This window comes from Pituophis catenifer, unplaced genomic scaffold (genome assembly GCF_029215685.1).
Source record: "Pituophis catenifer annectens isolate HBS135680 unplaced genomic scaffold, rPitCat1.0.hap2 SCAF_6, whole genome shotgun sequence".
Taxonomy (NCBI): domain Eukaryota; kingdom Metazoa; phylum Chordata; class Lepidosauria; order Squamata; family Colubridae; genus Pituophis; species Pituophis catenifer.
In genome coordinates this window covers 13,945,046-14,089,224 of record NW_027256886.1, presented here as the reverse complement: position 1 = coordinate 14,089,224, position 144,179 = coordinate 13,945,046, and the positions used below count along the sequence as shown (strand labels likewise).

At 41.4% G+C, this 144,179-nt stretch overlaps 2 protein-coding genes across 4 annotated transcripts; one reads left to right on the top strand and one right to left on the bottom strand.

Annotated features, from left to right (window-relative positions):
- Positions 1 to 36,023: 36,023 nt before the first annotated feature.
- Positions 36,024 to 66,888, bottom strand: NCEH1 (neutral cholesterol ester hydrolase 1). The gene is made up of 5 exons (XM_070945961.1): positions 66,489 to 66,888; positions 49,217 to 49,448; positions 47,013 to 47,082; positions 40,678 to 40,849; positions 36,024 to 37,496 (listed from the first exon to the last, which is right to left on the bottom strand). Exons 1-5 carry the CDS (start codon positions 66,624 to 66,626, stop codon positions 36,879 to 36,881), a joined length of 1,230 nt encoding a protein of 409 aa, XP_070802062.1. The 5' UTR covers positions 66,627 to 66,888; the 3' UTR covers positions 36,024 to 36,878.
- Positions 66,889 to 87,014: 20,126 nt separating this feature from the next.
- Positions 87,015 to 134,846, top strand: ECT2 (epithelial cell transforming 2). Of its 3 annotated transcripts, none has more exons than XM_070945054.1 (23): positions 87,015 to 87,144; positions 89,772 to 89,851; positions 91,200 to 91,382; positions 92,807 to 92,896; positions 94,008 to 94,115; positions 96,198 to 96,271; positions 96,413 to 96,543; positions 97,759 to 97,874; positions 98,050 to 98,112; positions 98,956 to 99,178; positions 100,907 to 101,043; positions 103,368 to 103,487; positions 104,168 to 104,236; positions 105,517 to 105,627; positions 106,937 to 107,033; positions 109,513 to 109,594; positions 112,421 to 112,499; positions 116,207 to 116,326; positions 121,054 to 121,192; positions 123,337 to 123,491; positions 126,978 to 127,085; positions 129,187 to 129,333; positions 134,664 to 134,846. In XM_070945054.1, exons 1-23 carry the CDS (start codon positions 87,015 to 87,017, stop codon positions 134,751 to 134,753), a joined length of 2,652 nt encoding a protein of 883 aa, XP_070801155.1. In that variant the 3' UTR covers positions 134,754 to 134,846. The 3 variants fall into 3 exon arrangements, with proteins under 3 accessions (XP_070801155.1, XP_070801153.1, XP_070801152.1); XM_070945052.1 differs by having other exon boundaries at positions 87,015 to 87,149; positions 89,774 to 89,851; XM_070945051.1 differs by lacking the exon at positions 134,664 to 134,846 and adding an exon at positions 132,059 to 132,280.
- Positions 134,847 to 144,179: the final 9,333 nt, after the last annotated feature.

Here is a 144,179-nt window from a genome sequence, read left to right as displayed (position 1 = left end):
TTGGAAACTAATCAACGTGGAATTAAGAAGACACTTCCTAACAGAGAACAATTAACCAGTGGAACAGCTAGCCTCCAGAAAATGCGGGCGCTCCATCACTGAAGGTTTTTAAGAAGAGACTAGACAGTCACTTGTCTGAAGTAGACCTCCAAGGTCCCTTCCAGCTTCGCTTCACTCCTATCCTATCCTATCCTATCCTATCCTATCCTATCCTATCCTATCCTATCCTATCCTATCCTATCCTATCCTATCCTATTACTCTACTCTACGCTACTCCACTCCACTCCACTCCACTCCACTCTACTCTACTCTACTCATGTGCCTGGGCTTCTTAGGTATTTACAACTTCCATACCAATCCCCATTTCTCGGCCTCCAGCAATTCAGCAGCACTTACTCAGTGGGTATGCATAACTGTCAACCAGAAAACCATAGTTTCAAGGGGTGCATCTCTGGAAGGGAGGAGAGCACTGCAAAGCAGCTATGGGGATGTGATCTATGAGATAGAGCAGTGATGGCTAACCTTTTTGCCATCGCGTGCCAAAAGCGGGGAGCGCTGTGGGGTCACATGCACACGTGCCCACATTCACAATTCTATGCGTCCCCCCTCCCCGTGCTTTCCCCGCTTTTGGCATGCGATGGCACGGTGGGCCTGGTAGGCCCGTTTTTTCGCTCTCCCCAGGCTCCAAAGCCTTTCTAGGAGCCTGGGGAGGGCAAAAACGGCCTTTCCCCCCACCAGAGGCCCTCCGGAGGCCGGAAACAGTGTGTTTCCTGACTTCTGGTGGGCCCAGAAGGTCCGAAAATCAGCTGGCTGGCGCACACATGTGTGCCGGAGCTGAGCTCACGTGCCCACCAATATGGCTCCACGTGCCACCTGTGGCACCCATGCCATAGGTTCGCCATCACGGAGATAGGGAGACTGGCCATTCCACAAGAAGCAGCAATGAACATTTCTTTAACAGCTGTCTAAACAGCTGTATTGGATATTTATGGGCAAATGCATCACACATACCCCCAAAAGTCAGCATAAATTTGTATGCAAACGCACAAACCCTTTGATTCTAACTAGTATCTTCTACACTTTATGTGGCTGTACACTCTGCCCTTTGGGGTTAATGTCCTTAAGTTTTAAACTGGGCTGGGATCGGATAATTCTTCAGATTGAAGTGGAAGCCAAAATCTGTACCTCATGCATCAAAGTAAATTCTAAATTGTTCTCTCCCATATCTGCAGGCCTTAAAATGATCATCCTTCCTAGGCTTCTGATCCTTCGTTAGACACTACTTTTTGTCATCGCATCTCCTGTTTAGTCTTCTGGAGAAACTAAAGTTGTGTGTTTGTGATCTTCTAGTTGTTTTTCATAAAAAGCATTTCTCTATTGTGGCTTTTGAGTTGGGTATTTCTTCAAGGGAGGGATAGGGGCCGAGATTATATCCTATAGCAGATTATGCTAAAATGAGGTTTGTCATTTATGGTTGTTGGATTGTATCATCGCCTCAGAATATTGTTCGAATTAGGACTCCGCTTACTGTAAAGTCATATAGGCAGTCCTTGACTTACCACAGGTTGCTTAGTGACTATTCGAAGTTCCAACAGACCTACCCAAGGGATACTCAAGATCTGGATTTGAAGTTCCCTCCCTGCAGTTAACTTGACCGCATTCTGGCTGCTTGACAACCAGGCCTCATTTAAGCCATCTGCAGCGTTCCGTGGTCAAGTGACTGCATTTTACGACACTTTTGCCAAAACATGGCATTCCCCTCTGGTTTTCAGTCAAAACAGCACCCATAGCAAATCATTGGTTTGCTTTATGACTGCAATGTTTGTTTAACAACTGCAGATTTGCTTAATGACCATAGTGATTGGTTTAATGACCATAGTGATTGGTTTAATGGGTTTAAAACTACCCATTTTATGAGTTCTGACCCTGACGGACACGTTCCATTACGGTCAGGACGTGAGGACTGCCCATACTGTTGATTTGTTTTAACATTATAATTGGGGATATGTATAACTGGGGAGCCAATTTGGTCTAGTGGTTAAGGCACCAGGCTAGAACGCAAGAGGCCGTGAGTTCAAGTCCTACCTTAGCCATGAAAGTCAGCTGGGTGACTTCACCTCACGGGGTTGTTGTTGTGGAGAAAATAGGAGGAGAAAGGTGTTTGCCACCCTGCGTTATTCATGCAAACAACAAAGGTGATACATAAATGTGAATAGTTAATCATGTTGAAGTTGAACAAATTAACTACCGTATTTTTTGGAGTATAAGACCCGCCTACCTTTTTTGGTGAGGAAAAGAAGAAAAAGAAATCTCCCTCTGCCTCTGAGCAATTTTGCCTCATTGCAGCAAACAGCCTGCTTTACTTTCATTTTCGTTTTCAGCATAGCTTGATTAGCACAAGGGGGGAAAAAATCTGCTCCAGCAATTTACCTCTTTGCAGCAAGCAGCAGAGTGCTGCACAAAACAGCTGGGAGCAAAACAGCTGAGAGTCGGGTGGCCTATCAAATCAACTTGTGCTAATTAGGCTGTGCTGAAGCTGAAAGGAGCTGTTTTTTCTTGCTCTTTGCTTGCAAGGAAGTAACTGCTGCGAGGCAGAGGCCAAAGGGTGGGGGTCAGTGGATGGGCGGGGCTACATTCGGTGTATAAGACGCACCTAAATTTTTACCCCCTTTTAGTGGGGGAAAGGTGCATTTTATACTCTGAAAAATACAGTATTTTTTCCTTATTTACAGTCTGCCTGGAAAACGGTTGAAAGTTCTCTGTCTGTGTGCAGCTCTGGACATGTTTTTTTCCTGCATGTTACAATGATGAAAAAGATGACTAACTACATTTGTATGTTTTGGTAGAATAACTTTCTGTTGTTTTTTTCTTAAGCTTGCAATGCTTTCACTGCTGCTTAAAACTGTCTGCTAAATAGAGCAGAGTGCATACCACAGATTTAAATGACCTACTTTTTGAAACCACTTTTTTGGGATTTCTTATTGATGTTGTTTGTTTGTTTTTTCATTTCCTTGTTTCTTAACCTGATCTACACAAGAATGCATTTTTATTATTTGTATTATATTTTATTTATTTTTCTAAAAAGTTTTTTAAAACTCAATTCTATTACTTTATCCTGGACTGAGAACACAAACTGAATGATCCTCCCTGTGTAAATATCTCTGGAATGTGAAATAAATAAACGCTTGCAATAAGGCCTCCCTTTGCCAGTGTTAGGGAGGATTGGATAAAAGTTTGGGGAAGACAAATGATACCCCTAATGCCTCTTGCCAACTTTCATTGTCATGTAGGACGTTAAAACCCACCCCTCTCCTAGAAGAATGAAATATTTTGGGAAATATTAAAACGGCAGAATATTATATTTCCCTAAATGAGAAATGGAGAAACACGAGCAAATAATAGATACAAACTCAAGGTAAACCGCTCCAAACTCGATGGCAGAAAATATGACTTCAGTAACAGAGTGGTCAATGCCTGGAATGCACTACTTGACTCTGTAGTTTCTTCCCCAAACCCCCAAAACTTTAACCTTAAACTGTCTACTGTTGACCTCACCCCATTCCTAAGAGGTCTGTAAGGGGTGTGCATAAGTGCACCAGCGTGCCTACCGTCCCTGTCTTAATGTTCCTTTTTACTTACTCCTTTCATGTATTCAAATTATGTTTATACTTTTATCTGTTATCTTATATATGCTTGACAAATAAACTTATGATTGTGACTTATGTTTTAAAGACAAAGCAGCTCCCTGTCCCCCCACCTTTGTCAATGGACCATTAAGGTCTGAGACAGGCTCAAGCAAGCCTGGGAGACAACCTACAAAGTTAGCTAAGACCCCCCACCCCGTGGGAGTCTGACAACCAATCAGGATACATTTCTTATACAGGAATAGGAAACACTAAGGTGGGGCCCAAAAGACCCTGGGACACTGCAACCATCATAAATATGAACCAGTCACCAAGCATCTGAATTTTGATCATGTGACCATGGGGATGCTGCAATGGTCGTAAGTGTGAAAAATGGCCTTAAGTCACTCAGTGCCATTGTAACTTTGAATGGTCACTAAGTGAACTGTGGTAAGTTCCAACTGCTCTCTCTTATTAACATGGGTTAGATTTAAATTAAAACGATTAAAACACAGTTTTTTTCAAATTTGGCAGCTTTAAGATGCATGGTCTTCCAGCTCCTGGAATTCCCTAGCTAACACACTGGAGAACTCTGGAAGTTGATGTCCACACATCTTAAAGCTCCCAAATTTGAAAAATACTGGTTTAAACAGACTTTCAAAGTTACAATGCATTCAAATACTTATGGTGATCCCAGTGGTGGGTTTCAAAATGTTTACTACCAGTTCTGTGGGCGTGGCTTGGTGGGTATGGCATGGCATGGTGGGTGTGGCTTGGTGGGCGTGACAGGGGAAGGATACTGTAAAATCTCCATTCCCTCCCCACTCCAGGGGAAGGTTACTGCAAATCCCCATTTCCTCCCGATCAGCTGGGACTTGGGAGGCAGATAATAAGAATTTTTACTACTGGTTCTCCGAACTACTCAGAATTTCCACTACCGGCTCTCCAGAACTGGTCAGAACCTGCTGAAACCCACCTCTGGTCCAATCACACCTATTCTGTTCTATTCTATTCTATTCTATTCTATTCTATTCTATTCTATTCTATTCTATTCTATTCTTCTAACTCTTGCATAAATCTGCTTCTGTTTCTATTCTCTTCCTTTTCCTCATTTTTATTCACAAAGAGTAAAAACACTTACATGTAGAAATGGAATAAAGATCTTCATTTAAGCACAATTGGATATTAAATTCAACAAGATAGAATGACCAATAGCAATAATGATAGATAGATAGATAGATAGATAGATAGATAGATAGATAGATAGATAGATAGATAGATAGATAGATGATAGATAGATAGATAACTCCTGGAGAGTTATCAGCTAAACAGCGAATATTTCTTGCTTCTAAATGATGATGTCTGTTGGTTAGAAGGGATGATATTAGATCTGGCCAACAGGCCAAGTAAAACTAAAAATGTTTGGTTCCCCTATCCACCTGGAGCAAGGCAGTCCTTGCATATAAGAGCTACGTATGTGATACCAATAGAAGAGAGTATTTGAAGCTCCGAGTTGAACTATGGGGGTCATTGTGCTCTCTGAGCTTGGTTGTTTTCTTACACATGTTTCAGAAAATCAAGAACCATACAATACTCCAGTGTGTTTCTCAACCTTGGCAACTTTAAGAAGGGTGGACTTCAACTTCCAGAATTCCCCAGTCAACCTGAGGAATTCTGGGAGTTGAAGTCCACCCATTGTAAAGCTGCCAGGGTTGAGAGACACTGCTTACCCCAATCAAGGGACTACCAACTCAGAGAAACAAGATAACGGTAAAACAACAACAACAGCTTGATCAAGGGACTACCAGGATCATTCCCACCAACACTGACAGGGCAAGCAGATAGTATATAAAAAGAGAGCAAACCCCACTGCCTTCTAGCATTGATGGTGTTCCCTCATTGGGTAATGACATATCTTGAAGAAAACAACCAAGCTCAGAGTATTTGTGAATTATTTGAACTGGAACAGTTCATTCTCAAAAGTTTTAAATACCTCTAGAATGCTGTGACTTTTCCCCCCATACAACATTGACAGGCTGTATATACGTATATGTCATAGACAATTCTTTAAAGGAGGAAAAACAATATTGGGTTTCTGCCCTAAATAGCACATAGTGTGACTCAGTTCAGGTAATCACTTCAGGAATGAATCTCAGCAAATCACAATTCCCTCCTCTCTTTCAATCCTTCTCTTCCTGGTTTGTTAACTGACAAAATCCACCAAGGTCATCTGATATGGAGAGTTAAAGTCAAACTTTGTCTAATTTAGTTATTTACAAAGATTCTTAAAAGCAGTATGTGGCAAAAGGGGAAGGGGAAAAAGAAAGAGCTCAGTGCCAATGTTCACATTTCAGAAAGTCCAGCTATTAATTGATTTACCTGATTGTGGATTTAACAAATGGGTGGGACTGGAAGGAAGGGAGAGCTGAGTGCGGGATTGGATTTTGAAGGATTGCTGGAAGTCAGTCTGCCCTAGTCTTGTGCCAATGATTTAATGGCACAGCTGTAGTTTTGCAGGTTGCAGTCCCCACAAAGTTCTTTTGTAGTAAACAAAACAAAAAGGAAGCCAACTATTCTTCATGCTAATGGGCACTTGGTGTTTATAGAAATGGCCAAACTGTTTCTACTCTTCATTGTAAAGATCTGACCATCTAGATGATTAACATCTCTGAAGGCAGAAATACCTTAATCCAGAAACTTTGGAGACAGCCCGGCTGGATCAAATATCAGAGGATCACAGGCACTGAGGCAAAGGCCTTTGTGGGTTGCAGAATGCCCCACAGTGTAACATCAAAACAATATCTTTATCTGAAAGAAGATTTCTTATTTTCTGCTGACCAATGAAATAGCCTGTACATCTTGTGGGATTATCAAAGAGGGTAGATTAAATTCCTTGCAGTGAATTATGGCCATACTGGATGCCTGGAAACTCCTTGTAGGGGCAGGCTACTATGTAGTTTACAGCCAGATGCTAGCTGTTGGGAAGATCTGGGTATCTTGATGATATACTTGGGGCTGGAGGAGGAGGAGGAGGAGGAGGAGAAAGTAAACCATTATCAAGGCTTTAGGCTAAAATGGACATTTGGAGATTCAAGCCTGAAATTCTTGATTCTCAAATTTGGCGGGGTATCTGTACTGACACTACAGATTATTTGATTTAGCCCTCTAAGGGCAAAATTGCTATTCAGCAAATGCCTAGGTGCTAAAATCTTTTGTGTAATTTTCTTTGGAAGCAGTATAATGAATTGATGTATGGCTCTGTTGTCAGGATATGAGGAGAACTCTGCTCTCCTTGTTTATTTCTTTTTTTTTAAAGTTGCATAACAATGAAATTTAGGCAGAAAATCCTTTAACCTGGTGGTCACTTATCCTCTGAGGCACATCCTGAAACCAGAGGCACACATTGTTTTTTCTTCAGTTCTAATTATCCTCTGAAGTCTGTGTCTGTGTCTGTCTTGTTGGGAAGAGCATGATCCAAGAAGATAACAGTCCACCTTCCAGGGGTGAAATCCAGCAGGTTCTGACAGGTTCTGGAGAACTGGTAGCGGAATTTTTTTCTTTTTTTAGTAGTTCAGAGAACTGGCAAATACCATCTCTGGCTGGCCCCAGAGTGGTGTGGGAATGGAGATTTTGCAATATTCTTTCCTCAGGAGTGGGGAGGGAATGGGGATTTTGCAGTATCCTTCCCCTACCACACCCACCAAGCCACACCCACAGAACCGGTAGTAAAAAAAAATGGATTTCACCACTGCCACCTTCCCTACTCTGACACTTTTCAACAGAATATTTAATTTGTATTCTTGCATTAGGAAGACTTGATAGCCGAAAAAGCCCTTTTCAATGATTCCATGCTTCCTGGATAGGACTGCAGTTCTTGTGATCTTCGCCAGCTGACTAAACAAAGTCAGAATCTCTTATGTATAGTCAGCAGTTTTTTCTCTGTTAGAATTGCACACATAAAAGGAAGTCATATGAAACTGGCTTAGTTTTCTACCAAAATCCTGTGGGGAAAGGCAACTTTAACTCCTCGTGGAATTCCCAATCCTAATTGTCAGTTTCTAGAACTCCAAAAACCATTCTACTAACATTAGTTTCAAATCGCTAATAATTGGCCATTCAACTCTGCTTCTGTTTGCCAGGCTCACTCACCCTAATTTAATGGCCCTAAAATATTTACCTTTCCTTCTCTGGTGTCACCACTGTGATCTCTTATATAGCCTGTGGAAATCTCTCTTCTTTTTAGAAGATTGACTTCCCAGCTGTATGCATATCTTTATAACGATGTACATTCTGATGTGTATCCCTTTAAAATTGGCAGGGGTTACTGTTCTGTTAGCACTCATCATAACTTCAGGTGATACATCTGATCTTGCAGAAATAGAATTTATCTGCAAAAGGAAATTGTCCTTCACCTAAGGAAAGTTAGAAAGTCAACTGAAAAGTCCTTCCAAGTCCTACCATTCAACAATAGGTGAGCGAAAGTATATTTGGATTTCAATGGCCTTGTTTGCATCCGATTTCTGATTGCAAAAATATCCAGGAGTCCCTATTTTTAATGTATAAACTACCAAAGATACGTTAATAGTTGACAAGTATAACATTAGCACATGTTATCAAAATGACCCTTGCATTTGTCTGTAAACATGACTTTTTCTGCCAGTTCAGTATGTATAGAGGGAGGTTCTTGAGATATACTACATAGTAAATGTTTTTGCTTTGCCTCACGATAATTCTGTTTGCAGCTTTTGGCAGGAGGGAGTTATATTTTCATGTCCTATCTGATCCAAAAAACACCTCCTCCTTGAATAAGGAAATCTATTTCAAACAAGCTGAAGATTAATGTGCTGTAACTGTGGGACACTTAAATCTGTATTATATTTACTTTTTACTTGTCCTGGGTAGTAATAAAAGTTAAATACTGTAACATGCTAACCGCTGCTAGAATCGCTTTTGCACAAAACTGGAAACAAATAAATACCCCCTCAGATGAAATGGTAATTAGGAAGATACTTGAATGTGCTGAAATGGACAGGATGACCATGGAGTTAAAAGAAAGAGAAGAGTCGGACTATTATAAAACTTGGAGTAGACTGTACAAGTGGCTAGAGAATAGAAGCCAAAACAAGAAATAAAAGTTCAAAAACCATTGACTATAATATAAAGATAAATGTCTATATGTATAATCAGAACGTATTATATTATTATAATATAATTATTATACTATTACTAGAATTGTTAAAATCTATGAGAAGGCAAATATTGAATAGTGAATTACAAAAGCAGAATATACATGCTGATACGGAAAGCTGTAAAATTATATTACACTGTTGTGTTGTTTGTGTTTTTTATTTGGTTGTATTTGTATTTTTTTTCTTTTTTACTTGTGTTTTTTAAAGTTGTAAAATGTTCAATAAAAACTATTTTTTTTTAAAAAAAGTTAAATACTGTAAAGGGAGAACAAGAAAGCAAAATCAGGTTCGCCTGATTCACCAGTTGCGTCCCTTTCTGGACCGGGACGCCTTGCGCACGGTCACTCACGCCCTCGTCATGTCCCGTCTGGACTACTATAATGTTCTCTACATGGGGCTCCCCTTCAAGAGCACTCGGAGGCTCCAACTGGTCCAGAATGTGGCCGTGCAGGTGATTATGGGGGTGACATGGCGCACCCATGTAACACCTCTCCTGCGCGAGCTGCACTGGCTCCCAGTGGTCTTCCGGGTGCGATTCAAGGTGCTGGTCACTACCTTTAAATCGCTCCATGGCTTAGGACCTGGGTATATACGAGATCGCCTTCTGCCACCGATAGCCTCCCACCAGCCAATACGCTCCCACAGAGAGGGACTTCTCAGGGTGTCGTCGGCCAAACAATGTCGACTGGCGACACCCAGGGGGAGAGCCTTCTCTGTGGGGGCACCTGCCCTCTGGAATGAACTGCCCCTGGAGATTCGCATGATCCCCGACCTACGTACCTTTGGCTGTGCCCTTAAGACTCTTTTGTTCCAACAGGCTGGGCTGGCTTAGAAAAGGAAATTTAAATTGGGTGTTTGTTAGCTTTCAACATAAGGGCCAAATATATATATTTATCTTAAATTGCTTTTTAAAGTTTGTGAGTATATGTTTGTTTTAATATGGCTGTACACCGCCCTGAGTCCTTCGGGAGAAGGGCGGTATAGAAGTTTAATAAATAAATAAATAAATAAATAAATAAATAAATAAATAAATAAATAAATAAATGAATGAATGAATGAATGAATGAATGAATGAATGAATGAATGAATGAATGAATGAAATGGGGGGTTATGATAGTTCAGGTACAGCAGAGAAACAAAGTTTACCAATATGCCACCAAGGTGGAGGTTGTTGAACTGTTTTTGATTACTAATTAATTGTCTATTCTGGATCTATGTTATAGGTTTGAGCCTACATTAGTAAGTCAGCCTATACAGCCTTCCTTTAATGACTCAAGGCAGCGGTCCCCAACCTTTTCAGCTTGGCAACCCGGCCAGGGTGTGTGTGTGGCACATGTGAGTAGCAGGTGCACACGCACACAGCTTTATTTGTGCAACTAGCAAGCACACACCCCCTCCATTCGTGCGAATGGAGCTTCGCACACAAGCAGAGAGTGCTTAGGCTTGCCAGCAAACCTCCACTCACGCGAGCAGCAGGGATTTGTTCTCGTGTGCAAAGCTCCATTCACATGAGTGGAGCTTCGTATGTGAGTGCAAGTGTCCTCTGCTCACGCAAGTGGAACTTCGTGCATACATGCTTGCCCATTTCTCTCGTGGCCCTGTTTCAAATAGGCCGTGGCCTGTCAGGGACTGGGGACCCCGACTCAAAGTGATTTGTCTATGAATCTCAAGGGGCTGTATATAAATTGCCTGTGTAAGGGGAAGAAGGAATAATCTTGAAGAAGGGAGGAAAAACTGCAACCAAAACAAAGGTCGTATAACAGTAATTTGAGTCACGCCAGAATAATAATTTAAGTAAGTATCTTGACTTGACTCTCCCTAGTTCTAGTAGGTAGAACTACTACTAGTAGGTAGATGAATAGATGGATGGGTAGATGATGGATGGATCGATGGATCGATCGATCGATGGGTAGGTAGATGGATAGATGGATGGGTAGATGATAGCTAGATAGCTAGATAGCTAGCTAGCTAGCTAGATAGATAGATAGATAGATAGATAGATAGATAGATAGATAGATAGATAGATAGATAGGTGGATGGGTGGGTGGGTAGGTAGGTGGATGGATGGATGGATGGGTAGATGATAGATAGATAGATAGATAGATAGATAGATAGATAGATAGTCTCCAGAGACCCTAAGTTCTAGTCATGACTTAGGCTCTCAGCCATAGGAAGAAGGAGGCAATGGCAAACCACTTTTGAAAAAAACTTGCCAAGAAAACAGCAGGGACTAGTTCAGGAAGTCTCCAAGAATCAAGATTGACTTGAAGGCACCTCTCCCCCGAAATACAGCCAGACTACATCACATATAAAATAAGCCATAAGTTCAAATACAATTGAATTCCAGGATGTTTTATTTCCTGCTCTCCCAATTGCCATTAATACTCCAAACAGGATATGGCTTGGCTTGACCTGCCAAAGTTAAATTCGTCTGACTGTTATGAAATGGATGCTTTTACCTTATGTGCACTGAAAGGCAAGAAATAAATGGCTCCAGACATCACCTGGGGCTTCAAAATAGCATGTATATCTTCACTTATTGATAGTCATGGGTCTTTTATTATCACTGTTCTTTCAAACAAAACACTATTGAAGGGGAAGGATTAAAGTGGGAACTATAAAGACATGAAACAAAATGTTCACAGCATCCATGCCCAATCGGATGCCTTCCAGGCATATCAGTTTACAAATCTCATTACCACGGACTGTGCTGTCTGCTATGTTGGGAAGACCAAGATCATTGGTACTGATAGAAGAGAATATTTGTAGCTCAGGATTGAACTCATTGATGCGCTCTGAGCTTGGTGGTTTTCTTGCAGACCTTTCATTACCCAAACTAGGTTACATCACCAGTGCACTGGTGGTGAAACATCTGCAAGAAAACAAGCTCAGAGGGCATCAAGGACCCCAGGAGATCATTTGAGGTGCCTGCTAGAGGAAGGTTCTGTCATACATGGTCAAGTTACAGATCCTTTCTAACAAAATGAAATTCAATGTTGAGAAAAGTAAAGTCTTACATTTAGGTAAGAAAAACCAAAAGCACACATGTAAACTGGGGGAAACCAGGCTTAATAGCAGTAACTGTGTGAGAGATCTTGGAGTCTTAGTGGACAACCAGCTAAATATGAGCCAGCAGTGTGCAGCGGCAGCTAAAAAAGCCAATGCAATCCTAAATTGCATTAACAGAGGGATACAATCAAGATCAAGTGAGTACTAATACCACTCTATAAAGCCTTAGTAAGACCACATGTAGAGTACTGCATCCAGTTTTGGTCACCACACTATAAAAAAGATGTTGAGACCCTAGAAAAAGTGCAGAGGAGAGCAATGATTAAGGTAAAAAATTCTTAAATTTTTTACTACCGGTTCTGTGAGCGTGGCTTATTTTGTAGGCATGGTTTGATGGTCATGTGACAATTCTTTAGGATTTAGCAGAGGTACTGGTCTACCAGGCTTTTAACTGCTTGCAGGGCTGTTCTGGTCTACCCATTTGTTTATGGAGCGCATTGGTCTACCACCACACTGCCTTTTACCGCTGATCAGCCGCGGCAAGAGTTTAAACAGTTTTTTTCCTTCTAGCCGATCAGCTGGGACTCAGGAGGCAGCGAATAGATTGGGGCGGGGCCAGGCAGAGGTGGTATTTACCGGTTTTCCGAACTACTCAAAATTTCCACTACCGGTTCACAAGAACCGGGGAGAACCGGTAGCAACTCACCACTGATTAGGGGACTGGAGACTAAAACATATGAAGAACGGTTGCATGAACTGGGCATGGCTAGTTTAGAGAAGAGAAGGACCAGGGGAGACATGATAGCAGTGTTCCATATTTGAGGGGCTGCCCCAGAGAGCAGGCAGTCATGCTGTTTTCCAAAGCACCTGAAGGCCAGACAAGGAATAATGGATGGAAACTGACCAAGGAGAGATTCAACCTAGAAATGTGGAGGAACTTTCTGACAGTGAGAATGGAACCGAAGTTGCCTTCAGAAGTTGTGGGAGCTTCATCACTTGAGACTTTCAAGAAAAGATTGGACTGCCGTTTGTCAGAAATGGTACAGGGTCTCCTGTTTGAGCGGGGGGTTGGACTAGATGACCTATAAGGTCCCTTCCAACTCTGTTAATCTGTTAGATCCAACAACCAAAGAAAGACAGAAGGATTGCTCATCAAATCAGCAGTGGGGCAGGTAACACCATAGAAACAGAGGCAGTTGACTGGAGGAGGGCGCAAAAAAATCAAGGTGGCACCAGGCTTTTGAAATCACACTCTTAAAGAGTATGAGGGAATGAAGCTTGATGTCTGCTCTTCCCAAAAGTAGCTGCAGTCATCTAGACAAGCTCCTTCATCCTTCCCTCAGGCATTCAACCATTCCCTCAGAACTGAACTCACAGGCCTTTAAGCTGATGTTTCAGCTGCCTGGCTAACTGAGCCACACCCTAGGGATTTTCAAGGATGTGCTGATATCTGAGGTGATGTCTACAACCCAAGTTCTTAGCTTAGAATAGCAAGTGCTAAGGCAGAGTGAAGTGAGGTGTGTCTGGCAGGAAAGGTGAATGCAAACAGTCTATAGACAAGGAAGTGCTAGCGATGTCTGGAGATTGGCAGCTGTTACAAACAGGCTGGTAGACTTTAATTCAACTGCCAGGAACTCAGGCTATGGTGAGTAGCATTTCCTGGTGGGAATCGAATAACAGAGTTGGAAGGGACTTTGGTGGTTTTCTAGTCCAACCTCCTGCTCAGGCAGGAAACCCTATACCATTTTAGACAAATGGTTCATTCGATTTCTTCTTAAAAACTTCCAGTGTTTCATGCATAGCTAAATGTCTATGGAGATTCTCAGTCATCCAGGTCATGTTTGTCCCAAAGGTGGTTGTTTCAAGAAGCAGTTCTTCAGAGTTCTTCAGAGCTGACGAAGCTTCTTGGATGGGAAGCAGGGGTGGGTTCTAATTTTTTTTACTACCGGTTCTGTGGGCGTGGCTTATTTTGTGGGTGTGGCTTGGAGGTCATGTGACTAGGTGGGCGTGGCTAGCAGGTCAGAGTCATTTCTGGAAGGTCCTTGCACTTACGACCAGTCCTCGCACTTACGACCTGACTAATTTGTTTGCTTTTAACACTGATCAGCTGTAGGACGGCCCTTTGAAGCCCCGCGGCAAGAGTTTAAACAGTTTTTTTCCCTCTAGTCATCAGCTGAGACTCAGGAGGCAGCAATAGATTGGGGGTGGGACCAAATAAAAGGTAAGAATAACGTGGGTGGGGGGGGAGGGCGGGGAGGGAGAACCGGTTCGGTGACATCATATCGTCACCGCTACCGGCTCGGCCGAATCGGACCGAACCGGGAGGAACCCACCACTGATGGGAAGTGAAACATTTTCAAAGAAAAACCAGAAAGTCCAATTGCCTCCTGAAAAAGCACCCTTGGGATATGAGAATTGTAGCATCCCAGATCACATGATTTCCATTTTGTGAACTTTCCATCTGGCTTCTGACAAGTAATGTCAATGGGAGAAGATGGATTCGCTTAACCATGGCTAAGAAGGGGATAAAAGTGAGTGTGACTCAGTGGTGAAATCTGAACCGGTTTACTACCGGTTCGCTGGTCGCGCATGGCGCGCATGCACGACCAGCGAACCGGTAGTAAACCGGTTCGCTGTATGCGCACTGTGCACCAAATGTGAGCTGCGCATGCACATGCGCAGTAAGCGCCAAAAGGAGGCTTGGGAAGGTAAGTAGAACAGTGCGGGGGGGTGATCAGCTGTGGTGCGCATGGGAACCTTTTTAAAAACTTTTTAGAAGCATTTTTTACTACCGGCTTGGGTGAATATTAGTAAAAAATGTTTTTAAAAAGTAAAAAAAAAGGCTCCGGTGATCACGTGGTACAGCTGTGATTGTTGGAGTCTTTTTTTTACTTTTTTAAAGCATTTTTTACTACCTATTCGCCCGAACCAGTAGTAAAAAAAATGCCTAAATTTTTTTTAAAAAAACGTTCCAATGATCAGCTGAGCGACATACGATGTCCGAACTTTTTTTTTTTTTTTACTTTTTAAAGCATTTTTTACTACCGGTTCTGAAGAACCGGTAGTAAAAAAAATGCTTAAAAAGTTTTTTTTAAAGTTCTGACGATCATATGTCGCTCAGCTGATCATCAGAACTTTTTTTTTTTTTTTACTACCGGTTCGGCGAACCAGTAGCATTTTTTACTGCTGGTTCAGGCAAACTGGCCCGAACCAGTAGCATTTCACCCCTGGCGTGACTCACTTACCAACCACCTTGCTTAGCAATGGAAATTCTGGTGCCAAATGTTTTCATAAGTTGAGGGTTACCTAAAACATGGCTGCGATTTTGCAGATTCCGATGTACCCTGTGCAGACACATGTTCAAGCTCCATCACACAATGGCTGAGTGAGCTCTGTCACATCTGCCCCAAAGTCATCTAGTAAGTAGCAATGAATGAATGTAGGTTTGACCCTGAGTCTCCCTGGCCCTAATCATGTGCTCTAACCATTTTACCACACTGTTTCTCCATTACTCTTTTGTATTTCTCTGTAAACAACTCTCAGGTTACTAATTCACGCATTCCCCAAGCTTTGCCCCAAAGCAAGAAATAATGTTACACTGAACTTTCTGCCTAAAGTTCTGAGTGATGACTTTATTATACCGAGAAATAGTTATGATGAAAAAAAACAGTTGAGTAGCATACATTTTGTAGGCATAATTCTGCTTATAAAAAGAAGTCTATGGAACAAGTTGTTAAATGGCTAGTTCTGCCTGGTTCTGTAATTTTATTCCCTACCTTTGGCTTAGAGTAAAGGTATGTTTACTTTCTTTTTCCTGCCATAATGGTTGCCACTTCACATACATGCACAGAGACAGACAGACAGACAGACAGACAAATTCTTTCTGATGTTTCTATAATAAATTTAATTCTGTTGGTTGAAACTTCTGCCTTTGCCTGTTCTGATGATGATGATGATGAGATGGAGACCTTCCTTCCCATCTATTTAAACAATGGATTTATTTATTGATTTATTTAAACTTCCCATCTATATAAATAATGGCTGGAAACTAATCAAGGAGAGAAGCAACCTGGAATTAAGGAGAAACTTTCTAACAGTGAGGACAATTGACCAGCGGAACAGCTTGCCTTCAGAAGTTGTAGGTGCTTCATCGCTGGAGGTTTTTAAGAAAAGACTAGACAACCATTTGTCTGAAATGGTCTAGGTCCTAGACTCTAGGATCTCCTGCTTGAGCAAGGGGTCTAATATCTCCAAGGTCCAACTCTACTCTGACTTATTTGCCTTAACATTGGCTTACTTCTAAGTGGTAGGAAACGGGGAAAACCTGAACCTCGTATTCTAAAAGGTTCAGGAAAGAAAATAGGAAAGATTGGGTAGATTTGTATTTTACCACTTGAAGTCCTCTGGATGTGCTAGGATTACTTCTACCAGACTTTCCAGTTTTCAAACATGCTGTTCAGCATTACAGACCCATTTGGTACTAACCATGGCACATCCTATCTTGGCAATGGTTATGTTCATCCCACTATCTGCATCTTGTCTCCTGCCCATGCGTAAGACAATCTTTTTATTAGTTGCACTGGTAGTGCACTTCCCTACATTATTCCAACTCACCATCCAAGAGTAGTGTAGACTGTGTAGAACTTGTGGATTTTTTTGCCTTTATCTTAGAAGAAAATCAAATGACTAAGAACCAGAAACAGAGAACAAATTCATGCCAAGTATGGATGGAAAGCACTTTAACTTGAAAGGACCTTAGTTTTAACATGTCCAAAGAAAATGGTATCCATAGCAAACCATCATAACTCTAAAGCAATGTTTCTCAAACTTGGCTTTGAGACAGGGGGGAGTCAACTCCCAGAATTCTCCAGCCAGCATGGCTTCTGGGAAATTCTGGGAGATTGAAGTCCACCCATTTTAAAGTTGCCATGGATGAGAAAGACTGCTCTGACAGATGAGAAGGACATCGTGAGATACTTGTGTCCCGATATCAGACACAAATATTTGCAACATTTGAGTGAGTGATGACATCATGTCCATGTCATCATTTGCTCACCTTCCCCAGTATAGATGCCCAGGTAGATGGAAGGATGCCTGCTGGACTAAGAACTTCCCATAGATGTAACCAAACCATTTTTAGCTTCTCTTGATCTTTTGCTGTGTCAGGAAGGGGAATGCTTCCTCTGGTTATCACTTATTGATCTGAAATTACCAGTCAAAATATAGATTAGAACTGGTGACTGGTTCTATTTCATGCTAAGCAGCTATGGTTTTCCCAGGGAAGGCAGGTTTTTAATAGCGTGAACTTCCTCCTAGTGGGAGCAAAGTCATTCCTGAGTCAGGTGTATAGTGCTTATATGATTCTGCAATCTCTTTTAATTCCATATTCCTGACAAATGCTGACATTAGGACAGTGAAAGGGAACTGAGTGCATTGGTGAAACATTTGATTACATTATCCCTATTGTTATGCAGGCTTGGCTCTATGTGGTGTTGTCTGCAATTAATTTTGGCAAGACAGTTTAATGAATGAAATGGATTTCATTTCTGATGGTTTCCTGTGTTGGCTTTTATTTTAAAGCATCCCCTTCCTTTGATTTATATTGGGGGAAAGGGGCATCAAGAAGACAGAGCTATAATCAGCTGCCTTTGGCTCCCAAAATGAAAGCTAAGAAGCACCATTAAGAGGATGACTGCAGGAAAACACACAAGCTGAAATATTATTATCTGTTCACAAACTTTTTTCCCCCTCCCCTTCTGCTTGCCCTTTTAGTGCTGCTAAGACTTTTTCAGTGCAGTTAGTTTTGACAGATATTCTTAAGGTTTGTCCTCAAGATACCGTTTTGAAAGGCAATATAGCCATTTAGACAGTACAATAGGCAGAATTAAAATTAAATTGCGGAATAGGGTCCAGACAACCTGTTTGACCTCCTTCTGAACTTGGTTTACTACCTCTTTGGGCCTGGTTGATTGTCTCTTTTGCATAGTCTATAAATATTGTAAATGTGTCTATTGATGGCTGATTTGTCAGAGTGCCAGGCTTCTAGAAATTCATTGACATCTTTGGACTTGGCCTTGTCTAGGATTGTCACATTTTTCCCAATTGAAACTATGGTTAAATCTGTCTATATGTTGTGAAGTTAAAGAATTTTCGTCAGGCCTTCTGACTGCCAGTTGGTGTTCATGGATGCATTCTGCCAGTCTTCTGCCTGTTTGTCCTACATAGTGGTTGTTGCAGTTCTTACATTGTATGTTGTAGAAACTGACAAAAATGTTTCGTTTCTCATCCAAGAAGCATCTTCAGCTCAGGGCTGGAGAAGCTTCTTGGATGTGTTGGAAGAAATATCCTTCTGGGTTCAGCTCCAAGTGGGGAAAAAGACACTGGAAACATGGAGACTGCTTGGAAAGATGGTTTAATGGTGGACAGGATCACATGACTTGAGTTCCTGAACAGAAAAAGGAGCGAAACGTAATGAGTCCCTGGGTTTTATGCCCTCTCTGGCTTTGAACTTCCTGGGGCCCAGGAAGAGTATCCTGATTGGTTGTCAGACTCCCAGGGGGTGGGGGGTCTTAGCTAGCCTTGCTGGGTGATGTAATCTTCCCAGGTGCCATGTGGTGAGTTTCTGTTGCTAGATGGGTCCTATTGTGTTGCAGATGATGGTCCATTGACAAAGCGGGGAGGGAATTGGATTTCTGCTTCTCTGAGTTTCTACTTCTCTTTTAGGGAAAATATTCTGCCTTTTTAGTATATCCTAAAATATTTCATTTTTCTAGGGGAGGGGTGAGCGCTAACTTCCTACAGATGAGAAGCGAAACGTCTTCAAAGAAAAACCAGAAAGTCTAATTGCTGCTTGAAAAAAGCACCTTTGGGACAACCATGACCTGGATGACTGAAAATCTTCATAGACAAAGAGCCATTAGCACCAAGGAACCCTTTAGTAATAGTTTAGTATTTAGTAATATTAAAAATATTTAGTAATATTCATTAATACAATATACATTAATACAATATTTAGTAATATTATTATTATTATTAGTGCAAGTTAATGGCCCAGGAAGAGGAATCAAATTAGCAATCCCCAAGGATGTCCACCTATAGAAATCCCCCTCTGCTGTTGAGAGGAGCCACCAATCATCTCCTTTTAAAAAAAATTCAGAGAAATGGAGGGGGAAATGGAAGCAGAAATTCTGCTGCACACAGAATGAAAGGATAGATGTGTTCTTTCTCAAATGGCTTCATGACCACAATTTGTGTACTCTGCATTTATTTGGGGAGGGGGGGAGGGTTAGGGAAGGAGGGGAGAGAAACTTTGTTTTTTTGCAACCATTCCAGAATGTGTCCAATAGACTGATGGCAAGTACACAAGGAATCAGCAAACCACAGCCCTGGATAATCTCAGACAAAATTTGAGATATAGTTCCCAAAATAATTATTTAAAAATATCTGGCTCCAGGTTGGAGTAAATAAAGCAACCACAACAGGGTAAGTGAAGTACAGTACAGTTTACCATAGTATGAAAACACAACTAACGCAGTCACAACACTAGTGGCCTCCCACTCTCTGGTGGTTTTCAAACGAAGACTAGATGTTGGAGAAAAATAAGACAATTCTCACACAATGCAGAATGAGTTATATGTTCTTTCAATCATAGATATTCTATGTGGCTAGACTTTTATGGCCCTTTACAAAGCAATTGTTGCTAATAAAGCATCCAAGGTTCTGGAGAACCAACGAACATATCATGTATGTCTCCATCTCCTGGAGCAAACCTCAAATGGTTTTGAAGGATCATTGCTCAAGAATGAACTCTTCAAGGTCAATGATCTTGAGATCTTCTCTTATTTGTCAACACTGTTGTTTCTGCTGTCAGATGTGCACCAATTTTATTCTTTTTGAGACAGAACAGGATCTCTATTTATATTTTGCATAGAATACAGAAAGATATTGCTGGCACACAACACATTTCAGATTGAATCATATGGTCAGACATATTCAATCCCGATGACTGGGGTTCCTACCCCCCTCCATTTATTCATGTCTGATTCTTGGGAGACTGCCTGGACATGTCCCTGACATTTTCTTGACAAGGTTTTTCAGAAGTAGCTTACCTTTGCCTCCTTCCTATGGCTGAGAAACAAGGACTAGTCCAAGGTCACCCAGCTAGCTGTGTGTCTAAGGTGAGACTAGAACTCACAGTCTCCCAGTTTCTAGCCTAATGTCTTAACCACTGTAGGTTTAAAAATGGGTTAATTAGTAGACCTAGGAGAGCCAGTGGGATATATCAATTATAGTGTTGAATAAGGACTAGTGACAAAGGTGTTGGACATCTTTTATCATGAGAACTCATTGGCTATTTTTGTCTTTTTCACTTTAAACCCAACCAAACTCACATGATTGCTTTTTTAGGAATAAAATAAAGATGTCTATGGAAGCTACTTTCAGCTCATTGAGAAAGTAATAGTAAATAAATGCATCAAGATAGTTGGAGGAGATAAAGGACAAGCTGACATCTGTCAAGACTCTTGCTCTATATAGTCTGCTGTTGCTACCAGTAATAAGCCACAGAGCAACTGAGGGAAACATCTTTCAAAATCCTGATGGAAATCCCTACATTCCAAAAAGTTAATGGAACTTTAAAAAAAAAATCTTCTCAGGTTTTGTCAATTCATGTTGAAACTCACACAGATGGGTCTTTTGCTGTTTCTTTTTAGCTAAAGGTCTGAAAAAATGGAATTACCCCAATTTTGGAAAAGGGCGTTTGCTACAATCTTAGGTAGTAGAAACAATTAAAGGTTCCAATAATCAACGTTTTTGTTTTAACAAGGTTAAATACAAGGTTATCAGTCACAGGATAGTTAAGGTGGGAACTTTTGTTGATAAAGAAAGCAGAACCTGAAAAAAACTAAGCTACTTAGTTTTAAGTAGAATTTTGTTTACTGATTGATTGATTTGATTTGATTTGTAATCCCCCCCATCTCGTCTAGTCCCAACTTTAGGTGGCTTACAAAGATTAAAAAGTAGTACACATTAAAATGATAAAGCAATAAATAACAATTATATTGATAATTTACAAATGAAAGATGGGGAGAAGGGAGCAGGAAGTACATGGGGAGAAGTGGGGTCTTCTCTTAATCAGTGCTGCACCCTCATTGGTGTTCGAGGTCAACTGGCAGAGTCAGGTCTTCTGGTTCCTTATAGAAGGTCAGGATGGTGGGTGGTCTGTCACCTGGGAGGCGGGGGGGGGGGTGGTGGTATGATGTTCTGCAGGAGCCATGGCAGAAAAAGCAGAGCATATCAATCTCAGTTCAGAACTACAGCTTGGTTTGAATTATCTTATCCTCCCTTAATCATGGTCCAGTATTGTATCAATGAATCACAGATTAATTATTAATTTATGGTTAATAAATAATTACAGTATTCCTCCACAAGTTGTTCAAAACAAAGTTTTCCCCCGCAATTCCCACCTCCACTGAGGCTTGGCAAGCTTTAAGGACTACAACTCATTCAACAGATTATAATTAGCAAGAATCCAGTTTAGCACAATAATTTATCACAACAACATGTTGCTTCAGTTTCAGGCTTCAATGCTTTTTTTAAAAAAATAAACTTCTGTCTTTTTAAATCAGCCCAGTGGGACATCCTGACTGAGACCCCTTCTCTATTGAACTGGCATTATCTTCCTCCAACCTCAGGTAGGTATCTCACTCAAACTTACTGAAGAACATTTGTAGCTCAGGGTTGAAATCAGGGTTCCCTGATGCTCTCTGAGCTTGGTTGTTTTCTTGCAGATGTTTCATTACCCAAGCTAGTATTAGCTAGCACTGATGTTGTTACCTAGTTTGAGTAACAAAATGTTTGTAAGAAAACAAGCTCAGAGAGCACTAAGATCCTCTCAGTCAAATTTGTCTAGCTCAGGGGTGGGCAAATATGGCCCCTTTATGACCTGTGGACTTCAACTCCCAGAATTCCTGAGCCAGCTTGGCTGTCTCAGGAATTCTGGGAGTCGAAGTCCACAGGTTGTAAAAGGGCCACAGTTGAGCTCATTCTTTTAGGGCTGATCATCTCTTGAGTTGGCCTTCGATAAAACATCAACCAGGGATGGTTACTATTAACTGGAAGGCTACAAGGGATTACTGTAAACTAAAGATCAAGCCCACACAGTGAATTTTAAGGAAAGACAGCCACTGTGAATGGGAGTCTTGAGGAAACGAAACCCCACAAAAATCTATTTTTGTGATTTATTCAACAATCCATGGTTGACAGAAATAGAAGCTTTTCCTGCTTTTCTTTTCTCCTTGCCAACCTCACTGGCTTGATTACGAAAGGAATGCACTAAGCACGTATGTGAATTTTTAGACAATATCACATCCACTGGATCGTAGTAATAGGAGTCCTGTCCTGGCACTATTACAGGTAGTCCTTGACTTACAACAGTTCATTTAGTGGCCATTCAAAGTTACAACGGCACTGAAAAAAGGAACTTATGACCATTTTTCCACACTTACGACCTTTGCAGTGTCTCCATAGTCACATGATTTATGTTCAGATGCTTGACAACTGACTCACATGTATGACGGTTGCTGTGTCCGGGGCAGTGGTGAAATGCAAAATTTGTTACTAGCGGTTCTGTGGGCATGGCTTGGTGGGGGGGTAAAGTGACTGGGTGGGCGTGGCCAACTTTTTTATTTTTTTTACTTTTAAAACCATTTTTTCGGTTGTAAAATATGCTTTTAAACCTCTTTGGCCGAAGCGGTTGTAGAAAAAATTCTTTTAAAAGCCTCTGACATCCCAGCTGAGCTGCGTGATCATCAGTGGCTTTTTTTTTTTTAGTTTAAAAAGCATTTTGAAGAGGTTGTAGAAAAGATGCTTTTAAAAATAATAAAAAAAGCCTCTGACATCCCAGCTGAGCATCATCTTTAAAAAAAAAAAGCCTCTGATGATTGCATGGCTCAGCTGGGCATTGGGGGGGTGGGGGGGCAGAGATGTTTGCTACCAGTTCTCCGAATCACCCACCGCCATTGCTACCGGATCGGGCAATCCGGTCCAAACTGGGAGCATTTCACCCCTGGTCCAGGGGTCATGTGATCCCCTTTTGTCACCTTCTCACAAGCAAGGTTAATGGGGAAGCTGGTTTCACTTAACAACCGTATTACTAATTTAACAACTGCAGTGATTCACTTAGCAAACACGGCAAGAAAAGTCGTTGAAGGGGGCCAAAACTCACTTAACAAAATTTCTCACTTAGCAACAGAAATTCTAGGCTCAATTGTGATCGTAAGTCGAGGACTACCTGTAGTGCTGAGCCCTTTTGTTTCACGCTAAGCACATCTGGGACTGGGATTTGAACCAATAGTGGCTCTGAGTGCCTAAAACATAGTCTCTATCTATATGTTATTGGGATGAGATCTGATCAAACAATTTGACCGGGTGATTGAAACAATCTCTATTGGGAAGGGTAAGCATCAGAAGACATACATTGCTTCTCATTGCATAGGCAAGTGCATAGCAATAGCAATAGCACTTAGACTTATATACCGCTTTACAGTGTTTTACAACCCTCTCTAAACGGTTTAGATTCAGCATATTTGCCCCCAACAATCTGGGTCCTCATTTTACACACCTTGGAAGGATGGAAGGCTGAGTCAAACTTGAGCCTGGTGAGATTGGAACTGCCAAATTGCAGGCAGCCGGAAGTCGGCAGTACTGCATTCTAACTACTGCGCCACCGTGGCTGTAATGCCATCATTACAGGTAGTCCTCAACTTACAACAGTTTGCTTAGTGACCATTTGAAGTTACAACAGCACTGAAAAAAATGACTTAATGACCATTTTTCATCCTTATGACCAATGCACCATATCCATGGTCAAGTGATCAAAATTCTGATACTTGGCAACTGACTCATATTTATGCTGGTTTTTAGTGTCCCGGGGTCCTGTGATCCCCTTTTGTGACCTTCTGACAGGCAAAAGACAATGGGGAAGGCAGATTCACTTAACAACCATGTTACTAATTTAAGAACTGCAGTGATTCACTTAACAACTGAGACGAGGAAGGTAATAAAATGGCACAAAGTTCACTGAACAAATATCTCTTGCTTAGCAACAAAAACGTTGGGCTCAATTATGGTTGTAAATTGAGGACTACCTTTATAGTCATCCAGCTGTTTTGAAATATGCAAAATTTGCAGCTGGGCATGGAATTTCCTACCTGTTTTGAATGTAGAGAGGGTTTTTTTTTTTTTTTTTTGAGGGGACAGGATTTTGTGAAAGTGCTTGGGGAGACTAAGCAGATAAATTATGTAATCAACTTTGGGATTAGGGTGTGTCCTAGCATAGTGCTTTGGATATGCAATTCCCTTCAGCAGAAGAAAAAGTGAAAGCAGTTGAAATCAGGAAAACAAAACCTAAATCTTTTTGTCCCAGCATCAAACAATGCAGCCAAATCCGTCAGAAAGAACGGACAACACCCTTATTGTTTACCGCGAACAATAAACTAACTTTTAAAACAAATGTGCCTATTTATTATGGAATAAACCAAAGTTCTTCGGGCGTTATTTCCTTTGTTTGCCTCATTCAAATATAACTGCAGAACATTTATAGTACTGAGAACATTGGACTGGCACGCTCACAAAATGGTTTTTAATCGTGCTACATGGCCAATCACAAAATATTTATTTTCCTGGAGGCCAACCTTGATCTGCAGTTGTCTGCTGCTTTATTCTGTAAGAAGGTAACAATCCACCTCACAAAGTTGTTGTGGGGAAAAAGCGGAGGAAGAAGTAGTATTATGTCTGTTTGCCACCTAGAGTTCAATGGTGGTATTCAGCCGGTTCGGGTAGGTAGTGGCGACCTGCGGGTCCCCGCCTACCCACACTGGCACTATGCTGTCTTATTTAGCCACGTATTCTAAGCCACGCACATGCATGCAAGCCGGGCATGTGAGCAAAGTGTATGCACGGAAGGTCGTGCGGGCTCACATTTTTGATGCGCGGCGAACCGGTGGTAAAATTATGTGAAACCCACCTCTGCTTGCATTACTTGAGCCTGACTAGGTGGCTCAGTGGCTAAGACACTGAGCTTGTCGATCAGAAAGGTCGGCAGTTCGGCAGTTTGAATCCCTAGTATAGGTCTCCTGCATGAGCAGGGGGTTGGACTAGATGACCTCCACAGTCCCTTCCAATTCTGTTACTGTTACTTATAAGCAGGGGTGAAATCTACTTACCTTCCTTACCAGTTTGGAAGTGTATGTGCCGCCATCACATGCACGCGCAGACCCGCAAAACCTTCTGCGCATGCACAGAGGGTAAAAAATACATTACTTCCTGGTTAAAACCAGGAAGAAATGATACCCGGGTGAGTGGGCGGAGCCTCACGCCGCCATCCCTACTGATTCTCCGAACCACCTGCCACAATCGCTACCGGATTGCCTAATCCGGTCCAAACCGGGAGCATTTCACCCCTGCTTATAAGGTAATAAAAAGATAGATAGATAGATAAATGAGAGAGAGGGAAAGAGGAGGAGGGGGGAGGGAAAAAGAAAGAGAGAGAGAGAGAGAGAGAGAGAGAGAGAGAGAGAGAGAGAGAGAGAGAGAGAGAGAAGTCAGCCTATGGGATTTATTCATGGCCCAAATGAGCTGTTGGAAGCAGGTTAAGCTTGAAGCTATTAGCTTCTAGAGATGTGCAAATCATTTCATGGCTGAAATGCCTTGATTCTGTAATGTCTTTTCCCGCTAGGTAGAATAAAACCCAATACTAGTACAACTTATTCCATCATTTCCGAAATGGCCAGTCCTCAAAACTGATTCTAGGATCAAAACAGAACAATCTGTAGTTGGGAATATTCAATCATCAAACATTTTGCACTCTACAATGACCTGCATGTTGAGTTTAATATAGCTACGTATTTCTATGTGGTGTAGGGGGATGCAGTGGCTCAGCGATTAAGATGCTGGGCTTGTCGACTGGAAAGTTGGCAGCCCAGGTTCGAGACCCGAGCGCCATGTGATCGGATGAGCTGCCATTCCTCGCTCCAGCTGCTGCCTACCTAGCAGTTCGAAAGCATGTAAATGTGAGTAGGTAAATAGGTTCCACTTTGGTGGGAAGGTAACAGCATTCCGTGATGTCATGCTGGCCACATGACCGCGGAAATGTCTTTGGACAGCTCTGGCTCAATGGCCTTGAAACAGAGATGAGCATTGCCTCCCATAATTGGTAAGAACTAGTGGAGTTAAATCCTCAGGGATTCCTTTACCTTTATGTACTTCTGTAAACACCAAGGAAGGTTGGTATATTATACTAGTCTTGTTTTTCCCCAACTCAAGGCAGATTGAAGGTCACAAATGTTGGGTGTTATATGTTTTTTTGTTTTGCTTTCAAGTAGGTACGGTAGTATTTGCTTAAGGCAATTAAAGCATTTTTTAATTCCTCCTTCCTCCTCTACCTATAAAGGGGTAGGATTGCAGCACTGGGTTTTTTTTCTTTAATTACTGCTTGTAGACCAGGTATGGGCAGACACGGCTCCTGCACCTGTATTGGCCTTACCTCCACCCTGAGATCATGATGCTAATAGTCAGTGACAAAATGATCAGGTTTGGCTCAGTTTGGCCATATTTGTCTCTATGGTTCTTTGATTGGGAGAGTTTTTTTTTAAAGGGGTAGTGCATATGTGGATATAGGCCAGTGGTGAAATCCAATTTTTTTACTACCGGTTCTTTGGGCATGGTTTGGTGGGCGTGGCAGGAGAAGGATACTGCAAAATCTCCATTCCCACCCCACTCCAGGGGAAAGATACTGTAAAATCCTCATTCCCTCCCCACTCCTGGGGGAAGGATGTTGCAAAATCCCCATTCCCATCCCACTCTGGGGCCAGCCAGAGGTGGTATTTGCCGGTTCTCTGAATTGCTCAAAATTTCTACTTCTGGTTCTCCAGAACCTGTCAGAACCTGCTGGATTTCACCCCTGATATAGGCATACTTTTGTATGTATGTATGTATATATTTTGTCATGTTTATGTCATGTATATTGGAGGTGGAGACCCTTTGAAGAGCTGCATGCAACAAAATTTCATTTTAATGTATGCCAATTAGCGTACATTCAAAGTGACAATAAAGTTATTCTAAGTTTAGGTAGAGGAATGCTGGGCAAATGAGTGAAAAGCTACTTCAGCTATTTTTCTATATAAAAAAGTAACTTTGTCTTCCTTCTCATAATAATCTCATAGCCCCTTCCCATTAATGCAACAAGGAAATGCCAACAAGGAAATGCTCTTGTATTGATTTGACACATTCTCTCAAAAAGAAAGAAAACATTGACTTATTCAAGGATTTCTTGTAAACTGACCTTTATTTGAACCACTCTGTACACCCAGAGCTGTTTCTCGGCTATTTAATCCATGCAAATACTTTGTGCGTGTTTTAAAAGAATGATGGAAAAGGCAAGTCGGGGCCCCTAAAGCAAAAGGAGCACCAATGAATACATGCCGTAATCATAATCGATGAGCCATTTTAACAGCCCACAATTTCAAAGTTTTTCATGAGAAAACAAGTCTGTTATTTTGATTAATGGAATTCCCCAGGACTCAGAGCAAATGGCCAATGGCCAGAAAAACTAGGTGCAGCCGTCCTTAATGTTTGATAAACAAATGCTTGAGCCAACTTTCTTTATCCACCAGCAAAACACGCAGAGACTAAAACCTATGAAAACCTGGAGGATCTTTGAGCTGGCTAATTCTTCAGATTTGAAGGATTTTGCAGAGTGAAAAGTTAATGCAAACACAAATGTACGTGCTTCCCAATTCCTTTGTTTACAATACCTTTATTTTACAATGCTCAGTTTCCTTCTCTACCGCTTCTAAACCAGTAGGTTCCTTCTTTGTTAATTGTAAACCTTTGTAAACATGAAGCGAAAAAAGACTTTAGACTCTTCAATATAATTGCGCCGAGATCCTGATCTGATCAACCCTGTGTGTATTTAGTTGCCAAAGTTTCAATTAACTCTTATCCTGGAAGGGCTGGTTAAATGCAATCAGTGAGGATTATACTTAACACCGTTCTCTAAAAAGTTTTGTTGATTTCCCCATCCATACTGTAGGGAAATATCTGGGCTCTGGGATAAGTCAACCACTGTCACTGGAAGAGTGGCTGACTGAATGATTGAAACATTTTAAAGTTTAGACCAGAGGTGGATTTCAGCAGGTTCTGACCAGTTCTGGAGAACCGGTAGTGGAAATTTTGAGTAGTTCGGAGAACCGGTAGTAAAAATTCTGACTGGCCCCGCCCACATCTATTCTCTGCCTCCCAAATCTCAGCTGATTGGGAGGAAATGGGGATTTTGCAGTAACCTTCCCCTGGAGTGGGGTGGGAATGGAGATTTTACAGTATCCTTCCCCTGCCACGCCCACCAAGCCACGCCCACTAAGCCATGCCACGCCCACCAAGTCACGCCCACAGAACCGGTAGTAAAAACATTTGAAACCCATCACTGGTTTAGACACATGTACCTGGCCAGGATGAGTTTGTTAGCTGTCTAGGTAGCTTTTCCCTACTAAAATTCCATCCATCCTTGAAGACAACACTGGCATAAAATGTGCTACTCTCACACTAATTGTCCCAAAGGTTCTTTTTCCAAAAGGCAACTGGACTTTCTTGGTTTTCTTCTTTGAAAATGTTTTGATTCTCATCCAAGAAGCTTCTTCAAAAGCAAAATGTTTTCAAAGAAAAAAACCAAGAAAGACCTTTTGGAAAAAGCACTCTAGGGACAACTGTGACCTAGATGACTGAGAATCTCCATAGACACCCATCCCCAATTGTTACTCCATTTCTATTTGGTCTATTCTGAGTCACTGCTGATTGGCCTCAAGTGTGACACAGATATAGCCAAGGTGATGGGTTTTCTCCTATGGCTTGGGAGCCACCCCCCACCCTGCCTTCCAGTATGTCATCAGCCAGTGGGAAAAATGTCCTCAGTTAGGGTACTGTAGTAGAAATGAGGAGAACATTAGTTGGAAATATGTCTTAAAGCAGCACTCTAATTATGTGTTAAAACTGTACACTGTTCTATCATTCTATCTAGATCATCTTACAACATAGGTTAGACAAAAATACCCACCATAAAGAATAACCCAAATAACATTTTAACATGATAAATTCAATAACGCAGCAAAATAGAATCAAGAACAATACCCAACAAATACCCATGGTGAACAATAATTTCCCAAAGCCCTCCAGAAATGTTCAGTAGTCACTCATTTCTGGAAATCCATCACTGGGGAGCCAATCACAAGAGGATACTGTTCGTTTATAGCATTTACATGTGTTTCATAAGTTTAATGTGATCTTAGCGAACGGTGCTAGTCAATTTAGGATGCTACGTTTTGGACCAACATACTCGGGGCTAGAACAGAAGTACAGTCAGAAGACAAATCTTAGATTCATCCTTAGCCTTTTCATCTCAACCAGATTCTATCTGTCTCCTAGGCATCGGGATAAAACTTCAATAGCATTTCTTAGCATGGCCTGACATGGCAGATATAAAGCTGAGTATCATCAGCATGTTGATAGAATTGCATCCAAATCTTGGAATAAGGGGGGTGGGGGTGGGGGACAAAACTGATCCCTGTGGCACCTCAAAAGAGAGACTGCTGGGTTTCCCTTTCTCCCTACCACCCATGGATTCCCTAGTGGGAGGGGGAACCTCCTCAATTTCCATAGATAGTCCAAAAGAAGATCATGGTTGATGGTATCAGAAGCCAGCAAGAGGTCTAAAAGGACCAAGAGGGATGCAATCAGCACTTAACAATGGTTGACATTTTCCTGCTTAGTGGCGCAGGTCAAAGTGCCACAATAAGACATGAGAGCAGGACAATCTTCTTGTGCTGAATAACTGGCACCTAGCAAGATATCAAATTCTATATACTGTTATATATAAAGGCTTCGTTCTCCCTCTCTGAGAAAGATGGGTAGTTCAAGATATGAAATATAAATAAAATGAATCAATAAATTATCATTACTTTTCCGAAGGTTACATCAGAACAGAACAGAATAACAGAGTTGGAAGGGACCTTGGAGGTCTTCTAGTCCAACCCCCTGCTCAGGCAGGAAACCCTATATCAGTAATGGCTAACCTTTTTGTCATCATGTGCCAAAAGTGGGGGGAGTGTGGGGGGGTCGCTTGCGCACGTGCCCACACCCATAATTCTATGCGCCCCGCCCCCCACGCATGTGTGTGCAACCCCCCCACGTTCCTCCCACTTTTGGCATGCAATGGCAAGGTAGGCCCGTTTTTCGCTCTCCCCAGGCTCCAGAGCCTTTCTAGGAGGCTGGAAAGGGCAAAAATGGCCTTCCCCACTCCCCTGGAGGCCCTCTGGAGGCCAGAAACAGCCTTTTTCCTGACTTCCGGTGGGCCCAAAAGGCCCAAAAATCAGCTGGCCAACACGTGTATGCATGCTGGAGCTGAGCTCGCATGCCAAGTGATATGGCTCTACGTGCCACCTGTGGCACGCGTGCCATAGGTTCACCATCACAGCCCTATACCACTTCAGACAAGTGGTTGTCCAATTTCTTCTTTAAAACTTCCAGTGTTGGAGAATTCACAACTTCTGGAGGAAAGTTGTTCCACTGATTAATTGTTCTAACTGTCAGGAAATTTCTCCTTGGTTCTAGATCGGTTATCTCCTTGATTAGTTTCCACTCATTGCTTCTTGTCCTGCCTTCAGGTGCTTTGGAGAACAGCTTGACTCCCTCTTTTTTGTGGCAGCCCCTCAAATTGCTGTCATGTCATTGCTAGTCCTTCTTTTCATCAAACTAGACATACCCAATTCCAGCAACTGTTCTTTATATGTTTTAGCCCCCAGTCCCCTAATCATCTTTGTTGCTCTTCTCTGCACTCTTTCTAGAGTCCCAACATCAGAAGAGATACAATGGCAATAAAGCCATTGCAATTCTGAATAATTGCCATTTCAAATTTCTCGGCATTATGTTGCAATCCAGGTTTGTGCTGACTCAATGCATATTATCAGCGTGAAAGCCTAAATCAAAACAAATGCATCATTTGCAAACAGATGTTTCCTAACTCTTTTCTTTCTTTTTAAACTTGCTGGAGAAGACTCATGCTTGGAATGGAATAGCAGTGCTGAAAAGAGGGCGGTTAATTTTTTTCCCCAAATTATATTGTTTTCCTGACTTAAACTTTATTTGCTCCCTGTTGCGAATGCCAGAGAATAATCACAAACATGCTGTACAGATGTGCCCTCCAATTTTCTCCATATCTTCTGAAAGATATGGAGGGGAAAAAAAGGATCTTCATTCTTAAACTTCATAAGATTTTTCAGGGGAAGATTTTTGGGAAGGGGAGAGGATCGTTTCTTGTTTCCAAACTTAGTACGTAATTGCAACGTGGCAGAAGTTGTGGTGATGTGGCCTCCAACACTCTTCCCTTTTCTTTCCCCCTGACCTCAGTCCGTGATCCATCAGAAGAGTTTCTCATGACATTGGCTTGAAATGTGAGAACTTTGGACAACTGCAGATACTAGCAGAAAGAGCTGATAAAGAGAGGAGCTTTACAATACCTCCTGGGTTTACTTCACAAAGAGGTAAAGGCAAATGTTGCATGTCACACCCAAGAGAAGTTTGATGAAATATTTTTTTCCCCTTGAAAAATAATCGAAAGACGTTCCTTTTGCTTCAAACGAAGGAGCAACAGTTGAAAAATTACAGGAAGAAACTGGTACTACACAAGTTAAAGCGCACACATGCATTTAATACAATTTCGTGAACAACTTTTGCTAACAGTTGTTTGGGTCGATGCAGGGAAATAACTGAGACCAAGAAAACGGTGCAAAGCGACAAAGTTCCATTGTTTTTCTAATATCACTGATATTATGTGTCAAAACTGGAGAGGAATACATTTTATGGCTGAGAAAGGAAAGCATTGTACACAAAATTTCCAATCTGAAATGTTTATTTCCACCAGTTATCAGTTTGCCTTGAACTGTTTTAAAGATTACTTCTTGTGAAAAACAAGCAGATTGAAGTTGCGGTCAGCTCTGAATTTCCTAAACAAACACATTTTAATTTTAGAACTGAAGACTTTGCATTAAAGAGCTTCCTAGTTTACAAAAAAACCAGCTTCATGGAGTCAGCTGTTGTTTCCAACTATGCCACCTACTGGCAAAAGAAATGAAGAACTTTGTAACAGCTAAATGCAGTATTCAAGGAAACACCGAAGCTCAATACACCATGAACCCATGAACGAAGGAGCCCAGCATTTCTTATTCCCATCACAGAATGCCGATAGACTTTACAAAAGATGAGACATTGGTAAGCATACACAGGCAGACTGCAAACTATCCATTTAATTTTTTTTGTCCCATTTCAAGTAGTCCTTCACTTACAGCTACAATTAGGACTAGAACTTCCATCACTAAGTAATGTGGTCGTTTGGTGAATCGCACTCAGTTTTACAATTTATTCCCCCCGCCCCCCGTGGTTGATAAATGAATCACATGGTTTTTAAGTGAATCTGGCTTCTGTTGCTTACTTTGCTTGTCAGGAAGGTCACATATGGTGATCACATAATCTCGGCTGTAATAATTGTAATTACATGCCAATTGCCGAGACTTGAATTGTGATCAAAATAGGTCGGGTTTTTTAGCACCATTGTAATTTCAAGCAGTCGCTAAATGCATGGTCTTAAGTTAAGGACTACTTGTACTGGAAACCAAAGGGTTACTGACTTAGGCCAGAGCAGAAATATCATGAGGCAATGGGGAGGAGGCTTAGCAAGGATGAACCTATAATATAGGCTTCGTCCAGTGGTGGGTTTCCAATATTTTTACCACCAGTTCACCACGCGTGTGCATGCTCACTTGGCGTGTGCACCTTCCACACATGCGCCCAGCCTTCTGAGCATGCACTTTGCTCGCTTGCGCCCCTTCTGTGCATACGCCTGCCCTCAAAAATGTGCCTAAATAGGACAGCATAGAACCGGGGCATGTGGGCGGGCCAACCTGCGATTTCTACTACTGGTTTGCTTGAACCGGTACGAACCTGCTGAATACCACCTCTGGCCTCGTCCCAAGCAAGGGATTGCATATTCATGCATATAACTTCATGATTTCTATTTCAATTTGGAAATTAAGTTATGGACCACTCTCTGGTTTCATCAGACAATGCTTTGCTCCTCACCTCTCCTCTTTTTTGGGGAAAGGGTTAATGTAATTTATATTTTGCCACAAGACTAGTTGCTTAGAGAATATCTAGTTAGCCAATGGCTAGCCCTTATGTTGCTATGATTCCTGCTTTCTTCTGACTAAGCATGCCTAGATTGTTCAACCGAAGAACCAATCACTGGTTGCCTAAAAAAAAGTGATGGACCAAGATATTTCTTGGTTGGGTGCCGTCAGGAGTTTATTAACGGCTTTTGTGTTGAGCGGTGGACACGGCGGATGTGGCTCGACAATATTTGCTTCTACAACTTACTATGGATATTATTGCTCTAAAGTACAGGTGTCAAACCCATGGTGCCACTTTGCCATCATGTAACTTTTGCTACTTTTTTCCCTTGGTGGAGCTGGAGTGGGAGTGGCCTGCACATGATGTATCCGGCCTGCGGACTGCCAGTTTGACACCCCTGCTCTAAAGTCCTTTATTACATGGGACTGAGTAGAGCGCCCACTTAGTTTGCAACATATTTGTACAGCAACACAAAAAACTTGCACAAAGATCAAAGACGACTCTTGGATCAATATATAATCCAATATATAATCCTTGATATTGATATTGATATCCTTAATATTGGATCAATATATAATCCAATATATAATCCTTCTATATAATCCTATAGAAGGAAGGCAAACATAACAACTATAGCTTCTAGAAGGGCTGCCAAATCCTATAAGGAACAAACTGCTTGCATTAGTCTTGACATAAAAAAATGATTTGCAGACGACCAAAACACAGCCCCTTTCACTCAGTGCATTGATCCCTGGGGTGCTCAACATGTTCCTTGCAAAGATCTTTCTTGGTAGTGTCCAGTTCTCTGCCATCACTGATAATTTTTTAAAAATCAGATTAGTGTTTCTCAATCTTGGCAACTTTAAGATGCGTGAACTTCAACTCCCAGAATTCCCCAGTCAGTCATACTCTCAGAGCACTGGAGAAACATGTACCGAGGCCTCACTCCTGTCCCATCAGAGTTGAACAGCTACTGGTCATCAGTCTGCAAGACCCTTAGTTCCATCGATGATGAAAAACCAGCACAATCATCTACAGTGTTGTGGTCCATTCTGGATATCATCACCCCATCAGAGGTCACCATGGCTCTGTAGGACATGAACTCTAGCACTCCTGGCCTAGACCACATTCCTGCCTCAGACCTACTGACCTAGCACCAACCCTCGCTAGTGACTTACTTCAAATTGCTGCTAGTAGTTAGAAATCCATCTGCTTGTGAGTGGTGTTTCTGCCAAAGATTGAGAGTCCATTTACTTATAAGTGGTTGGCACTTACTGGAAAATGTGCTTAACTTGCCCAGAAGAGAGCTTCTGGATTAGTGACAGAAGCATCAAGCCAATTTGGCAACTATTTCTCTCATAAGCAAGCGCTGTTGCTATTAATTATTTTGCATGCATACTTAAGACCTACTCTGAATTGCAAATGTGTGTGTCATCTCCAAAAAGGTTTGGAATCCAGTGATGTGTGTGTGTGTGTGTGTGTGTGTGTGTGTTAACATTATTTAAAAATCAGGTACAGCAGAATAAGTTCGTACAAGGGTTGATAATATAGTACGGACAAGAACCAAGACAATTATCAGTTCTGAGTCTTTGACTCCATCCCCAAATCAAAGCTTTAAAAATTTCTCATGAGGTTTCCAAATCTCATGTTATCTCAATGACTTTGAATGAGATCATGCTTAGAGGGGCGAGAAGACTTAGAGTGACCTGTGCTATTTTGCAAATACGATGCCCTCTATTGCTACACGTGTGTAACACAATGAATGGGCTCACCTATCATGCCAAATCTTCGTTTAGCTGTATTTGATTGAATAAGCTACCATGGCTGGGTTCATACAAAACACTCAGCCAAAACTAAACAAACTACATTGTGGTTTAGGAGACCCCATAAATTTGCTTGGACCTTGGTCCACATAGTTTAGTGTTGCCAATGCTGACATGAAAACATCACACTTGAGGCCTGCTGGATCGAGCCTAAAATCATTGTCATGGATCCTCTCCTGGACCCCTCTCCAGATGTGAGTTCAGAAGTGAGTTTGAGTCTGCAGAGGAAAGTATAGAGCCGAGTATTGGTCAGGATTGAGGCGCAGAGTACTAGCCTGATGGAACAGCCTCAACTGGGCCATCAGAGGAATGACTGAAGGAGCCAAGCCACAGCCACAGCAAGTTGGCCAGGAGGTTCCAAGCCAGGACCAGGACCAGCTGCTGTCCATTAGCAATGAGGAGGTGGAGTCCACATCTTCTCCTGATCCAAGAACATGTAGAGCAGAGAGGAGACAGGCACAATATTGGTCAGCTAGACCACTCATGAGGAGGCAAATCTAGCCTCTCATGAAGGGCTGCATTGGCATTGCCTACTTAATCCCAACCTGCAGATTTGAGTGTTGTTGGAGCAACATGCGCACTTCTGTGCCTTGTGTTGTGTATCCTGACCTGTTTGAATTGTGGGCTGCTTTCCTGGACTTTGTTTGTGCACCTGTTGGACTCAGTTACCTAGTGACTCTTGCCTTGCTGAGCTTGGGATTTGTACAATGGGGGTGCTTTCTGAGTACCTGTTGGGATTTTTGAATAAACACCTGTAGAACTCTGGCTGTGTGTTGTGGTGGGAGTGGTGCAACACACCCATTTAGCAGTATTCAACTCCTAGTGGCCCATTAGAAGCTTTAGCTATGAATCTGATCTGCAGAGACTAAGCTATTAATTACCACACACATTGCTGTTCTAGTCTATCTAGACTAGAACTAGTCTAGTCTAATCTATCTAGTCCCCTTTAGAAATCACCTAAATGAGAGAATGAATAGTACGTTTCTAAAGTTACAGGCCATTTTGTTTCCCCAGAGATGCTGGGAATTAAAAGATATGCAAAATGTTCCAAGGTCACAAAGATCCAGCCCCCCAAAGATTTTTTTAAAAAACTGGAACACTTCCAATAGGATGGATAAGAAACAGAACACTTCCAGTGAGTTTTTATTATTAAGAATGGATTATTCTGCACCCTTTTAGAGATGAAATGGATTTGGTTCCTTCTGCACTCAAAACATATCCTCTAATAATGAGCTATGTGATGCAGTGGTTAGATTGCAGTACTGCAGGCTACTTCTGCTGACTGCTGGCTGCCTGCAATTTGGCAGTTGGAATCTCACCAGGCTCAAGGTTGACTCAGTCTTCCATCCTTCCGAGGTGGGTAAAATGAGGACCCAGATTGTTGGGGGGCAATATGCTGACTCTGTAAATCGCTTAGAGAGGGCTGGAAAGCACTGTGAAGTGGTATACAAGTCTAAGTGCTATTGCTACGTCTTCCCTACATTTTGGTGTGTGTGAATGTGTGAAGCAGTGACATTTGCAGTGAAATATAACTTTGGCATTCTGATGGATCCATTGGCTTTCTGATAAAAGTGTGTAATGATGTCATACATGTGGCACCTTTGCCCCATTTCTCATGAAGACCCATAGGGAGAAGAAACTCTTGTATGTAGAAAATCAGCATAGGAAATCAAGATTAAGACTGGCTGTTTTTTTTCACTGATTTCTCAGTGTTCTTGAAGAAACTTTTATATAAAACTATATTCACAGATACCATTTTCGTCTTGCAGTGTGCAGGGGTATGCAGTGTGCATTTAGCCACCTTTTTATATTGCCTCCATTAAGACCAGATTTATTTCCTTGCAAATATATTTAGAATTGGATCTGGAGATTACACATGACTCTTCTCCATAAATTACGTGTCATGGAAGATGCACAGGGGAAGCATGCTATTCTGTACTGGAAGTTCTCTAGCGATGCCTTCAAATGAGTAGCATGAATTGCTTTTCTGGATCTTTCTCTGTTTATAAGTTTTCGTTCAGCCACTTGAGATAGCTGTCTCTGGTGTGAAATCCTGCAGAAAAATTAAGTGGCCAAATGGTGAAGAGCATGCAGCCATGAAAACAGTCCTCAAAGTGATCAATGGTGACTTCCACACCGGCTTTCTCTAGCCGCTTGGCATACATGAGACCATCATCTCTCAGAATATCGATCTCACAAGTCATAATATAGGTTTTGGGCTGCAGGCGTAAAAGCTCTTTTTCAGCCAGAAGCGGACCTGCGCGGGCATCTAATAGGGCAGGGATATTCTGGATGATTTCAGGTTTCCCTGTGGTTGGAGCTATGAGTTTGTAATTCTTCCTGAATCTTGAAGGCAGAAGGAAAGTCCAGTCTACTCGGTCTCTGAAGGAATTGGCCTCGCTCACGTCTAGAGAGGTATGATTGTTCATCAACATGGACTGGACAAAATCGTAACTTCCATTGAAATACTCTACCCAAAACTCTACCATCACCAAACGTGTTAGGATTGGGCTGAGTTTGTTCTGTTGGTAGGAAGGAGTATTAAAATCAAAAGGCTGAAGGACGGGATAGATTAGGGCCTGAAGTTTAAATCTATTGGTTATGTTCTCCTCTTGACTTATCTGTAGAAAGAAGACAGAAAACAGGGAGTGACTCAGTCATACAACCCATGCCTATACATCTTGAACACACCGACCCATAATTTGTTTTCATCAAGGTTTGTTGGGAAATCCAGAAACTCAACATGCCACATTATATATGAGTGAATGGATTCAACCCATGTGTACCACGTAGAGACACCAGGAAAAGTTCGTTTCTTATTCTCTATCCCAGGGGTCTGCAACCTTAAATACTCAAAGAGCCATTTGGACCCATTTCCCACAGAAAAGAAAACACTGGGAGCCACAAAACCTGGATGGGCATGGCCAACTCGATGTCACTCACTTCTACCAGTCACATAACTCCCCCCTAGCCACGCCTACCCAGCCGGTCATTAAAGCAGAGAACCAGTTGTTAAAAAACACCGGGAAACCACAAACTCCTTTTGACATCTCTTTTTCTCACCTCCCTCCCTCCCCCCTCTCTCTTTGTATCTCTCTATGTCTCTCTCTCTCATCCTCTCTCTGTATCTCTCTGTCTCTGCCCTGGCCGCTTCTCCATCCCCCACCGTCGCCCTTACCTTCTCAGGCCAGGCGAGGAGTGACTGGGAGGGGAGGGCGAGGGGTGGGGCCAGCCAATGGTGGGATCACCTGACAGGGAGCCACAGCAAAGGGCCCAAAGAGCCGCATGTGACTCCGGAGCCACAGGTTGTTGATCCCTGCTCTATCCAGTCTCTTCTTAAAGAGGTCTCTGGAGAAATTCCCTGTCACGGAGAACAATTAATTGGTGGAATGTCTTCTTCCGAAGTTATGGGTGCTGCATCACTGCAGATTTTTAAGAAGAGATTAGACACAACCACTTGTCCCAAATGGTAGGGCATGGGTGTCCAACTAGCTGCATCATGTTGCTGTTACGTGACGTTTCACGATATTTTCCCCATTCGTGGAGGTGGGGTGGCCTGCATGTGACGCATCTGGCCCATGGGCCGCCAGTTTGACACCCCTGGTATAGGGTCTCTTGCCTGAGCAGGAGGTTGGACTAGAAGACCTCCAAAGTCCCTTCCAACTCTGTTATTCTGTAATTCAAGCATTCTATTCCAAGAGTGGTTAGACAGATCACAAATTGGCCAACCTTAAGTTCAAAGAAGGTATTACTTTACTTGAATGACATATAATTTAATAGATAATTACATAATAACATAATTACATGTGTTTACGATATTTCATAATTTAAACAAATCTAAAGGCATCATGTCAAGGAAAAAATGGAGAGGATTGCAGTTAAGTAGTCCTATATTATTTATCTCAATTAGTCCCACAAATAATATGCTAGGACAGCCTATCCCTTCAATCCATAAGGATAATTATTATGCCTGATTAGGTACTCAGTGCCTGGGAACAGGCCCAACGTTATGCAAGGAGCAGCAGCAGCGTATGAAGAAGTCCACTGAAGTCCAATTTTTTTTTTTAATTTGATTTATATGCCGCCCTTCTCCGAAGACTCAGGGCGGCTTACAAAGTGCTCAGCAATAGCCTTCATCCTTTTGTACATTTATACAAAGTCAGCTTATTGCCCCCACAAACTGGGTCCTCATTTCACCTACCTTAGAAAGGATGGAAGGCTGAGTCAACCTTGAGCCTTGGCGAGATTCGAACCCTGCAGTAATTGCAGGCAGCTGGTCTTAAGCAGCTTAATAACAGGGTGCCTTAAACCCTTGTACTACCAAGGCAAATGATTGCCACTTAGATTGGTTATATCAATTAGAGGCACGTGGAAGCGAAATAACTTTTGTCATTCAGTAACGTTCCATTTTGAACACTATAAATCAAAATCAAAATAATTTCTCCGCTTATTATTGAATCTGTAAGGAGTCTGCAGTATGTGATTAAAACACCACTTCTATCCTAAACTCAGTGCTATAGGCTTTTTCCCCACACCCTCTTGAATTGCAAAAAAGAGTCTTAGGCTGGCCACATATATTTTCTTTTCCTGAATAAACCTCACTTTATTAGGTGGGTTTTACACAACACGCTAACTAAAAACAAAGAGATCACATTACGGGAAGCATAGACCAAGGATTTAAGGTGTCTGATTGGATTGGGCTGGGGTGGTGATGTAACTATTAACTGGAAGCTTTTTGTAATCTAAATGTGTTGCACAATTTACATCACGTTGGCAAACGGTCAGAATGGGCTGGAAAAGGGAAGAAATTGTAGTCCGATACTTCTGAAAGGTTAATGTTTTGGATAGGGTGCATGAACAATAGAGAAAGGAAAAACCCAGAGAACAGAATAGAATAACAGAGTTGGAAGGGACTTTTGGAGGTCTTCTAGTCCAACCCCCTGCTTAGGCAGGAAACCCTACACCACTTCAGACAAATGGTTATCCAAGATCTTCTTAAAAACTTCCAGTGTTGGAGCATTCACAACTTCTGGAGGCAAGTTGTTCCACTGATTAATTGTTCTGACTGTCAGGAAATTTCTCCTTAGTTCTAAGTTCCTTCTCTCCTTGATTAGTTTCCACCCATTGCTTCTTGTCCTGCCCTCAGGTGCTTTGGAGAATAGCTTGACTCCCGCTTCTTTGTGGCAGCCCCTGAGATATTGGAACATATTGGAACATTGCTATCATGTCTACCCTGGCCCTTCTTTTCATTAAACTAGACATACCCAGTTCCTGCAACCATTCTTCATATGTTTTAGCCTCCAGTCCCCTAATCATCTTTGTTGCTCTTCCCTGCACTCTTTCTAGAGTCTCCACATCTTTTTTACATTCTGGCGACCAAAACTGGATGCAGTATTTCAAGTGTGGCCTTACCAAGCAGGGGTGGGTTCTACTTACCTTTACTACCAGTTCACAACGGGAGCGCGCACCAGTTGGTGACTGCTGGACTAGAACTCCTGGTCTCCCAGTTTCTAGCTTGGTACCTTCATGACTACTTGTCTGTCTGTCTGTCTGTCTGTCTGTCTGTCTGTCTGTCTATTCTATCCATCCATCCATCCATCCATCCATCCTCCCTCTATCTTGGCTTTTTAGAAATTATCCCCTTCTCCATTTCCCAATCCTTTTCATGGGAGCAGTCAAGAATTGACCACTTAAACCATCCCATACAAAGTGAATGTGTCCTCGCTTAGTTCCAATCCTGCCTGGCATCTTCTGCACAGTTGAGGATGGATCTGTGTTTAGGTCACCCAGAACATTTCTTACCTCTTGGCACACGGCAGCAGCCAGGTTGCCTCCTGCGCTATCACCGGAAATTGCAATTCTGGCGGGATCAACAGAATATTGAGCTAGGACATCTGGCAGCAGAAAATGTTTTGTGGCCCGGAGGATATCATCAAACTGTGCCGGGAAATGGAAATCTGGCACTAACCTGTAACTGCAAAGAAAAGGGTCTTGTGTTAAGATAAGCCATGATGGATATAAGTCATGATGGATTACCAAAATGACAAATGACAGTCAAAATGACAAATTACAGAATGTAGTTATGAGCAACAGAGGAAGAAAATATGATTGGGATACAGTTAGAAAGAAGAGTGTCACAGGGAGCTTGGGTTAATAACAGCAATACTTTGCAGGTACACAGGAAAAAGATGTCCTGCTTGTGATCCATTTCGTGAGTTGCTGATTTTACGGTCCCAAATACATAGAAAAAATAAAATGATTGTTATCTTAGAGCAGTGTTTTTCAAGCTTGGTAACTTTAACATGAATGCTGGCTGGGGAGTTGAAGTCTACATATCTTAAAAGTTGCCAACATTGAAAAGCATTGTCCTTAGAATCTACTTCTGCTCTTGTGAACATAACATTTGATTCCCAAAGGTGCTTTTTCAGGAGACAACTGGACTTTGTTTTATCAGCTGTCTGCAAGGAATATAAATCCTTTCATTCCCCACTATCCTGCCAGAGCTGAAGAAGCTTCTTGGATGAGAAGCAAAATGTCTTCAAAAGAAAAAATAAGAAAGTCCAGTTGCCTCCTGAAAAAAAGGACCTTTGGGACAATCATGACCTGGATGACTGAGAATCTCTACAGACATTGAGTTGATTATTAAATAGGGAAGAGATAGGATTGGCCACAGCCTCTTCCATCTGGGAAGAATTGCATGAGCGTTGGCTCAGTAAAAACTCCCATTTGCTTGGCCCATATGTTGTGCAGTTTCTGTTAGCCACAAGCATCTATGGAAGCTTGTTATCCAAAATCAATGACACTGTCTTATGGGAAGACAACATTTTCATCAGCACCAATGACAGGAGAACAACAGATTTTTTTAAAAAAAATCTCACTGCAGACCAAAATCCTGAAGAATGCCTCCTGGGTGTGCAAGCCACACAATGTACAGTAGTGGCCAAAATTATGGAAACCTTTCAGGAAAAGTGTATTTTCTAAAACTAGCTAATAACACCACTTTTTTTTTTTGGAGTAGTACGATAAAATTATATATCAATAGAAAGATAATTTAATCAAGAATGTAATGCAATAACTTTTATGAAGGATTTGCTATTAGAATAGCAGTTACAGTATAAAGAAGAAAAGTGAAACACGTAGAAAAAATGAGATGTACAAAAATTATCCCCATAGAAAAAGCGAGATATACAAAAATTATCCCCATGTCAGTTAATACTTAGTTGGGTAACCTTTAGCATGAATTATGGCCTTACAATATTTTCCCATGGAGTGAACCAAGTTCTGCAGTTGTTATAATGTGAAACCAAGATTGAATGATTGCTTCTAATAACTGGGTTTTATTGCTGGGTGCTTTTGACTCGGCTCCATAGATTTTCAATTGGGTTAAGGTCTGGGCTATTCCCAGGCCATTCCAGCAGTGGAATATGATTATCTTGAAACTTAAAAAAAAAAGGTGGTGTTATTAGCCATCAAACCTCAAAAATACACTTTTCACAAAAGGTTTCCACAATTTTGGCCATATTGTAGTACACTTACTTTAAACCTGAATTTAAAGATTATTGTAGCCAAAAACCAGCATTTCCAAAAGAATAGGAAATAATATACTATGAAGGGGTAGACATATGAAGCCGTCAAATATAGTAAGCTCCAATAAGTAACAAAAGCTAGAATAATAAAGGAATATCAAAAGTTTAAGACTATATGATATGTAAACTAAGCCTAATTAGAAATATAATGAATAATGCATGGTGGGACTACATCACTTTAAAATTACCCTATGTAAAATGTGCTAGTTGATATCTAAAACAGATGCATGTTTGCTTCTGATTGCACTCAAAAGCTGAGTTCATCTATCACAATATACTACACTTCATTTAATCATGGTTTGTTAAATAAATCACTATGGCTAGCTTACAAATGATGACTTGCAAGCTGCAACAGGATTCACATGTTACATTAAGCCAAAACTCAACAAATTACATTATGAGTTTGTAATACGGGAAAGTTCAAATAATAAATTGTTCTGTTCATAAGGGAAATAGTTCAGAAAGGCTAAATTTCATTTCTAGTATTTGCCATTCAAATAGTAAGCCACTAGAGGACGCCAGCTGCCCTGCTTTAGACAAGGATAAAATGCTTGTTTTCAGCGGAGGGAACCGAGAAAGGCATCTGGGTTTCTAATTTTAGATTAATTCATTTATAGAAACGAGCTATTGTTGTAAGAAACAAGCCAGCCAGAAAGATGGCTTGTGTTAGCCAGCTCCTGCCCTATCTAGCAGAAGACACAATTAAATAATTTTATTTAACAACAAGAAAAACAAAATTCAACCCTTCAAATAAAGCAGATATAGGTAAGCTAAAGGTAAAGGTTCCCCTCACACATATGTGCTAGTTGTTCCCGATTCTAGGGGGTGGTGCTCATCTCCGTTTCAAAGCCGAAGAGCCAGTCCTGTCTGAAGATGTCTCCGTGGTCATGTGGCCGGCATGACTAAATGCCAAAGGCGCACGGAACGCTGTTACCTTCCCACCAAAGGTGGTCCCTATTTTTCTACTTGCATTTTTTATGTGCTTTCGAACTGCTAGGTTGGCAGAAGCCTGGACAAGTAATGGGAGCTCACCCCGTTACATGGCACTAGGGATTCGAACCGCTGAACTGCTGACCTTTCAATTGACAAGCTCAGCATCTTAGCCACTGAGCCACCGCGTGATATAACACCTCCTATTTCAGTAAAAATTCAATATTGGTCACCCTTGGCAATTTTATTCAGAAGGTTGGGTCTATGGTTTTAGGAGTCATAGATTGCTAACTATTTGACAAAAAAGAAAGTCATTCCTTCTTTGCTTCTATTAATCTGACATCTACAATCAGGTCCTCTTTAAATGCACTGGAGGGCCTCATATCCATCCAACATCAAAGGGAAAAATGCAAGCTGGTGCTGGAAAAGGAGACATCTATCCATCCTTTATTAATAGTTGAGACAAGGAGAAGCTGGGCAAAATTGTTAATGCCATACAATTTACGGTACTTCTTCAATCCAAACTATTCTATGACTTACGCTTCACTGGTTCTTTTGATGGGGAAAAAAATTCCCATAAAAAAAAAAAATCTAGCTCAGAAACACAGTGGTTGCTCAAGTTAAAGAAAAACCAGCTTTCTAGTAACCAGAATATGTCACTCCTCTCTCATGCAAACATAGGACTTTGCTTTCCACCTATAGCTAGAATTCAGTACAGGTTCAACCATCTTTTGAAACACAAGCGATGTGAGCCTGGGCTTGATAATAGCAGGCCTTGAGGTCTGAATAGCTCACAGCATTTTTGCTTTAAATTCAGGGAAGGTCCTTGTTAAGAGATCTCGCCGAGGTTTTGCAATCTATGGATTTCAGGGGGAAAGATACAATTACTGCAGTTGGATTAGGAAAACCCACACGAATCTGAAAAACAAGTGTGGTAAGATAATGAGGCAACGGAAGAAGTGTGAGAGACTCTTAGGGGACCAAATCTGGCAAATGTTTGTCCTTGTGGAGTTTGTTTTCAAGGAGATGAACACGTACAACATTTATACTTGGTTGTTGATGTTTTGTTACTACTTGGAATGATGCCCTCCGCAGAGGAAAAAGAGGCACAGCCCCCTTATTAGATCTAGGTTCTACAAAGTGCCTTTAAAGACCTAGCAAATTTGTTTGTGAAGCAGGCTCAGCTTGCATTCATTATGATTTAGCATGTTGGAGAAATCCATGCTCTTTGATTAGTATGTGCATCCTTGTATTGTGGAAATCTGGCAAATGGTTGATTTGGTAACCAGGTTGATTAGACTGTGTCAGTGTAGCTTCTGAGTGTCGGAAGTGGAACAGGAAGAAAAAGAAGAAATATCTGGATGACAAATATTAATTAGGGAATCAATTATACTTTAAATAAGCATGTGCATCAGTGGTGAAATCAATTTTTTTTTACTACCAGTTCTGTGGGCGTGGTATGGCTTGGTGGGCATGGCTTGGTGGGCGTGACAGGGGAAGGATATTGCAAAATCTCCATTCCCACCCCACCCGGGGCCAGCCAGAGGTGGTATTTGTTGGTTCTCCGAACTGCTCAAAATTTTTGCTACCGGTTCTCCGAACTGCTCAAAATTTCCGCTACCAGTTCTCCAGAACCTGTCAGAACCTGCTGGATTTCACCCCTGATGTACATATAAGCTGGATTTGCACAAACACACAAAACCATAATTTGGTTTTAAACTATAGGGGGTATGTATCAGTGTCAAAAATAACTAAATATAAAACAAGGCTGAGGTTACAGTAAATTCAATTCAGCCTGCATTTATAGATTATAATTTTGTGCATGGCTTGCTGCCATATCCAAGTTTGGGGTTCCCCTAAAATATGGTTTCTAAGCTCTTTAATCATGGCTGTTTGTTTCTGTTGCATAATTACTTTAGCTAATCTTTAATCTGATTTTAATAATAGTTTTAAAAGGGTTAAAGCATTGAGCTGTCATGACATTTTCTTTATATTTCTTCTAATCTAAGTTGATATATGAAGATAAAGGATTTTTTCTCCCCCCAATGGGATATTTTGTATTTTCTTCTAGTTTTATCATCTATCATTCTGCAAACTTTTCCATGCAATAACTGCATTTTGACATCTCTTCGTATGTTTTCTCTACCCCCACCCCTTTCAAAATAAAATTTAAAAATAGGTATCTGGAATTCCATCAACAGAGTGTTAGCTAGGAGAAAGGCCTGCCTATGTTATGCTGTTGTAAATGTGGGAGAATTGGCACATGGTAAAGAATTATCCTAGCCTGATTGGAAACATTAATGTTCTTTGTGAGGAAAAACCCACTTTCGGGTAGGTTGGTGCATTGTCCACTCGAATTCAAGGTGGAAATCATGCTAAGACTTGAAAGTGCTTATCCACATTAATAGTCAGCCAATTGTGGCATATAAAAATTCTGGAGCAGGTATCTTTTTGGCTCAGGAGACAACTTGAACAATATCCTTTTGGCAAAATGTCTATGGAGATTCTCAGTCAACCAGGTGGTCCCAAAGGTGTTTTTCAAAAGGCAATTGGACTTTCTTTTTTTTTTCCTTGAAGGCGTTTTTGCTTCTCATCTGAGGAGCTTCTTCAGTGCCTTTTGGCAGAAAGAGTAAGGGCTTCTGAGCAATGAGACTTTCGTTACTCAAATTGCTTGCCCAAGGCTAGAAAGTAGACTGGGGTTTTGCTATTTGAGATGCAAGCAGAGATGAACGTTTACATCAAATTACCTAACTGACCAACAAGAGGCAAAAAGAATTCAAAGTGGAAGGTAGGACTTCAGAAGCTAAGATGAAAACCAAACACATCACATTATGGTTCAGGTAATTTAATGACTGAAGATTTAGCCAAGGACAGTGATGGCTAACCTACTCTGAACCGAGTGCCCAAAGTGTGTGCCTGAACCCCGAAAATGCAATGCATGCGTGGCCCCCGCACATGAGCCCCACCCACACAGCCCCTGCGCATGTGCCTCCCTGTGTATGAACACATGGTCCCCCCACGTGCATGCGTGCACAGCCCCACAAACACCCCACCCTGTGTACGGCCCCCCCCCATGCCTCCCGCCCCGTGTACAGGCCCCCCCATGCGCCGCTCCCTACCCCCATGCATGCATGGCCCCCACACACATGCCCCCCCCCACATGTACGGCAGAGACCCGATGACCAGTTGGCCGGAGGGAGGTATGTATGCATGCGCGGCGGAGCTGAACTGGGGTGACAGCTCGCATGCCCACAGAGAGGGCCCTGCATGCCACCTGTGACACGCGTGCCATAGGTTCGCCATCACGGCCTAGGATACAATACTGAATGCTAAAATCAGAGCTTATTTTAGTACAGCTATAAATATGGATGGAACCATTTGTCATGAAGGTGAACCATTTGTTTATTCTTGCCAAGAAAGCTATAATGATCGGTGTATGGAACTGAGTTCGCTGAATGGTATGCATCGCTTATCCTTCATTCTCCATATTCTAAGTTCTACTCTGTAGCAATTTATTTATTATTTTTTCCTTTCCTCTTCTCGAATCTTGCCAAACAATAAAAAGACAATTTAAAACCCAGTCGATACCAGTTTCTTAATTATTGATTGCAACATACTTACTCAATTGAGATAACTACAGCATCGAGAGATTCAGCCATAATCTCACAGAGATGATTATAGTAGCCTCCTTCTGCAGGGAGAGACAGCCAAGGATGAGAGAGAAGCCAATGCTGACAATAGAGTTGCAAAAGATCCAGAAAACAGATATTTTTATTTGTAATATTTGCAGAGGTACATATTCTGCAAATGACGTTACTGATGCATAAAACATTTCTGTTGGACTTTCGAGAAGTCCAAGATTGCCAATTTTTTTTTAAAGGGGGGTGGGTAGGATATCCAGAACAATTTTTTAAAAAAAGGAAAAAAGGGAAATCCCAAAATCAAAACCCCCAACCTAATTAGGACTTTATGGTAACTGGCCACAGAATTCTGAAAAACAGAGTCCAGAGTCACCTTGTTGTAGGGGAGAAATTTAATAATAAATAAAAAAGGTCAAAAGATCCCTGGTTTTTCTGTACATGTTATTTTCAGCAACCCAATTTAGGGAAAAATGGATTGCCACTAGGATTATGGATTCAAGAGCAGAAAGATGCTTCAGATGGTGTAGGTGAGCTCACTTTAAAGCAGCTGCATCTTTTCTAGGGATCATGAGGCAGCTGCACAAGGCAGCCACATGTTCTTGGGAGAGAAGATGCAGCTTCTTTAAAAGCCTGAAACTAGGTGCTGCGTGACCATGCTTTTGTGTTCCATGGCACCTTCTGTGTTCAAACTCTAAGTGCGGCAAATTTCTACTGTACAAGTAGTAGTAATAAAGGGGATTATTTGAAGCTCAGGGTTGACATGAGGACTCTCTGGTGTTCTCCGAGCTTGCTTGTTTTCTTGCAGATGTTTATTACCCAAACTAGGTAGCATCATCAGTGCCAGTGATGATGTTACCTTGTTTGGGTAATGAAACATCTGCAAGAAAACAAGCTCGGAGAGCACCAAGGACCCTTCGTGTACAAGTAGTTCTTGGTTAATGACTACCCGCTCAGAGGTCAAAGCTACAAATGCTGCTGAATGAGTAGTTCTTGTGACCAGAATGGTTCTTACGACTAAGTCATCAAAACTCCAGCTGTCCGGTACTCCTGTGGTCATAATCTCATGATCTGGGCATTTGGCAACCGGCTTGCCCTTAGGAGGGTTGAAGTATCGAGCAGTCACATAATCACCATGAGCCACGGTGGTCCAGTGGTTAGAATGTAGTATTGCAGGCTACTTCTGCTGACTGCCGGCTGCCTGCAATTTGGCAGATCGAATCTCACCAGGTTCAAGGTTGACTCAGCCTTCCATCCCTCCGAGGTCAGTAAAATGAGGACCCAGATTGTTGGGGTTTACAGATATGCTGACTCTGTAAACTGCTTAGAGAGGGCTGTAAAGCACTGTGAAGTGGCATATAAGTCTAAGTGCTATTGCTATTTGTGACCATCCTGCTGGCTTCCCCACTCACTGTGCTTGTCGAAGCTGGCAGGAAACTGTGAGGATTTCTTTTTTCTTTTTTTAATTTGATTTATATGCCGCCCTTCTCCGGAGACTCAGGGCGGCTTACAATGCGTTAAGCAATAGCCTTCATTCTTTTGTATATTTTATACAAAGTCAGCTTATTGCCCCCACAAACTGGGTCCTCATTTCACCTACCTTAGAAAGGATGGAAGGCTGAGTCAACCTTGAGCCTTGGAGAGATTCGAACCAGCAGAAATTGCAGGCAGCTGTGTTAATAACAGGGTGCACTAAACCACTGTACTATCAAGGCTCCTCTTTGCTTAACAAACCATAATCCTCGCTTAGCAACGGCAGTGGGACCGTCTGGATTGCCGTTGCTAAGCGATGTGGCCCTGTGGCATCATGTTTTACAAGAGCAGTGCGTAGTGACAGATATTCCAGTCCCAATTACTATCGCTAAGTCAGGACTGCCTGCAGAGAGTTAGTGATCGCAAGATGGGGAAGAACAAGAAATACGACACGCAGCCCACGGCCAACTCGCCACAGGATAACTCACCACAGGATATAAGTTACACTAATTTCCGAGAAATAATGGAATAGATTCATTAAAGAAAGGATCCCCAAGGAGGGACGAAATGAAATGTGAATGACAAAAATTAAAATGATTTTTTTTTTAACCACTTTAAATAATTGAATTGAATTGCTAAATTGTCCTGCAGCAAATTGTCCTGTGGCGAATTGGCTGCGGTCAGTTGGTCCCATTCCACTTTCGGACTGCTTACTTGTACTTAACAAAGCCCATCCTCCTCCATGGATGTAGACGATGCTCCGATGTAACATCTTCTGGCTGATCTGAGTATCTGGCTGATACACTCGGACCTCAACACCATCAAATATGGCATCTGTTATCTTCACAGGCCGTGTAGAGGGCAAATTCAGGCTCTCCAACCAACTAACAAAACTATTTAGCAATTTTGCATGGTGGCCCAGTCCTATGTAATGAGCCAGGTTGCACTAAGGGGGAAAAAAAAGGAAGAGTGAAAGGCAGCAGTGAAATCCGGCCGGATCTATCCGGCTTGCACGAACTGGTAGCGCCGGGAGGCTCCGCCCACCCGCCAGGATGTCATTACGTCCCAGTTTTTACCGTTTGCACATGCGCAGAAGAGGCGCGCATGCTCACACTCCTGAACCGATAGCGAAGGTAAGTGCATTTCACCGCTGGCGAAAAGGCAAAGGATTTGAAAGACATGCTGCATAATTAAATCCACAGACACACATACGGTATGATATATGTATAAAACTTAATACTACAGTAACTGCAGTAGAATAGAACTGCATCAGAAGCCCTGCTGGGGGAATGGTTAGAATGCAATACAGGTCGTCCTCAACTTACGACCGCAATTGAGCCCCAACATTTCTGTTGCTAAGTGAGACAGTTGTTAAGTGGATTTTGCCCCATTTAATGACCGTCTTGCCATAGTTGTTAAGTGAATCAATGCCGTTATTAAGTTAGTAACAAGGTTGTTAAGTGAATCTGACTTCCCCATTGACATTGACAAGTTGCAAAAGGGGATCACATGGCCTTGGGACACTGCAACCGTCATAACCATGAACCCATAGCCAAGCATCTGAATTTAGATCACATGACAGCAGGGATGCTGAAGTGGTCATTAAAAAAAGTCATAAGTCACTTTTTTCAATGCTGTGGTAACTTTGGCCAGTAAGGGAATTGTTGTACAGGTAGTCCTCGACTTACGACCACAATGGAGCCCAAAATTCCTGAAGTTGAGACATTTGTTAAGTGAATTTTGCCCCATTTTATGACCTTTCTTGCCACCGTTAAGTGAAACTTTGCAGGTGATAAGTTAGTAACCCGGTTGTTATGCAAATCTGGCTTCCAGTTGACTTGGCTGGTCAGAAAGTCGCAAAAGGTAAAATCATGTGACCTTGGGACACAGCAACGGTCATAAATATGAACCAGATGCCAAGCGTCTGAATTTTGATCACAGGATCATGGGGAAGCTGCAAAGGTTGTCCCTGTGAAAAACGGTCATAAGTCCCATTTTTCAGTGCCGTTGTAACTTCGAACGGTCACTAAATGAACTGTTGTAACTCGAGGACTACCTGTACGTTATCCTTCTTCTTACATTAAGACTGAAAGTATAGATTCTGTGGGGCTGACCATTTGGCCCCTAAAGTCTGGGTAAAATAGTAGTAACTGTGAGAGGGATCTTGGAGTCCTAGCGGACAACCATTTAAATATGAGCCAGCCGTGTGCAGCAGCTGCCAAAAAAGCCAACACAGTTCTGGTCTGCATAAACAGAGGGACAGAATCAAGATCACGTGAAGTTTTAATATCACTTTATCATGCCTTGGTAAGGCCACACTTGGAATACTGCATCCAATTTTGGTTGCCACGATGTAAAAAAGATGTTGAGACTCTAGAAAGAGTGCAGAGAAGAGCAACAAAGATGATTAGGGGACTGGAAACTAAAACATATGAAGAATGGTTGCAGGAATTGGGTATGTCTAGTTTGATGAAAAGAAGGACTAGGGGTGACATGATAGCAGTGTTCCAATATCTCAGGGGCTGCCACAAAGAAGAGGGAGTCAAGCTATCCTCCAAAGCACCTGAGGGCAGGACAAGAAGCAATGGGTGGAAACTAATCAAGGAGAGAAGCAACCTAGAACTAAGGAGAAATTTCCTGACAGTTAGAACAATTAATTAGTGGAACAACTTGCCTCCGGAAGTTGTGAATGCTCCAACACTGGAAGTTTTTAAGCAGATGTTGGATAACCATTTGTGTGAAGTAGTGTAGAGTTTCCTGCCTAGGCAGGGGGTTGGACTAGAAGACCTCCAAGGTCCCTTCCAACTCTGTTATTCTATTCTAAAAAAAAACCCAACCTCTATCTCACAGGTGTTAAGCTTGTGGTATCACATTGCTGTCACGTGACTTATCGTGACTTCATTCCCTTCACAGAGCTGGGTGGGTGTGGTCTGCGTCTGATGCATCCGGTCCGCGAGCCGCCAGTTTGACACCCCTGCTCTAGCTCAAACCGCATATGCACAATCTTTCTATTTCATGAAAGGGTCATGGGAGGAAATCCTGCAGGCTTTGTTTAGGATAACTAAATAGGATAACATGCCATCCACAAAGGTCATCAGAACTCATTTGGACTGAGGCAATCAAGAAATGGCATAAATAATACGTAAATACCCTGTTTTCCCCAAAATAAGACATCCCCTAATAATAAGCCCAATCGGGCTTTTGAGTGCATGGCAATAAGGCCAAGCGCTTATTTCAGGGTTCAAAAAAATATAAGACAGGGTCTTATTTTTGGAGAAACACAGTATATTTGGTGATCTTAATCTATTTCATCTACATTATAGGAGAGGTGGGGTTTTAAAATATAAGGGCATAGAGCTGGGTGCATCAGCTAGAAACCTTTACACAAAAAAGCAAGATAAATAAGTAACGAATAAAATAAATGTGAAATGTAAGTAAATGCCAGCAACTACAAGATTAGAAAGTTGAGCCTTTGTCCGGCTGGTGAGCAATGTAATGTAGAGAAAAAATGCCTTGCATAACTGGGGAGGATACGGATTGAGTACTTTATGTCCTCAAGTAAACCCTCGGGGAACCAGACAACAGACAAATTGCAGCATGTCTTGCTAAGTCAGAACTGGGTAAAATTCAGTGACTGTGCTTTAGATATCATAAGAGCAGCTTCTAGTGTCCAAGGGTCAGAGTTAAGCATGTAGCAATCATTAGCAGAGGTGATCAGGAAAATAAAATTTACAGATGACATTATGCCTCAATGACTTCATGAAAATCCACAATGGAGTTTTCTTGGGAACAGTATGCAACTGGTTCTCCATTGAGGCCTTCTTATAGGCTTTTTTTTTTTTTTTTTAAAAATCCAGGCTAGCCTCTAGCACTAATGGTCTGTCATTCAAGAAGCAACCTAGTTATTACATTTGCTTAGTTAATAAGAGTTGGAAGGGACCTTGGAGGTCTTCCTATTCAATCAGTGGTGGGATTCAAATTTTTTTACTACCGGTTCTGTGAGCATGGCTTTGTGGGCGTGGCATGACATGGCTTGGTAGGCGTGGCATGTCTTGGCTTGGTGGGCGTGGCATGGCTTGGTGGGCGTGACAGGAGAAGGATACTGTAAAGTCTCTATTCCCACCAGTGGTGGGTTTCAAATTTTTTTACTACCGATTCTGTGGTTGTGGGTTGGTGGGCGTGGCATGGCTTGGTGGGCGTGGCTTGGGGTGTGTGGCAGGGGAAGGATACTGAAAAATCTCCATTCCCACCCCACTCCAGGAGAAGGTTCCTGAAAAATCCCCATTTCCTCCCAATCAGTTGGGACTCGGGAGGCAGAGAATAGATAGGGGCGGGGCCAGTCAGAGATGGTATTTACCGGTTCTCCGAACTACTTAAAATTTCTGCTACTGGTTCTCCAGAACTGGTCAGAACCTGCTGAATACCACCTTTGTAGCCAGCCCCTGCTCAAGCAGGAAACCCTATACCAGTTCAACAAGATCAACCAAGAATGGCTAGATGCTATCACTGAGGGGGAAAAATGCAAATAATAGCTGATATTAGCTAACTCCTGCCTCCTTCAACTCACAAAAGTAAGTTCCACTAATTTCAGTGAGACTCCCATCTAGATAACTGGGCACAGGATAGCTGTCAGAACTACTTGTATTTTTTACGTGCTTTCAAACTGCTAGGCTGGCAGAACCCTTTACATGCAGATTTTTGTTCTCTCCAGCAGGAAATCCATGTATTAGGTGTAGAAAGGGGTTACAGCTTTCTTTGCCTAGTTTTGTAAATATCGAGGCATATTTGGTCAGAGAGAAACATTAACTGTTGTTGGTACAACACACTTCCAACCCTCTGCTCTCTGGTATTATCCTCAAGGGTGGAGGAGGGAGACAGACAGATTAAGGTTGCCATCTTTTAACAACCCGACCTACTACCAAAAGCAGTTTGTTTTCTTTCAGGATTGGATGAATGTGGAGTTGCAGGCAGGGGTGGGCTTCAAAAATTTTAGCAAGGGGTTCTCTGCCCGGTTGCTGGGTGGGCGTGGCCATGGTGGGTGTGGCTTAGTTGGCCTCCTGCACCCTGGTGGTGGTGGGGGTGCTTTTGCCCTCCTGGGCTCCAGAGGCTTTCCTTGAGCCCCCGAGAGGGAGAAAACGGCCTCCCCAGGTTCCGGAGGCCCTCTAGAGGCCGGAAACGAGCCCGTTTCCAGCTTTCCCAAACTTCCAGTAGGCCCATTTTTCATCCTTCCCGAACCTCTGTGTGTGCCCTGCAGTTACCTGCATCCAAAACGGGCTGTGTGGGGACTCCTGGGAGGGGCAGGGCGGGGTGGGAGGGACCAGCCAGGAGTGGGATTTGGAGGTTCTCCGAACTGCACAGAATCTTAGCTAGAGATTCTCCCGAACCCCTGTGAACCCCCAGCAGCCCACCTCTGGTAGCAGGGCAAGAAGAATCTCATTTCAGAAGCACTTTATATAACTACAGTGGTCAAGATCTGGAGCTTGTCAGGCAATACAACCACATGATCCGGCTTGCTGTTCTCAGTCAGTCACCTGCTTGGCCTTTGCAATAAATGGTCAATTCTACCCACAGCAACAAAGCTGTGGTTTCTCACTCAATTATTTTAGGAACATAGAAGGGAATCAAGAGAGAAATCAAGAGGGGTTAAATAAGTGCAATTGCAGAGTGCTGGTTTAGTAAACTTTGATTAAATTCAATGTTTCAATTGTAGCATGGTTGTTAAAGTGAATCTGGTTTCTGCTTTGGCTTTGCTTGTCACAAAAGGTCACAGTGTCACACAGCGACCCCAGGACACTGCAATCGTCATAAATACACGCCAGTTGCCAAGCGGGCAAATTTTGATCACGTGACTCTGGGGATGCTGTAGCAGTCGTAAGTGTGAAAAGGGGTCATAAGTCACTTGTTTCAGTGCCGTTGTAACTTCAAGAGTCACTAAGCAAACTGTTGTAAGTTGAGGACTACTTGTAATGATGGCATTACAGTGGTGGCGGTGCAGTGGTTAGAATACAGTACTGCAGGCTACTTCTGCCGACTGCCGGCTGCCTGCAATTTGGCAGTTCGAATCTCACCAGGCTCAAGGTTGACTCAGCCTTCCATCCTTCCGAGGTCAGTAAAAGTCAAGGACAGCCTGAGGTCAAGGCAAATAGTGTCCTGAATATTGCTTGCATAATTTCCACTGTCATGAAGTTATATGGAGTGGCATTCAAGTTTGAAATAACAATCTCTGTTAATACAGGTAGCCCTCGACTTACAACAATTCATTTAGTGACCGTTCAAAGTGAAAAACGGCACTGGAAATAAAAAGTGACTTATGATCATTTTTCACACTTACGACCGTTGCGGCATCCCCATGGTTATGGGATCAAAATTCAGATGCTTGGCAACTGAGCTGTATTTATGACGGCTGCGGTGACCTGGGGTCATGGAATCGCCTCGTGCGTCCTTCTGACGAGCAAAGTCAATGGGGAAGGCAGATTCACTTAACAACCACGTTACTAATGTTATCAATGGCAGTGATTCACTTAACCACTTTACAAGAAAGGTCATAAAATGGGGGCAAAACTCACTTAAGAAATGTCTCACTTAGCGACAGACATCTGGGTCTCCCTTGTGTTGGTAACTTGAAGACTACTATAATGCAAATGACTCTTCCACATGCTTCTTAAACTCTTTGTTTCCTTGTCGTTTTTTAAATTCTGCTCCAGGGAATTCAGGAGTTTCTAGGAACCTTAGCCAGTAACCCTCTGGGAGAAGATAAATCAAGACGGATGACTCAAGAAAGCTTTCTTGGCTGTATCTACTCCTCTACTAATTATGTACAGCAAATTAAAGTGTCGCCTATTTTTCAGCAATGCCTACGTAACCCTTGGCTGTTACCTACCAAGGTTGTCAGCTCCATAATCTTTACAAATCAAGATGTCTTGATGTGGGAAGTATTTCACATGGAGAGACATTTGAAAAACTGTTGAAACTGATGCTCCCTTTAGATAAGTCTAGATTTTCTGCCAATTAAAGGTGAGAGGGTAATCTGAGAGTTTCCTAGACCTTCAGCTAAATAAGTAAAGGATTATTATTATTATTATTATTATTATTATTATTGAATAAATAAATACTCTGTCTTGCACACTGGCAAAAAAAAAATCAAAACATAAAATACAAATTAGATGGCCATGACCTTGTAGACAACCCTTACTCTGTCAAGGACCTTGGAGTACTCATATCAAATGATCTAAGTGCCAGAGCCCACTGTAACAACATTGCCAAAAAGGTATTAAGAGTTGTTAACCTAATCTTGCATAGTGTCTTCTCTGGTAATATTGTACTACTAACTAGAGCATACAAAATATTTGCTAGATCAATTCTCAAATACAGCTCATCTGTCTGGAACCCACACTGCATATCGGACATAAATACAATTGAGAGAGTCCAGAGATATTTTACGAGAAGAGTCCTCCATTCCTCTACCTGCAAAAAAATACCTTATGGCACCAGACTTCAAATTTTGGGCTAAAACAACTTAGAACTATGCCGACTTCGGTCTGATCAAAGTATAGTACATAAAATTATCTGCCACAATGTCCTACCTGTCAATGACTACTTCAGCTTCAACCACAACAATACACAAGCAAATAATAGATACAAACTCAAGGTAAACCGCTCCAAACTCGATTGCAGAAAATATGACTTCAGTAACAGAGTGGTCAATGCCTGGAATGCACTACCTGACTCTATAGTTTCTTCCCCAAACCCCAAAACTTTAACTGTAGACTGTCTACTGTTGACCTCACCCCATTCCTAAGAGGTCTGTAAGGGGCGTGCATAAGTGCACCAGCAGGCCTACTGTCCCTGTCCTAATATTCCTTTTTACTCTTACTCTTTTCATGTATTCAAATTATGTTTATACTTTTACCTGTTATTTTATATATGCTTGACAAATAACTAACTAAATAAAATAAATAAATAAGCTACCCCAAGAATCTTATCCTGAGCCTTGAAGTTCCTGCCAGGATACAATTTCTTACACATTTTTCCCGCCCTTCTTAAAAACAAACGTGGCAGGAAAGGAATGCGTCTAGGAAAGAGAACGGAGGAATGGTGGGGCTGACTTTTTGTGCCGAGTACAGTGAGGTTGTGTGGGAAGAATCACACCTAGAAATATCAAACTGTGTTGCATGGGTGAGGTAGATTACCCAAACTATAGATAGCTCTCGACTCATAGGCCACAATTGAGACCAGAATCACTAAGCAAATTGGCTGTAAAAATGAATGGGCCCAATTTTATAACCTTTTTTTTGACATGCAGTTTTTAAACAAATCACTGCAGTTGTTAAGTGAATCACATGGCCGTTAAGTGAATCCAACTACCCCCTTGACTTTCCTTGACAGAAGCTGGCTGGGAAGATTTAAAAAACAACAGTGATCACATGACCAAAGGATGCTGCGACCCTCATAAATAAATGCTGGTTTTCGAGCATCCAAATTTTGATCACGTGACCATAGAGATGCTGCTACCGTCGTAAGAGCGAGAACTGGTTCTAAGACATTTTCAGCGACTCGCTTTTCAGGGCTGTTGTAACTTTGAACGGTCACTAAGTGAATGGTTGTAAGTCGAGTACTGCTTGTATTACCGAAATGTTCTAGTTCAGTGATGGCTAACATTTTTGCCATTGTGTGCCAGGAGGGGTGGGGCAGGGGGCAAGGTCACGCGCATTTCCACACTCATAATTCTATGCGCCCTGCCCCTGCGCATGCTGACCCCCCCCGGTATGCCCCCCCACTCCCCCCGCTCCTGGCACGTGATAGCCCAGTAGGCCCGTTTTTCTCTCTCACCTAGCTCCAGAGTCTTTCTAGGAGTCTGGGGAGGGCAGAAACGGCCTTCCCCACCCTCCAGAGGCCAGAAACGGCCCGTTTGCCAACTTCCGGTGGGATCATTTCTGGACTCTGGAGGGACTCCAGGGGCTGGTGGTGGGGAAGACCATTTTTGCCCTCCCTAGACTCCTAGAAAGGCTCTGGAGCAGGGGTGGGTTCTAAATTTTTTTACTACCGGTTCTGTGGGCGTGGCTTATTTTGTGGCTGTGGCTTGGAGGTCATGTGACTAGGTGGGTGTGGCTAGCTGGTCAGAGTCATTTCTGTAAGGTCCTCGCACTTACGACCAGTCCTCGCACTTACGACCCGACTCATTTGTTTGCTTTTAACACTGATCAGCTGTAGGACGGCCCTTTGAAGCCCCGCGGCAAGAGTTTAAACAGTTTTTTTCCCTCTAGTCATCAGGAGGCAGCAATAGATTGGGGGTGGGACCAAATAAAAGGTAAGAATAACGTGGGGGGGGGTGGGAGGGGGAGGAGAACCAGTTCGGTGACATCATATCATCACCGCTACCGGCTCGGCCGAACCGGACCGAATTGGGAGAAACCCACCACTGCTCTGGAGCCAGGTGAGAGAGAAAAACTTCCCCCCCCCGAGGCCCTCCAGAGGCAGGAAACAGCCTGTTTCCCTATTTCTGGTGGGCCCAGAAGGCCCGAAAATCAGCTGGCCAGCACACACATGCACGCCGGAGCTGAGCTCGCATGCCCACTGACATGGCTACACGTGCCACCTGTGGCACGCGTGCCATAGGTTCGCCATGGTTCTAATTCAACACTGTAAATAAATAGAACCAACACCTGCATATGGGATACATGTGAACCCATGCACGGGGTGGTATAAATGTCATGTCAAAAAACAGTAAATCTGAAAAGCCATTTATTCAATGTTCCAAACCGGTAAATCTGGATTCGTACTTTTCTTTTTTTAAAAGATCATCCCCAGGCATGGGGTTGCTCTTGATCGTTTTTTTTTTCCCAGTTCAAGAGAAAAAACAAGCCCCAGGCATTACAGCTGAAGTTTGTCATTGTTCATTTGATAGCAGGGAGGACCAAGCTACATCAACCTAACCATTCTTATTGGCCTGCTTACTCAATTCCAATAAGTCAGGGTACAAATGTTATTGCAATATGTAAAATTGCCTAATCTGTGTATGTTATGTTATGTTATGTTATGTTTATTAGATTTCTATACCGCCCTTCTCCTGGAGGACTCAGAGCGGTGTTCAGCCATATTAAAACACATATAAATTTATAAAATTTAAAACAATTTAAAATCGAATATATAAAAATTTGGCCCATAGATTAAAACAAACCTACACCCATTCTAAAATTCGTATTATGCCAGGCCGGCTTGTTGAAACAAAAGGGTCTTCAAGGTGCAGCAAAAGGTACGCAGGTCGGGGATGAGACGAACCTCAAGGGGCAGCTCATTCCAGAGGGCTGGTGCCCCCACAGAGAAGGCTCTCCCCCTGGGTGTCGCCAGTCAGCATTGTTTGGCCAACGGCACCCTGAGGAGCCCCTCTCTGTGGGAGCGTATTGGCCGGTGGGAGGCTGTTGCTGACAGAAGGCGGTCTCATATATACCCCGGTCCTAAACCATGGAGTGCTTTAAAGGTGGTGACCAACACCTTGAATCGCACTCGGAAGATCACCGGGAGCCAGTGCAGCTCGCTCAGGAGGGGTGTTACGTGGGTGCGCCGAGTCGCCCCCATAACCACCCGCACAGCCGCATTCTGGACCAGTTGGAGTCTCCGAGCGCTCTTCAAGGGGAGCCCCATGTAGAGAGCGTTACAGTAGTCCAGACGTGACGTGACGAGGGCATGAGTGACCGTGTATTTGGCATTGTCTTTTTACTGTGGCTTAGCGATACTGTTTCCCCGAAAATAAGGCTGGGTCTTTTTTTTTTTGGTAATTTTTTTTATTTTTTAATACAAACAAACATTTAATACATCAATCCTCCCTTCCCTGTGACGTCTCTGTGTTATCTTCTAGGCTTCTTCTCTATCTTCCATAAGTTTCTTCTATCTTCATATTCACCCAAACCGTTCTAACATTTCATTTCTAAATCAATATTATAACCATCATTTGTACATAAGGCTGGGTCTTATATTAATTCCCCACCCACCCGAAGATTATTAGGGTTTATTTTGGGGGAAATACAGTTACTAAAATGCGTCTGTCTGTCTGACGATCTTAACTTTATTTTTGGGTAGGGCTTATATTACAAGCATCCTGAAAAACCATGCCAGGGCTAATTTTCCCATTGGGTCTTATTTTTGGGAAAATATGGGTAATATCAGTTGGTCGACAGCCACTTTGGGAAACATCTGTTATTTATTTAGTTTTTTATTTATTTATTTATTTTTAATTTGTGTTCTGGCAAACTCCCGATAACTCTGGGCACTACTTTCTGATTATCTCTTTGGGGTTGGATCAAAGGGTAGCTAACCCAGTCGTGAATCCTGGTCTGTTTTAAAGCTTTGAAAAGGGCTAGGAAAGTAATGAGATATATAATGTTGCATACCTGAGCTGTGTATATGTATCTCATTGGTCAGTCCTTGCATGTAAATAAGAGTCTTGGAGTCCCAGGACCAAGTTCGTACTTTGCACACAAGGTGTCTTTTGTGTTATAACCACAGAGGTTTACGTTACGCTTGATGTTAAGCTCTAAGATACAGCTTGCAAATTATAATAAGCTTAAATCAAATTATGGCTTAACATGAGTTGTGGAGCCAGCCAAATTAAGCTTATTGCAATTGTGCAATCCTTAGTCTGAATTTTGCTGTTTGCTTGCAGACATTTCATTACCTGATTAGATAACATCAGCAGTGCTACTGAGTGTAGGGTTTGCTCTCTGTTTATGTACACCAGCTAGCCCTACCAATGTTTCTAGATTTCTTGGCCAAAGTAATAAGGGTTGGGAGGTATAGCTGCCAATTGTTCTAATTACCATCTCATTCCTGAGCTTGCCAATTGACTATGTACCATCATGATCAGTGGTGGGTTTTACTTACCTTTGCTACCGGTTCGCTCGCTCAAGCGCGTGCCATTTCTGCGCATGTGCAGAGCGTATTTGATTACGTCCAGGTGGGTGGGCAGAGCCTCCCGCTGCCACTACTTCCGGTTTGCCCGAACCGGGGCAAACCAGTTGCAACCCACCACTGATCATGATGGTGAAGAGTTTTAGCATCAAAATAGATTAACCTAGCCCTTCAAGTTTTCCAACAGTAAAGTGATTGCTACTGTAACGGAGTCAACCACCCTGCTTCAGGTCATCCTCTTGCCCCATCTTTCCCAGCAACAGAGACTTTCTCCAGAGAACTGGGTCTTCTCATAATGCCTTCGAAGAGCTCTTTAGTATGAATCATAAACTGACACCAGGTTGCACAAAATGCAATCCAGAGTTCAGTTAACGCAAGGCTCACGTGGCTGATTTGCCTGAATGTCAAGCTTCCAAGAATTCGCTAGCATTCTTGGATTTAGCTTGGCCTTACCACATATTATTAATGAGATTTATATGCCGGACTCAGGGCGGCTCACAACAGTAAAAAAACATCTAATGAAAAAGTTAAAAAGAAATTAAATCCAAATCTCATAATTTAACAGTTAAAAGTGCAATTAAGACTAACAAGTTAAAAATTAAAACCCCATCAGTCCAGGCCAGCCAAACGAAACAGCCACGTTTTCAGGTCGTGACGGAAAGAGCGGAGGTCGGGGACAGAAATACGGTTGAACAGACTCAACCGTATTTCAACCGGAAAACGACTGAATCTTCTAGATCAAGTTAAATCCTAAAACATGCTGCAGTGGGTCATTTTAACACCTGTGAGGTTGTAAAGAGAGGTTGTAAAACGGAGCGAAACTCACTTAATAACTGTCTTGCTTAGCAACAGAAATTTGGGGCTCAATTGCAGTTGTAAGTCGAGAACTAGCTGTATTATGTTGGTTGGAGAGCCAGTTTGGTCTAGGGCAGGAGTCTGCAACCTTAAACATTCAAAGAGCCATTTGGACCCATTTCCCACAGAAAAGGAGCCACAAAACCCTTCCCGTGCCTGACTATTTCTTGAGCGGCCACAAAACTAGCATATGTAGTTGAATTAAATGTTTTGTTTTCTTCTGAAACTTTTCTTTTCTTGGATTTTTCCATGGTTGGCCTACTGGGGTTTGAAAAGCTCAATACATCGCGTACTGGTGGGTGTCGCACATTGGCAGTTGTGATGCATATTTTGAGTGACAGGGAGCCGCAGCAGAGTGGTGAAAGAGCCACATGCGGCTCCAGAGCCGCAGGTTGCTGACCCCTGGTTTAGGGGTTAAGGTACCCATTTAGAAACCAGGAGATGATGACTTCTAGCCCACCCTAGCCACAAAGTCAAACTGGGTGACCTTATTGATTTGATATGTAGCCCAATTTATTACTTCATTAAGTAACTCAAGGCGAAGAATATACATGTGTCTCTCAGCCCATTGTCTCAGGCTTGGGTGATCTGAAAAATAACCAGACCCTGCATTTTTGAGATAACACTAGGAAGACAAAAAAATGTGTTGGTTGATCTGGAAAAGTGTTGGTCATAACCACCTGAAGTATATTGATTATACTACAATGTTTGAAGCAGGGGTGGTCTTCAGACACTATTTCTTCAGCTGAAGAGTTCTATATCCAAACTTTCTCCCACTTGGCATTTTATTCAGATTGCTGTTTCCATAATCTCCATCAAAATTAGATAGGCTAGGGCCGTGATGGCGAACCTATGGCACGGGTGCCACAGGTGGCACATGGAGCCATATTGGTGAGCACGCGAGCTCAGCTCCGGCACGCATGTGTGCGCCGGCCAGTTGATTTTCAGGCCTTCTGGGCCCACCAGAAGTCAGGAAACACATTGTTTCCAGCCTCCGGAGGGTCTCTGGGGGGATGGGGAAGGCCGTGTTTGCCCTCCCCAGGCTCCTAGAAAGGCTCTGGAGCCTGGGGAGAGCGAAAAATGGGCCTACCGGGCCCACCGTGCCATCATGTGCCAAAAGCAGGGGAAGCGGGGGGGGGCAGGGCACATAGAATTATGGATATGGGCACACGTGTGCGTGACCCCCCCACGCTACCCCCACTTTTGGCACGTGATGGCAAAAAGGTTAGCCATCACTGGGCTAGGGATTATGGAAGTAGAGACCCAATCTATTTAGAAGGTTGAGATTGAGAAAGACCACTCACTGTACAGGTAGTCGTTGAGTTACGACCACAATGGGGCCCAAAATGTATGTTGCTAAGCAAAACATTTGTTAAGTGAGTTTGTCCCCCTTTTACGACTTTTCTTGCCACATTTGTTAAGTTAATCGCTGCAGTTGTTAAATGAACGACACTGTTGTTAAGTGAATCTAGTTTCCTCATTGACTTTGCTTACCAGAAGGTTGCAAAAGGTGATTTATTTATTTATTTATTTATTTTTTATTTGATTTATATGCCGCCCTTCTCCGGAGACTCACGGCAGCTTACAATGCGTTAAGCAATAGCCTTCATACTTTTGTATATTTATACAAAGTCAGCTTATTGCCCCCACAATCCGGGTCCTCATTTTACCTACCTTAGAAAGGATGGAAGGCTGAATCAACCTTGAGCCTGGTGAGATTTGAACTTGAAGTAATTGCAGGCAGCTGATGTTAATAACAGTGCTTTAGTTTGCTGCGCCACCAGGGCTCACCAGGGATCACATGACCCCTGGGACACTGTAACCGTCCTAGGCATGAACCAGTTGTCAAGCATCCAAATGTAAATCACATGATCATGGGGATGCTGCAATGGTCATAAGTGTGAAAAATGGTCATAAGTCATTTTTTTCAGCGGTGTTGTAATTTCAAACGGTCACTGAGTGAACTGTTGTAAGTGGAGGATTACCTGTACTCGGTGTTCACCCAATAATAAGCATGGGTGAGTTCTAAAGCTAAGCAGTATCTGTAATAGTACAGTGTGTACAAATGACTTTGGAGTGGATGGGGAAGAAGGAAGAGCTGCAGCCTAAATGAATGCCATGTAAAAGGTATCTCAGCCCACAGAACAAAAAGAGGCATGAGAAATATCTCAGAAGGCACTTTCCCTAGTTTTTCAAAAGTAAAAGTAAGAAAGGAGCTTTCAGACTTGCAAGATTCTATTACAGGTAGTCCTTAACTTATAAACACAACTGAGCCCAAAATTTATGTTGCTAAGCAAGACAATTTTGTCTCTTTTTTTCTGTGACCACCTCTTGCGACTTTCAGAAAACGGGGAAGCCAGATTGACTTAACAACTGTGTTACTACCTCAACAACTGCAGTAAGACTCTTTCTTGCCACCATTAAGGGATTTACTACAGTTGTTAAATTAGTAACTTCCCTATTTTCAGAGGGTCGCAAAAGGTGGCCCCACGACCCTGGGACACTGCAACCATCATGCATACATTCCAGTTGTCAGGCATCCCAAATCTGATCACGGGGCCCACAGGAATGCTGCAATTACCCTAGTAGTTGCAGCTACTAGGAAAAAAGGCACTGAAAAAAGTAGTTTTTTTCAGTGCTGTTGTAACTTTGAGCGCTCACTAAACAAATAGTTGTAACTCAAGGACTACCTGAAAGTCTGTAGAGATTCTCAGTCATCCAGGTCATGGTTGTCCCAAAGGTGCTTTTTCAGGATTTTCTTGTCTTTCTTGTCTTCAAAAAAACAAAACAAAAAAAAAACAAGGAAGTCCAGTTGCCTCCTGAAAAAGCATCTTTGGGTTAATGTGTATTGTATTGGATTGTAACCTTAAAGGTATGTTGTTGTTGTTAGTTGCAAAGTCATGTCCGACCCATCGCGACCCCATGGACAACGTTCCTCCAAGCCTTCCTGTCCTCTACCATCCTCTGGAGTCCATTTAAGCTCACGCCTTCTGCTTCAGTGACTCCATCCAGCCACCTCATTCTCTGTCGTCCCCTTCTTCTTTTGCCCTCAATCTTTCCCAGCATTAGGCTCTTCTCCAGTGAGTCCTTCTTCTCATTAAGTGGCCGAAGTATTTGAGTTTCATCTCCAAGATCTGGCCTTCTAAAGAGCAGTCAGGGTTGATCTCCTCTAGGACTGACCGGTTTGATCGCCTTGCAGTCCAAGGGACTCGCAGGAGTCTTCTCCAGCACCAGAGTTCAAAGGCCTCAATTCTTTGGTGCTCAGCCTTTCTTATGGTCCAACTTTCTTAAAGGTATAGTAGCAGGGGTGAAATCCAGCAGGTTCTGACAGGTTTTGAAGAACCGGTAGCAGAAATTTTGAGTAGTTCGGAGAAACGGCAAATACAACCTCTGGCTGGCCCCAAAATGGGGTGGGAATGGAGATTTTGCAATATCCTTCCCCAAGAGTGGGAGGGAATGGGGATTTTGCAGTATCCTTCCCCTGGAGTGGGGTGGGAATGGAGATTTTGCAGTATCGTTCCCCTGCCACGCTCACCAAGCCACGCCCACAGAACCAGCAGTAAAAAAAATTGGATTTCACCACTGTATAGTAGTGCTCATGATCTGTGCTTCTTGTCTGGACTACCTCGAAGGGCTGACAGTTTCATTCTCCATCTTACTTTTGGATGCGGGGTCCATTAGCAGATGTAAGAACTACAGGCTAAACTAACTTGATTAAAAATCTATGAAGGGCAACTGAAACCCCCCACCCCACCCCACCCAGACTGTCCCTAGCAAGGCTGCCCTGACTATGTATTGAGACACTAACTCAGGTGTAAATAAGAAGGGAGTGACCTCCAACAACCATCAGGCTAGGTAGGAAGTCGTTTTTAAATATTTCTCCTCAAATGGTTACATAACAACCAGTTGATCTTTTTTAAGAAAACGGAGCCTTTCATAATGTTTGGAACAACTCAGCCGGACTGTAGCTGGTCCGGAGGGAAGACGGGGGACGGAGGGGGGGCTTGAATGAAAGGCGGCGCTTGGGTCGCTTAAAGCGAAAGACTTCGGTTTTTATGATTCATACCGATACTCGTGCCAAAGGCTTTTTCTAAACCAGGAAGACCGATGCAACTGGCCAAGCCGGAGAACGCGAAAGTAAGGGAGATGTGTCCCATAAGGAACCCAGATGTGGCACGCCTTTCCGATGCGGAATGCTTGAAGCGGCATTATATCCCAGTGCAAACCAGCGGGCAAAGGCCGATTAAGGGCACCAAAAGCAGCAGCGCACGAGATCCGCGTCTCGTAGATCGCTCCAGGAACGCCGGCATTCGCGCAACCCATTTACCGATTTAAACACCTTCCCCCCACCCCACTCTCGTACGCGCGCGTGTGTGTGTGTGTCTGGCACCGAATGCGTAAAGTCAGCAACTAGCGGTGTCTGTCTGTCTCTGTGTGTGTGTGTGTGTGTGTGTGTGTGTGTGTGTGTGTGTGTGTCTGGCAGCGAATGAGTAAAATCAGGAACTAACGGTGTCTGTCTTTCTGTCTGTCTGTGTGTCTGGGACCGAATGCGTAAAATCAGCAACTAGCGGTTTCTCTCTCTCTCTCTCTCTCTCTCTCTCTCTCTCTCTCTCTCTCTCTCTCTCTCTCTCTCTCTCTCTCTCTCTGTGTGTGTGTGTCTGGTACCGAATGCGTAAAATCAGAAACTAGCGGTTTCTGTCTGTCTGTCTGTCTGTCTGTCTGTCTGGCACCGAATGCGTAAAATCAGCAACTAGCAGTGTCTGTCTGTCTGTCTGTCTGTATGTGTGTGTGTCTGGCACCGAATGCGTAAAATCAGAAACTAGTGGTTTCTCTGTGTGTGTGTGTGTGTGTGTGTGTGTGTGTGTGTATGTGTGTGTCTGGGACCGAATGCGTAAAATCAGAAACTAGCGGGGTGTGTGTGTCTATCTGTCTGTCTGTGTCTTGTCTGTCTATGTCTGGAGCCGAATGGGTGGAATCAGAAACTGGCGATGGAAAGATGCAGCCTGTTATCGCGGATAACAGTGACTCTGCTGGGCGGCTTCTGCCAGGGTAACCGCTAGCTCTCTTCTTGACCTGGTTTAACTGCTCGAGTCGTGTGAACCCGGAGAGCTGCGGGCAGGAAGGAAGGGAGGGAGGGAGACAGGCAGGCAAACAGACAGAGAGAGGGAAGGAGGGAGGGAGGGGAGAGCGAGCGAAGGACCTCTGCGTTTGTTTGTTTTTTCCTTACCGATTGCTGCACGACGCGGAAGGTCGCATCCAGCATCATGAGATGCCAAGGCTCGGAGACGGTGCTGGGTAGCGGCAGGTAGACGTAATAGGCGGTCAGCGCCAGCCACCCGGCCAGCAGCACCAGGGCCGACTTCATCGCTCCGCCGCCCTAAGCCTCACCTTGTTCGCCCTCTGGAACTCAGCCCCGCGCGGGCTTCTTTTTAAACCGGGCGACTTTTTTTGCGGCAAAGGCGGCGAGCAGCCTCCTATTTCTACGATTTCATAATCCGGCCGAGCCAATCAGTGGGTGGGGGAAAAAGAGGCGAGAGGAAGTCCGGGCCTTTCCGTCGCTTCCGAGCCGCCCGTCCTTGTTCTTCCATTGCCGGAGGCTCAGCTTCGCCTGGGGACGCCGGCAGGGCCAGGAGGAGGCGGAGGAGGGAACGCGCGTAAAGCCCCGCGCGTAAAAGGCTCGGGATTTGCCCTTGCGCCCCTCCCACCTTTGGAGATTTCCAAAATTAGGCCAGGGATGACCTCTAGCAGGTGGGCACAAGTGTTTCGGACGTGGCATTCAGAGGCTGGCAGAGGGAGAGCCACGTGGGCTTTTTCAAACAACCTAAGCATTTCCCTTGAGGCTTGCCTGGCACTGCCTCCCTGGATCCCCTCCATCCCAAACGTCCTTGTCTTCGACTTATGACCACACTACTCCTTTGTTTCGGGAATTATTTAAAAACTAGTAGGCAGCTAAAATCTGAGGAAATGCATATGCGAGGGACGGTTAACCGTAACTTCAATCTATCTAAATAATAATCTTCCCCATAGCTGAAAACCAAATACCGTAATTACAACAGTCAAGTGTGATTTGTTGGCTTGTGGATGATAAAAGAAATACAGGTAGTCCTCCACTTACGACCACGATTGAGCCTAACATTTCTGTTGCTAAGTGAGAAGTTTGTCAAGTGGGTTTTGCCCCATTTTACGACCTTTCTTGACACCGTTGTTAAGCGGATCATTGCAGTTGTTAAATTAATAACACGGTGGTTAAGAGAATCTGGCTTCCCTGTTGACTTCACTTGTCAGAAGCTCACAACCCCAGGACACTGCAACCGTCATAAATGTGAGTCAATTGACAACCATCTACATTTTGATGACATGACCGTGGGGATGACGCAATGGTCATAAGTGTGAAAAATGGTCATAAGTCAGTTTTTTCAGTGCTGTTGTAACTTTGGTCACTAAATGAACTGTTGTAAATCAGGGACTACATGTATTTCATAAATAAGACATAGGCTTATTTAAAACAAGGAACTATCCCTAATCATAGCTGAGGAGGAAAATTATATTTTGTCTGCAGAAGCTCAGGTCTAGTGGAAGACTGCAAAGAGATGCAAAGGCAACTAGACTTTATTTTTCCTTGAAGACATTTCACTTTTCATTCAAGAAGCTTCTTCAGTTCTAACTGAATGGTGGAGGATGGAAGGATTGCAAGGAATATAAACCCTTCCATCCTCCACTATTCAGTCAGAACAGAAGCAGCTTCTTGGATGAGAAGCGAAACGTCTTCAAAGAAAAACCATAAAGCCCAGTTGCCTCTTGAAAAAGCACCTTTGGGACAACCATGACCTGGATGACTGAGAATCTCCACAGACATTGCAAAGAGATGATGGCAGCTGCCCTTGAGCTGCCAGAGAAGGTTGCTAGCATAACATTTGGCAGCTTCCCCCATTGCTGAGCCCTATTTAGCCTTAATAGACAGCTGGTGCCGTCTATTGGCACCGTCCTTTCGGTTTTGATAAAAGAACAACTAAAGTGATGGCTTCCCTGCTTCCTTTCTCATCAAGTATTGCCTGGTGTTGGGAAAACAATTGCCTGCCAGTCCCTTTTCCTAGCCCAGAGTTGGGTAAATGTAGATGGCTCCCCCAGCTTGACATATTCAATCTCCCGTCAAGGTGCCCAACTAATAAGGTGCAGGCATCGGGGTGTTCTACATTTGAGATTTACCAAATGGGCTATTTCTGGGCATGGATTTTTCCTCCACACAAGTGAGGAGAAGGCTGAAGTGGGTATGAGCATCCTCGTCCTTGAAATTTAGAAGGTCATAGGAGAAAGGGTTCCATCAAGCAGGAGAGCTCCTTCATACTAACCATGAAGACAGGTTGGAGGAGAGGAAGAGACATCTTTTGAGGAGGGGCAACTCTGGCAGGCTCACCATTTGGAAAAGACTGCCGACGATAGAAGAAGGAAAATGGGAGAAGCTTGCTAAAGAGACTGTGTGGGAGGGAAATTGTATTACGGAGATGCAGAGATCGAAGAAATCAAAACCTTGTCATGGGAGAGGTTAACGGTTCTGGCTCATACGTGCACCTGTGTGGATACCCCTCAAGGTCTTTTCTTGGGAAAGTACTGTCGGGTTTTTATGTATACCCTGAAAACTGAGGTATGTAGTGGTGGAGGGAGGTGTTGTGACCAAGGCCAAAGTAGTGATTACCAAACACAATTCAGTCCTCAACAAACTTATTAAAACAACTGAGAATTAATTCATTCTCAGCTTAGTCCAAAACAAATTCTTAATAACCAGTCCGTCGGCCTTATCACCAACCTTTGATGCCTTCGGCAACCTGCAAAAAGCTTTTCTTGGCAAAAACCCCACAAAGTTCAAGAGACGCTGACAAGAAGCACGGGAATCAATGTTGCTTTTCCACAAAGAATCCAACGGCTTGTTGCTGCTCTTTTAAGCCTTATGGGAGTGGCCAATCATCTTCTGGCCTTCTCCCGAGTTGTTCTTTTTTCTTCAGCTGCTCTTGCCTTCTGGCAGTTCTTCGCATGCGTGCACTAGGAACAGGCTCCTCCTGTTCCTTTGCCTCTCTGCTGTCCGCCTCTGGAGGCTCCAGAGTCCATACATCGCTCCCAGATGGCCCTCGCCCCATCTCTGCCTCCAATGCAGAACCCTCGTCCGGCCCTTCCCCTAACTCCAGGACTGGCCCATTGTCCTCCCCATCCTCCTCACTGTCTGACTCCACTGCCAGGTCCGCAGGCTGCTGGCAGACCACAACAGGAGGGAAGTGGCAGCTTCAAGCAATGTATCTCAGAAGCTGATATCACCCAACACGTTACCATCATCCAATTCTTGGTGTATTGACTCAGACTTGAACCTGAAGGAATCTATGTCTATGGAGACTGAAACTGGGCCTGGATTACCTTGGATTGGATTTGAAAGACAATGGGAAAAGCAGAGTTCTGTTCCCTGTATCTCAATGCAATAAAACTGAAAGATTGCTCCAATAAAGCTATGTCTTGGTTCCCCCAGGCTTATCCAATATTCTCAGGCAGTATACCTGAATTTGGAGAAGCAGGGGCTGGGAAGAAGAAGCTGCCAGAACTTACACTCTCTTCTTTCACAAAACACGCATTAACCCAGTTTTTTTCAAGTTTGGCAATCTTAAAACGTGTCAACTTCAACATCCAGAATTCTCAAGGCAGGAATTAAGGAAACTTGCACAACACGGTGCTGTTAAAAGAATGCTTAACCTGTAATCGAAGGATAAGCCCTTCTGCTAGAGATGCATTGACCCTGCATTGACAACATGCCATTGGGGAATTTCTGGAGTTTTGCCTACTAAAACAAGGAATGTCCTGTATTCCATGAGTTCTCCTTGCAGGAATGAGACTTTTTTTTTTTTAACGAAGTAAATTGTAACCAGTTTTCTTAGTAGTGTTGGAAGAAACGTCCATCTGGATTCAATTCCAAGTGGGAAGAAAGAGACTGGAAACATGGAGACAGCTTGGAAAAATGGTTTAATGACAGGACCACAAAAATGAGTCTGGCAACAGAAATTTGGAGTTCCTAGCTTCCCTTCTTAAATGTCAAATGGATGGGAATAAAATAAGAAGTAAAAATTACTGAATGGACCTTTGGCTACAGGAAGTAAAGAAATTACTAATTCAGATACCCACATTTGATGTTAAAAAAAGAAAATAAAAAAATTATCCCTAGAAGGAATGACAGAGCTTTTAAAGAATCTTAAATACAACAAAGCAGTAGGCAGTGTTGAGTTTCTGGCAGAATGTTTTAAGAGCTTTGCCAAATAACTACTCCAAATTTAGCTCACCTTTGTAACACTATTTCAATAGGTCAGCCTATTTCCAATTCATGAAGATAATCCAGAATCTGTTTTCCTTAAATTAAAAAAAAAGGGATCCAACTCATTTAGGGTATCACACTGTAACGGTACTCAAGATTCTAAAAAAATTACCCCCTTATTGGCCTACAGACTAAATAATATAATTACTCATCTTATCCATAACGATCAATCTGAATTCATTCTTGGTTGCCAAATCAAGATCTCTATTAAACTTGTATACAATGTCCTAAAACATTGCAAGAAAACCAACAATTTTACTGACATCATTATCCTTGGATGCATATAGGGAAGAGATTTCCAGCTGGGGGTGCCTGCACCCCAGAAAGCGTGATATGGAATTTCATGGGGTGCAACCAAGTGTGGCTGCTTGTTCCCTTTTGAGATGGAATTTTAGGGGGTGTGACAGAGAGTGGCTCGTGTCCCTTAGTGATGAGTCACAATTCACAATTACTTTTGAACACTAATCAAACATTTCATAGGGGTGGAAGGCATCGAAAAGGTTGGAAACTACTGATGTAGGGCTTTTGACTGTGTATCATGATTCTTTTGATTCCCTCCCACCCCCTTCTGTTCATTTGTCTCCAATCCTCGGAGAATGCCTGGACAAGTGCCTGCAGTTTTCTTGGCAAAGTTTTTCAGAAGTGATTTGCTGTTATATCCTTCCTAGGGTTGATAGAGGTAACTGGCTGAAGTTTACCCAGCTGGCTTTGTGCCTACAAAAATAAATGGGTAGACCAGTGCCTGCAAAAATACATGAGTAGATCAGTGCCTGCAAAAATAAATGGGTAGACCAATGCCTGCAAAAAATAAATGGGTAGATCAGTACAGCTCTGCAAGCAGTTAAAAGCCTGGTAGACCAGTACCTCTGCTAAATCCTAAATAATTGTCACATGATTATCAAGCCACACCCACAAAATAAGCCACGCCCATAGAACCGGTAGTAAAAAGTTTAGAACCCACTCCTGAACTGGACATCCTGGTTTTTCTTCACTTCTCATCCAAGAAGCTTCTTCAGCTCTGACCTGTTAGAGCTGAAGAAGCTTCTTGGATGAGAAGTGAAACGTCTTCCAAAAAACCCAGAAAGTCCAATTGCTGTCAACTCTTGAGGCCATCTTTTTCTTTGAATCTTCAGTGCTTTCCCTGCTGTGGGAAACTAGAGGGGGGAATTGCATGGAGTGGGGAAATATCTACCCAAAATAACATTCCTTTCTCTGAGAGTCAAGGACATTCTGCCTGCACCTGGAATGGCGTGACTAGGAGGCATCTCCAGTTGGGACAGTGCATTGATTGGGCCATGTGATGGACATGTGGGTGCAGGGGAAGGGATTTGGTCTTTCTTTTGGGTGGGGAAAACCTGGAAGCTTTCAGATTCGGGTTTTCCCAGATTTGCCAATATGACATCTCTAATAAACTTTGAGGAACTTCTAGCCTCGGAGTCTTCTTTTGTTGGGGGTGTTACTTGGAACCCTGACATTTGCCTCTTGAAAAAAAGCACCTTTGGGACAACCATGATCTGACTGAGAATCTCCATAGACACCAGACCCCTGACAATCTCAGAAATTTAATTAATGTTTTTGTAGAGGCATACAGAAGGTCAAGGGGGAACAAATGATGAAAGAACTACTCTTTAACAGTAACAGGAAGGGACCTTGGAGGTCATCTAGTCCAACCCCCTGCTCACCCAGGAGACCTATACTAGGGATTTGAACCATCAAACTGCCAACCTTTCTGATCGACAAGCTCAGCGTCTTAGCCACTGAGCCACCTAGCCAGGTCTTTTGTTATACCATAAGCTCTGATCCTTTAGGATACGGATTGTGACTCCATATGCAGTGACAACAGGAACAGAGCTTGCGCCGTGCTGCATTTTTCATTTTGACAAAAAGTATTGTTACCTGAAGACATCTCTATATTCTCATTTTAACTCAGAATACATGAGGCTCAGCAGGTATTTCTTGGTATGCAGCAAAAACTTTCAGTATGGTCTTTGGAGAAATTTTGAAGCAGTTTTTTAAAAAAATATATTATTTTTTTAGTTTTTCACCAGGTTTTATATTCTGGGCTCTGGATCAATCATTGTAGGTTAAGGATACATTTGTCATTCTTGATTATACCTCTGATATTTGGATATGGGATTTAGCTAAAAGAATTATTTATTCAATACTGGATGAAATCTGTACCTGAACTGCAGCAATGGATTGTGCAAACGTGTTTGTCAATATTTTAATTAGCTTTTTTTCTTCTTCAGTAGATGGACAAAGAAGATTACTTCTGAGTAATATGGTCCAATTTTTTGCTCTGCTTAAAAGGCAATTTCTACCTTTCTCTTTTTTCCTTAATGTTTAATTTTTTTATTGCGTTGATTTTTTAATTCTGTTGCACACATTTGTACTTTTTAATTAGTTGGCATAATAACAAGTAACTATAATTAATAGTTCTCATGCTGTTGAACTTCTTCCTAATAGCTGATTTCAAGGATTATAAGCATCTCTTTAGGCAAAACAAATTGGCACTGTTGAAATATCAAGAATCCTTCTTGAATTTTTTCCTGGATAACAAAAATTCTAAAAACTAAATATATTTCTTTAGGAGTCTCTTCATGGAAGCCTATCACTATGTTTCCTGAACAACACATGGTCTTAAAAGATTGCATCAGAGTAAGTCCCATAAAGCATACAACAACTATAATTGAGAGAAACAAGAAAAAAAAATCTGGCTGAACTGGATTTAAATAATCATCAACTCACCCAAAGTGTTGCTTTGTCCTATGAGAAAAAATACAAATATAGGCATGGATATCAATATTTATCACATGTAGAAGAAGAAACTTCTTGGGTAAAGGGAGAATGATAGTTCTGCAAACTGTAGTATGGGCCCACTAATTCACTAAACAATGCACACATATTTTGGAAATCCTATTAAGTGACTCCTTACACTAAAGATACACCTACAAAATGAAAAGGTTGCTTCCCTTTTTAGACAGTATAACGTCCAGCATGTGAAGGAAAGTACAATAGCAATAGCACTTAGATTTATATACCACTTCATAGTGCTTTACAGCCTCTCTAAGTGGGTTACAGAGTCAGCATATTTCCCCCAACAATCTGGGTCCTCATTTTACCAACCTTGGAAGGATGGAAGGCTGAGTTAACCTGGAGCTGGTGAGGATCAAACTGCTGGCAGTCGGCAGAATTAGCATGCAATACTGCATTCTAACCACTGCACCACCACAGCTCCCTATAGATGAGCCTCCATTCTCAACCTATTCCCATTTGCGGGAAAGATGGGAAGGTATATAAATATGGCTGCCTGCATGTAGCTGCACCATGTTCAATTGTGAACTCTAATTTTGCAGGTACCCAAAATGAGACAGTGATGGTGTCAGAAAACACACCCCCAAAAATTGGCAAAATGCATTTCTGGATGGGCAACTGGTCGAATTTCTGAAAATAATATACTACCCTGTTTCTCTGAAAATAAGACATCCCCTGATAATAAGCCCAATCAGGCTTTTGAGCGCATGCGCTAAAATAACCCCCCCCCAAAAATACCCCCCCAAATATTTAAACGCATGCGCAGCCAGTCCCCACCATTTCATCTGGTTAAGGTTAGGGAAACAGAGCTGGAAATCAGGTAAGACGGCAAGAGAAGCCCCGTCTTGCTCCACGTGTCCCAAAATAATAAGACCTCCCTGAAAATAAGGAGAAGCGCTTATTTCAAGGTTCAAAAAAATATAAGATAGGGTCTTATTTTTGGAAAACATGGTATATTTCATTTCACAGAGTTCATAAACGAAGAAGTAGGTTAAAATAGAAGATCAAGAGTTCTTCGATTTGAGCTTAACTCCTGGAGACCCCATGACACATACATTCAATTTTCTTGGCAAGGATATAGAGATGGTTTGCCATTGTTTTCTTCCAAAACATTTTAAAACTTCCCAGTCTAGCCTACACTTTTCTTATTTTATGGTGGGCATCCGTTCAGGTATTAACTAGGCTCAACCCTGGTGAAATATAGTATTATTTTCAGAAATGCAACCATTTTACCCAACCCAAAATGCATTTTGCCACTTTGTTTTGGGTTTTCTTAGCCTCTGATTCCAGGCATGGTCAGTTAGATGCTACCTTCTGGGGAGACAAGTGGGGCAAACCAACAATGCAACTGGAAAGCACCTGCCCTCTTTGTTCTTGTGTATGAACTATGACAACTTGCTTAAGATCAACATGGTTATGGGTTTCATTTCAGCTTTTCCCCATCATCTCAGACATCTTGCAAATACAGGTTATATCTTTACCTCTTTTCCATGCTTGGTTTTAATAATGCCCTACTAGCGCTGAGCTTGCCTGATATTCAGATTGTACTGGTTCAAAATGTACAGTTAAAATAAACCAGCTTCAAATGCCTGAATAATATCAGACAACTGCTGCCAAGCACTGAGCATATTAGAGAGAAATTGGGCAGAAATGACTTTTTCTATTACATTGATGCTGTAAGAAAACTGGCAGGTCTTTTTTCACTAAAAGAAATCTGTAAGTTTAGGAAGCTCTTTCCAGCTCACTGAGTTTGAGTACAAGACAGAAATAAAGAGAAGACTTTTTTTTTTAAAAAAAAAAACCAGTTCGGTCAATTTTATGCTTCGCTTGGGCAGTGGAATCGATTCACGCTTCATTTGCAGTTTTTCACAACTTTTGTCATTTGCTTTCAATTTTAATTATCCATGTATTCCCTTCCTTCTGGAAAAAGATGTCTCAAATCCTAAAGAAGGAAAAGCTTGTTAATTTTATATTAGAGCATTGCTTTATCTGAGCAGTAAAAGCAATGGTGGTAAGAGAATTGCTGCCTCTTTCAGGAATGTTGAAAAATATTTGATGGATTAAAGTAGAATAATTCCAAGTCCAGTCAGGCAAAGAATGTGACTGAGCCCTAAGTACTAGGGCCAAACAGTATGCTAAAAAGGATTGTTTTAAACCAGTAGCCTTCTTTTGTTGAATTGTAACCTCAAAATGGTCACTACTGGAACTCAAAGAGTTGAGTTGCTCTTTAGTAGTACAGATATACTCCTTTTATTATTATTTTTTAAAAATCATTTTGGTTCTTTGTTGTTAATGAGGCAGAGGGGGAAGGAGGAGGAAAAATAAGAGGAAATAAAAAAGGGGAGGGGAGGGGAGAGAGAAGGACAGGGGGGAGGGGAGGGCAGGAGGGGGGAGGAGAGGAAAGGAGGGAAGGAAGAAAAGGAAAGGAAAGGTAAAGGAAGGATGGAAGGAAGGAAGGAAGGAAAGAAAAAGAAAGAAGAAAGAAAGAGAAAAAGAGAGAAAGAAAGAAAGAAAGAAAGAAAGAAAGAAAGAAAGAAAGAAAGAAAGAAAGAAAGAAAGAAAGAAAGAAAGGACCATGCAGTAGTACAATGAAATATAAAATGACTGCCACTGTGGATCAGGTGAAGATACCTGGGTGGGTACATCATCACTGGTTAGCCTTATCATAGTTTAGTCATTCCCTTGTCTGTACTCAGCATCCCTACGTAAAAGAGAAAGCAAGACAAAGATAGTGTTTTGTTGTTGTTGCACTCTTAGGTTAGCAAATTAGTAAATGTGAACTAAAAAGTAGAGTTTGGGCACAAGAACAAGCCTGAATCTCGATAGATAGAGACTGGGTGTTGAGTGATTCCAATTCTTGATTGCGCACTTGGTGAAGAAAAATAAGTTAATGTGCAAAAGTGTCTATGGTGGTTCTCAGTCATCCAGGTCATGTTTGTCCCCAAAGGTGCTTCTTTCAAATGGCAACTGGACTTTTTAAATTTTTTTCTTGAAGACATTTCACTTCTCATCCAAGAATCTTCTTCAGTTGTAACTGACTGGTGGGGAATGGAAAGGACTGAACTAGGCCAAAGTGAAGGCAAAATAACACAAGAATCAAATGTATGTTCCAGGTTAAAGTTGAATCTGACTTCCAGAATCTTCAATGATACAGTAGTTCTTAACTGACTGGTGGGGAATGGAAAGAAGGCACTTAGAACTGAAGAAGCTTCTTGCTGAGAACTGAAACATCTTTAAAAAATCCAGAAAGTCTAGTTGCTGTTTGGAAAAAGCAGCTTTTGGAATAAATATGGAAAAGTTATACACACAATATTTTTTTAGTGAGCAATGTTATAAAATATTCCAGACCATGACATAATAAAATAGGGAACTGAAAGTTTTGTAAGAAAAAAAAATGTGAATTTGCAACACAATTGACTGAACTGGGCCAAAGTGAAGGCAAAGTAAAACAAGAATCAAATGTATGTTCCAGGTTAAAGTTGAATCTGACTTCCAGAATCTTCAATAACACAGATGAGAATTATATTGCCAAAAATAGCTTTAAAATTAAGTAAGTAAGAAGCTGCATTTTTCATGGAACAAAACTGATTTGTTACCAACATTCTCAATTTCACTGTTAGTAGATATGTGTTCAGAAAGATAGTTCAACTTTGGTGACACTTCCATGAGTGAGATATTGCCATGACAGAAAACTACTCAAACATGGCTTTTGCTGGGAACACCTAGAAATGAATAGTATATTCACAGTGTTATCAGAAATTTCACATCAAAACATTGTTAAATAAATTGGGGGGGGGGAACAAGTGGTCTTGGAAAAGTCACATGTACTATATTTTCCCATGTACAACCCTCAGCAGAGGCTATAATGTTACTTTGTTAACTACATGTATTTTTCTTTCCTTTTTTTTTTGAGCATTACTGATGTAAAGGTAAAGGTTCCCCTCGCACATATGTGCTAGTCGTTCCTGACTCTAGGGGGCAGTGCTCATCTCTGTTTCAAAGCCGAAGAGCCAGCGCTGTCTGAAGATGTCTCCGTGGTCATGTGGCTGGCATGACTAAACACCAAAGGCACACGGAATGCTGTTACCTTCCCACCAAAGGTGGTCCCTATTTTTCTACTTGCATTTTTTACGTGCTTTCAAACTGCTAGATTGGCAGAAGCTGGAATAAGTAACGGGAGCTCATCCTGTTACGTGGCACTAGGGATTCGAACTGCTGAACTGCCAACCTTTCGATTGACAAGCTCAGCGTCTTAGCTACTGAGCCACCACATCCCTTACTGATGTACAATATGAAATAATAAAACAAATATTGTTCATGTCCACAAATCTCTTCCTTATTCCAATTTCTCAGCAATTTTACTTTGAGTAGACATGTACAACAGTGGAAAAAGAGCTGGAAAAGACAAGGCTGTGTTTCTTCTTCATGCAGTATTGGCTCAAGAGTCAAACTTTCTCGATGACATTTTGAAAAATGAGTAACTGACACGTCCTTAAGAACAGCTTGCAACTTTACCAATCTGTGCATACATCATCATGCTCTTTTATGATCTGTAAGATAACATACACAGTACTAAGAGAGTTAAAGCTTTATGGCACAGTAATAGCCTCTTGACTTTTATTTCGTCCATCCTGCAATTATGATAACTTTATGTAATTCATTTTTTAGAGATAAATGCCACCAGATGTTTCTCATTGAAATGCACAACTTAATTTGATGTATAATTTCTCAGAAGCTATCCCACTCTATTCCATAAAAGTCTTGATACTGTAAGCACACAGTGGATTAAGTATATTACATATGATACCTTATGCAACAGCAGACAATAGAATCATTATTTTGATATTCATAGGTGAAACCAAATGCATACTCTCCCAGGCATATTAAGTGATTTAGTTAGGAACAAAAATAAGATAAGTTGGAATTTTGTTTTCTTCAAACCACAGCCTTTTAATCAATGATTGATATTGTTACATCAACAATCTTTAAAATTTCTTTACGGTATAGATATAATTGCGCTTGGCAAGGGTACTGGCCTGAAACAGGAATTAAAATATTCATCTTGCATATAAGAGCAACAAGATAGTTAAGGGCTCTGCTTCTTGTAAAGTAGGTTCATTTCTCTTGGTATCTTCCATTCGCATCTGATAAAATGGCCAAATTGATGAAAAATAAAAACATCTTTTTCATAACTTAATGCTGGAAGAAATAACAAGGCATAGCTTCATACGTAATTATACCGCACACAATTAAGCCCCTGTGTAAACAGGAGACCAACCTACATGCAAGAAGATCCAAATATAGAGCCAGTTTGATCTAGTGTTTTAGGCACTGGGCTAGAAAGTGGGAGACCGTGAGCACAAATCCCATGGAAGCCAGCTAGGTGATTTGGGGCCAATCACCAGGAGACGGTGAGTTCTAATCCCAACTTAGCTGTCAAAGCCAGCTGGGTGACTTTGGGCACTCTCTCAGCCCAACCCACCTCGTAAGTGTTTTTGTTATGGGGACAATAGGAGGAGGAAAGTGTACTGGATATGTTCGCTGTCTTGAATTATTTGTAAAATTAATGATAAAGGCAGAATATAAATAAATAAAAATGAATGCATAAATGAATAAGCTTCATATTTAGAATTCAAGGATGTGGTGCCAAGAGATAGGCTCCCTTTCTGGTAAGACTCCATATGCAATCTCATTGACAATGCCATTTTAGTCACTATGGATGTTGAGCCACTATATATTATTTTTTTATGCAATCTTCATTCTTTTTATAAATAACTCAAGGAAGTGAACACGGACTTGAAGCGATCCATAACATCATCACTTGTGCCAAAGCAGCATGTCTTGCCTCCAGAATGTCTGACTTTCTGCCGCACCCATAACTATTTCCTCAATGGCAATAAATGTACCTAGATATCAATGCCGTTAGGTATGGGCACATACATGGCACCTCAATATGTTGACATCTTTATGGCTGACCTAGAATAATACTTACAAAACAAGAAAGACACATGTAGTTATAAAATGCTCCTTACAGAAATATGCTAGTCAGGTCAGGCTGCCCAATGAGGGGGTAGTCCTCGACTTACAAAAATTCACTTAGTGACCAGTTGAAAGTTACAACAGCCCTGAAAAAAGTGACCTATGACTGTTTTTCACACTTAATGACTCTTATGATGAAAATTCAGATCCTTGGCAACATGACTCATATTTATGATGGTTGCAGCATCCCAAGGACATGTGATCATTTTTTGCGACCTTCTGGTTTTGAATGAAGCCAGATTCACTTAACAACCGCTTTACTAATTTAAGCACTGTAGTGATTCACTTAACAACTTAGGCAAGCAAGGTTGTAAAATGGGGCAAAATTCACTTAACAAATATCTCGCTTAGTAACAGAAATTTTGGGCTCAGTTTTGGTGATAAATCAAGGACTACCTGTATATTATGGTTTAGCAACTGGTACAAGCTTAGAAAGGGGTTTAATTCACTAATTATCTTAGATGTGTTGAATGTATTTAATCTGAGAGTACCTTACCTTGGATATGATTTTGATGCTAATGCCATTAAGTTGTTTTCATCTAGGAGCAGCCACATAGATTTTGCCCGTGATGATCAATCTCTAACCTTAGTGCACTCAGCCAGTATAAATTGAATCCATCCATTTTGCTGTTGATCATCCTCTTTTCTTCCATCTTTCCCAGAATCAGAGCCTTCTCCAGAGTAGGGTCTTCACACCACGAATCCAAACTAAGTTCATTTCAGCCTGGTTATTTGTGCCTGAGTGAGAACTCTGGCTGAACTTTGGATATAGTAGTGTGGGAAGCCCCCCCCCCGAAGAGTGAAATATTTTGGGAAATATTAAAAAGGCAGAATAAAATATTTCCCCTAAAGGAGAAATGAAAAAAATCTTAAGGGAAGGCAGAAACCAGCCCGAGTTTCCCTGCCCTCAAGCAGAAACTGAGGAGGCCAGCTTTTAAAAATGCAGATTTGGTAATCCATTCAGAAAGACTGGGTCAAGACAGAAATTCAGATAAGCAAGAAGCAAAAAGTTGACAGAATTAGCTCAAACACCTAGGATTTGCATTTGCTCTTTTGCCTTTAGAGCCAGCTATGACTCCTACATAACCCCTACATGACCGTTAGAAGAAATATCCTTCTGGGTTCAGTTCCAAGTGAGGAAAGATACTGGAAACATGGAGACAGCTTGGAAAGATAGTTTAATGGTGGACAGGATCACATGGTTTGAGTTCCTGAGCAGAAAAGGGCCAAGATGCTGAGTGTGCCTTGGTTTTATGCCCTCTCTGAGCTTTGAACTTCCTGGGGCACAGGAAAAATATCCTGATTGGTTGTCAGACTCCTAGGGGGTGGGGGTTTTAGCTAGCCTTGCTGGCTGATGTAATCTCCCCAGGTGCCATGTGGTGAGTTTCTGTTGCTAGATGGATCCTATTGTGTTGCAGATGATGGTCCATTGACAAAGGTGGGGGGAATGAGTGAGCTTGGTTGAGGCCTTAATGGACCATTGACAAAGGTGGGGGGGGGAGACAGGAAGCTACTTTATTTTTAAAACATGTTTCTTCATTTCTCATTCAGGAAAATATAATATTCTGCCTTTTTAAAATTTCCTAAAATATTTCATTCTTCTAGGAGAGGGGTGAGTGCTAACTTCCTACAACCCCATAGGCATCCAGAAGATATAAAAACCCATCCACTCTAAACTCCATTTTGTCACCTGACCCAGAATTGCACATTGCCTTTGTTGTTGTTAGTTGTGAAGTCATGTTTGACCCATCGCGACACCATGGACAACGTTCCTCCAGGCCTTTCTGTCCTCTACCATCCTCTGGAGTCCATTTAAGTGTAAGAAGAAATATCCTCTGGGTTCAGCTCCAAGTGGGGAAAAAGACACTGGAAACATGGAGACTGCTTGGAAAGATGGTTTAATGGTGGACAGGATCACATGGCTTGAGTTCCTGAACAGAAAAGGGGCGAGACGCAGTGAGTCCCTGGGTTTTATGCTCTCTCTGGCTTTGAACTTCCTGGAGCCCAGAAAGAGTATCCTGATTGGTTGTCAGACTCCCAGGGGGTAGGGGTCTTAGCTAGCCTTTGCTGGCTGATGTAATCTTCCCAGGTGCCATGTGATGAGTTTCTGTTGCTAGATGGGTCCTATTGTATTAGTTTATGTTGCTAGATGGGTCCTATTGTGTTGCAGATGATGGTCCATTGACAAAGATTGAGTTTCTGCCTCTGGCCTGTTGTGGATTTAATAAGACAAACACAACTTTTGGATTAATCAGAGACAAATTATATATTGCACAATAGGTTCAAAGCTCTGTACATGAAGCGTTGAACAAAGACAGAAATTAGGTACAATGGTTTTATACCCTCTAGACAAAGGATTCTGTTAACTCAGCAATTCATATGGTCATATACATGTCATTTTTAATTGACATTTCCTAATTACTGAGTTTCTTTGCAAAACAGTTATAATTCTTTTTGTAGATTACTGAAGCATAGACTCAAATCATCTTCTGACGATAGACAACTTTTAACTCATGTGGATCCCCTTGACCTAACCAACCCTTAAGCTGTATGTCATTAGAATGTTCCTTTCTTCTGACAACTTAGAGGCCTCCTAGAGGAACCAAAAGGATTTTGGCTGAGTTTGTACTTTTTCCAACCGGATGCATTGCTTTTTAGAATAGAGTGAATAGAAAGTTATCCAGTGGTCATCTATCAGAGCCCGCTTCATTTACATTAGGCCCATTGACAAAGAGTGGGGGCAGGAAAATGGGAGCTGCTTCGTCTTTAAAAGATGCTTCTCCATTTCTCATCCAGGGAAATATAATATTCTGCCTTTTTAATCTTTCCTAAAATATTTCATTCTTCTAGGAAAGGGTGGGTGCTAACTTCCTACATAAGCTCACACTGACTGCTTCAGTGACTCCATCCAGCCACCTCGTTCTCTGTCGTCCCTTTCTTCTTTTACCCTGTCTTTCCCAGCATTAGGCTCTTCTCCAGTGAGTCCTTCCTTCTCATTAAGTGGCCAAAGTATTTGAGTTTCATCTTCAGGACTGGCCTTCTAAAGAGCAGTCAGGGTTGTTTCCAGCGTTTTTCTCCCAACTTGGAACTGAACCAGATGGGATTTTCCTTCTAACCGTAGGATTAAATTCTAAATAACCATTTCTTCGGGGAATCAGGCTACCAAACCTCTTGGTAAACCATTCAACCATTTGCTTGAAATTAAATTATTGGCGAGCCATGAATATATATAAATATATTTATATTTTGTTTCATGGCTCGCCAATAATAATGTCAGGAGACCAGGCGTTATTCTCCAAAAGCAAAGTATGTTTTTGGACTCTTTATTTCTTCCTCAAAGAAATCTGAGAATCTTCGTTCCGTTCGGATCTAAAGTTCCCAAACTACAATTCCCAGAAATCCTTGCGTGGAGAGCTGTGTGCAAAGCTGGAACTGGCTTTTTTTTTTTTTTTAAATCGAAGGCGGGACCAAACCCTGGCCTTTGAAACCGTAGTGCTTGAACGGCAAATCCGGGTCTTTCTGTCCGCAACCGCTTTTAACAACCGTTGGAAGGTAAAGTCTTTCCTCATATCTTCCAACCAATCTCAGGTGAGCTCATTCCCGAAAGAGGCGGGAAACAGCGGGGTTGAGCTCAGCTGAAAAGATTTCCCCTCCCCTCTTCGTCATAGGATAGAGGAGACACAGTCCCGACCAATAGCAAGCCACGGCTACCGCCCATTCAAAACATGCCCGTTCTCTAAAGAACTTTTCAAGTAAAAGGTAAAAAGAAGACCTGGCACTCCCTCCCGGAATCGTCCGCCAATAGAAATTCGGCATTTCGGAGCCGAGCCGCGCACGCTTCCCCGCCCCTCCCCGTGACAGCCAATAGGGAGCCGTCCGAGAGTGGACGCTCGTTTTTTGAATTGGGAGGTGCCGGGTGTCGCGGGTGGCTCTGGGATGGTGGCTGGTGCTTGGACCGTGATGGTGCCCTGAATGGTGAGGCGGCGGGAAGAGGGGTGAGCGTGGAACCGGGAGGAAAGACGCATGGCCGGGGTGGCGGGGAGAATTACAGGCTCTTCTCGTAGCTCCGTGTCCGGTCAGCAAGTCTTCCCATCAAGAGGAGCCTTTCCCAAAAGCGGAGGACGAGGGGAGGGGGGGATTACGGCTCCCATAATCCACAGCCACCAAGTCGTGGGCTCTTCTGAAAGGGCCAGACAGGGTTCGCCTGGAAGCCACAAGGCTTCTGTGATTGGCTATGTTGATGAGGAAATAAATAAATAAATAGGACAATTTCCTTTTTATTGCTTGGCTGCACCTGCTTAGGTTATTAAATCCGCCTCGCCAACCAGGTGGACGGGGGTTCAGATCTACCCCGTTTGGAAAGCTATAGGTTGGGGTTCCAGTGTGTGAAAGGGGAGCTTTAATCCCTTGTTTACAAAACCCTAACATTAGTTACTAAATAACTCATTTATATAATATATACCAAACATCTCCCTTCTAAAGGGATATATTATAGATATATTATAAATATAGATATAAATATAGATATATTATAAATATAGATATATTTATATATCACACTTCTCAAGTGCCCATCTCCCTCCCAGAGGGGCTTTAACTAGGGTACAAATTATTCAATATTATAAAACATTAAAAACCGAATAATTTAAGATTGTAATTTTATTATAATAATATAAAATATATAATACAATAGTAATTTATAATAATTACTATTTCTAATTTATTATATATATGCTACCCAACTTGCAGTAGCCCTGGGCAGTTTACACGTTGTTAAAAGCATTTAATAACAAGGAAAATAAAAAAAGAAGGGCACAAGTGACAAAACCTGATGAGGTCAAAGGAAAAGGGGCTTTGTTCTTTCTCTACAAAGGCGCTGTAATTTTATTTATTGGATTTATATCATGCATTTTTATTTCGTACAACTCAAGGTGGCACAAATAATGCACCCCTTTCTTGTTTACTAAAACAGAAGAATGGTTCTAGGCTTTCCATAGGCATGTAAGCCAGTTGGGTGACTTTGGCCCATTCTCAGTCCAGACCAGTAGTTTTTGACACCTAACAATTACATAAATCGATTTTCTCCATAAATTTATCCCTATCCTGGTAGATTTGAAAATCTACCAAAGATGCATTCACAACAATGTAACTGAGTCTACCTTGCTGCTGCTGGTTGTCTTCGTCCTATCCTGTTTCTTTTAGATTCAACCATCACCTCCAGAGAGTGTCAGAGGGAGTAACATGGTTTGCACAATTCTGATGTTTGTAGGTATAGATATACCACAGAACTGAATATTTCCAAGGCTTTCATGGCTGTTCTACTAACTGCTAATCCGTGGCATATTTCTTGACTGCTTGTTACTGTTGATGGTTGATCCTAAAACGCAGAAACTATCCACCGCTTTCATAACTTCATTGTCTGCTCTAGGGCTGGTGGTTCTATCAATTTCCATTAATTTGGTCTTCTTTATATTTTGGTCCCATTTTTTTTTCACTGTTTGATTTTTTTATGTATATTTATTTAATTTTTCAAATTTATGTAGCTGCCCATCTCACAAATCAAGTGAACCTGTCAGTGATAACAAAGCTAAAAATAATAACAATGAGTACTAAAAAGCATTAAAACACAGCTAAAGAATTAACAACTGAAGCAATGTGACAGAGTCGACTCAACAGTTCAGTTCCTGAGTTCCTCAGGCCCTATGACTGAACCAGATCTTGAGGGACCTTTGGAAAGTCAAGAGTGATGGTGTGAGTCTCACCTCAGAGGGAGGATGTTCCACGCTAGTGCCACAGTTCAGAAAGCCCACTGCATAGGTTCCAGCAAATGTACCTTTCTAAATGACAGAACTCATAGCATGCTAGTTCCACTGAATCTTTTCCGCATGTGGGCTTGTAGATCTTTTGCAGTTTTTGCTATCAGGGTAGCATCGTGTTCATTATAGCATAGGTTGTTGAAGTTTCTTCCTCCAATTTTAAACCCATCTCTATCCAGTTCCCTTAATATATCTTCAGCAAATAGGATGAATAAATAAGCGTAGTGTATTACAGCCTTATCCCACCCATTGGCCAACCTGGAGCCAATCTGATGATTCTTGTTCTGATGTACTGTGGCTTCTTGGCTTGTACAGAAATCTCATGAGGATAATGATATGTACGGTATTCCCATTTTTCTGAACACTCTGCAGTTAAGACGCGTTCAACACAGTCAAAAGCTTTCTATAATCAATGAAGCACATATTGACACTTTAGTATTTGGCTTTGGAAATTATCCAGTGTGCGGCAATAAATATCTCAGGTTCCTCAACCTATTCAAAAGCCTGCTTTAGCTTTTGGCATGTTTCCATGTATGCTACTCTGATAGCCAAAAGTGCAAAGGATCAGCATGCTGTGTGGATTCTGTCATTTCACAAGGTACATTTGGTGAAACCCACGCATTTGCTGCATTGAGTTGACCCAAAATAAAAGACAGGATAAAAAGTGAATAAAATGAGAGCGCTCCAATATCTATCTATCTATCACTCCAATAGATACAATTCCTGGGATTTCGTTTCATTGATCAAACATTTGTTAAGGCTTAGGGTAATTTGAAAAACCATTTTTTGTATTCTACTTTTATTATAATAGAACAAGAACTATTTTAATGGGAAGTTATCCTCCATTAGATCAGCTATGCACTTTTTTTTTCCATTGGGCAGACCGATTATTGCTCCAAAGTTGGGTTTGTGTTTAGCAAAATATGGCATCTGCAGTTCTACTTAAAAACCACAATAAAAACTGCCCTTTTTACATTATGAAAATACTTCATTCTGAGATAAAATTTATTTATTTATTTCTAAATTTATTTTGTAAAGAAAAGATTTGTAGCTATAGCTTCAAAATAAAAGCAGTAGGTCAATTTCAGTCTTAATAAATTGTTTCCCTTTACTGGTGGTCCACTATTAAAGGGTTTATGTTGTATGTATATTTTAGAACCCTTTTTTAGTCTGTACTAAGTCTGATTATACTCTTCCATGGAGTTGGTAAATGATTGCCTTTGTATATCAGTGGCATGTCCTTTCTTCATTTCTGGACTATTCTGTCAGGCCTATGGATGATGAATTCCAGGGGGGCCATATAATTTCTTTCAGCTAATTCTGGGTCATGTACATCTTTTTGGCAGCACTACAATCTCAGTAATTGTAAATTATGAAGATACATGTCTTGCCAGTCACATTTAAATATTACCTTTAAATCTATCTTTCTCGTTATTTAATAGGTAATTGTTCAGCTGAGAGATTCTGCATATCTTAGGAATCCTATTGGAATCTCCATATTGTAATGGAGACTGAGTGGAAACAGCAGACAGGAGCAGTAGAAATATAAAATGGGGGTGGGTGGGTGGGTAGGAAAGGATTCTTTGATACTGGATGTGAAGAGAAAACCTTAATAATGAAATGTGAGAATCCTCAAAATTACAGTATTGCTAACAATCTTAAGTAATTACTCTGCTTAGTGTCATTTTTGAATTGGATGTTTTTCTTGCAGCTGTAGAAGAGAGATGCCATTTTGACCATGACTGAGAACACTACATTCATGTCTGATACCACAAAAAGCCTCTTGGCAGATTCTTCTGTTCTTGACTTCAAAATTATAGAAAATTCCAAGGAAAATGTATTCACCCGAATTGCTTCTGACAGTAGAGGTAATGTAAAATTTTATTTTAGTATGTTCTTCCCCTCACACTGTCCTTTTAGACTAGCAGTTCTCTCTGCGTGTGTTTAGCGTTTGGGATGTAAACATTCAAATGCACATTTGCTTGTAATTTATTTATAATAGTAACCAATGTCCCTAGGCTTGAAGACAATAAAAAGCATAATGTAGTTGGTCTGCCTGCAAGCTTATCTGTTTGCATTTATTTATCGAGCTGAAATGCTTCTACTCTTCTTTTTTGGCATCGGAATGGAACCTTAAGGTGCTACAAACGTCAATAAACATAATAAATAGCAATAGAAAGGCAACACCATTACATGAATCATTGCTACAGTACGTATTGCAGCCTTAGATATTAAATCATAGGTACATTACTAAAAAAAAAATGCCATAACTGAATTGGGTTTTTTTTTTTTCTCAGTTAAGAGGAAATGGGGGAAGAATGGTTGGGTCATCTGTGAATGGATGTTCCACACAGTATTTCACTAACGAGGCTTTCTCTGTTGGGGCTTGCTATTCAACAGGTTAAAGTGGTGAAATCTAGAAAGAGTCTAAATAAATTCAATGCAAAACATTAAATACGTTTTACAAGACTCAATCCTTCTTGGAACAATCTCACCAGTATTGATGATGTTATGTTACCTAGTTTGGGTAATGAAACCTCTGCAAGAAAACAACCAAGGTCAAAGAGCACAAGGACCCCTTAATCTTACCAGTTCAGGAGAGGATTGGAGGCCTCACACTTAACCACTGGGTAGATAACATGCCACCTGCTCAGGCCTTTCACCAAGAATAGCTCAAACAAGGAACACAGAGCTTTCTGGCTCTGATGCTATCTTAAGCTGGCAGTTCAGGCCAACAAGAGAAGTGGTTCTCCCAATTCCAGGAACCCCGGCTGGAATGCTTCCTTCAAACTGGCTCATCAGGAGTTTTTTTTTTTTTCCTGTGGTACTGACAACGATATCCAGCAACAGGGGACAACCACTGCAGAGACAACTCCAACTTGACCTTCTGCAAAGACCTACCTTGGTCCGGGTCTTGTAGACGAGTCTGCACCAACTATTGCTGTTATGAAGAATTTGCTGCTTTTCTGCTTAGCTTGTTCTTTTTCTTTCTTTTCTTTTTGAGGAACTGAGTTTTACATGTAGAATTAAATTGTCTGAAAAATGTCAAGAGAAACCCTAAGTTTTTTCTTGAAGACTTGTGCCAGATGAATTCCCAAATAAGGGAGTTAAGCATAACTCTGCCTTCCTCTTCAGGACCAAATAATGCGATGCATTTAGCTGAGTTGATCCTGCTCTGTGGATGAGCAAATAGCTCTTTGCAAAGGTTTCTGCAGCTCACCAGAAATAACAATGCACATTTCTGATACAATGCTACAGGTAGTCTCAATGTACTACCCCAAGTGAGCCCAAAATTTCTGTTGTTAAATGAGACATTTGTTAAGTGAGTTTGCCCCATTTTGCGACCATCCTTGCTACAGTTGTTAAGTGAATCACTCTAGTTGATAAGTTAGTAACCCGATTTTTAAGTGAATCTGGCTTCCACATTGATTTTGCTTATCAGAAGATCGCAGAAGGGGATCACATGATCTTGGGAATGGTCATAAATATGAACCGGTTGCCAAGCATCTGAATTTTTATCACATAATCATGGGGATGCTGCAAAGGTTGTAACTGGAAAAACGGTCATAAGTCACGCTTTTCAGTGCCGTTGTAACTTTGAACAGTCACTAAATGAACTGTTGTAAGTCAAGGATTACCTGTAGTTTGTTTGCTCCTCCTGCAAATTATTTGGGTGAGTGTGGGCCAGCTAGGAGAACTCTGGTAATTCCTTTTCATGAACAAAAGACTTAGGATGAAAATCTCTGTACTGTAGGTCATCTCATGGTAGCAAGCTAGTGTGGTTAGGCTTATATCGTGGATTGGTCTTGTGCCTCATTTGCACTTACCTCTGAATTGGGAGGCTGTCATTAATTCCTTAATCATTTTCCAGCCAGATTATACCATAGTGTGTTCTTCGTGGAATTGCTCAAGGAGCTGAAGAAGCTTCTTGGATGATTTCCAAGAAGAGTTGAAGAGTTTCAAAAAATCCCAAGAAGTTAAAAGAAGAGTTCCAAGAAGTTCAAAGAGCTGAAGAAGTTTCTTGGATGAGAAGTGAAACATTTTCAAGGAAAAACAAAGAAAGTCCAATTGCTTCTCGAAAAAGCACCTTTGATTTCTTCTTGTTTTTCATGGGTAGTTTCCTTAATTCGTTGAAAATGTAAGGCATCCTTGCATTACATAATATTGTTTTGTATGAAAGTGACCAACGGCTCATATAATCTACTGTCTATGTGGAGAAGTAATGGCTCTTCTGATTGCTCACTTTTAACAACTAGACCTATTGCAATCTGTTCCCAATTGGTTAAAACATAGTCTGCAAGAATATCATTTCTGCTCTGGGAACAAATTTGCTTTTCAGGAAACTTTGGATATAGGGATTTTGTTTCTGGGATGTATGTAGTAGACGAATCATCTGTTTTTTCAGTTTCTTCACTTTTCTTTTTGAGAAGGATGATAAATTTCTTTAACCCTTGAAGTTTTCTTTAGGCTGATTATTTCCTTCCTTTCCCAACAGAGGAAATACCCCCGGTTGAAATCAAGGTGATTTTAGTTCAGGAAGCTGCAAGATGTGAAAAACTCGTAACAGCCTTAGAGGTTTGTGAATTTGTTGATAATAGTAAAATCTCACTGCATCTGGAACTCTGATTTACTGGGTGGTTCTCATACTGAAGTTCTCCTTTCCTACATAGAGCTTTTAAGATAATGGAAGTTCCATTTATAAAATAATGAAAACTTTCTGGTGAACCAGAAGAAAACTAATAAAAAGTATCATCCATATGGTATTTGGGAAAAAGCGTATCTCTGTTTGCATGCCGCATGTTGCACTATTTGGGATTGGAGTAGAGAGAGGGAAGCTACTACTATCAAAATTTAGTAGAAGGATAAATGAAGGGGCCTGGTAGAAGTGAATGTGGAAACAGGTGAACAGAAGCACCAATCTGCTTTGAAATTGTTCATATACCTGCTTTGATTTCAGATTTTATGAAATTGATTGTAAAAATTGACGAGTCTTATACTAAGAATAAGACTTTAAATTAGATAGGTCTTGTTTCTATTTGGAAAGAAGAATCAGTCATATGCTTATGTTTGTTCCAGTGTTTAGCACTCAAAAACCTAGTTCCGTGATGGCGAACTTATGGCACGTATGCTACAGGTGGCACGCAGAGCCATATCTGTGGGCATGTGAGTGTTGCCCTAGCTGAGCTCCAGCGTGCATGCGTGCACCGGCCAGCTGATTTTGGGCCCACTGGAAGTTGGGAAATGGGCTGTTTCAGGCCTCCGGGGGTGGGAGGCCGTTTTCGCCCTCCTCAGGTTCCTAGAAAGTCTCTGGAGCCTGGGGAGGATGAAAAATGGGCCTTCTGGTCCTACCGGGAATCAGGAAACGGGCTGTTTCCGGCCTCTGGAGGCCCTTCGGTGGTGGGGGCTTTTTTGCCCTCCCCAGGCTCCAAGGAAGCCTCTGGAGTCTGGGGAGGGAGAAAAACGGGCCTTCTGGGCCCACTGGGCCATTGCGTGTCAAAAGCGGGGTCGCACACACTTGTGGGAAGTGGGGCACATTGAATTATTGGTATGGGCACGCGCACGCATGACCCCCGCTTTTGGCACACGACGGCAAAAAGGCTAGCCATCACTGGCCTAGTTAGTTCTTTCTTTGGGGGAACAACATAGAAAACCTACAGGAGCCGTGGTGGCACAGTGGTTAGAATGCAGTATTCAGGCTAATTCTACATTCTCGCTGTCAGGAGTTCGATCCTGACCAGCTCAAAATTGACTCAGCCTTCCATCCTTGGTAAAACAAGGATCCAGATTGTTGGGGCCAATATGCTGGTGCTATAAACCACTTAGAGAGGGCTGTAAATCACTATGAAGCCGTATATAACTCTTAAGTGCCATTGGTATTGCTACATATATGTTATTTATAAATATCTATCTTGAAACAATGCAGGATATTAAAGTGCCCTACATGAAGATGGAATCTATGAAAACGTGTGATGACTCTGAATCACCAGAGGTTGAGGCTGTCTTTGTAATATCGGACTTCGAAGAACCCATTTTTAGTAACTTGAACAAGGCAGACTGCAGGATCCTTGGGCCCCCAGTGGTATTTCAGTGTGCTAAAAAAGGCGAGGTAAGAAAGCAATAAAAACGGCATGGAAAATTGCTGCCTTTTAAAATATATTTGATATATCTGCTGAATGGAGTTGATGGCTTCTCCTGTCATTGAATTAAAAACATTTTTCTTTACTTGAATGTGCTGCTATTCTTATCAGAAGCTTATTGAAAGTAATCTTCGCAAAAGCAGGAATAGCAAAACTACGCTAAAACTTCCAGTATGGAAATATAATGAACTCTAAGCAAGTACTTGAATAGGCATCTGTATGGATTTGTTCGAAAATCATTTATGAAAAATGATAATGTCTCCCAATGTCTAATAACATGAGCTTTTGAGAGATATTTAGTAACTTTGCTGCTGGGGCTGTGTGAATTGAATGTACTTTGCTGCAGTGAAGTCCTTGTTCTGCAGTGTCAGTACGATTTATCTTTTTGGGGTGTGTGAGAAACACATTTCTCTTTGAGATGCTTCATACCATACAAAACACCTCCTCTGCTAGCACTTTCTACAGGCAGCAATGGGCTTCTGAGGACATGCTATTATATTGCATCCCTCGGGGCTTCGTTCTTTCCAGTATTTTGCAGCATTGAAGTGAACCTGCTGGGAGAGATCATTAGGGGTATGGAGTTGGGTGATGACACTCAATGTATTTCTCTGTGAAATCTTCAGATAATGACATGGTACCCCAAATGCTTGGCTAACATCAGTAATGGGCCGGGTGAGAGATATTAAAATGAAATTGAATCCAAGCACGATTGTCAGGAGTCACAAGGATAGATTTCCCCTGTTCTGAATAAAGTCCAATTTTATTTTTTTTTTTATTTTTTTTTTTGTTGCTGTGAAATCATCTGAAGTCAGGAACAATTTTTGTCGGCTTTGGTTGAAATAGCAACTTTGTCTTTTACTAGAAGAAAAGGACCTTATCATGGTGGGGCGTATGCTGCTAACTTCTCCACTTCACTTTATCAGATGCTTTCCATGGACTGTCCTTGAGTCTAGCCTGGAACTGGCAATTGATGCAAACCGCAATAGCTGGTTTGTCCTCGGGAAAAGCAAAAGGAAGCCACATCAGACATGTGCTAAAAAGTTGGCACTGACTGTCCGTTTCTTTCCTTGCGAAATACAAAGCACTCATTATCTTTAAAATACTGTGTGGCTTGGATCCAGCCTGTTTGAGAGAAGCCCATGGTCTTGTGACAGCCTAGGATTAAAACTTCTCAGGGGTCTTTGGAATGCATCCAAAGAGTCAAGGGGCATACAAGCCTTGTGGCTGTTATTAGTATTAGTATTATCCCTTCTGAATTCAGAGTCCTGTTTTCTTAAGGCCTTGCAATTGCACTATATTAAAGAGGCTCTTGATTGTGGTTTTTGGTTAAAATAAATTTAACAAACATAAAAACAAAACTTTTGGAAATGGTGTTAATTAGATTTTCTTTCAGCCTCTACCCATCACGTGTCGTCCACTGTACTGCACAAATATGGTGAATCTTGTGTTATGCTTCACAGGATTCAGGAAGAAAGATGAACTGGTAAGAACGTTTCCTTTCTGCAAATGTTTATTAATATGGTTGTGGTGAACAATCGCAATATTAGTTAATATTTGGACATCAACGTCAAGCTTGGCCTTATCTGGTAGTAGAGTAGAGCTTCAGAATTTAGATACAGAGAACCTCTGAGTGCTTCATTAGATTGATATGATCCAACACATTCATTACAAATGAACAAAAAAGTACTTTGTTGACTATTAATATTATGTTGGACTTACACCATGCAAACATGGGCTTTAAATTCCATTCAATTTTTAAGATTTAATTGGTAATATCCATGAAACAGATTATAGGAGCGTTAACTTTACACATAATGACAAGTGATTTGTTTTGAGTTTGGCTTTAATACGTTTGTGTACTTGGCAACTGTGGTTTGTAAAGCATTGTTTGTATAAATCAAGCCAATTTATAATTTAGTCAAACTGTCGCTAAAGAAGCCGTGGTTTAAAGTGATGTAGGAATTCAAACTGAATTTGTACAGTTGTTGTGAAGCTTAAGTTTACCTAGGTCAGGTGTCAGCAACCTGTGCTCCGGAGCCGCATGCGACTCCCTCTGCTGTGGCTCCCTGTTGGGTGATCCCACAACTGGCTGGCCCTGCCCCTCGCCCTCCCCTCCCAGTCACTCCTCGCCTGGCCTGAGAAAGTAAGGGCGGGGGATGGAGGATTGGCCAGGGCAGAGACAGAGAGATACAGAGAGAGAGGGAGAGAGAGTGACATAGATACAGAGAGAGGGGGAAAGAAAGATGGAGGGGGGGGGGGAGAGAGAGAGATGTCAAAAAGGTTTTGTGGTCCCCAGTATTTTTCAACAACTGGTTCTCTGCCCTAATGACCGGCTGGATAGGCATGGCTAGTGGGTCATGTGACTGGTGGAAGTGAGTGATGTCGAGTTGGTCACGCCCACCCAGGTTTTGTGGCTTCCGGTGTTTTCTGTGGGAGACGGGTCCAAATGACTCTTTGAGTGTTTAAGGTTGCAGACTCCCGAGTCCTAGGTAAACCAGCAAGAGAAATTACTTTGCAGTGTAAATGACACCCTTGCTTTGTCCAGCAGCAATTTTATTTCAACCTACTGAACTGTGCTTCAATTTTGCTTTTAGGTTAAACTGGTGACCTTGGTTCATCATATGGGAGGGATTATTCGGCGGGACTTCAGTTCCAAAGTTACACATCTAGTGGCTAACTCTACACAAGGAGACAAATTCAGAGTAAGTGAATTCAAAATTTCCATTAAGGGTTCAAGTGTAGATTTCCTTTTTACAGATATCAGAATATTTGGCTAAGTGTGAATAACAACAAACAAAAGAATTAAAAAAACAAAACATTCAAGGTTTTAAAAGCAGTGAATGGATATTGAGTTCAAGGTCTAATTCTGAAAGCAGCAAGGGGGATACAGAAATAGACTTTTGATCCATGGATGCAATCTTAAAATACTGCAATGACATTTATTGATGAGCCTCATCTGTGAGTACAGCTACAAAACATGTCCAATAATCTATATTTTGACATAGCTTCCTGCTTTCATGAATGAGGGGAACCTTGTTTTAACTTCCTCCCTTGTGATTAATTCTATGATTGTGATGAAGGGAAAAGAATGGTTCTTTTGGAATTCTTTTGATATTGTTTAACAACACATTTTGTGTGGTTAAAAGTGGTCAGAACCATTATGTTGAACACTATAAGAGTCGTTTAAAGCTCCTAGTTATATATTTTATTGCTACAAGGCATGCTAATGTTTTGTAGCATGTCTGCAAAATTGAATAGAATGTGTTATGTTATTTGATAATTTGATCACTTGTAATCCATCAAGGGCAACCTCTTGCTGTCCTTCATAAAAATGCAGCAAATGCCCTAATATAGAAATTATATAGCAAGCCAGTACCTAAGTATTGGTTATAGACAAGGGGTGTCTCATCATCAGGGTATAATACTGTTATTTTTTGCACTTTGTTTTTCAGTAAAATACAGTGTGTTGTTATTTAAATGCCTTTAACGCCAATAAATGCCAATAAATTAAATGCCAATAATTGTTTCCTTTAAAAAACAAGGCATGTTGATTTTATCTAAAGCTACATAATAGTAGAAGTAGTGTGATATCCAAATATAAAGGATGGTAGATATGAATGAATGAATGAATGAATGAATGAATGAATGAATGAATGAATGAATAAATAATGTGTCCTTCTCAAAATTTAAATGAAAATGTTGTAATTGTTCTAATCCATGTTTCTTATGTGGATTAATTGATTGCTTTAACGACTAAAGCATATTGGGTTGCATCTAAATAATGTTCTGACCTAGGCTTAGAAAGTATACAGCACAAACTTAATCCCAGCAAACCTCTTTAATTCATACGGCTGTGAATTATTGTCATTCCCCGTCCGAAAGGCTTCTCAAACAGTCGTGCAGGGGAGTGCTTACACCCACCTTATCTCCCTTGGAATGCTGCCAGAGAACTAATTGCCACATGTAGGGCAAGGCCAAACTTAGCACAGAGTCAAACAGAGCTTTTCCACAGCTTTTACGGACCAGATGAATGAATTGCTTCCTGCAAAAGCTCACGTCCCATTCATTTTTCTTTTATGTCCTAAGGGAGGGGCCAATCATCTCCAAGCCTTACTCCCAAATCGACCCTGTTTTCTTAATTGTTCTTGTCTCCTGGCAGCTCTGCGCATGCGCACACTCGGAACAGGCTCACACTGTTCTTTTGCCTCGCTGATGTCAGACTCTGGAGGCAGCAAAGAACTGCCAGATGGCCTTGGCCCCCTCTCTGCCTCCGACTCAGAGCCCTCGTCCGAGTTTTCCCCAGACTCCAGGACTGGCCCACATTCCTCCCCAACCTCCTCACTGTCTGAATCTGCTGCCAGCTCTGCTGGTGGGCCACAACAAATAAAGTCTTTATGCTGTTTAGAAGGATAATTAAATTTTTCTGCTTTATAGTTTATATATGTAGGCTGCAGAGAGAATGCAAAATTTCTAATTGTCATGAAATTACACTAGAATTTGATGTTACTTTTGAATAGCTCAATCAATAGATATGAACACCTGAGTTGCATTTGTAATACTTGTTTGTAAAGTTCAGATATGTTCCCTTGTCCTTTTAATTTTCTATATCTAGAAGACTCATTGAAACCCAGACTCATTTAATCTCCTGCCTCTCTATATTTGTTAAAAACCTTAAAGGCTTTATCAAGGCCAAGAAGGTGAAATAGACATATGGATCTGTACCTTGATGCAAGAGTTAACAGCACTTTAAAATGAAATGTGTCTTTCCTTGTCTTGGTTTTCAGGTAGCTGTGAGTCTTGGCACTCCAATCATGAAAGCAGAGTGGATTTATAAATCTTGGGAGAGAAGAAATGTCATGTATGTATGATCTTTCCTGGAGAAAGGCCTTGCATAGCATTCTTTTAGCTTGAAAGCAAGTATTTCAGAATAATAGGAAATAAAATTTAATACGGGTTGCCTTAAATTCATTCTTTTCTCTGTGTCCTTTCCCTCTTTTAGTGACTTTTGTGCTGCCGATGAAGAATTTAGAAAAGAATTTAAAGTGCCACCATTTCAGGACTGCATTTTAAGTTTTCTTGGATTCTCTGAGGAAGAGAAAAAGAACATGGAAGAAATGACAGAAATGCAAGGTAAATATGAGAAGGTTATGGCTGGTTTTACAATTCAGTCTAACCCATTCTTACTTTTTAGCCATCCTGTGGTATTAAATCATAACCATGTTCCTTTATATTGTTCTGTTCGTTTCCTAGCATGATTTGATTGCTTATTAGTAACCTATGACTATCACTAAGAGTTGTACCTTATGATTCTTTTTTTTTTTTTAATTTGATTTGCCGCCCTTCTCCAGAGACTCAGGGCGGCTTACAATGTGCTAAGCAATAGCCTTCATTCTTTTGTATATTTATAAAAAGTCAGCTTATTGCCCCCACAACTGGGTCCTCAATTTACCTACCTTAGAAAGGATGGAAGGCTGAGTCAACCTTGAGTCTGGTGAGATTCGAACCTGCAGTAATTGCAGGCAGCTGGTCTTAATAACAGGGTGCTTTAGACCACTGTACTACCAAGGCTCTTGACGAATGTATCTTGTCTTTTTATGTACACTGAGAGCAAAGGCACCAAAGACAAATTCCTTGTGTTTCCAATCACACTTGGCCAATAAAGAATTCTATTCTATTCCATTATGACTAAATTTGTGCCATACTACAATATGGATTTCCTAGACAGACGAACTTGCCATTGTAACTGACACCACAATCAATGTAGACATTTTGTGTACTAATCTCAAGAGTGAAGTTTTATTAAATTTTATTTATTCTGAATATTTAGATAGTATAGCAGTTGATTTTGTATAATAAGAAATCTGGTAGTAATATGGATATTCCAGTTCATGTACATCTTTGGAGTTCTTGATGCTCTCTGAACTTGGTGGTTTGCTTACAGGCATTTCATTACCAGACTAGATAACATCTTCAATGCTAGAAGGGAGCGTGGAGTTTGCTTTCTATTTATATACAGTATCTGTTTTAGACAGCTATTATACTGTTAGGGTTACATTCAACAACTTACATCCAGCTATTGTTTATAAACAGAGAGCAAACCTCACTCCCTTACTGGAAGATGTCAAAAGTCTACCTTTATTTAAACCAATAAGCTTTACATTTCTTTTGTAACTTCCTTTCTAAATAGTTGCGTTGAGCAAACCTTAGCTTTGATGTTTTATTACTACATTGTGATAATTGTCTTTACCATTTATATCTTTTTATTTCCTATTATGCACTGTTCATAACAGCAGAATGCAAAAAAAGTTAGAAAATGACAGGCAATTGATTACTTTTCATCCACAGGAGGACAGCATTTGCCTGTTGGTGATGAACGCTGTACTCATCTTATAGTTGAAGAAAACACAGTAAAAAATATTCCATTTGAATCCTCTCCAAGCCTTTTTGTTGTAAAGCAAGAGGTCAGTCTAAAAATAGCATTCCTGGATTCTTAAAACACATTTTGTTTAATTAACGTTTTCTGGATTTTATAGGTTTTATAATGTAAGCCATGCTCAGTCGCTATTCTTAACCGTGGAATGATAGATAGTTGCACCGGCTTGAATAAATGACAGAAAATACTTTTTCTCCCTCTAGTGGTTCTGGGGAAGCATACAGATGGATGCCAGAGCTGGAGAATCGATGTATTTATTTGAAAAGGTATGCTGCTATGCAAGGAAATGGAGAATTTGGGGAACAATTGGCAAAATCAAGCCGAAATATCTTGCAAATGGTGTCCCCAAAGGTGCTTTTTCAGGAGGCAACTGGACTTTCTTGTTTTTCTTTTGAAGATGTTTCGCTTCTCATCCAAGAAGCTTCTTCAGCTCTGACAGGATCCTATCAGAGCTGAAGAAGCTTCTTGGATGAGAAGCGAAACATCTTCAAAAGAAAAACAAGAAAGTCCAGTTGCCTCCTGAAAAAGCACCTTTGGGACAACTACGACCTGGATGACTGAGAATCTCTACAGAATCTCTCAGTGTATTTTCCAGGCTAAACTTGCAAGGAAAAATAATAATAATACAGGTAATCCTCAATTTACAACAGTCCGTTTAGTGATCGTTCAAAGTTACAACGTCACTGAAAAAAGTGACTTTTGACCGTTTTTCACACTCCATTGCAGCATCCCCATGGTCACCTGAACAAAATGCAGACACTTAGCAACCGGCTCATCTTTATGACGGTTGCAGTGTCGGGGAGGGGGGTCATGTAAATCCATTTTGCGACCTTCTGACCAGCAAATTCAGCGGGGGAGGCCAGATTTGCCGAACAACCATGTTTGTTACTTAACAACTGCCGTGATTTGCTTAGCGACTGTGGCGAGAAAGGTCGTAAAACGGCAAAATTCACTTAATGAATGTTTCCACAGAAATTTTGGAATCAGTTGTGGTAAGTCGAAGATTACCTGTAATATAACTTTGAATGGCAAAAATTGGTCATCTGTACAGAACCTGAACTGTAAAAGGAAAACAATTACTAATCTGGATGTCTTGCCTTTCACTATAGGCAGACAGTCCCGAATTGAAGACTTCGACCTCGGTCCTTTCCCTAAATACTCCCAACAGCAACCGGAAGAGACGGCGTTTGAGAGAAACCCTTGCTCAGTTGACCAGAGAAACGGACATGTCTCCCTTCCCACCTCGGAAACGGCCATCAGCCGAGCATTCCCTTTCCATAGGATCTTTACTGGACATTTCTAATACACCGGAGTCGAGCATGGCTAACGGAGGTATAGCCGAACTATCTCTGTATATTTTGATGTTTCTCATGAAAATAAAACACCACTGGGTCGTTCTGCCAATATGAAGTAACAGGCCTTTTTCCTTCTCAAACTATGCAGGGAAGAGTCTAGAATTGAGCCCGGAGAAAGATAGACAGAAAAGCACCTCTGATGTCCTTAGGCTTAGTCGGATGAGGAAGAGATCCTGCAGAAACACCAGTTGCATTTCTTTGGATAACTTTTCTTGTAGATGTTACATAAACTCATTAGAAAGTCTGCCACAAACAGCCGAGGCAACTAGCAGTAATGTACCTGAAAGCGTAGTTAATGGAACGCCTCAAATGAATTTCCAAAAATATTTTCTTTTGCCAATGGAACATAAAATAAATCATGCCAGGCTTCCTTCTGTCCCGGTTTTGAAAGATGTCTTGTGTCAACAATCGCCAGCTGTAAGCATGCTGAGAACTTCACAAGGTGATGGTGGGTTGTTTTTTAGATATAGAAAGGGCTGTTGGCTTAAAATCCAACTCTTCGGTGCAACTCTGGCACCAAAGGGACAATTTCAGAATGAAACATTGGGTCAATTTGGAGAATCCCCTTGCAAATCAGCTTTCTCCCTGGAGATGTTATATATAAAAATAAGCATTTCCAAGGAGCGCAAGCATTCGATGATAAAGGGGCCTGGAGGCTAAATTTTATGACCAATAGTTGAGGGAACTCAGTATGTCTAGCCTATCGAGGGGAAAGATTAGGGGGGAATATGACAATTGTTTGCCAGTACTTGGTCATTGGGGGGTGGGGGGCTGTCACAAAGAAGGGGACAGGAGAAAAAGTAATGGGTGGAAACTTATTAAAAAGAAGCAAAAAGAAATTTTCTGACAGAACAATTAATCAATGCAATAGCTTGCCTCCTGGGATTGTAAGAGCTCCATCACTGGAGGTTTTCAAAAATAGACTGGACAACCATTTGACCAAGATGGTATAAGGTTGTCTGCTTTGAGCCAGGGGTTGGACTAGAAGACCTCCGAGGTCCTTTCAAGCTTTATGATTCATCTATGAAATGCAGGAAGTGAGAGGAACAACCAGCAAAAAAAGGCTATACATTTTTTTTTTTACAATGCTGGAACACCTGCTGATGGCAATCATAGTTGGGTAATTGGATCTGACTAATAATCTGAGTCAAATTCAAATGTTAGTTTCAACTACATGTTTGGGTTGCTAGCAGGTTGCTTAGATGCTATTTGGAATTCATATCGTATCTAAAATTCCTAGCAATTAATCTTCTCACAACAAATTGTACAAGTTCAGAGTAATCTAGTTCAGGGGTCTCCAACCTTGGCAACTTTAAGCCTGGCGGACTTCAACTGGTGGAATTCCCCAGCAAGCTGGCTGGGGAATTCTGGGAGTTGAAGTCCACCAGGCTTAAAGTTGCCAAGGTTAGAGACCCCTGCTCTAGTTGTTTCCCTGACGGCGTTGATATGATAGTCAGCCGTTATTTTCACGGAGAGAAAGTAGTGGACATAACTACAGAATCACCTGATGATATTGAAGATGACCTCTGCAGTTACTTTTGCTGCTTTGTTTTGGGCAGTCATTGAAACTCAGAATTTTACTCAGTCCCAGTTTTTAAATTGGACTTTCCATTTTAAGAGCGTTTCTTAGCTTCCGTAGTAAATTTCCTGCCATTTTTTTTTTAAAAAAACAAGTGTCATATAATTATTTCTCCGTCCTTCGCAGAAACTCCCAAATCCTGCGCAAAGCCATCCAAAAACACATCTCCCTTTCCTATAAAGCAATCCGCCAGATGGCAGGTTGCAAAGGAGCTCTATCAGACAGAAAGCAACTATGTAGATATCCTGACAACTGTAATCCAGGTAAGTTGCTTCATTTACTGCATTGTTTCTTAAATTGATGCTTTAAGTGACTTGTGTTAAGACTGATACTGCAGCAACCAGTTAGGGATGATTCAATCCAAAAGATTCCAAAAGTATCTTAAAAGCTTAAATCATGGCAACTGGACCACAGTTTATTAAAAATTTTATTTCATTTTGGGGATGAAACCCCTTGCAGTCTGTATGGCAAGAGCTGGTTCTTTCTAACAATTGTCTGCCTACCGAAATTCTCATTTTGACTGAAGAAGTTACTAGGATGAGTATCGAAACATCTCAGTTTTAATAAACTTTGGTCCAGTTGCCATGATTTAACTTTTTAAGATATCTTAAATATTGCATTCATGAAATATTGGAATATTGCATTCAGTTTTGGTCGCCACGATATAAAAAAGATGTTGAGACACTAGAAAGAGTGCAGAGAAGAGCAACAAAGATGACTAGGGGACTGGAGGCTAAAACAGATGAAGAATGGTTGCAGGAACTGGGTATGTCTAGATTAATGAAAAGAAGGACTAGGGGGGACATGAGAGCAGTGTTCCAATATCTCAGGGGCTGCCACAAAGAAGAGGGTGTTAAGCTATTCTCCAAAGCACCTGAAGGCAGGACAAGAAACAATGAGTGGAAACTAATCAAGGAGAGAAGCAACCTAGAACTAAGGAGAAATTTCCTGACAGAACAATTAATCAGTGGGACAATTTGCCTCCAGAAGTTGTAAATGCTCCAACACTGGAAGATTTTAAGCAGATGTTGGATAACCATTTGTCTGAAGTGGTGTAGGGTTTCCTGCCTGGGCAGGGGGTTGGACTAGAAGAACTCCAAGGTCCCTTCCAACTCTGTTATTCTATTCTATTCTATTCTATTCTATTCTATTCTATTCTATTCTATTCTATTCTATTCTATTCTATTCTATTCTATTCTATTCTATTCTATTCTATTCTATTCTATTCTATTCTATTCTATTCTATTCTATTCTATTCTCCTGTTAGGTATTATAGAAGAAAGGAAAGATAATTTCCTTATTTCCCTCTCTGACTCCAGGTCCATCACCTGTGCTGTTCTGGAATGAATGGGGGTGTGGGGGTGAGCATGACGGCTTTGGAAGAAGAAGGGAGAAGCCTCTCATTCTTCCATACATGGTAATTGAGGCAGCTGCTAAAGTAGAACTGCTTCACTTATCAAAATAGTACCTTTGGCTTCTGTCATTTATTCATTTATATTTTTAATTTGGTAATGATTTCTGAGTATCTTGCTTATCTTAGCAGTCTTTAGCACCCATCTCTCTCCCCCCTGCCCCCAATGTAGCATGTTTGAATTGAAGCTGATGTGTGGGGTCTGTCTGGCAAGAGTGTTTCTCAACCTCAGCAACTTTGAGATGGGTGGGCTTCAAAGCAAAGCTGGCTGGGGAATTCTGGGAGTTGAAGTCCACCTTTCTTAGAGATGCTGAGGTTGAGAAACATTGGTCCATCATGCGTGAATGTTTTAACCTGAGGTGCCCCTATGTTGGGTTTGTCTGTCTTGTACAAAAATCTTAAATCCCATGTTGGGGATTTGAATCTCTCAGCTTTTTCTGAAGGTTTATTTTTAATACGGCATGAAATGACACCTGTGGTTTAAAGGACAAGCCTTGAAACCATTTTGGAAATCTTCAGGGCTGCCACAGCAAGGCCGGTTGCAGCTGTGGGAACGTGAGAGGGGAGATGAGATAGTATGGGGGAAACTAGCCAAAACAACCTTCTTTCTCGTGGGAGCCAAGGACATCCCTACCAGGTGGATGGAAGGCGTGGACCAAAGGCAGCCAAACGAGGACTGCGACCTGATTGGACTATGTGATAGATGTGTGAAGAACTTTGGGTTTTGATTTGGGTGGAGAAAACCTCGGATCCTAGAGAGTCTATGCCAATATGGCATTCCTAATAAATTCTTACTTTGAGCAACTCCAGGCCTCACAGTTTTGATTTCATTGGGTCTATTACTTGGAACCCTGACACATATGACTTAGAGGACAGTATCTTCTGAGAGAGAAAGAGACAGACAGAGAGATTCACAGGAACAAAAAGCATGGGAGAAATAATTTATCAAGTTTTGTCTGACCTACCAGCCTACACAAAACATCAGTGCGTGCATGTATGTAAATACAGTCGTTCTACCATAGTCCACGTATAATTTGATAATACTACCGTAATTCCCTTTTTAACGACCCTATAATCTTTGGCTAGAGTCCAAGCTATCGGCTCCATCCAGAGCTGAACGTTTATTGGCCGAATGGTTTTCATAAAATTGCTGACCTACTTTTTTCTCCCCTTCAGGTCTTTCAAGTCCCTTTGGAAAAGGAAGGACAGCTTGGAGGCCCTATTCTTGCACCAGAAGAAATCAAAACAATCTTCGGCAGTATTCCAGATATCCTTGATGTACATATTAAGATAAAGGTGGTACCATTTTCTATTTTGTGAATATTATTTTGCTCATTTTAAAACAGTCTATATTGTGAATATTATTTTGCTCGGAACACCTTGCTGGTGCTGCGCTGGAAAAATCTTAATATTCCGTCATGATCTCATTAGTAAATAAGAAAAGGGCAGAATTGGAAATGGGCCTGGTGCCATCATACTTTGTTAAATTTATCTCCTGCCTTTCTCCCTGCGCCAGCAGTTCTGTAAAGTGGATTAGGTTGAAAGGTTTTGAATGGCCCAAGATCACCCATGGCTTCTATTGCCTATTTGTACCTGAGATTCTCCAGCCCCACCCCTACACCTGAAACACTCCAGCATACAACCCCAAAGTCTTGTATAAATAAACTTTCTAATATTTTGACAATTTGCTTGAGCACCAATAGCCGATGATCCTAAATCTTAAATTTTGTTTTGGAGCATTATGCAGTATTGGTAACACTGTTATTTTGTGGCACCCTTACTGATGGAGCTCCTTGATGTTCACTTGATTAAATATTAAAAATAAAGTTTTTCTTACTCTCCCCTTCCCCTCCTCTCCTGCTTCCAAGCATCACATCAAACGAAACTTCATTTAGAAGTTCAAACAATAATGCAGCTTGCTTGTTTAGACCTGTGAATAATTGCAAATGAATAGCATGTCATCTTTGTTATTTTAGGAAGACCTTGAAGACCTTATGATAAACTGGACTGAAAACCAAAGCATTGGGGATGTTATACTCAAATATGTAAGTTTTGGTTTTTGTGCTAGCTATAAATGAATGCTGTTATTTTATATCTAAAGTGGACCCTTCATTTCTACCCTTGGTCATGTGAAGGAGCCTTATGTCTTGAATTGGGAGAATGCAGTGTAGCTCTGCTCTTTGTATTAGTATTATTAGGCAGCGTTTGAACAGGGGACAGTCCTATAAGAGAATAGGACAACTTGCTGCGGCCAACTCATCATGGCCAACTCACTGCGGGACAACTCGCCATGGGACAACTCACTGCAGGATGATATAACAATTTCATTTATTTAAAATAAATAAAAATTATTTTAATTTTTGCCATTCATATTTCATTCTGTTCCCCCTTTGGCATCCTTTCTTTAATGATTCTATTCCACCATTTCTTTGATATTAATGTAACTTTTGTCCCAGAGCGAGTTGTCCTGCGGTGAGATGGCCGTGGCAAATTGTTGTAGACCCATCCTATTTATCCTTCTAAGTTTACTGAATCATGAACTTGTGTTCAGTAGAGTTAAACCATTCCCCACAGAAGCACGATTGCAACTGTATGCTAATGATTCTTAGGCAAGGTCTTGATTGTAAGCATGAAATAATAATTCGGCAGTTGCTGATATTTCTTTTGAGATAAAAGTTTTAAATAAAAGAGAATGAAAGTTTAGTGAACTGCAAGGATCTGGGATGTTACATACTGTAAGGTTAGGCTACAGAATAGTTTAGAGCAGAGGTGGATTTCAGCAGGTTCTGACCAGTTCTGGAGAACCAGTAGTGGAAATTTTGAGTAGTTTGGAGAACCGGTAGTAAAAATCCTGACTGGCCCCGCCTCCATCTATTCTCTACATCCCGAGTCCCAGCTGATCAGGAGGAAATGGGGATTTTGTAACCTTCCCCTGGAGTGGGGTGGGAATGGAGATTTTACAGTATCCTTCCCCTGCCACACCCACCAAGCCACGTCCACAGAACCGGTAGTAAAAAAAAATTGAAGCCCACCACTGGTTTAGAGGTATTATTGGCAGAGGCAATGTGCAAATACGGCCCTGTGCTTTTATTAGCATTTGGGCAAGTATAAGCATGTATGCATTTTCTTTGCAAATACACTGTCTGTGTAGGTATTTGTTACAGTATCAGGTTTAACTAACTAACACCAGCAGAGGTCAGCTTCACCAGCAGCATAGAGCTCCTTCAGCAAACAGTAACTTCTAACTGCTTGCTACGAAGCACTGATGTTATTTTAATTTTTCAACCACATGCATGTTGTAAATAAAAATTTGGGATTCTTTCAGTCTAAAGACTTGGTGAAAACATATCCTCCTTTTGTGAACTTCTTTGAAATGAGCAAGGAAACCATTACCAAGTGTGAAAAGCAGAAGCCCAGGTTTCATGCTTTCTTAAAGGCAAGTATTCATCTGCTGGTTCTAATGGAGTGATCCGTCTCCCGAAAGGTGCAATTTTGAAACTGAAATAAGCAATTAAGGCTTGAGCACCGTGGAAGCACAAATATGCTAGAATAATATCTTGGTGGCTGTAATAGGGGGGGAAACGGTGCAGCTTTGAAATCCAGAATAGGTTGACGGCATAGCACTATATACTTTACTTTTGGGTAAAAAATATAAATAGCACTTGATCCTAATGTGTTTTAAAGGGATGTAAGATAGACTGTTACGTATAAGCTGGGTTAACAAAATCACAAATGAGGAGGTGATAAGCCACCTAGGAAAGCAAAGGGAAATAATCAAAGCCATTAAAAAGCGAAAGTTAGATTATTTTGGACATGTGATGCGACACCCAGAAAAATACGGCATCTTTCACTTAATCCTCCAAGGAAAGATTGAAGGCAAACGAGGTCCAGGCAGAAGAAGAACATCATGGCTTCAAAACCTAAGGGACTGGTTTGGACAAAACTCAGCAGCACTTTTTCATACGGCTGTTGACAAAAATAGGATTGCAAACATGATCGCCAGTGTCCGATGACGGATATGGCAGAAGGAGGAGGAGGAGGAAGAAGAAGAAGGAGAAGAAGGAGAAGGAGAAGAAGAAGAAACTAGATTGGCAAACGTTTCTTGTTTGCACTTAAAGAAAGACCAAGGAGGCAGACAAGGAGGTAGCACATAACTACCAGATGGCCTTGGCCCCCTTTCTGCCTCCGACTCAGAGCCCTCGTCTGAGCCTTCCCCAGAATCCAGGATTGGCCCACGTTCCTCCCCAACCTCCTCACTGTCCGAATCTGCTGCCAGCTCTGTTGGCCGCTGGTGGGCCACAACTCTTACTATTGGTCTGGACCTCTGGCTCAGTTTTTTTTAAAAAAAAGTTTTCTGCTTGCTTTATTTGTTCTTGCCAACATCAGAGAGATGAGATCTATTTAGGCATTCTGTTTTTCTCTTATGAATACAGTGTAATAAAAGAGAGAGCCCCTACTACTCAAATAATTAATGGGGAATGAGAAATAAAATTAGCAGTGAAGAAAGACGTGGCTTTCGAACGACCCATTTAATCATTTTTACATAATAATTTAGTAAATACCTTCCAGCAAGGTTCCCAGATAAGCAATTAACAACCTATGTAATATGTCAAACTTACATTTTTTAAAAACTCAGTGGCATATAAGCGTGGGAACCACCAACATTGCAGAGTTTTGTTTTGTTTTTTAAAAAAATAAAAATTGGTTACTTTCTAGAAATAATGTTATAACTTCTCTTGCAATAGATAAATCAAGCTAAACCAGAATGTGGTCGCCAGAGTTTGGCAGAACTCCTTATCCGGCCAGTACAGAGACTGCCCAGTGTTGCCCTTCTTCTAAATGGTATGTTCAGAAGCTGGTTTGTCTAGGGGTTGAAGTAATTAGTTAGCATTTGTAGGATCAAATCAAATCTGGTTATCTGAAGGACCGTCGCTTCCCGGTTACATCCACCCAACCCACTAGAGTGGGAAGGCAGGGAATGTTGTGAGTCCCGTCTTCTAAGAAGGTACGTCTGGCAGGACCCAGAAGAAGGGCCTTCTCCGTGGCGGCTCGTTCCCTTAAGAACATCATCCCCGCATTTTGCAAGGCCCTGAAGACCTGGTTTTGCCAACCTGCCTGAGGAACCCAAAGTGGTATAGAGCTCATCAAGTGACTTGTTGTCCTTTGATATTGGGTTTTTTATTGGTTGTAAGCCACCCAGAGTCATTGAGGTGGGCGGCCATATAAATCGAATGCATGCGTGCTTAGGGTGTAATTTTCGCTAGGTAAGTCCAATCGGGTCTGTGAACGCCCTTAAGAAATGAACTAGAAAATATCTTTTATAGATGCCAGGCATATGACGTTTATTGCGTTTGTAAATAATCTGTTTTAATCAATGTTTATTTTCAGTATTAATTTAATTGTAAGGTCTATGAACCATAATTAAGATAGATAGCAGCACGTAACTTAACAGCTACTTGAGATGCCCTTTTAGTATGCAGGCTCTGAAGTTTTTTGTCATCAAGAAAGACATATTTCAACAGCAAGGAAGATAAAGCACTGATGGTTAAATAGATTCTTCTATTCAAAGAGGGGAATATATATTTATGTTTTTTATTTGGATATCACTTCTGGATTTTGTGCTTGTGGTGAAAAAAAATGAAACATTGCCTTTGTCGATTAGATAGATTCATTGTTACAGAAATGGCTAGTTATATATTAATGTGTAAAAGTGAAAAGTTGAAGTTGTAATGTTGTTAGCTTGTACTGCGCTATAAAGAGTTGGAAGTCCTTTTTCTTTCTTCCCTTGTACCTCTTGTTTTCTTTCCCCCTCTCTTTTTCTTTCTCTTAATTTCTTGCTTTTATTTTTCTTTATATTTTATACGTTGATAAAACATTAAAAGTTATATAAAGAGAAAGAAACCCAGAAGCCACTTCAATCTATTGCTATCTTAAATCAGGTATAATCATTTAGGCCTAACTTGCATCAGATTATATATTTTAAAGTAATACAGTCTGGCTTAGTTATAAAAAAAATGTGCTTAATGTGAACACCCATAATTGCTCATTAAAACTGACGTTAAAAACACATGGGAGAATATTTAACTGCAAGAGAGAAATGATGGTAAAAATCAGTTTGTTTAAACTTTCGGAAGTACATCTAAAAAACAGGATTTTTTTTATTCTAGAAAGTGCAGGCCTACAGTAGTAGCCAAAATTATGAAAACCTTTTGGGAAAATTGTATTTTTGAGGTTTGATGGCTAATAACACCACTTTTTTGGGGGAATTTCAAGATAATCATATTCCACTGCTGGAATGGCCTGGGAATAGCCAAGACTAACCCAATTGAAAATCTATGGAGCCGACTAAAGAAACTTGTTAGTCAGAAGCGACCCAGCAATAAAACCCAGTTAATAGAAGTAATCATTCAATCTTGGTTTCACATTATAACAGCTGCAGAACTAAAAGACTTGGTTCACTCCATGGGAAGACGTTGTAAGGTTGTAATTCATGCTAAAGGTTACCCAATTAAGTATTAACTGACATGGTGATAATTTTTGTATATCTCATTTTTTCTATGTGTTTTACTTTTCTTCTTCATACTGTAACTGCTATTCTAATAACAAATCCTTCTAAAAGTTATTGCATTACATTCTTGATTAAATTATCTTTCCATTGATATATAATTTTATGGTACTACTCCCCAAAAAAGTGGTGTTATTAGCTTGTTTTAGAAAATACACTTTTCCCAAAAGGTTTCCACAATTTTGGCCACTACTGTATTGCTCAATGAAACATCATGTTGTGAATGTCCTGCTTTGTCTTTTAACCCTGCAATTGTACATTCATCCTCAGTATTGTATTGTGTTGTGGTCTTCCTTCTATTTCTTTACATATTCCATGTGACTGATAACTCCCCAATTCCTATTTTTGCTTAAAATAATCCTAGGCAATAGATTAGAGGGAACACCTTACTAAATTTCACTTCACGAGTTTTGAGGTAAAAGTAGAAGGTTCGATATAGTTTTTGCTGTAGTCCCATGCTCAAGGTGTCGTCCCCCACCGCCCCGGGAGTGAGATCAAATTGCATTTGGTAAATATTTCAATTTTCTTCCACTTAGGAAAATAATAAAAATAAGTGTGTGCCTTCAAAGTCAATAGCTGAACAGCTACGGTTGTAAGATTTCTGCCTCATCAGCAAGCTAATTTCAATTGCTAAACTCTTGAATTCAAGTACAGAGATTTCTGTGGTGACAGACTCTCAGAAATATCCATTATTTAGGGTATCCTGTGGAATGTTATTATGCACAGTTGCTCAGTTTCAATCTTTCCTTGTTGCAGATCTCAAGAAACATACCACAGAAGACAATCCTGACAAGACCACCCTAGAGAGCGCTATTGAGTCGTTAAAGGAAGTGATGACGTAAGACAGATGACTCTAGCTGATGCTAGTCTCAAAATTAATATAACACATGATTAGCGATGTTCAAAACATTCTGGGTCCAAACCATTCTGTGTGCAGAACATAGGACTTTGAGGGGTTGGGTTCCTGCAGCAAAATATTAGTTTGTTTTGAATACGAACCGGAGAACAGAAGGCAGAAATGTCAAGCTAGGGAGTGGGGGGCGGTCATAGGGAAAAAAAGCTGAGACTGGGAAGTTTCCTTGGTGATGATGTATGCAGTTATTAGGCAGCCATGGGAAGGAGGAGAGAGAAGATGAGCAAGCTGGTGGGATATGCTATACCTGGACCATTGCAGGAAGGAACGGATGCACGGTGACTGAGTGGAAAAGAGGGTGGGTGGGAGAGCTCTTAGTATGCCTTTCCCTAACCTTTCTGGCTTTCTGGACCAGCAGGGGTGGAGAGGGGATGGTTCTGTGAGCAGCAGCCTCGCGTACGAAGCTCCATTTGCACAAGCGGTAGGCATGCACGCCTGCCATTCGCACAAAATTTGAGCTGGTCACACAAATGGAGCTGCACAGGCACATGTGCTCACCCACAGCTTTCACATCCTGGTTCCGAATGGGCTGTGGTCCAGGGGTTGGGGACCCCTGTATTAGAAGATTGGAAACGGGTGGATCAGCAGAGAGGCCAAATGGGGATTTGAGGGACATGGCTTTTCGTATTCATCTTGAAAAATCACCCCAAGGTCCTATCAGGTTTTGACTGAAAGACGGAAGAACGTATTTTTTTTCTGGATTTTGTTTTTGTTTAACTAAAGCCAACCTGAAATGGATTTATAGGACTTTGAATACTTGATGGCTTCAAACCTAAAATTGTTTGTTTTTTTATTTTACGCATACCCTTATAAATTATCTTGGAAGGAATATGCATTGAGTTCATTGCCTAATAGCTACAGTATTTTTCGGAGTATAAGATGCACCTTTTTCCCCCAAAAAAGAGGGAGAAAATCTGGGTGGGTCTTATACTCCTAATGTAGTCCCGCCCAGCCTCCCGAATGGAGATTTCAGAGGCTGAAAGAAGCCTCTGAAAGAAGAAAAAAAGCCTCAGAAAGGCTTTTATCTAAAATAATGTGGCAAGCAACAAAAGAAGAATCAGTAAAGGATCTAACCAAACTATATTAAAAAATCTGGAGAATGACACAATAACCAACAGATCGGAAGAGTTTAATCTACATACCAATACCAAAGAAAGGAGATTGAACAGAGTACAGATAGTCCTTCAAAATAAAAGCCTCTGAAAGAAGCTTCAGGAAAAAAAATCTCCAAGCTTTTTTTCTGAAGCTCTGTTTCGGAGGCTTTCAGAGGCAGAAAAAAAAGTTTTTTCTGAAACAGAGTTTCAGAAGTTTCAGAGGCAGAAAAAAAAAGCAAGGCACAGAGCTCACAACCAAAGAACATGTTGCTAAAATTTATCACTGGGAACAGCTGATTGGGGGTATTTGGGAGGCCAATCCACCCACCAAGCAGCTTTTTTTTTTATTTTCCTCCCCAAAAACTAAGGTGCGTCTTATACTCCAGTGCGTCTTATACTCCGAAAAATACAGTATATGGAATGCATCAGCAAGATCTGCGCACTGATAACTCCTTCCTTATATTTTAGAAGCTGTAGGTGGCTATCATTTTGATATTTGTGAGTAGCTGCTAACTGCGCTTCAGTTCAAGTAAACCTTAGAGTCAGGTTGAAGATAAGGACCTTCTTAAGTTTTCCTGGAAACTCACAATTTCTAATCTCTATCATTTAGTGTAATGAGGGGTACCTTATTTCATAAAAGTCTTCCCGTTAGTCATGAGGAGAATATCATTTCTTAAGATACTTGGGTATGTTTTCTGTATAACTTGAAGGAGTGAAACCTAAAGAATAATCAGTGAATGAAATCACTCAAATTAATCCTGAATGATCTGTTCCATGGAAGGTTCATTGAATCTCATATTTTAAAATAGAAAGCAGAGAGCAGCCAGGCAACTTAATCTTGTTCCATCATCAGCTTAAAGAGTTCCGGAATATATGTATATATATATATATATATTAGCAGAGTGGGCAGTGGATTGTAGATATTAAGAATTGTTGTGTATGGTAATTTTGTAGGAAAGTGGGTGGAAATATGTTAGTCCACTGATGGATTAGCTTAAGAAAAGGGATGTTTAAGTGATATATTTAGGGTAGTGGAGGAAATGGACAGAGTTGAATAGTTAAATTAGGACTTATGTGGAAGGCTGCTTTGAAATGTTATATTAATATACACAAAGAATAAATGTTAAAGTAGGATTTATTATACAGTCTTAAAGTGGAAGGTTGCTTTGAAATGTTGTAACAATACATAGATATAAGTTTTGGGGAGGACAAAAAGGGTAGATTATTGCTAAATTGGGAGTTATAATAATATTCTGTTAAACTAGAAGTTATCATATAATGTTATAGCAGACTGCTTTTTTTTTTTTTTGAAATGTATGGTAAAAGGGGAAAGTAATAATATTAATAATATTTTTAGTAAGTAAGGGTCAGTATATAGAGGAGAGAGTAAGGCGATGGTAAAATATTATGTAATCTGTTATGAATTAGGTTTTTGGTGTGAAGAAGTCGCGGGGGGGATGGGTGGCGAAGGGGGGTTAGGGAGGAGGGGGGGAAGGAAAAAAAAAAAAAAAAAAGGGGAAAAATTTGTATTTGAAAACTTTTTCAATAAAAAATCAGCTTAAAGAGTTTCTCAAGTGTGGGGCCTGCTGCTTTTTGCATGTTATATTGTCGCACATTTTTCACCAGCGTTTTCTCAAACTTTTTTTCCCTCTTCTAGACACATTAATGAAGACAAAAGGAAGACTGAAGGTCAAAGACAGATTTTTGATGTTGTTTATGAAGTAGATGGTTGCCCGGTAAGTAATGGTTTAGTACTCCATTATATTTTTAAAAATGCAATGGTGAATTTGAGCAAAATGGAGAGTAAAAGAGGTGCCATGATTCCAAATTTGGAATATTGAGAACAAGTAGTGAACACGCACAATGGTTGCTATGGTGATTGTGGGACATGCCTTCCTATTCTCAGTGTGTTTTGCCAAGCGTCAGGAGGGATCAGGTGTCCAGGCAATTGGTTCTTTTGGATCCAGAGACAAGAAGCACAACAGTAAATAAAGGGATTTTAAGTTTTAAGGAAACAGATTTAAAAACATAACAGTCCAAGCAAGATAATACCCAAACCGCTTACATGCTACGGGGAACATCTTAATAATGACAGTAGAGGTGCCTTAGGTTCCACAGTACCCAATGCTAGGTTCTGTATAAAAACTTCCCACACAATCAACCATAACCTCAAGGTGTTTATCAAAACCTGGCACTGTGACTTCATGGCCCTGCTACGGTCAAGAGTCTGCAAGGCCTGACTTTGATTGGGTGGCACCTGACTCTGGGATGGGAATTGAAAGCTTGAGATTTTTGCAGGTTTGCTGCTATGTGAAGATTCCCCCCCCTCCCCTTCTTTTTTATTCAGTAAGCAAGAGGGGGAAAAAGCAGCAGGTTAGCTTAGCTTAACTTCTAGACTTTTCTTAACATGAAGAGGAAATCAAAATTATGTCATTAAACTCCTCAAAATAACAAGGATCTTCCGCGTTGCCACTTCCCAGTGCTATGGATATGCAAAACTGTATGTGGAAACGCTAGCAAACATTCCTCTTTTCTTGCCCCAGAGCAGACTATGGCCAGGATTCCTCAAATGCTACTGCTTGGGAGGATACACTTCCCAAAACAACTGAACTTATCTCCAAATGGCATTGATGGGAGGAGGTTCAGCATGGTCCAGAGACACCACTGTGCTCCTCACTTGGGACTCCTGCCACTTCCCGCTTAATGACCTGCACTTCTTGGATTATGAAAGCAACTGGGACAGCCTGGATTGTCATGGCTAAGCAATGCAGTCATGTGATGTCATGTTTTATGACTGCATTCATTGCTTAGTGTTGGCAATCTTGGTCCCAACTGCTGTTGTAACTAGAGGACTACCTATAGTTCTCAATAATCTAAATGGAGAGTTGGGAACCTTTCAAAACCTCGAAGTAGAGTGCTTTAAACTGTGGAAACTAGCCTAGGTCTGTAATCCATTTCCCCCAAAGTCTGGTAACAGGCTTTTCTGAGAGGTCATCACTGGATTCAAGAAAGTTGTCAGGTTTCCAAGTGATGACATCCATTCAAAAAGAAATAGGCAAAGTCCATCTTCCAAAACAAATTCCTTTTATTTAGGTAGGCATCAAATTGGCAAAGTCTGTTGTAATTCCGGATCTGACACAAACCGGAATTACACCACATAATATTGTAAATTAGAAACATCCCTCAAAAGTCATGTTCTCCAATAAACACTCAATCCACATTGCCCGGTGTCTTCAAACTTCGCCTTCCATTCTCACGAGGAGCAGCCTCTATTCCCACAGGAAAGAAAGTCACCTAGCCAAAACAATCCTCACTATCTATTCGCTCCTTCCTTCCCCCTACCTTAAGAATGTGGCGAGCCCGAAAACCCCCCTTACGTAGTAAAGAGAAAGAAAAGGAATAAATGAGTATAATAGAGAGCTAAATAAAATGGCTACACATATGTCAAATTCGAGCTCGACAAAGCTGAGTTTGAGGAAACTCAGTCCTTTGCTATCTGAAATTTTTGTAGGTCATTACTAGCCTTTTGAATTGAGTCAAAGGTCTATCAGTAGCCAATGCAGCAACTTTAGGACAGTTTTTATCCTGCAGGAACAGACCTGAGTCACTACTGTGTTTCCTTGAAAATAAGACCCTGTCTTATATTTTTTTGAACCCTGAAATAAGCGCTTAGCCTTATTTTCGGGGAAGTCTTATTATTTTGGGGCACTTGGAGAAAGACGGGGCTCCTCTTGCCATCTTACCTGATTTCCAGCTCTGTCTCCCTACCCCTAACCAGAGGAAATGGCGGGGACCGGCTGCGCATGTGTTTAAATATTTTCGGGGAGGGCTTATTTTCAGGGGAGGGTTTATATTCAGGGAGGGCTTATTTTGGGGGAAACACGGTAGTAATCTTATTGTCACATTTGAGACAAAATGTAGATTTTGGTCCATCTTCAAAGCCTTCCCCAAGTACGGCAGAGTATGATAATTTAACTGACGGTGATCAAGACGTGAATAACTTAACACCAGAATATCTAGGTCCAGGTAGGCTTATAAGTAGGCAACTTCCAAAGCTGGAGAAAGACGCCCCATGGCTTTCAGGTCTGTTAAGTAGTGTGTGCATGGGTCAGGAGGAGACCCAAGTCATACTCTGGAATCCTGCAAAGAAAGCCCAACCGGGAGCAATATTTTTAGAGGCTGACTAAGGTACAGTAGCTAAATCTTGGAGGTATTAAATCTAAGCTTATTTTTCCATTCAGACAATATACCGTAACAGCCATCAGACGCTGATTCAAGCTTTCTGTGGAATCAGATTGATTAGAGCAGGATACAATAGATAAATCTTCAGCATGACCCGGGTAATAATATACAGCTGAGTTTCATCAGCATTCTGAAGTCAATTCATCATCTACTGATGTACCTCAGTGGCTTTATATAGATTAGCATAGGGGAGAGCACCAAACCCCTGGGTAACCAAGGCATTGACATCTGTTACTCCATAGTGACATGCCAAAATTGCCTCCTCAGGTAGGGGCAGAATCACTGCAGAATAGTGTTTCCAACTTTCACAGGTGAGAAGATATGGTAGTTAATGGTATCAAAGCAAAGGTGCTGCCTTTTCAATAAGGCTTGTCAACATAGTGGGCCAAGCCAACCCAATCCCATATCTGGGTATGAACCCCGATTTTCTCTAGGATTCTCTTGGGCTGAGTGGCCACCACTTTCTCAAGTACTTTCCCTCAAAACTGCTGGATCCAGGAGAGCTGCTTCAATTTCCTCTAAGGGAGGAAGTGGCATTACTCCTCCTTCAAATAAGTATTAACATTTCTCTGATTGCCAACAACTCATTCCACCTGGCTACCCAAAGAAGCCAAGTAGGGCTTATATCCAAACTCAAACTGTAGAGACCCTCAGGCTCAGTAAGGTCAAAAAAGATCCTAGGTAATATAAGATCCCTTGCTCACCGTGTTAGTTTCTGTTGTAGAACATTTAGCCTAGAACAAACATGGTTACCTTTATCGGTCAATCAGCAAAATGGTTCAGTGAGCCTGTAGGAATCTTATCCTGCTCATTGTTTGCCGGTTTGACTCAGGTAACCATCAAAGTCTGCTTTTTCCATCATTATCTGTAATCTCTGGACATGTCAGACCCACCAGCTCTATTAAATCTCCCCACTCCGACTCTTCCTGTTCTCTCACTTTAGGGAGAAAGAAGGGGAGCCCCCATCAGCATTTTCCAGCCCCACCACTGGGGTCCAAATCCTGAGAAATCCAATATACTCCTTACCTAAGAATGAGGCTTTATTCCATGTATAAGGACCCTTATTAGGTGCGCTATGCTGCAATAACAATTTGTGTGTCCTGTGATAAAAGAAAGATTCTCTACTTTTTATCATTATTTCTTGGTGATGCAGCAACCTCCCAACTTTTCTTTTTTAATGAGCTTCTCCTATGCCCAATAGGCTAACCTCTTGTCGTCTCACCGCTGTCTAATTCAGCGCCTGGAAACGGTTGCACTTGGGGATGACCTCTGTGACAGAGGAGAACAGGTCACCCTGTTCCTTTTTAATGACTGCCTGGAGGTAAGTCTGCAGTGACTCATTTGGCTGTGACATCCTGGAATGACTTGCAACTCAGAGGAATAAATAACATCCAAACACCTGGAAATCTGTGAAGGGCAACTTGAATGCCGTTTCTTTCTCTTTTTTTTTTTTTTTTTGTCCTTGGTGGAATGCATTGTGCTGTGTGTAGCAATCACTCAGCCAGTAAGGACTGCTGGAAAAATTGTCACAGAGAGTATTTTTTCTCTGCCGTCTTAATGCTTTGTAACTCAATTCTGGGCATTGCTGGGAAAGCCAGGAGAACTTGCTGCTACTGAGACTTGCTACAAGCAAGGAAAGCTGTGGTCAGAAGGAAAAGGGAGGCATTGTCATCAGAGTAATTAAGAGGGCCTTTCCATAATCCCTCCTGGCCAAATGAAATACTTAACGTTTTCACTGGCCTGTTCTGTAGCATGTTGAAGTTACAATTTACTTAACAGGTTTGCATAAGCTCCCATTGGACAAGGTCTCGACACCAGCGCTAAGCACTGACAAATTGGAAGCTAGATTCATATCACATGGGAAGTCCAAATCAAACTGCTATTACATGGATCACACAGAGCTAAACTGTGGCTTGTTTACATACAGAAGGAACTATAATTGAGGGGGGAGGAGTGTTGTTCCACATTATGGTGAGACGAAACCAAACAAACTACAATGGGTGTACTCAACCCATGAATTGCTGAGCTACGACAAAAAGTTTTCTTTTGTTAAAACTAGAGATTATAATAATGACAGAATTTAATCTGATCTAGCCTCTTTTGTTTGCTTTCTGCGACTTTTAAGTGGCAGTTTATTCATAAAGGGTAAAACAACTCTCCTTTACCCCCTCAGATACAAACAGATTCACGGAAAGTTGAATTCTGCATCTAACATTAAACAATGTACTGGGTTCGTTTTTTAGAAATTGTACCAGATGTGCAGATTGTGCCCAGTTTGTGTAACTCTTGTCAGCTTTAACTGCATTCAGCCACAGCTGTCCCTATTCTATGAAATGCTTTCTGTGCATCAGCTGTTCTGGAAGATGCTTGTTTTCCATCTGAACATGTAGCTTTGATAGACTGATGCTTTTCACACTTGATTCATCTGAGAGAGTGGGTTTTCCTTCGTCATTTCAGGGGACTCCAAAAATGTTGTGGTGTTCTGATAGGCTCTTGGTTGTGGGACTGAATACCACAATGTTGGATTGATAGCAATGAATGTATCCATCTCTCTGTGCATACAAGAAGATATTTTCTCTGCATGATCTGCAATTTTTATCTATCTATCATCTATCATCTATCTATCTATCTATCTATCTATCTATCTATCTATCTATCTATCTATCTATATAGAAGAAAGCATCTATTGTATTGATTCTTGAACAAATGCCTTAGCAACCTGATTTTTTCAACAAATATCCAACCCAATAGGTCACAACTAACATCCACTTGATGCCCAACAAGCCACAGAACATGCTAGATTGGTTTTCTCTTCCTGGTGGATTGATGGGTCGTGATTTACACTAGTATAATTCATTAGTGTCTTGGTGGTATTTACAGTTCTGGCACTGTTTCAGGCTCTCAGGACAGGGCCTCAGCAGCCTGTAAATTCTCACGGGACTTATTTGTGTTTAATATGAATCAGTAACAGGTCTATGTCAGGTAATTCTGCTTTGCTGCTTCTTGGGCTCCAAAAATGTCCACACAAGCAGTTATAACCAGAAATTACTGTTGGAAAAACACTGAGCTCGGGGAATACAAACTAATCAAGTTTCAGAGGTTTGAGTCTAGCACAGGGGGAGGTCATAAAACACATGTTCATTATGGTCTGTCCAAGTTGCATCATTAAGGATGTATCGCCTTCCATGCAAATCTTCCCTAAATAGTCAAGAGTGAATCTGAACCCAGTCCTTCCTCTGTGATGTTAAATACTTCAGCAGATGGCCCATTGAATTTTAATTGCCAGGACCATAATACTGTGTATGGGGTGGGTATAGTGGAGTTAACTGGTTGCAAAATTCAGTTACCTGAGAGCCTCAATGCTCACTTAATGGGGGGAAAAAAACCCTACCTTTTCTTGTTTTGTTCTAAATATCTGTCTTGCTTTTCTATGCCACTAAAGGCTGCCATGAGGCTAGCATAAAACCTAGCTCAAGTAAAATCATAAAAGCAAAAACAATAACATTGATGAACAGCAAATTAGAAAACCCAGTCAGTACATACCTTTATTAAGATTGCCAACATGTACCACAAATATGCAGAAGTATGAGTTCTTTAGTTAAAACACGCTTACTTGTTTTCAAAGCTGTTAGATCCAGAGCTGTTAGAGAAGCTTCCATATGGCGCAGGCCTTGCTCTCGAGTTTATAATATAAATTACACATTGGAGAAGAAATAAGATAAAAGCAAATTCAAATATCTGTTTGTCGATTTGGGAGTTATAGAGTAGATTTAGTTGTACATTGTAGAGTTGAAAGAAGTTGTTTGGGAGAAAAGAGAAGGTAGAAAGCATTCTGTCTGTCCCAGCATTGGGACAGAATATCCTAGTAGTTCCTTGTAGCTTGACAAAATGGCTGCTGTGAGATATGACTAACTGGGAGAGGAATATGGACTTTTCAAGTCTTCTAAAGACAAATTATAAAGAAGTACAGCAGCTCTCTTGGGGCAGGCCATGTAACGGATGTCAATAGCTTCTCTGTGGTGGATGAATATAAAATGAGGTGAAGTGATATATGTAGCAAATTTCATAGGAGAGGAAGATGCCTCAGGGAAGAGACAAATTAGGAATTAGAAATCTTAATTCTGTCAATGCTGTTTTGTAATCTTGTAAAGCATTTGTAGTTCTTAGTGTTTCCAGCCGTTTCTAAGAAGTGACCTGTAATGGGGATGTCATCACTGTGAATATAATAGCAAGCACAAGATGTATAGAGTTTAATAGATTCAGACAACATTCAATGAGATTGAAGTCATGATTCTGGGCTTTCTCCTTAACTGGAAGATACAAACCTAAGATAGAAAGATATGAAGCTCTTTTTATATCCCAGTATAGTACAAAAGCCATCACAAGCAGCTTATCTAATAAATCATAACTTTTATGGGAAAACATTTAATTACATTTAATTAGACTAGAAACCTAGACTTTGAGGGACTATTAATATTGAGTCCTACCACTGCTTAGTGAATCCATATTAAAGCATATGCCTTAGATGATTGTATAAGCTCTTGCCTTATCATATTCAGCAAGGGGAGCTCATCATTACCCTAAGAAATAGGCTCTGTTATTAATCTGCTTTTAATCTAGAGCTTTTTTTTTTTACCTGATACTCAAATTCATTTTGGAATTTAAGACTCTTGTGTTGCGCTTTGAGATTCTGAAAACAACTTCACAAATTCTACCATCTTTTAAGCTTCTTTTAAGCTTCGTGATATCCGAAGCAGAACATCCAGATTCAGCCAGTTTTGTTCCATAGAGAATCAGCCTTGTGAACTCCCAAGCTTCCTGTTTCTGCTATGTATTCAAGATTTATATTTATATGTATTAATATGTTAGGGCATAGGTGTATATATATATATATATATATATATATATATATATATATATATATATATGTATGTATGTATATGTGTATATGTATATGTATATAGCATATCTATATGTGTGTTATGCGTATGTACACATTTCAACAGAATTTCATTTTTAATGTGTGCCAGAGTGCCCACAGGAAAAAAAAAATGACACTCATTCCTTATTGTCTTTATTTCCATTCTCTGATGATCCTTTTTCCAGTCCTTGAACCTGTTTGAATGCTTCTTGAAGCTACTTGTCATAGTAGCTAAGATGGGTTTTGACCAATATACCCTAGCAATGGGTGATAGATGAAACTATCACTTCGGTGATTTGGGGGCGGCTGTATGTTACATACATATTCAATAGTTTTGTGAATTATAAAGATTGCAACCATTTTGTCCAGAAGTATGTATTTTAGTGCTGTACATACTTTGGGTTATATATATGCGTACTGCAAATCATTTGGTGGTCAAGTTCATGCTTTTAGGCTGAGGTTCCTGTGCCTGTAAAAACTACATTATTTGATTATAGTTATTTCTTTATCAAGATGGCTGACAATAGTATTGCAAGCAGCCTGAAGAATCTTCTGTGAAAGTGCAGGTTTTGTTATTTGGCCTATTTGCGGAGAATTAGCATCAGATCTAGGCCACTAGGCATCCTGATGCAAGATAATATGGATTGCACATCCATAGGCGTATGCTCAGTGGGAAATAGATTAGGTGAACTATAGTCTCCAAAGCCTGGGTGGCAATAGATTGCCTAACTCTGCTCTCAAATAATTATCTCGCCCTCCAGACTTATGTCTGCTTGCAGTAGACTGGATTTAAAAATGGAAGGGATATATTTAATTAGCATTCCCTGATTCAGTGCTCTGCTACTGGCCATATGAAGCTTGGGGACATTTTGTGAGTACAAGGCAGAGGAGAAGAAGAAGAAGAAGAAGGCAGCATGCGGCGTTCAAGAGAACATAAAAATCTCCAAATTACTCTCATAAAAGAGGGGGGCCGTCTGGCATTTTGAGAAGAAACTATAAATCCGTATGTTGCAATTGCCAAGGCTTTTTCTTTGAAAGCCACTGTTGGCTGCAAGACTCATCATTTTAAAGGTCTTTGCGAATGTTGGAGCTGCTTTCTCACGGAGGGTTTCTTTGGTTTGTGACAGATTGCGAGGAAACGACACAAGGTCATCGGTGGCTTCAAGAGTCCGCACGGCCACACCAGGCCACCAGCCTGCCTCAAGCACATCATCCTCATGCCTCTGTCTCAGATCAAGAAGGTACTAGACATCCGAGAGACAGAAGGTTAGATTTTTTTTCCCGGTGAATTGGGAGGGGAAGATAGGCTTTCAACCCTAACCTGGTGTCTCCAGAGTCGTCCTCACAGAAGGGTTCAGATTGGGGAAGACTTGAACCAACACATGGAACGATTGCTTTAACTCGGGGGTCCCCAAACTTGGCAGCTTTAAGGCTTGTGGACTTCAACTCCCAGAATTCTCCAGCTAGCTATGTCCACAAGTCTTAAAGCTGCCAAGTTTGGGGACCTCTGCTTTAACTGCTGGAGGGTTTGGGCATGGCTGAACAGTGAGATCACTTCCAATGAGGTTTACCTGCCAGTTCAGGGAACTGTAAATAGCCATGCAAAGGAGCAGAGAGAGAGAGAAGACAGTCAAATGTCACCTTGCGAACTTGTGTTTTGTAGAAAACCCTTCTCAGATCTTCTAAAGTGCGCAGCTCTTGCTTTTCTTTTTCTATGCTTTGTTCAACGTTTATCTAAAAATAAAGCATCTCATGTGGGTGTATTAACCTTTAAGAACAAAGGTTTATATGACTGGCACTTTAATCTTAAGCAGCAGTTGAGCCCACATTCCTGAAATCTTTTAGTAGGCAGATGCAGCTCCCCCCACTCCCCGCCCCAGATTATAGCATTTACATGGCTGTAAGCCTTGCTAAAATCAGAGTGACTTTGCTTGGAGAGAGAGCACTGGGACATTAATTTCCCTTGTTTATATCACCCCTTACTGCAGCAGCATTCTGTACCTTGGAGAAGATTACTTTTCAATAATTGGAGAAAAAGTTGCTATGAGCTAGCTTCGTACGGCTCGCTCTCAGTGCATACCTGTAAAATAACTGGAACTATAAAGATATGAGTTGCAAGTTTCGTGCATTCCCCCCCCCCCTTTTTTTTTCCTACATTCTTCCTTTTCCCGGGTTTGGCACAACAATGTGCTGTCCTGAGTGAAAATGAATTGAAGTATATTCCTGTGCTTGGGAACATTAAAGCCAGGTTTTCAAAGTCGAGTTTGATGGGTTTGTTTGGAGTGGGTTGAGTTGGTTGTCAGAAAGATGAGTCCAACAGAAGGTTGTTGAGGAGGGGGGGAAATTGTAATATGCCACCAGAGCTTCAGGAACTGTAGATCAAACGAAAAAGTATGGAAGACTCCTGCTCCTTGGCTGCTAATGGAGCTCTCCAGCTAACTCTATGTATATAGTTTGTCTCCTGGAAAGCGTGAGGGATAATAGGTTTTATATGAGTACGAAGCAAAAGAAAGTTACCTGAAGAATAATGAAATGGCAGGCAGCATTATTTTGGTGGTTACTTTTCTACCTCTGTAGCTTTAACACAGTTTAAAATTCAAGCCATGATTGTGGAAAGCAGGCTTTTCTGAAATGTCATATGTCACCATAATCCAGTATTTCTCAAGCTTGGCAACTTTTTAAAACATCCGGATTTCAATCCCCTAAATTCCCCAGCCAGCAATACCAGTATATTACTGCAATCTGACAGTGGGAAGAGAGCAGATGCTCTCAAGGGTCTGACCTCTGTCTCTGAAGACATGTCAAATGCAGCTATTTTTGAATTCTCTGCGGGTGACTCTTTGTTGTGGCTGAGCGTGTAGATATTTAGCTTTTACGTCTTTATTCTACTTACATGGGCTTTATATCCAGCTTCGTCCCTTGAGATGCTGTACCTTGCCTCAGCCACTGCAGGTTTAGAGTGGCTCCATAAAACATCATGCGGCATTATTACCGCGTAATTAGCTTTTAGTCGTTTAGTTTTCGGTGGCTGGAGAAACTACCCGCTATAGGCCCCAGAGTTGGGGGAATTCTCACAGGAGTGGATTCTTCTAATAGCATTTCTTTTGGTCTTTTGAAGCCCAGTAAATTAAATTCTCTGGTGGCACAATTCTCCTGCACTGGATAGCAATTGGAAGCTTTCAGGAAGCCATGAAAATGAGAGCTTATAAGGGGAAAAGAAATTCAGCCAGATATAAATATACAAAGAGCCAATTTTATATTGATATTGCTTGCTTGTTAATTTTCAGGACTATAAATGTTAGTTCTTACCTTGGCTTAATGTTCTGTGCAATATTTTCTAGTCCTTTCCTCCTTTCATTGTTTAGGGGTTTTTTGTTTTTTTTTAAAAAGGACATTTCTTTTCTGTACAGACTGCCGCAAAGCCTTTGCATTGGTTGTACGGCCGCCGACGGAGCAAAGCAATCTTTTGTTCACTTTTCAAATAACAACCGAGGAACCTCTCAAGGAAGACTGGCTGAAGATGCTGTGTCGGCATGTAGCAAACACCATATGCAAAGCAGACGCTGTAAGCACTTGAGAGAGTTGATGAGGGGCACATATTGTACATAACAAAACAGGTGACCTCTTATCCTGAGAGTTGGGAATCACATTTGGGATTTCTAGAACATTTGTGGATCTGCTCACAGAATGTCTGTTCTGAAGAGACGATAGAGTGCAGAACAACCTGGAGGAGGCTAGAGAAGATGCAAGAGTTTCCCAGTACTTTTCGGGCAAATAGACCTAGTACTTACTTTTCTGGCATCATCTCCTTGTTTTTTGGAACAAGGAAAAAATTCCCAAGTCAAGCACAAGGGAGCAGCTTCCCGCCCCTTAATTTCCTAAAAGGAGGTCCACGGCATTGGTGGGATTGTCGATCGGAAGGTCGGCAGTTCAGAATCCCTAGTGTCACGTAACGGGGTGAGCTCCTTTTTTGTTGTCCCAGCTTCTGCCAACCTATCAGTTCGAAAGCACGTAAAAAATGCAAGTAGAAAAATAGGGACCACCTTTGGTGGGAAGGTAATAGCGTTCTGTGCGCTTTTCAGCGTTTAGTCATGCCGGCCAGATGACCACGGAGACATCTTTCGACAATCTGGGTCTTTGGTTTTGAAATGGAGATGAGCACCGCCCCCTAGAGTCGGGAACGACTAGCACGCATGTGGGAGGGGAACCTTTACCTTTACTCAAGGGGTATTGACACCGACTCCTTGCAACTCTATGCAATTAAATTCTGGTAAATAAAAAAAGGTTAACAAATAAAAGATACTATTCCTTAAAAAAAAATATTGCCAATTTGGAAGATTTTCCTACTGAAATACCTTGTGAAACAAAGCAGTCTTAACCATTTTTTCGAAGATTGCAAGGGACACTTGAAGCATGATATTCCAGGAGGGAGGTGGAATGTCCTGAGGATCTGGTTCTCTGAATACCCAACCCGTTCTCCTCCTTTGACTGGAAGCATCTTTCTGCTAGACAGTGTAGGGTAGACAGACTCTACCTTGTAGACCTGGTCTTAAAGTTTGGGCTCTATAATGTTTTGGATTTGATTCAGAAAAGGTGTTTCAGAGCAAGAACCGAGGTGGCACTTGTCTGGGGACTCATTGAAGCAGCCGCCTCTTTTTCTGGGCTCATGCGGCTACTGAAGAGGGACTTTCTCTGCAGTTCCAAAAATAAATGTGGCTATTTTAATGAGTCGCAAAGCAGTGCTGCATTCACACTCCTGCAGGTTCCAAATTAACTATTTTGAATCAGATGCAAAACACTGCCTTTCCTTGAATCCATATTCCAATTATACTTGAAACTGGTGCTTTGCTTTCCAGTATTTTACTGTCTATTTTTTAAAAAAATTGAAAATGTTAAATCACTTGCAGTAGGACCCAGTAGGCATCAAGGAATATGTTGCCGGGCATATTGTTGTCTCTGGTCATCAAGTTGAGAATCCCTGTATGATCTGTGCATGACAACTAAACTTATTGTTGCCATAATCTAAGAATGTTGGCAGAATTCTAATGAATTCATTGGCAAATCCTATTCATACTTTGAACAGTCAGGGGGTAGCACCTGCAGATTATAAAACGCTCCATAAACCAAGAACCAGCTTATTATGGACACATTATTCCCAAATGGTATAGTAATGCCTTTTAGGCAGTGTACTGGCAGACATAGGTGTTAGAAATATAAAACTTGAATGCTGCAAATTGAATAGCACAGAAACATCCCCACTGATGGGCCTGTTTTATATGCCGGCCTTTGGAGCGTGAGGTAAACTCTTAGCACAGCCAAGTTTCCTTTTCAGGAAGCGTTTGTGCCATAATTGTTGGCTCTCTGACAAGATTCTTCTTAGGAAAGCTGTCTGCTTCAATTTTTTTTTTTTTTTTGAGAAAGAGCTGTTGGTCTACATTCTTTTTATTTAAATTCTTTTTTATTTAAACTGATATTTTTAGTAGTTTAGACATTATTTCTTTAGCTGCCATGTTTTTGATTTTGTCCAAAGGCATGGTAAAAACAATATGTTGAATAAAATTAGCAGAGCTTATGTTTCTGATTGATCGGGTTCTCCAAATCAAAAGCAAGTAATATCTGTTCTGGAAATAAAGCAAATCAGGCATTAAAGCATTATAATATAATACATAGAGGAACAGTTAGGTCTAGTGGTTAAGGCTAGAAACTGGGGGATTGTGAGTTTTAGTCCTGCCTTAGCCATGAAAGCCAGCTGAGTGACCACACCCTCAGCCCAAGTCATTCACAAGGTTGTTGTGGGGAACATAGGAGAAATAAGGAGTATTAGATATGTTTCCTGCTTTGAATTGTTTATAAAAAATAATAAAGATGAGAGAAAAATTACTGTATTTTTCAGAGTATAAGATGCACTGGAGTATAAGACGCACCTTGGTTTTTTGGGAGGAAAATAAGAAAAAGGCTGATTGGCAGGTGGATCAGCCTCCCGGAATACCCCCAATCAGCTGTTCCCAGAGGTGAATTTTAGCAACAGGTTCCTTGGAAGTGAACTCTGTGCCTTGCTTTTTTTTTTTTTTTGCTTTTTTTTCTGCCTCTGAAAGCCTCCGAAACAGAGCTTCAGAGAGTCTCTGAAGCTCTGTTAGGAGACTTTTTTTCTGAAGCTTTGTTTCTGATGCTTTTTTCAGCCTCCGTTTGAGAAGCTGGGTGCGGCTACATTCGGAGTATAAGACGCACCCAGATTTTCACCCTCTGTTTTGGGGGGAAAAGGTGCATCTTATAGTCCGAAAAATACAGTATGTAAAAATGCATAGGTGCATAGGCGGACAGGTATGGAGGAAGGAAGGAAGGAAGGAAGGAAGGAAACATTATTTAGAATGCTTGCTTCTTTTGTCCACAAAGTATACTCTGTTACCTATGGTACATCTTAGGCTGCAATGTTAAGTGAATGTCACAGATATATGCTCCATTGAGCCCTCTGAAGTTTTCTGAGCACATATGAAACAAAAAAACAACAACTCTCTTTTAGACGTTCTGATAAACAATATGTAGGTGTCAGAGAACCTATCTCCAGGTTCAAGATGAACCTGGTGTCAAGCTGAATTACAAATAGAGCCTAGATACATTTTCTACTTCAGCCTGGCAAGTCACACTTGTCCTTTCTGCTCTGGTGACTCATGACTTATCTCTTCTTTTCTAGCATCATAAGAGAATCTTTCTTCACTATGTGTGGCCCGCATCCTTTTTTCTAGAAAAAAACAAAACAAAACCTTTGTTTTCTCAAATTACTTGTGCGCCATTCCCACATGGTGGCAGCAGAGGCTTAAAACCCGATTCCTTCCCCCCCCCTCCCATTTGCCAAATAAGAAAGTGTCTGTACTGCGGTCAATACCAGAATAATGTGCCAGATGTAATGCATAATCTCTCTGCTATGGAAAGGTAGGCTTGTGAAATTTGGGGAGTTAAGAAGCCCTGGGTTTTTTGAATGTGGATTTGAAATTCAAGACGGCTTTTTTTCTTTTTACCCTTGAAGCTAATAGTTGGGACTTTTTCCTGCCAGGAAAATCTTATTTATGCAACTGATCCTGATTCTATTGAAGTAAACACGAAAGACATGGATAGTACATTGAGTAGAGCATCACGGGCCATAAAGAAAACCTCCAAGAAGGTAAGAGGCTTAGCTTGAAAAGGACTCATCTCCTTGAATTCTAAATGGGGGACACAATTCATTTCCCAGTAAAACGATATTTTTTTAAAAAAAATTATATATCGTTTTAAATACTTCATTGCCTTATGTTAGCTTTCGTACAAAACGCCCCCATCATATAACTGACATAGTCTGATGTCAGAATCTTGGTTGTTTAAGAGAACCCTTTCCCTCAAAAACCATATACCCGTAATGCTGTGATGGCAAACCTATGGCACGCGTGCCGGAAGTGGCACGCAGAGCCATCTCTCTGGGCATGCCAGCTGTCGCCCGTTGCTCTTCCATGTTCCGGTGCACCCATAAAGGCAAACGTTTGGCATAGTGCAGTGTTGGCGTACCTTTTTGGCGCTGAAATGGGAGAGCATTCACGTGGGGGAACACTGAGAAACTGGAAGACCAGGTGACCGGCGTGCATGCGCTCCAGAAACCAGAGGCTCAGTTTCCTACCATGCACATGCACGCCGGGGAGCTGCTCTTCTGGTTTCTGGCGCTCCCCTGCGCGCGGCCGCTCCCGTTTGCCAACACTGCCTTAACGTAAAACTGAAACTCCCTGTTAGACCTTTTTTTAAAAAAGCGGTTAAAACATCATCATCATCCTCGGTAAGACTCACAAGGCCTGGCTTTTTGATCCCACTATGATAAAATACAAGTCTTTAATAAAGAGGTGCTGGTACATATCCAGCATTTCTGAAGAGATTGTGAATCTTGCTTAGTAAGCCATGCCACTCTTAATTTACTTCCTGTAGGAAAATGGTGCCAAACACAGTAGGACAAGAAATTGGTGCAAGTTGAACAAAAGGCCTGTAGAATAATTGGAACGGGCGGGGTAGAGAAGAGAAAAGTTGCAAAGACCTGACAAGGAAGGAACAGCTTTGAACTGAATGGCTCAGCCTGTGGGGGGAAAAAATGTTTCTTTTAGAGCAGGCCTGTGAAACTGACGGCCCGTGGGCCAGATACGACCCGCTCAAGCCATGCCTACCCCGGCTCCACAAAGGCAAAAAAACACGGTGCGGCCTGCGATGCGATCAGGATTAACACCCATGTTTTAGAGCTTTTCACCTGCAGTGCTGTCTGTAGGCATAGAGGCAATTCTTATTCCTTTATTTATTGTTTCCTCTTTTAGTGGGGAAATGATCTGGGTAATGCTGTGTGAGACAATGAGCACAGGTAGTCCTCGGCAGTTCATTTCGTGACCATTCAAAGTTACAACGGCGCTGGGAAAAAAAGGGACTTATGACCGATTTTCACACTTACAACCGTTGCCGCATCTCCAAGGTTATGTGATCGAACGCTAGGCAATTGGCAGGTATTTATGACGGTTGCAGTGTCCCGGGGTCATGTGATCAACTTTTGCAATTTTCTGAGAAGCAAAGTCAACAAGGAAGCCAGATTCACTTAACAACTGTGGTTGGTCATAAAATGGGGAAAACTGTGGAAAGGTCGTAAAATGGGGAAAATTCACTTAACGAGTACCTTGCTTAGCAACAGAAATTTTGGGCTCAATTGTGGTTGTAGATCTTCTGCTGGCCTTGCTAACATTAGAACATTCTCCTTGTCTCACGAAGCATTGCCTGGATATAATTTCACCAATTTGGAAACCACGAAAATTTACACCCTGTGTTTCTCTATTTATTAGAGTTCTCTTGTTAATCACTCAGAGTAGTAAAATAAATTAATAGTTATTAATAGCTGAACTAATTCAAGCTGGCTGTTCAAGGATGGAAGCTGAAGGAAGCTCTGTCCTATGTACCTCTCTCGAATTTGCTCAAGGAAAAATGAAATATAAATCGGTAAAACAAATAATATCATAAAAAACTAACCTGTCCAGTAAATCATTTGAAAGTCTACGATAGAGCTGCATGACGGCTTCACCTGGCAAACCAAAAGAAAAGGAAATTTGAAGTTGCAAGTGTGTATAACCTGAAATGAGATTACAACATTCTATGAATCATAGTGTACTTAAAACTCGGCACAATCTTTGGCTAATATTTGGAACCAATTTAAGTATCTGGCACAACTTCTTTGTTTTACTTATCCCTTTTTCCATGCCAACATTTTGCAGGTTACACGAGCGTTCTCTTTTTCCAAGACCCCAAAGGGAGCCCTTCGAAGAGCTTTAATAGCCCACAACAGCGTAGATGGCAAGAATGTCTGCACCACTAGTGAAAACTGTTTAGGGGGCCGCCTTGCCAGTACTTCATCTTTAGCGGTAAGTAACTTGCCAGGGGAAATCGGGGATAATATGCAAGCAAAGGTGGAGATTGAGTTCTGGGTTGTGCTTACTGGAATAATGGACCTGCTGATATCACATATTTTAATTTTCTGAAGTTGTGCCAACTACTGTGTTTCCCTGAAAATAAGACCCAACCAGAAAATAAGCCCTAGTATGATTTTTCAGGATGCTCGTAATAGAAGCCCTACCCCCAAAATAAGCCCCAGTTAAAAAAATGTCAGTCAGACACATACATTTAGTACTGTAGTTCCCCGAAAATAAGGACCACCCTGAGTCCTTCGGGAGTAAGGCGATATACAAATTCAAGAAATAATAATAAGACCTAACCGGAAAATAAGACCTAATGTGTCTTTTGGGGAAAAAATTAATATAAGACCCAATGTTATTTTTGGGGAAGAACGGGTATCTGGTCAGTGTGGCTAGAAGATAGTAAAGAATAAAATCCTCAGTAATAAAGACATATTTTCCAATAGTATCCAGAAATTTTAAAAAAGTATGACGGACAAATTGAGATTGATTTAGTAGAGAGATTTTGAGAAAACAAAACAAAGGTTTTCAGAGCATCTGCAAAAGTTTAAAAACATTTGAATAACCAGAAATACCTTCTAACATATCATGTTATTGTTTGTGTAGTTGGAATTTAGAAATTTGACAAGATTGTCCAAATGTTACCAACATCCCATATAAACAGAGGCAATGAGTGTAGACATGAATTTACACGTGTGAATGCACAGATGGCTATATGAAGAACCTGTTACAGACAAAAAACAATTTGCTAAAAATATTCAAGCTACTAACTTGAATCAAGAACTTGGAGAGAAAACTTTTCATTAATACAGTTAAAATGAATTGGTGCTTTCTTTAGCCACAAATTAACGCAGAAGCCTGTGATGGCTGACTTTCTTGTTCCCCTTTCCCCAACCAGATCAAACTTTATATTTGTTGCACATGAGATCATAACAAAATCATGTTCAAGAAGTTCTCTTAAATATGAGCAGCTTAGTTATTTCAGCAGTGCTTCAAGGGCAACAGATTCTCCTCCGCTCTTTGCCTATTTATCTCAAGTCTTGTTTGAAAGGCTTTTGATGTGTGCAAAGAAGGGAAAAAAATTCTTTTACTACTGGTCATTATTTCATCAGTGGACAGATGGAACTTGGTCTTCTGCATCCCATTTTAGAATACAGGTAGTTCTTAACATACAACAACTATTGGAATTTCCATCACTAGGTGATATGGCTGTAGAGCAGGGGTCAAACTTGTGGTCCGCGGACTGGAGGCGTCATACGCTAGCCCTGCCCACCCCCGGTTTAGCGAAAGGGGGGAAATTGTGATATGTCATGTGACGACGTGACGCCTCAAGTTTGACACCCCTGCTGTTGAGTGTGATCACATTGTTTGCTGTGGGCCTGCTTGCTGCTGTTAACCAAATCTCATAACTATTGAGCAAGGCAACCTGGTACGCCTCCCACAAGTGGGGGAATTGGCAGGAAGTTGCATGGCCCAGACACTTAAGTGGCTGTGCCAAGTGAGAGAGGGAATGAGGGGGTTCATAAAAGGGACAGGTCAGAGTGGGCATGCCAGTGTGGCACGAGAGAGGTGTGTGTGGGTTGGGTAGGGTGCAAGAGAGTGCATAAGAAGCACATGTTGGGGTTCTGTGAGGGGATGCAGTGGGGATGCATCTCTGAAGAGATGCAGTATGGATGTGGAGATGCACTAGAGGTACATATTGTAAAGGGTCTGAGGAAGTTCAATGGGATGCATGAGAGGCATGATATGGGTTGCGGAGTGCATGAGTGGCTGGCATAGCACAAACGCAGAGAGGCTGGGGGAGGGTCCATTGATGGGGAGAGATTTACCTCAGCAACTTGCATCCTTCCCTGACTTTTGAAGAAAACGCTGGCTTTCTGAGGGAATCTACAGTGAAGGTTGAAAATGGCAGTCCCATGGTCATGTATAATATGTTGTAAGTGTGAACCAGCTGCCAAACACACAGATTGCAATCACATGACCGAGGGGGTGCTGGGATGGCTGGAACTCGGAGGACCAGCCCTAGCTACCTTCTGCAGCTCCATCATACCCTTGGTCGCAGGCCAACAACTACCTCTATTCAGAAGTGTTTATATGGTATCTGTTGATATGATATGACGTCTATTCCGCATGGTTGATAGGAAGTCAAATAAACAGAAATATATGCTTAAAACACATTCAACGCCGTTTTGTTCATCAGCATCTGCTCAGACTCCATGCATGTGCTGTATAATTTGTATAGTTATTAAGGTTAAAGTAGATCTAAAGATTTCAACAGGTGTTGATGTTATTTAAGGATATCTTTATAGAGAAGGAGGTGTCAAAAACATTCTTTATCTTAATGCAACTGCCAGCTTCCAGTGGCCTTATGCTAGAATGGGTTTTTTCCCCTCTCCTTCTGAAAGATTTATATTGCTGTAACAGCTGAAAAGATTAGTTATATTGGTAAGAAAATCATGATCGGGGAACAGTAGATCTTGCTGAGACTGCCTTGAATATGTTGCACTGTTGGGTTGAAAGGACATTCTTGGTATTTTGAATTGGAGAGTAGCAGAGCTCTAATTACAGTTAAAATCAGTGTTAGTGAAAGTAAGTATGTAAAATCCTTAAATTTGGCTTGGGTGCAGTATGTAGATTAACCTTGTTTTCTTCCTCCTTCCTGTATTGTTTTTAGATGATGCGTACTGCTTCTACATACAGCTTAACTGGAACAATTAAACATCCCATTAACATACAACGTTCCAACTCTATTGACGGGACCTCCCAAAATATTAGATCTCGACCTCTAGTCCGTTCTTCTCATGATCTAGAAGGGCGGATGGCTTCCAGCTCTGAAAACTTAAAGAGCTGCTCCCTGTCCAGTTGTTATCCAATCACCAGCAGTGATGAAGTTTAAGCTGCTTAAAGTGAGCATCATCACTTTGCGGGCACTTCTTGGAGACGAAATAATTTGTGTTAAATACAGCACATGGTCTATCCAAGATCCAGTGGATTCTGGCTCTCTGGGTTCTCTGGGCACTATCTTGATCTTTTGATTTAACAATCTGTATCGGATAAGATAATGCTTACTTCTGGGTTTCTTCTCATGTTTATGATAGTTTCAAAATGTTGTTAAGCCTTCTTTAAAAAAAAAAATCCTAAACTTTCCTGAGCAAAAACAATGTGGACATCGTATCATAACAGTCCATCCTTCCACAATCTTTACATCTATATATTCTCCTGCTGCTGGTTTGTAGCAGAACCATCAAGAGATTTTCATGGTCTCAATGGTGCAAAGTAGCCTGGGATGAGATGTCTACGGAGATTCTCAGTCATCCAGGTCATGGTTGCCCCAAAGGTGCTTTTTCAAAAGGCAACTGGACTTTTCGTTATTATTTTTCTTGAAGACATTTTGCTTCTCATCCAAGAAGCTCAGTTCAGCTCAGAACTTGTCTTTTGAAAAAGCACCTTTGGGGACCTAGGATGCGATGCACTGTGGCCAACTTTTCCTTCCTTGTCTTTGGGTTTTCACTACATTTGCCTAGCGCAGACCATCAACATCATTCAATGATCTTTAAAACCAGTGGCAAATTTTGTTAGTTAATTCATCATGCAGGCGTATGAGCTGCTTCAGTCACAACCGACACTAGCGTTATACATTCCATCTGTAACAAACATGAAACTAGCAATAATAAATCAGCACTTATAACCTTTAATTGCTTTCCAACATAGATCTCCATCACAGATTTGGAGGGATGAGAAGGGCATGCACACTTCAGTCCCCAAAGACTACCTGTAACAAGCAGGTCTTAATGACCTTTTGTTCCAAAAGTGTTGGAGTTGCTCTAATTCTAGGTAGGAAGAAGAATAGTAACAGAGAAAGGCCTATTTTCAAGGGTCCCAAGACTAATTCCCTCTAGGAAGAAGAACTCAAAGGAAGCCCTCCTTTCCCAATCTTATAAAGGTCCTAAGCCACATAAAGATTTAAAGGTGATAGCCAGCACCCAGACAACCACATCTGGAAGTTTGCTGTCAACCAGTGCAAAATAGTATTGCATAGGCACAATGAGGACTGCCCATAATTACTCAAAGCACAATATTTCCTGGAGGTTTAAGGGCCCTCTGTCATGTTTTAAACCAGCCTCGAACACCTGGCTCTTTCCACAAGTGCGAAGCCAGTGATGGCTAACCTTTTTGCCGTCGCGTGCCAAAAGCGGAGGGAGTGTGGAGGGGTCGTCCACACGCATGCCAACACCCATAATTCAATGCCCCATGCACATGCGACCCCCCCACACACGCAGCTTCCCCCGCTTTTGGCACGTGATGGCCCGGTAGGCCTGTTTTTCACTCTTCCCAGACTCCAGAGCCTTTCTAGGAGCCTGGGGAGGATGAAAATGGCTTTCCTCAACCCCCCGGAGGCCCTCCAGATGCCAGAAATGGCCTGTTTGCCAATGGGCCCGGAAGGCCCGAAAAGTACATATTCAGTACTTTTATAAATACTGCACCTTCTGTAGCTTCCAGCTGGTCTTCAAAAACAGCCGAATGTAAAAGCATTTAAGGAATACAACCAAGAAATGACCAAAGCATGAAAGACCATGTGCAGGAACTCCTGGTCTAGGAATTGCCATAAACGTTACACAAGATGGTTGTGTAGAGGCCCTCTCAGTCTCCTGCCCTTGTTTTTGAGGAGCAGCTATGAGCCCAACAAGACCACCTGTTCTGAGTGACAGAGTGCCATTTGGTCCTAAGAAGATAAGATTTGGTAGAAATAAGCAACTCAAACATTTTCTCTTGAAAGCAGGCAACATAATTTCATTTTTAGTGTGGGCCAGTGTGCTCTCAATAAAAAAATGACAACAAAGTTATCTTTTTAAAGCTTCATAGGGTGAAACTGCTCTTAAATAAAATTAAATAACAAATGAGGTCTTACCATTATCCTCTCTTTTTGGGGTTGGTTACATCAGATGTGAACTTCGCTGGGCATAAAGATCATGGGAAGCTCTACTTTAAAATAAATGCAATGTACACACATCTCTGTCAATCGTGTTGCTGAAGACACTTGGGGTTGCTTTTAGTGATAAAAAAAGGGTGTAAGAAATTCCACGTATAACATACAGGACATTTGGAAGATTTGTGTTTTAGAATAAACAAAAAAAAAAATTTCTCATTCCGTTTCCCAAAATAGCTTTGATTATGCTTCCACCCTCTCACACATTTTGAAAGGTACTTTATCGATATATTTCCTTCAAGAGATCATAGTCTTAACATTTGCTTTTTCTTTCCTCCCGCAAACAATATAGAGTATCCATTCTCCTTCCTTGATCAATCTGCCATCACTATTTGAAAAGAGAAGCCATACCTTCAGTCGGTCAACTACTCATTTGATATGAAGGGGATGAAAAAAGGAGCCGCAGCTTAACATGATGTGGACCAAAGGAAGTCCTAGGGGTTCAGGCAACCATATGCTGACATAAAATGGTGGTATTTAGGTAGCACTTAGTGGCAATTAGTTAACTTTTAGATAACACTAAGTTAAACTGCCAGGAATGCTCTGATTTTGCCTGCAGAGCAAAGATAGGATGGACCTTGTTACAGATAAACATATTAATTTGCACAGATTGCTTTACATACATAATGGAGGTATTTTGCTCAGTGTAAACCATTCATTAAAATGACCTGCATTTTTAATAGCCTTTGTACATGGGATGTTGTGAAGTAGCTACTGCATGGATGAATATCTAAAGTAAATATTTGTTTCACATCTAAAATAGAATAGACTTCCTTTAATATTGAAGCCTTTGATGTTCTATTGAAAAGAAATATTTTTTTAAAGCTTAAATATATTTCAGTATGGCAATATGGTGTGGTGATGGATTCCTGACAACCTCTGTACCTGCCCAACGATCTAAAATTTATCTGCTTTTTTCCCCCAACTTTCGTTCAACAGTTTGGAAAAACAACAGAAATGGAAGCCCCTGGAAAAATTATTGTAGATAATTGTACTGACCAGTTGTTGTTTTTAAAAAGAAGAAACTGTCTCTAAAGCTTTGTGAAACACTTCCTTTATATAGACTTTTTATGCACATATTTCAGAAATGAGATGAAAATGGAGATCTAAGTTTAATATCTACAGCTGCTATTTTTTTAATTCATAGTCTGTCATATAAATTGATTTGAAATGTTAAACCTTTGATTCCCTCCCTCTCCCTCCCCTTTCTGGTAATTTTTTTGCAACATGAAAAATAATGAAGTTCCCAGAAACTATTCCTCCACTCGTTCTGGGAATTAAATTTCTTCACACAATCAAAAACTTTCTCTTGCGGCCTTTATTTGCAAGGGGTATTGGATGGGATTCTTTAATTTCCACCCTCTTAATGACAAGATCACTACATACAAGTTAGCGTAACTCGAGAGTAAACCTTTATCACTTTTTAATTTTTTTTAAAAAAATACTGCGCCAAGCAGAAACTTTTGAAAATAAACCAAGCTCTGTAATTTTGGATGTATAAATCCCACTGATTGTATATGCTTTGTCCTAACTTCTGTAATAAGTGTTTCTACAGCATGAACAGCTCGGCCTACTGTGTTGCTTGTTAAAATTTCTTAGAGGAAAAAACAGTTTTTCCAAACTCCTTTATTCTTACCTACTTTTTGTAATTGGTCGCTTAGATATTATGAACCCTGTTGGCTTTGTTGGTGGGTGCATAAGCTCGAATATTACTTTATCATTGCTTTCAATACTGTTTGCGCTTGAAGTCTACACAAGAGTTGGAGGGTAAGTTAGTGGATAAGAGGTCAAGAGAATGAAATTCTCAAAATCCTCCCTAGCCTTGTGGCTTCTTGACCACAATCACTGCTGCACTGTAATAGTAAGATACCGTAGGCAAACTGTGTCATAATTCAAAGGATGGCCTGAATCAACCCAGTGAAGCTTCTTTTGCACAATAGGCATCCAAGGTAAAGCTGATTAATTGGCCAGTTTTATACCATGAGGTACCATAAGGCTGAGGAATATTGCATCCAATCTATGTTTTGGCTCTGCAAAGAAATAAAGAAGGCTACCTCAGGTCAGTCTCTGAAGCTTCATATTCTAACAATAGATTAAGTGGGACTGGAGGCAAGGCAAGAAATGTAATATAATGGTAGACAGCAAAAGGTGGCTAAGATATAATGGCAATTTTTCTCAAGATGAGCAATCTGCGGGGTTTTTTTTTTTTTTAATTTAAAGCTGTGGTAATTTGCCCTCCTACAGTCTGGCAGTGTAGCAACTTCACTATATCAACATTTTCACCTTTTTTTTTTTTTAAGGGTCAAGAGCCCTTCTGATGAGAAGGGTGCGAAGGTGGAATGAATCATTGCTTTAAAGATAAAACTTCTTTCTCTTTTCAGTGCTGTAGTCAAATGTTCCAGTCAGTTCTATTTAAAGTTCCTGGTTCTGTTGGAAGAGGCTTTTTTTCTTCCTGTGAAGCTATTAAGGCATTTGTGGGCCAACCTCATGCTTCCCGGAATTGTTAGACCGGACTACAATTCCCCAAATTCCCTGCCAACATAGGCATTAGAAAAAAAATTATGGAACAAAGAAAGGCGGATGTTTTAGCACATAGCAGCATATACCCTTTGAAGTTCTTTTGCTGTTTCATGAAAGCATTTGGCTTCTAAGCACATCAGCATTCACAGTCCGAATTTTGCAGGATTTCTCAAGCTTGGCAAGTTCAACTCTCAGAATCCCCCAGCCAGCATCCTGCAGTTTTCTTGGCAAGATATCAGAAGTGGTTTGCCATTATCTCCTTCCTAGGGCCGAGAGTGTGATTGGCCCAAGGTCAACCAACTGGCATTGTTCATAAGGCAAGACTAGAATACACAGTCTCCTGGTTTCTAGGCTGATGTTTTAACCACTGCATTGCCTCTAGACTGGGTTAGAAATAATACAGCTGAATATTTCTGTGCCCAGGGTTCAACCATGATCGATTTATAGTTCTGACTTAGGCTTCCTTAAAAAGCATGAAGCAGAGTCTTGGCCCCGGCAAAAACCCCCTTATTTGCATGACTGAATTCCTTTCATTCACAGTCAGCAAGGCATGGCAAACAGTCTTTCTGAGGAATATTTATCAACACAAACCTTATCTCACTTGGAAAGCTGCAAGATAACTAGTTTCAAAAGGCGGTGTAAGGCAAAACTTGGCACAGAGTCTCTTAGAGTCACGAACAGAACTTTCCACTCTTGAACCAACTGACTGAATTGTTTCCTGAAAAAGCTCACTCCTTGTTTGCTCCTCTTTTGTTTCCTATGGGAGGGGCCAATCACCCCCAAGGTGTGGCTTTACTCCCAAGTTGACCCTGCTTTCTTAGTTGTTCTTGTCTTCTGGCAGATCTGCACATGCACACACTGGGAACAGGCTCCAGCTGTTTCTCTGCCTCTCCAATGCAGAGCCCTCCGACCCAACCTCCTCGCTGTCCGACTCTGCTGCCAGTTCTGCTGCCCACCAGCGGGCCACAACAAGAGTTAAGACGACTCAATGATAAATAGTATCCTATTATCACTTTCTTAGATAACCACAAATTATAGGCCAGAGTAATTATATTAGACCCTTATTTGGATATTTATGGATTGGAAAAACATCTACTTTTTTGGGCTGATGGTTTGCGCTCCAAGCTTGGCAATTTGGTTGCAAACATTTCGTCACCATTCACGTGCATGAATGCATCACATAAAAAGGTATTTAAGGCTAGCATTCTGACAGACAAGCACAATTCAAAGCACACTGATGATGTCGCCTCAAGTGGTGAAACATTTGCAAGCAAATTGCCAAGCTCGGAGCTCAAAGCAACCGCCCAACTACCAACCCAAGCTACTAATATTCAAAGATATTTCATCTACTTTTTTCCTATTTGGGAATGGAGAAAACACATTGAGGTCAGAGAAAAAAACAGTGCCACAGCTTTCTCTCCCAGTGGAACAGTGCCTTCAGAAGTTGTGGCTGCTCCATCACTGGAGGCTTTTAAGGAGGGACTGGCATTCCACATGTCTGGCATGGTAAATAGCAGTGATGGTTAACTTTTTTGGTGCCGAGTGCCCAAAGCGTGTGCGCAAATGTACACGCACGTGCCCAAACCCCCAAAATGCAATGCGAGCGCCCCCGTGCATGCACCCCAGCACATGCATACCCCTGCGCCCCATTTTGGGCCTGGAAAACCTCCTTCACCAACTTGGAAGCCAAAATGGGGCACGGGGGCCCCCCACACCCTTTTTTGGGGCTGGAAAGCCTGCACCAACTAGGACGCATGCGCCCCCCCATGCATGCCACACGCATCCCCGCATGTGCCCCGCCCCCTGTACATGCACGACAGAGACCCAAAGACGAGCTGGCCAGTGGGAGGCGCATGCACGGTGGAGCTGCGCTGGGGCAACGGTTGGGGTGCCTGCAGAGAGGACTCTGCGTGCCACAGGTTCGCCATCGCGGGTATATAGGATCTCTTGCTTGAGCAGGGAGTTGGACTAGAAGACTCCAAGGTCCTTTTCAACTGACCTATTCTATTCTATTCTATTCTATTCTATTCTATTCTATTCTATTCTATTCTATTCTATTCTATTCTATTCTATTCTATTCTATTCTATTCTATTCTATTCTACCCTACCCTACCCTACCCTACCCTACCCTACCCTACCCTACCCTACCCTACTCTACTCTACTCTATTCTATTCTATATCCCTATCCTAATCCTTTGCTGTTTTACAGCAAGGTTGATTCTGCTTTGTTTTCTCAATCAAGATCACTATACTCAAACTCCAGATAGTTTATTTGCAGGGGTTTGGGCAGCCTGGTCAGTTACACACGGTCCAGTTAAATCAGTCCCCAAATGCAGTCCCTTTCACACTATCAATACAGGCTACATCTACTTTACACGAACAAAAGAGGGCTTGCAAACTCTTGCTCATTTCTTAATCATTTATTCTTTAAACTTTAAAACATCAAATGCTAAACAAAGTTACTCATCCTTCATACAGATGAAGTCATGGTAAAATAAGGATATATGTTAAAAATACATGCATTAAGCAATTTCTTCTCCAGTAGGCCATATGCTGTATACCAAGTGCACAATTTTTTCCATCTTCCTACAGGTCACTGTTTGATGTGGAGCAAAAGAAACATCCCATGTGATGTTTAGGAAACAGTTTTCCACTCAAGAGACCCATTTAATTCCCTGTAACAAATACAGCATTTGTGTGTCCTATAAAAACCTCTAACTATTTCTTAACCTATTTGAAGTTAATCTGTTTTCCTCAGTTTCTTTTACCTCCTAAAGGTTAGTACTAACCTAATTAAATGGAAACTATGCTAAACAGGATTAGATTTCAGTCTCAGTGGACATATAAGCCTTTGCAAAAATTTCTCCATGATTGCAACTATGAAGTTAAGCAAAAGTTAATTCCAGGGTTTTTTTTTAACTAAACAGTAATTATGCTAATATATATATATATCTCAATCAGAATAGAGCTGGAAGGAACCTTCTAGTCTAATTCCATGCTCAAGCAGGCGACCGTATACAATTTGAGACAAGTGGCTGTCCAGTCTCTTCTTTAAAATCTCCAGTGATGAAGCACCCACAACTTCTGAAGGCAAGCTGTTCCACTAGTTAATTGTCCTCACTGTTAGGAAGTTTCTCCTTAATTCCAGGTCGCTTCTCCCTTTGATTAGTTTCCATCCATTGTTTCTTGTCTTGCTTTCTGGTGCTTTGGAAAATAAGTTGACCCCTTCCTGTTTGTGGCAGTTTCTCAAATACTGGAATACTGTTACATATGTAGACACACACACATATAAAATATACACATACCGGTACATATACATACATACACGTACATACATATTGTTGTGCCAATAAGTCTTAAATCTACATGGGGCTACCCTTGAAGAGTGTTCGGAGGCTACAATTGGTCCAGAACGCAGCCACGAAAGCTGTCGTGGGTGCACCTAGGTACACCCACATTACACCAATTCTCCGCAAGCTGCACTGGCTCCCTATTGGTCTCTGGTCACAATTCAAGGTGTTGGTTATTACCTTTAAAACCCTACATGGCTCAGGGCCAGGGTATCTTCGAGACCGCCTTCTACCGCATAGCTCCCAGCGACCGGTAAGATCCCACAGAGTTGGTCTCCTCAGGGTCCCGTCAGCTAAACAATGCCGGCTGGTGGGCCCGCGGGGAAAGGCCTTCTCTGTGGCTGCCCCAGCTCTCTGAAACCAGTTACCTCCTGAGATCCGGACCATCCCCACCCTATTGGCCTTCCAAAAAGCGGTGAAGACCTGACTCTTCCAGCAGACCTGGGGCCATTGATCTCGCTGTTGCGATTTGGTGAGATCTGGCCATGAATGGTGTGAATGGGTTTTAATTGTTTTTAATGATTTAACTTTTAATGTTTTATATATGGTTTTTAAATGCATTGTAAGCCACCTTGAGGCTTTGGAGAAAGGCGGCATACAAGTTGAACAAATAAATAAATAATAAATAAATAAATAAACCTGTAGCGAAGATATCTCTCTAAAGCAAGGGTGTCAAACTCAATTTCATTGAGGGCCGCATCAGGGTTGTGTTTGATCTCGGGAGGGCCAGGAGGGCCATGGCCAGGGTGGGCGTGGCCAGCTTGACGTCACTTGTATCGGGGGCTCCTGTGGGGGCCCGAGCACTCTGCCAGCAAAAACAGGCTCCCGAGCTCTGCTTTTGGCTGCGATGGCCTCCTGCAAGCCTCTTGCCAGTAAAAATGGAGCTTGGGAGGGCCGTCTGCAGCCCTCCCAAGCTCCATTTTTGCTGGCAGAGGCACCATGGGCCTATGAGCCTTTGCTGTTTCCAGGGCGGTCCCGATCTAAGCACCCCGCGGGTGGATCTGGCCCCTGGGCCTTGAGTTTGACACCTCTGCTCTAAAGCAATGTTTCTCAATTTAGGCAACTTTAAGATGTGTGAACTACAACTTCCAGAATGCTGGCTGGGGAATTCTGGGAGTTGGAGTCTATACATCTTATAGATGCTAAAGTTGAGAAACGCTGTTCTGAAGCCTTAAGTGGTCCAAATAATTTGAGGGAGAAATGATCCAAAATACTTGAGTGGGGAGAAGGAAGGTGCAATACTAGCTAGCTACCTCGTTCTTAGCTTTGATGTACTTATAAATAAGCAAACTTTCTCTGTGCCTTAAAAAAAAAGGGATTGCATGCACCTACGTGTGTTTTTTTGCTACTCTGATGATACAGATAATATTTCAGTTACTTATGCGGTGTCACAGCCTGAGGTGAATGTAAATATAAGCATAATTGTTTTTCCCAAAGTGCCTTAGTTTTCTTCCCCCCCCCCTGCTTTGTACTCCACCAGTTGGTATGTCAGACAGCTGATGGCTAACCAGTCAGGCTTCTAATTAAAAAGTAACAGTGGTTTCACACTTTCAGCTCAATTCTCGCATCAGAAGCATCTGCTAGATGAATAAATAACACTCTCAAAAAGGTATTGGTCCCAGTTTCATCATTTGAAAATTTTGCTATGAATTTGAGAATTTGTAGCAACTACAAAGCAACTTCACTGATAGCTGATTAATAACTAACAAAACTGCTGGTTTAAACTAAAAGACTCTAAGACAGCATCCTTGTTTCCCAAAGGAGCCAAGCAAACCAATTTCTCTAGAAAATCTGCAAGCAGGATAGAAAAGTGGCATCTTCTTTCTACACTTAACTTCTGGTGTATCCCTTCCTTTTGAGTCTCAAAATTATACGTTATAAGCCTTCCCTCAACTTGATGCTCTTACCATATGGAGTATAAGATGCACCTTTTTCCCCTCTAAAAGGGGGTGAAAATATAGGTGGATCTTATACACCAAATGTAGCCCCACCCACCCACTGGCCCCCACCCTTTGGCCTCTGCCTCCCAGCAGTTACCTCCTTGCAAGCAAACAGCAAGAAGAAACAGCTCCTTTCAGCTTCAGCACAGCCTAATTAGCACAAGTTGATTAGATCAGCCTCTGACTCCCAGCTGTTTTGGGCAAGGCTCTGCTGCTTGCTGCAAAGAGGTAAATCGCTGGAGCAGATTTTTTTTTTCCTTGTGCTAATCAAGCTATGCTGAAAACGAAAATGAAAGTAAAGCAGGCTGTTTGCTGCAATGAGGCAAAATTGCTCAGAGGCAGAGGCAGATTTATTTTTCTTCTTTTCCTCACCAAAAAAGGTAGGTACATCTTATACTTCGAAAAATACGATAATTTTCAGGAAATACGTTGGCTCCTAATTAAGAAAATAGAAATGTACTGCTTCTGCCAAATTGAGACTGGGAAAGGTTGCTACAAGGCCATTATTCATGGCCTGGGGTCATTTATGGCTTTCCCTTCTGTGAGTTTGCCCAATCCCTTCTTAAAGCTTCATGGTCTGTTTATAGAACAGGGTTCCCCATTATATCAGAGCTTCAACTCCGAGAATTACTATTTAGCAGGGTCTGCGAGAAGCCATGATGGCACAGTGGTTAGAATGCAGTATTGCAGGCTAACTCTCTGCTGTCTGCCAGGAATTCAATCCTGACCGGCTCAAGGATGACTCAGCCTTCCATCCTTCCGAGGTTGGTAAAATGAGGATCCAGATTGTTGGAGCAATAGGCTGACTCTGTAAACCACTCAGAGAGTGCTGTAAAGCACTATGGTGGTACATAGTGCTTTACAGTGGTGGTACATAAGTGGTACATAAGTTTAAGTGCTACTGCTATTCTTATGTAGACCAAAAACATATAGATGACAAGAGGTTGCAAAAGGCTGTTTTAATGTATCTAAGCAATCCTTTGTAATGACCCAGTTGAGAGAATGAAGATTCTTCCTCTTCTTGCTCCAGTCAAAAAAACTATAACAATCTTTGTTTATGTTCTTCACAACTAACTTGCTTGTATGGAAAAGCATACAGCAATACAGTGGTGAAATCTAAAATTTGTTACTACTGGTTCTGTGGCTTGGTAGGAGGGGGGTTAATGTGACTGGGTGGCGTGGCCATTTTTTCTTTTTACTTTTATAACCATTTTTTCTACAACCTCTTCAGCAAAGAGGTGGTAAAAAAATGCTTTCAAAAGGCTCTGACGATCCCAGCTGAGTTGCCTGATCGGCAGAGGCTTTTTTTCTTTTAAAAGCCTTTGACGATCCCAACTGAGCTGTGCAATCATCATTTTTTTTTATTTTTTTGGCCGAAGAGGTTGTAGGAAAAATGCTTTTAAAAGTAAAAAAAAAGCCTCTGATGATTGTGCAGCTCAGCTGGGCATGGGGTGGGCAGGGATTTTTGCTACCGATTCTCCGAACCACCCACCTCCATCGCTACCGGATTGGGCGATCCGATCCGAACCGGGAGCATTTCACCCCTGCAGCAATATCTTTAGAAACTCCTCCATTTTTTTAAAAAAAAATCAAATGGAATATATCATAGGCTAATGGGTCTGGGGCTGCTGTTGAAAATTTATTGTGGTAAAGCTTGTTACCTTGTTTGTTCAATCATAGGTTAATTGCTTTACCTTTATTTTTTGAGTGAAAGCAACATACTTTAAAATCTTGCCAAACCTGACCTTCAATTTCAATTTCATTTTAGAAGCATTATTTCTTATTTGTGTCTGTGTATGGGCTTTATATTTTGTCTCTTATTTAACCAAAGGACCGGCTGATTATGAACAATGAAAACTTTAAGAACTTTATTTAACAATGGCATATTGTTAAAAACAATATAAAGATAATATAGAATATCAGGTTTTTTTCAATAAGTATGCCTCCAGAATGCTTGTTGGTTACTAGGCTTACTGTTGGTTTATACTGTAGCTACTA

What these genes read in the sequence shown, in the direction of transcription:
- NCEH1 (XM_070945961.1), bottom strand. Translation starts at nt 66,626, where the DNA reads ATGAAGTCGGCCCTGGTGCTGCTGGCCGGGTGGCTGGCGCTGACCGCC. An exon ending in TCCGCGTCGTGCAGCAATCG is followed by an intron (nt 49,449 to 66,488) that starts GTAAGGAAAAAA and finishes TTTCCCCCTTAG; the next exon opens with TGCAACCTGGCTCATTACAT. An exon ending in GCTGTAGTTATCTCAATTGA is followed by an intron (nt 40,850 to 47,012) that starts GTAAGTATGTTG and finishes TTTTCTTTGCAG; the next exon opens with TTACAGGTTAGTGCCAGATT.
- ECT2 (XM_070945051.1), top strand. Translation starts at nt 87,015, where the DNA reads ATGACTGAGAACACTACATTCATGTCTGATACCACAAAAAGCCTCTTG. An exon ending in TAAAGAAAACCTCCAAGAAG is followed by an intron (nt 127,086 to 129,186) that starts GTAAGAGGCTTA and finishes AACATTTTGCAG; the next exon opens with GTTACACGAGCGTTCTCTTT. An exon ending in CCAGTACTTCATCTTTAGCG is followed by an intron (nt 129,334 to 132,058) that starts GTAAGTAACTTG and finishes TATTGTTTTTAG; the next exon opens with ATGATGCGTACTGCTTCTAC.